This window comes from Pinus tabuliformis, chromosome J (genome assembly GCF_031772625.1).
Source record: "Pinus tabuliformis cultivar Carrire ecotype Pingquan chromosome J, CPIR1, whole genome shotgun sequence".
Lineage (NCBI taxonomy): Eukaryota > Viridiplantae > Streptophyta > Pinopsida > Pinales > Pinaceae > Pinus > Pinus tabuliformis.
The window spans coordinates 610,889,199-611,033,377 of NC_142295.1; the positions used below are offsets into that span (position 1 = coordinate 610,889,199).

Here is a 144,179-nt window from a genome sequence, read left to right on the forward strand (position 1 = left end):
AGGAGAGAAGGGTTCCAGATCTGAAACTCTATTGGAAATTCTTTGCAAAATGAGGGATTTTTGCATTACTATAAGGGGTAGAATTTTGTAGAGAATTAAGTATTCTTTGGACTAGATTTAGGGAAATTCAAAGAGATGTATTTCAGCTCTGAAAATTTCATGCTATCATGAAATTTTCTAAGAATTTTTTGTGCTCAAAAAGATTTGATCAGATCTGCAATTTTTGTACACTTTTGTCAGAGATAAAGGCTTATTGATGGCCTGCATTTGATTAAAATTTCATCCAATTTTTTATCCATATAAGTATGTGTTTTTTGGGTTTTACAATATTGTAAATTCATTTAATTATATGCTTGTTTAAATCATTTGAAAGTTATCTTTTAATGATCGATCTAATTTCTATTAAGTTAAATAGCGAATTTGAAAAGATAGACATGGAATCAATTTTAACTATTTAGCAAATTGATGTCAAGTTTATTTTGGTTTTAATAATGATTATTTTTTTAGAATTGTTTCCTTATTGTAGTCATACCATTAATTTTGATTTCATTTGCTTTGAATTTAGATGTATGTGCAGCAAATATCTGATAGATATTCATCATATAACTGAATGTATATACATCCTTGAATTAATAGTTAGTCCTCGAACAATTTCCTTGGATTATTAACTTCATTTTTATTCTGAATTCAAAGCTAGTCCAAACTTCACTACATTTCTCTTGGTTGGGACCATATCTATATCTTCCCAATTGAGATAGATTTAGGATTTATTTTTTGTTGATTGCATCCTAGAATAGATTTTCATTTAGAATTAATTCATTGTATCTTAGAATTCTCCTTACGCAAGAGAAATATCTAGTGTGGCTTGGTTGAGCCTTTATGTCAGAATAAGAATTTCTTTCTTGCAAGCTAGAAATAAGAGAGTAAATATGATATTTCTCTTTATGTTGATAAGTAATTAGATATATCACAAGTCACCAAGAAGGGTGAGGGGGTAACTGTACGTATTAGAACCAGTCAAAACCACTAATCCAAATGGAAAAGAGTCTAACTTGGTGCTCTTACTAGGTGGTCCCCCTAATGTTGGTTTCGATCATTTTTTGCCATCAACAGGAAGTAAGAAAACTGGAGCAGATAAAGAAGTACCTGAGCAACCTGTTGTAATACAGATTCCATCCCCAAAGAATTATTATGACCCTATCCAATAGAAATAATATTATAATGATGCAACTGAAATCTTCATGTAGTTGGTTTCATCTTGTACTCTACGAGCAGACCAACAAGAAAAGGTATAGATGAGGAGTCTCTGATCTTTGTAGGATACATCTCAACCAATTATGGAGTGGCTCAAATTACTTTTACAGATGATGGGTGATGAATAGTTGTCCAACCAGTTGCGCAAGAAACTTAAAACTATTATCATAGATGAAGAGCTTTCAGACATACCTATTTCTTCCAACCTCCCTGAATGTCATTCAAGACGTGTCCACTATAACAAAAGAAGAACATGGAGAGAGTTTCACGTTCATGCTCATATTGGAGGATAGATTAAATATTCTAAGTTAGATCTGGGATCAGATGTAAATATTCTCCCAATAAATACTTGGGAGGCATTGGGCAACCCAAATTGGTATTTTCCCATATTCATCTATGCATGGATAATCAATATTGTATTATTCAAATTGGTTATCTTGAAGACGTTGAAGTTGATATCACAGGAGTAAAGACATATGCGACTTCGAGGTAATATATATTATGGTAGATAAAGATACTTATCCACCCTTGTTGGGAATACACTGGATGTTTGAGAACTATGTTGTTATTGATCTCAAACGAGGGACTATGGCCTTTGAAGCAGATGGAGTCTGAGATATACAACCACTAGATCCTTGCCAAGGTATGAGGTTTACAAAGGTTGTAGATGATAGAGAGGAACCAAATCTATTGGATTAGTTATATTAGCTCACTACAAGAAAAATATAAGATTATATAAACCATACAACAAATGGTTCTATTAGTTAGAGAAGTGTTCATAACACATAAGTGAGATCTAGGGTTGCATTGGATGATTGGAAATAAGGGGACCATGAACTACGCTCCGGACATTGCACAATTGTTCATTGTGCCCAATGGATCGATACTAAGGTAAGGCATTACCCTACTTTCAATAGTATAAGATATGTTATCAAATTTATCAAAGAGGTTGATTAAAATTTTAGAGAAACAAAAAATATTCCTCTGATGGATGCTGCTTTGCAAGAAAACCTGTAAGATGGTGGGGAGCTCACCGTAAACAGTTTCAAAATTGGGAATTCGTTAAATTTTTATGTTATGTCAGTTTTTGTTCCAGAGAACCATTAAAAAAAAATCTTGTATATGACGGTCATACCAGTCCACAAAATCATGTTGAGGCTTGCACTGTTGTTTGGAAAAACATTGGACTTCATATTGAATTGTGGACACATTAGTTCATTCACACTTTGGGGGAATTTACACAAGCATGGTAACTAAAAGAAGAGATGAAAAGGTAGATAACTAATTGGGAAGCATTGATAGTCTAGTTTTACAAGGATTTCTCCTTCTCAGCCAAAGATGAAAAGATAACAGAAGCATTTAAGACAGTAAAAAGAGTATTATTTCCCATTGGAAAACCTATTATTGATTTCAATAGCTATGAATATTATGGACATATGTATGAATCTGCGATTCTTGAAGTTGTTTCTTGCAGAAAGATTAATAAGGATCCAAAAGAGGATGACCTAGAAGAATTAGAACATCTAACGTTTAAAGAATCTGAGGATGAAAGAGACATCAAAGATGAAGATCCTCATCTAAAGCCTTTGAAGTTGTGAAAACATAATATTGGAAGTGAGGAAAAGCCTAAAGTAGCTTCTATTGGTGTTACTCGAATGACAAAACCATAAAGGATATTTTTGATTTGTTACAAGAATATGAATATTTATTTCTTGCATCAGTCTCAGAGCTCAAAGGAATTAAAGGGGATTTGGGAGAAATGAAAATAGTTTTAAAACCAAATGCAAGGTCAATTAAACGTCGACCATATCGCTTAAATCCCAACGGAAAGAAAAATTTAAGGAGATAGATGAAATGTTGGTCTCAGATCTCGTATTTCCAATCGATGAAGCCAAATGGGTCAGTCCTATTGTTATCCAGGATAAAAAGGATTTCGATGAAATCAGAGTTTGTGTAGATTATCAAAGCCTTAACAATGCATGTGTCCATGATCCATTCCCTACTTTTTTAATGATAAAGTCTTAGATAATGTTGTAGGAAATGAAGCTTACTCCTTTATTGATGGGTTCTTTGGCTATCATCAGGTTCACATTGCTGATGAAGACAAGAATAAGACTACATTCATAATTGAATGGGGTTCGTATGCTTACCATGTCATGTTGTTTGACCTCATGAATTCTATGATTGTGTTCTCACAAATTGTTATTTCCGATTTCCAATATTATATTCACAAATTTCTTGAAGTTTACATGGATGTCTGGAAAATATAACCTCTTGAAAAAGTGTTCTATCTTGTTGCGGGTTATGTTTGACTGATGTAGATAGTTACAGATCTCATTGAACCTAAATAAGTGTATCTTTGCAGTGCCTTTTGCTACTTTATTGGGTCATATTGTTTGCAAGGAGGGAGTATGTGTAAATTTTTCCAAGGTTGCAGTGATCTTGAATATGTTGTCACCAACAAGTGTTAAACAATTACAGTCAACTTTGGACATACGGGGTATTATAGAAGATTCATCTACAACTATGCCTTGATTACTGTGCCTCTAGAGAAATTCTGAAGAAAGTCAAGCGGTTTTTCTAGACTAAGGAATTTGATGTTGCCATTGACTCTCTGAAAGAAAATCCTTCTAGTGCTCCAATATTGGTTTATCCAAACTAGAATAAGGAATTCCATGTATATATTGATGCATCCAAAATTGCTTTAGGTATTATTTTGGTGCAACCATGTGAGGGTAACCTTGATCATCCTATCTACTTTTCTAGTAGAAATCTCTCTACTACAGAGAATAATTATACAACTATTGAACGGGAGGCCCTTGCTATGGCATATGCACTTCAAAAGTTCAAAAATTATTTACTCGGTGGACCTTTTAAAATTTTCACTGATCATTGTGCTTTGCAGTACCTTATTAATAAGCATGTTATTGAAGGAAGAATATACAAATGGTTATTTCTATTCTAGGAGTTCTCATTTGAATTTGTTTTCAAGTCGGGTTGTGCTAACATGGGTCTTGATTGCCTTTCTTGCTTGGAGTTTGGAGAAGAAGGAGGATCACTTGATGATTAATTTCCCGATGCTGATCTATTTTGGATTGAGGTTATAACAGAATATATTGAATAATATATTGCATTGTTTCTAACAATTGGAAAGTGTCCATAAGATTACACTACAACGCCAAAGAAGCATATAATGGTATGTGTTGCAGATTATCAACTAATTGCAGGTCAATTATATAATATGGGGCTTGATCAGATTTTGCACTAATGTGTTTTGGATCATGAAAGATATGCTATTTTATGGGAGTGTCATTTTGGTGTTGCGGGAGGTCATGTTGGGGGAAAAGCAACTACAAGGAAAATATTACAAGTTGGACTTTGGTGGATGACTCTTTTTAAATATGGCAAGGAATATGCAAGGAAGTGTGATGTCTTTCAACAAGTTGGGCGAAATTTGCATCACGTTGAACTTCATTTGCATCTAGAAAAAGCTCTTGAGGTCTCAAAAATTGGGTTGTTGACTTTGTGGGGCCCATAAACCCTCCTGCACGACACTCTCATGCTTGCTATATTATCATTGCAACTGATTATTTAACATGATGGGCTGAAGCACTTCCTATGAAAGAATGTACTGTTCATATTACTGCCAGGTTTATCTTCTAAACTATTATCTTTGGGTTCGGATGTCCAAGGAGCCTCATGAGTGATCAGGGATCACACTTTATCGATCAAATTGTTGTTGCATTGTTATGGGAATTTATGATCCAACATCACAAGAGTAGCCCATATCATCCACACGAAAACAAGACTGTTGAAGCTTTCAATAATATTCTTGAAAGGAGATCACTAAGGTTTGTTATGTGAATTGAGATGATCGGGATGAAAAGGTTTCAACTATGTGATGGGCCTATCGAACCACTGTGGAACGATTGTATAAGTATACCCCTTTCCAAATCATCTATGGCCACGAAGAAGTAGTACCATCTAAATTTATTGTTTCAAATATCTTAATTTCCCAAGCCACGAGAATGTCAGATGATGAATCTATTAGAGAATGCTTATAGGAGTTATGGGAACTCGGCGAGAAAATATTTCTCGTAGATTTTCATCAAACTATTGAGAAGAGACAAAAGGCTTGACACGACAAACATATAAAAATGAAGTATTTTTTTGTTAGAGATTAGGTGTTGCTTTATGACAAAAGGTACCTTAAGCATCCAGGTAAGCTACATATGCATTGGTTGGGTCCCTTCTTTGTTGTGAAGATAAGAGATTCTAGGGCTATTAAGCTTTCTCAACCTAATGGTGTTCTTTTTCCTGGTTGGGTGAATGGCTCATGCCTGAAGCCCTACTATGGCCGATAAAACTATTTTAGTAATTTTCTCTCTCCAAAAGGGGGCGCCAATTAGGTTTGGGATTGATTCAATTGCATCAATTAGTTAGTTAGTTTAGTTGAGTCAGTCTTTGTATTATTTCATAGTTGCAACCCACTGTAACTCATTGTGGTGAGGGAGGTATAAACATCACTTTAGTCGTTCACTCAATCATTAATACTATTAGGTGTGGATCCTGATTATCTTCTTGATTCAAAGGTCTTTGTTTTAGCTGGATGTATACTCCAAGAAGACTGTACACCCCTCCACGTAGGGAGGGTGCAGGGGGTAGCTCCCCCAAAGCAAAATAGATGAAAATTTTCCTTATAAAATATTGTAATTTTGTAGTCAATATGGGTTTTCATTAGGCGAATGATATGACAGTAGAAATTATTTTAATTTAGGTTTTTTTCCCTATAAGGAAACCCTCGATTTATATGAGGGAATTGTATTGTAGTTTGGTGAAAACATGAAGCTGGGTTACACTTTTTTGAGAAACGCCTCTGAAAAATTCACAATCTCAACTTTTCAGCCTAACAATTTTTTATTTTTTTTGGCCAAATTTTCTAAATTTATTCGGCCGAACTATTTAACTAACGTTTGGCCGAAATTTTGGTTGTTTAGACTAGCGTCGATCGTTAAATGGAATTTTTGCCGGAGTTAAAAAAATTTGCAAAAAAATAGTTCAACCGAATAAATAATTCAGCTGAACTATTTGTTCGGCCAAATTACTTATTCAGCCGAATTTTTTTTATATATAAGATGGGCCAAACCCTGCTGTGAAGTTTTCTGCTCTGTTGATTTTTCATTCTGTCGAGCGTTGTGAGGTTCGTTGTTCGTTCAGTTTTCGAGCACTATGAGGTTCACTGTTTGTTGTGTTGTCGAGTGTCGTGAGGTTTTTCACTGTTTATTTGAGTTGAAGCCTTGCCGAGCATTATGAGGTTGGCTTGAGCTGAAGATCGAAGATCGACTAGCTTTGTTTATTTTTCATTCGGCTAGCTTTGTTGATTTTTCATTTTGTGCTGTGGAGGGTTGTGAGGTTCGTTGATTTGAGCCGAAGCCCAACTGAGTGCTGTGAGGTACATTCGAAATTTATTTTTTTCGTAATTAAATTTTTTTGTTTACATGTTTAATTGGATTTTTTTATAGTTTTTTTGCAGCTTGGTGCCAGAGGAATTGGTTGGTTGCACTCATTGCTGGAAGCTTTCTCAGCCTCCTCGTCCAGACTAGGTAAGTCCGAACTCATTTACAGTTCATAAAGATCACATCTCCTGAAGGAATAATCTAAAACATGACTCCAACTATGTGTTTTATACCTAATACAACAGTCATGCACTAAAAATAAAGTTAACTGATATCTAGATATATACAATATGCATTGAAATATATATTTAGAATGATTATTAAGGTAGCCAAATGGGAATACCGGGGAGATTTGGTGCAGTTGTGATAAATCACACAACTTGGATTTGTTGTTTGTACCTTGTCCAAAGGCATCTTTGAAGTCGATGCCAATGTTGTTGGATACGAATAGGATGCCACTTAAACCACATATGCCTGGGGAGCCTTTGACTAGCTCCATCAAAGTATCCCTAGGCTTTAAAGTAGTCCATATCAGGTTGAATTAAACTTCTTAGAGGCTTCTCTTTCACGAGTTTCCAAACTGGATGCATATCTCACCTGATGACAAACATGTATAGGAAGAATGTCTTTTCCTTGAAAAATTAGATCATTTTATCCTGGCCACTTTTCCCATGCCATGGTGCCAAGGAAAGGTTCTATGTTCAATAAATTTTCTATTCATACATGTATTTTAAGAATTCTATAGTGGATTCTCTTTTCCATCTTCATTATCAAGACTCAAAGCTTCATTCCAAAATAGGCAGTGAACTAACAAGTGACCGTTGATTCTTAGCTCATTTTGTAAAAGATACATCTGCCTAGATGCTCCCATGCTATTTTGTTGCAATTGTCCCAAATAAGGACTATTGGTGAGTGCCAACTAAAACAAGATTTTGGTTTTCAATGAACAAATCAACTTCAATTTTGTCATCGATCACCATTGTTGTTCTCCTCATAGGCCAATTTAGCTATAAATTTCTAGTTGATTTATTTTTTGAACGTACGATTTCATCTTCATCCTCTTTAAGTTTTATTTCACTGTGTTTGAGTCTATATATGCACTTATTCCATTCTGTAACTAATTCTCCTTGAAGACCTAGATGAAGATCATATTTCTATCCTTGATTATATAAGGTATGTGAACCTGGATCAGATGAATTTTCCAGACCACATATCTCGTTGATACGAAGAGTGTAGATTAGAAAGTTAGAACATTTGTAGTTTTCTAGGCATCCCAAACAGGAATTTCCTCTCCAATTTTGACTTTATTCCCTTTTCGTGTCTTCCATACTAGTCATTTCTCTATAAGGGAAATACTTTCACCAATGCCTTCTAGACAATTGAAGCTTCTTAAAATACCTTTTCTTGTTTTCTAATCCAATCCTATATTGAATTAAATCAATCTCTGCAGTAATTATTAAGGTGATGCCACATAAAACTACGAAGAGAAAATTGGTTGGATTTTTTTAAAGGGAAATGGAGATACATACAACAATGGAATCGACTTCGAAGGAAGCTTTCATAGGCCTTCAAAGGAAGGAAGCTTTCAGAGGCTCGAACTTCTTATCGCGAAAACCAATAGCAATGTGCAAAACAAAACATCGACCTCAACCTTCTCATGTGTAATAGTATCACAATTTCGTCCTTTTGGAGGGGTTGTTCATTATGTTTTTGTGTGTGCTAATTCTGCCGGTGTTGTTCACAGTATATAGTACTTGGTTGTGAGGAAAAAAATGGGTTACAAAATTTTAATCCTACCCATGGTTTAACATTAGAAACTAAATGATAATAATTTCTAAATATCTTAATAAGAATTATTTGGTATTAATTGGTAGGTGGTGTAAAATGATAATTTTTTATCTTCTCCTCATGGTACAGGTTATAAAATATATACACATTAAAAAGAAAAATGAATGCCATATGATTCTAGTGAACGTCCCCATGTTGCTCTAATAACATCTTATCCATTCAAAATTAACTAATAGCTAATATGTTTCACTTATGTATGCCCCAACTAAGTTTTCTGTCTGTATACCCATAACTAAGCTGTACAGAAAGAGAACAAATTTGCCCATTCACAAAGCCTAGGAATGTATGGTTGCTTCGTGTATTGGTGCACTAGGATATAATAGACCAAGAGATGGTTGTAGCATGTGGTTTTCATAACATTGTACGATTATGTTATCCATTGATTCTCAAACTCGGAAAAAATTCATGTTATGTCATGTAAAAAAAATAATGCAATTTGTGGTTTTGACTATGCAATCACAACAATTGTATATTTGTCCATAATTTCATACATTTGTTTATTCCATCAATTGAGATGCCTGACACTTTGTTATGATGTAGTCTCATTCTTTGATATTAGGCCTTTCCCCTTCATAGGCGTCTATTAGCACTAAATCTTGATTGTCAGCTACAGTAAAGTAGTTGCAGTACAATAACGTCTCTCAAATAAAAAAATTACCCTGTAATATATAATGTGTAACTAGTATATACATAACTCTATTGAGATATATGCAATTCAGTTTGAGAGTTAGAAAGAAATATAGTGCATATCAATGAAACGATGATTTATAAATATCAAATTTATTCGATATAATCTATCATGGTGTTAGTTAAGAAGCGACAGTTGAATTTTATATTTCATTTAATGTATCATTTTTCATTTTGAGATTTCCAATTCTCTATTTTTATTTTTAAATAAAATTAGATTGTGTAAGTATTTAAAAAAAATATTGTAAATGACCCATTTAACCAGGTCACTCGACAATAATAATTTCAAAGGACAATAATATTATCAATGCATATTCCATAAATGTTACCTCTAGCTCAGATTCCCCCAAATCATTGTTGTCACATTATCAATTTTAATCCTCCAAATTATCAATTTTTTCCAGGTCAATTTTGCTTCCCTTTTAGAGCATGCCTGCTTCATTTATGTTTTCTTTTTCATTATGTGTAATTCACTTTAAGCTTCCCTATTTTCTTGGAACATGGGTCTTATTAGCTTCCTAAGATGAGGCAGAATACACTTAATTGAAGGTTCTTGTACTTTCTCTTTTCAAGTAGTAGTTTCTTTTTGAGATACATCTTTTTCATTTCTATTTTGTTGGGTGCATGAGATTGAAGCTAATTAGAGTGTTGGCATTGATTTGTCATCTATTTTTTGGTGTTTTAATTTTAATGTTATTGGGTTGACTTGTTCTACCTTGATTTATCTCATAGAAATATGGTCCAAATGCACCAAAACGCTCTGAAGAGAAAATCCCTACGATTATCAAGAGCCCCTACTTGACCAAAATGTTTTATCCTGAGAATATGGGCATATGATGCAGTGCCAAAGAACTAGAAATGATGCACCTATCATTAATGCTAGTATCATACCCCTGTCTTCTCAGCACATAACATTTTAATCGACAAAATGAAAATTTTTTATCAATGAAGAGGATGCCAATGAAAAAGATTATGATATCATGGCCATTGAACAACCTTGATGCTTCTTGGTAACATATTTTTCTTGCTTTTGTTTTTATATGTTCATTTATGTTTCCTTTTTTATTATGTGTAATTCACTTGGCTTCCCTATTTTCTTGGAACATGGATCTTATTAGCTTCTTAAGATGAGACATAATACACTTAATTGAAGGTTCTTGTACTTTCTCTTTTCAAGTAGTAGTTTCTTTTTGAGATACATCTTTTTCATTTCTATTTTGTTGGGTGCATGAGATTGAAGCTAATTAGAGTATTGGAATTGCTTTGTAATCTATTTTTGGTGTTTTAATTTTAATGTTATTGGGTTGCTAATTAGAGTGTTGGCATTGCTTTGTCATCTGTTTTTGATATTTAATTTTAATATTATTGAGTTGACTTGTTTTACCTTGATTTATCTCATAGAACAACCTTGATGCTTCTTGGTAACATACTTTCCTTGCTTCTGTTGTTATATGTTCATTTATGTTTCCTTCTTCATTATGTGTAATTCACTTCAAGCTTCCCTATTTGCTTGGAACATGGGTCTTATTAGCTTCCTAAGATGAGGAAAAATACACTTAATTGAAGGTTCTTGTACTTGCTCTTTTCAAGTAGTAGTTTCTTTTTGAGATACATCTTTTTCATTTATATTTTGTTGGGTGCATGAGATTGAAGCTAATTAGAGTGTTGCCATTGCTTTGTCATCTAATTAGAAATATTTGTATTTGTGGAATGAACATAAAACTAAATTGGTAAAAACTTTCAACCTCTAGTGGAGTTGAAGCTAAGTTGAATGAATTAGAGATTTGTAGTTGAGTTGAATTAGATATCTCTAGTTGTTTTCTTCTTGCAATTCTCCAACCATCCAACCAAGTAGAAACAACATTTCTTTCTACCTAGCCTTCTGACAGATTTGTCTAAACAATGATCTTTTGCACAACCTAACAATACCTATATAAATATATTAAATTCATTTTATTGAATTTGTTTTTTACAAGGATCAGAAAACCCATTAAACATGGTTGAAAAATGGACATTATGCATAGAAGTTTCTTGTTATCCCAATCCAGGGCAAGCAGTGATTACTTATGTGCTATGCAATATTGTGACAAACAAAGTCCTCCAAAGGAAAAGGAATGTACTTGGAAGAACAACAAACAATGAAGCATATTATATTGCATTGATAGAAGGCTTAGGAACAACTAGGGAGTATGGATCCAATGGAATTGTAGTCACCAAATTCTGAACTTGTGTGCAACCAAATGAAAGGCATGTACCAAGTTAAAAAAGAGAGGTTAAAACAACTGCATGGAGAAGCAAAAAATATTGTTAGTCAATTTCAATCATTTAGCATAAGACATTGTGCAAATGTTAATAGGATGTCTAGTGATCTATTGTATGGGGCAATGTCAATTCAAGATTTGTGTGTGAAAGATGAATTAGTGTTAAAAAGTTATCCATCAATATTTATTGATGGACATTGTAAGATATCTTTGATATGTGTGTGTTTTTTAGTTATCAATGTGTCATTTTTAATGACCATGCATTTTTTTCAATTCTATACCAAGTGTGCCCCCACTATGTAAGCACAACTTGATGAACTTGACATGTTTTAGAAAATTTTGTATTTAATTTTCAAAATGTGCATGCTTCAACATTTGTGTTTTTAGTCTTGAGTATATTTTAAATGAAGAGCTTTAGATTGTTACATTAATTTTCTGAATTCTTTCAATGTTTTTAAATAACAATTTTAAGATCTTAAAATGCATGATGTAATTTCAAGGGTTACATCAATTAAATGCATGAGGTAACTTCAAGGGTTACATCAATTTTCTGAATTCTTAATATTTTTAAATATAAATTTCAAGATATTTAAATGCATGAGGTAACTTCAAGGGTTACAACAATTTTATGAATTATTCATCTTTTTAAATATAAATTTTAAAAAGAATTGTAAATGCATGAGGTAACTTTTTAAATATCATGCATCTATATATCTATAGATATCCATATCATGGATGAGAATTTGCCATAGGATTCTTTGAGGTGAACATCAATAGAATCTCATGCATCTACTAGAGCAAGAGGTTGAGTTCATGGATCAAAGAGAATATCAAATGAATCAAGGGAGGTCCATCATTCACATCGTGGTATATGTGTGTGTGTGTGTGTGCATTTACTTAAATGATAAATAAGTAGAATCATATGTATGTACACATAACTATTGAATTGATTTTCTATTTTTTCAAATGATTTGTTTACAATTTTGTCGCGTAATAGTGGACAACATTCTTCGGGTGGTCAATATCATTTTGGTAAATTATATAATGTTTTCTGTGTTAAAACAAATTTGCACATGTAAATGAATTGCAAGTACATATGTGTATACATGTCTATCTTGCATAAATGTATGAATACATTGGTTCACATGTTTTTGTATTTATGTAATTTTATATATTGATCGAGAGGGTGAAAGCGTTGGTCGAAGTAGACGTAAGAGAAGCCGAATAGTTCAAGAAGAAGGCCATACACCAACTACCATTTATCCATCTAATATTCTAGATGATCTTCCTTGGGAAACAAATCTCCAACAATGAACATTACAAAGGTGCAAAACTCATTATTCTAAATTGAGGAAATATATTGGGAGTTTGGAGCTCCCTGCAGAGAGTAGAGAAAGCTTAGAAATAGTTACGCACTCTCTAAGCTCATTTCTTAATATTTACGAGAAGCTTGGGCCAACCACAAATTCATTTATAGATATGATGAGGCATAGAAAAGAAGTAGTGATGGTTCCCGATAAATGGGTCGAGGTTAATAAAAGGGTTACAAAAGAAAATGAAAAATCTATGTTTAATTTCAAAGAAGGGCCAAAAAGAAAGATGCTCAAGGTGCAATATTTGAAGCACTTTGATATAGCCAACCATTTGTATGATAGGTTCCTTGCAACATATGGAAAGATGCGATGGAATCATGAGGTTCCAGTTTATTTTGCAAATTTATCTTATGCAGAATTTTTTTGGGTATGAAACCTGATTAAACTGACCTTCCATCTGAATATTATGGTACAAGAAAATGGCGATTATATGATCGTAAGGGCACATTACATGACACTAAATTGCCTTACCCTCAACCAACTTTGGTACACAAACCTCCTCGTCTGGTAACTTTGCAGTCAGAGATGGATCCCACTTCTCAAATTAGTCGAGAAGGAAGGGATGCCATTATAGACAACATACAAAGTGCATTGACCAGAATTGATATCGATCTAAATCGGCAAAGAGCACGAGTTGATGCACGTGTTAATTTTGTATATAAAATAGATGAGGAGATAGATAATATGAATACTGAGGAGCTTAAAGCATATGCAAAGGTTTGTCATAATGGTTGGCAAGACCTAATTGTTCATGAAGAAGAGGGTGTGGGATCAATATGTGTTAATGGTTAGGGTGGATATTTTAATGTAATTTGTAATGTATGTGTTAATGTCGATTCACATACATTTTGTTATTTTTTTCCAGATATAATCTAACCCAAATGTATTATGTGTTCACCATTATTAGTTAACTCGTTTGTTGAACAAAAATTTTGATAATTTCACGGTCCCAGGTTCAGGTTCCAATGAAGATATTTTGAGAGATGTTAGTTTTTTTAAGAGTTCATGTTGATACAATTATTATTTTACTTTTATTATATCGGTATATTGTGAGGACATATTTTTAAAAGAAATAATTATGTATATATAATTAAATGTTAACAGATTCTGATTCCGACTGATGTTTTGGACATAGCGCCACCTTCTTCCTCCTTATTAGGAGATGTACCACAAGTATTGAATATTTCACTTATGTTTTGTTATAAATTGAAGTGCAAGTTTCATTAAAAAATGAGATAGATTTATCTTATAGTTTTAAAATTTTGGAATTTTAGGTTTGGGGAGATGATTTCCATTCTCCAGGGACTTTAGCGATGGAGTCAACAATGGGGATAGGATCATCTAAACAATTTGAAAAAGTCGTGTAACAATTTTTTTAATATTGCGATTTTATGCATAATTTTCATGTGCAATTTAAATTTTTTAACATATACATGTACATGTATTGTACAGGGCATCTAGGAGGGTGCAATGCATGGTGAACACCAAAAGGGCACAATGGAGGGGGAACACCATGAGGTATTGCATGGAATTTGAAACTTTTTATAATTTTGTTTTGATGATCTTACATTCTCATTTAATTTTAAACATTAAAATTTAATTTTAAAGTACAAAATCTTATGTATATATGCAATTACAAATGTTGTGCAGCGCACCCATGATACTGATGAAAGCACGAGGATGTTGATAAAACGTATATTTCAATGAAATTATTTTTGATGCAACTTTTTATTTGACAATCTTTTTATATTATATTTACTTTTTTTATCATGATATAAATTTTGGACATATTTTAAATCTTGAACCCTTTATTATGATTTAATATATGTTAATTTTGAAGTTTATGTACATTTTGCATGATGTACGGTTTGTTGCTTAAAACTTGGTTTTACATATTTAAGTTCATGAATATGTAGCAATGAAAGTAAATTTGCAGTTAGTTGGTACATTTTGGATTCAATCATTCCTATAATGTTAGTAGATCTGATTCTTAGATTTTGTTTAAAGTTGTTTTTTCTTGACTTATTTAAATTGAATCTATTAAAATTGCAAAGTACAAAATGTGAGGTCTACATTTTGCATTTGAATGAATCTTATACTTAAATGTAGATGTATAGAACAATGATAACTTAAAATTGTATTATAAAACATGGTATGTACATTTTGCATTGATGTATATAAAGACTACTATGGATGTCGGTTGATAGTTAACTTTTAATATAAAGTTGTTTGAAAGCACATTTACATAAGTTAGATAAAATTTCATTATAAAACATGGCCCACAATTTGCATGATGCATGCATGGTTTCATGCTTTAAAATGTTTTACATATTTGCATTTAGTTGGTACATTTTTCATTCAATCATTCCTATAATGTTAGTAAATGATTCTTGGGATTTTTTAAAAATTGTTTTGTCTTGACTTATTTAAAATGAATCTATTAAAATTGCAAATTACAAAATGTGAGGTCTACATTTTTCATTTGAATGAATCTTATAATTCGATGTAGATATCTACAACAATGATAACTTAAAATTGTATTATAAAATATGGTATGTACATTTTGCATTCATGTATAGAAATGTTACTATGGATGTCAGTTGATAGTTAAATTTTAATATAAAGTTGTTTGAATGCACATTTACATAAGTTAGATAAAATTGCATTATAAAACATTAAATTTACATAAGTTACATAAGTTTGAATGCCCACAATTTGCATGATGCATGCATGGTTTGATGCTTTTAAATGTTTTACATATAATTTAAGTTCATGAATATGTAGAAATGAAAGTAAATTTGCATTTAGTTGGTACATTTTGCATTCAATCATTCTTATAATGTTAGTAAATTATTTTTAGTAAATGACTCAACCAACCACAATCACAAATTAACAGAGCAGTAATAACGTAGTATACATCACAAATTAACATAGCAGTAAATCCTCAATACAAGTCTACATAACATGTAGTATACATATAACTTTGTAACTCAATACAAGACCCAATGAGTATCACTTTCACATCATCACATTCTTAAGAATGTACAACTTAAGAGTGCACAAAAAGAAATGCTAACAATGTACTTGAACTCTAAGTTCTCAAAGATGAATCCAAGTAGAAGAAATTGTTGGGCAGTTCAATTAAAAATCCGTTTATGGTAAAGTTTTGACATTCTCCATTTTTTAACTTTCAATTATTTTTTTATTGAACTTCTATCAACTTTATGTGCACTGCACACAACAAGTGACTATATTGACAACTTATGACATCGGGTTGATAGTCTTGAAAGTAAACATTACTCTCAGTTTGGTGAGTTTCTTGGAAAAATAACCTTTCAGTATAATAGACCCTCTTTCATATATAAAACCGTTATCATCATAGTCTTCCAATAACTTCATTTTTTGTTTAGTGCATCGCATCAAATAATACTTGACATTTTCTATGTTGTTAATGGGTGCAACTACAACAAAAACATCTCTTGCACAATAAAACAAGTGTAAATTCATATCATAATTAACATGAAATTAACTAAATATCAATATGGACTTGATTTTATTATCTATTTCTAGATATTTATATTTTAACTATTATTTCTAGATACTTATACACATTGATTTTAAAAATATAAAACACACACACACACACACATTTTGAAATCAATTGAAATGTTACCTTCTCTAACAAGATTAGAAACTCGATCACCTTCAGATGATACTATAGTCTCCTCTGATTCCATCTCTTCAAATCTTGCAACTGACATTTTCCCCTTTGTATTTAGTTATGTATGTTGCCAAGGTTTTACATACATATTTTTTTCACAAACATCATTGGATTGTGTGATCTCTATGCAAACAGGACAAAAACAAGTTTATTTATTTTTTAACAAATGCAAATGCATTTCAGTAATCTTTTATTTTAATCGAATGCAATTTTCGAGTGCCTTTTATTGTTTCAACTTCATGTGTAATCAATCTATCTACTTCTTCGACTCCAATATGACAAAAAAAACCTATAGTAAATTCAAACAAGAATTTAAATATGTTATTTAAGATACAATTTATATATCAAAGATAATCATCCTCATATTGTTTAAACTATATAATTTATAACTATTTAAAATTAGAAAATTAATAAAAATTATCATATATTAAAACTATATACAAGTTAACTTGTGTATATGTACATACCTCCGTACCTCCCTTGATGGGTTAATTTGATGGCTTAGTGCAACATTGCACCATCGAACAACGTGTCCAACTGAGACAAGTATGTTTGTAGAGTGGTCCATTTGATATCTTCGAAGTGCTCATTTTATACATGCCCCTACATCATCATGTTCTCCTTTTCGATGACCAATCTCAAATAAATTCCAACGATGTTTAATGTGGGTTTTCTTATGAAGACGACACAACCAAAAAAATGATCGTGAATATTTGAATTTACCTGCACATCCATATGACCATATCCAATGTTCATTGAATTTTATTCCATGACCTTTCAATGAGTCATAAATCTTATCAAAACAATGTTGTACAAAATGTGTATCATGTGTACAATCATCGCTGATATAAAAGTGTTATTCTTTAATAACATGTTGATTCTCACTAGCTCTTTATATATCATCAACATTTTGTTCAGCATGTCTATATAGAATATGGACACGCATAGAGACTTGGCCAGAATGATAATATTCACTGTGTATTTAATTTTGTGCAACAAATATGTAATTCTTTGCAAAATCAACTATTTGCAAAATGGTACCTAGTGGAAAAATTTCACGGGATTTTTTGAATTGCAAGTCCTGCCATTGAGCTCTATGCAAATGCTTGGTGTACTTATAAATTTTTGTCTCAAATTTCTTCAAAAACTCTATCACAAGAATTTATTCTTCTTGTAAATCAATCCTTTTAGCACTTGTACTATTATTTGAACTAATCGATGTATGGATATATTCATATCTCTTCCATTTCACTTTTAGGTTAGACAATGATTGATCATTTATATCAATAGAATATTTGTTGTGAAATAAAGTCAAATTTCCACAATGATCACATTTTTTACCACCAACACATTTCTTTTAGTAAAATAATTCATGAACTCTTTCACATAAAATTTTGGATATGAAACCATGGATTGTGGAAGGAGGAGGTGAATTTTTCCAAAATGTTTTACCAAAATTAAGGAAGGTGTCATAATATAATTGGCATTCCACAGGATAATGATAACAACAAGTGTCACGTGCAGTGATAGGTTTAATATACCATGGTTTTTGTAGCACAAAAGTACTGATTGAGACATTAATTCCACGATACTCTCTTATGAACTTATTGAACAACTCTATCTGAGCAATGTCCAATATATGTTTTGCATGTTTTTCATACTGATTTCATGTTATTATTCACCGCATCACATCCCTTGCTTTTGGTGAAACACATGAATTTTTCATCCAATATTTATATATTAATTTTTAAACATCTTCTCCAAGTTTATCTTTGTATGGTTGCCTACAAATAATTGACCAACTAGCGAGCTCGTCATTTACATCTATTTGCAATCAAAATTTCCTATGTGTGTATTGCGGTGGGAACATGGAAGTGGTGGGAACAGGGATGCGGCGGGAACCGGAGTAACAACGTTGCATATTCATACCTTATGAACATTATATATACCATTGATTTACCTTACTTAATCAACATGAACAATCGATGTGTGCTTTGGAATGATGTAAACACTATGACTAAGCACACCTACCTGGCTATGACCTCCTGGCTGTCGTCGACCACTGGCTATCCTATCAGCGACTACCTGGAAATGAGAATGGCTATCGGTGAGCACTGGCTTTGTATGGCTTTGTGACCGGCGAGAATGGATTTCTACTGGCTAGGTGGGGGAGTTGGCTGGCTTGGTCTTGGGACTGCCTGGCATTGTGCTTCAACTGGCTGGAGCTGACTGGCTGGTGGCTGGCTTTCGAACTTTAGATGACTGGCTACAGGCTATCTTTCTTGCTGGCAGTAGCTCGCTCAAGTATTGGAAGAATTTCCGCATTTACCAATTGTTTTTTGTCCACTTGGATACGTCCGCCCCGGAAAAACCAATTTATCTATCTACAGTCATTTCTTCCAAGAATAAAAAATGAGCTAACGTTTGTTCTTATGTGGGTCATCGGTGACCTTTGATAGGGGATCAAAGCAAGATCGATGACTAACTCTCAACTCTCGAACAAGTTGTATGGCTTATTATCAAATTAATTCAATGAAATGTTATTTGAATGTCTATTGAGAATATTTGACATGAATCAAGTATGAGAGAAAGAATGTAAATGGGTCCCAATCCTGAACTACCCAATTTTAGATCTGAGTCTATACTCATATTATAGAATGAATATGTTGATGATCTTTATCTAGCATCCATGGCTGAATGGTTAAAGCGCCCAACTCATAATTGGCGAACTCGCGGGTTCAATTCCTGCTGGATGCAGGGGAACTGCACATATCCATTATTGATGGAATGGGAAGAAGTATGAAGAATAACACCAAACAATTGAAGCATACCAAGCCTTTTAATAAAACGAATGAAAGGCTTGGTATGCTTCAATTAAGCAATACACGATAACAATCCATCAGAGTATTATCCACCTATTGAAATAGATTCAACAACGGCTAGATCCAGAGGAAAGTTGTGAGCATTACGTTCGTGCATAACTTCCATACCTAGGTTAGCACGATTAATGATATCAGCCCAAGTGTTAATTACACGGCCTTGACTGTCAACTACAGATTGGTTGAAATTGAATCCATTTAGGTTGAAAGCCATAGTGCTTATGCCTAGAGCGGTAAACCAGATACCTGCTACGGGCCAAGCAGCTAAGAAAAAATGTAACAAAAAGCACTGCTCCTGATGAAACCGGGTCTGGTCCTGACTCTCTTGGTCCTGACTAACCTGACTGGATAAGATCGGTACCCGCTTCCCGTATTGTCTATCTATCACTCGTCGGTCTATGCGATTCAATGATCCGTCCCCGGTGTGTACTCTTTTGGGTATTGCTCGACCCTAATGTGTGCTCTATAAAAGCTTGCTCAAGGTTGAATAAAAAGGTCTAGTAGAATTGGGGTAACGATTCAGTAGCGGGGATAGGACGGTCAGATACGGAATTAGCCATTCAACGAATCAACCAGATTGGTCAGACCAGGTCATCAAATAGAACAGAGTAGGCAGACCAGGTCATCAATAGAACTATAAGTTGGCTAATGGCCTAAAGAGTTTGTAATGTACTTTCCCACCTACGGGCGCATATGTATATATGTAAATACCTTGGCCTATAAAAGGGTTTTGAACCATTGGATCCCGCAGAGGCAGAAGCAGTGGTTTCACCCGTTGATTTAGTTGGAGATCTAGTTTTCTAGATCTTTATATGGAATCACTTTGGCAGGCACCTAAAACTGGACATGAGCTGTTTCCAAGTTAGTAGAGGTAGAGATAAGCTCGGCAAGAGAAGCAAGATTGGGATGCCTCCATGTACTCTAACCAATTGAACTACAATACCATGGTCCAGTAAAGTCCACTTATTATTTGATCCCAATTTTTACAGTTAGATGGTTGGTCGTTCACGGGCTAGCTATCCCTACAGTTTTTTTCTTGGGATCAATATCGGCAATGCAGTTCATCCAACGATAAACTCTATACTAAAGGAAGAGGAAGTATGTAGATATGACACGACCGAACCCGAACAACCAAAATGTTGAATTGAATCGTACCAGTCTCTACTGGGGGTTGCTACTAATTTTTGTACTTGCTGTTCCATTCTCCAATTAGTTTTTCATCCAGCGGTCATGACATATATCATTCATTTCCGACCAAGCCAAGAAGTAAGAGGTTGCATTCATGAGATATATTATATATGTAATTACGCTCTCTTGAATCCAATCACCGAGGCCCGGTAGGCCCCTCCCCCAAAAGAGAGTTGCTCCTCTCCTCTCGATGGCGGCCCTTAAGGTCGAGCAACTAAAGTTCCTCTCCTTATCAGTCGAGCCCCGTTGCCAGTCCTTATCAGTCGAGCCCCCTACCGGGTCCTTCCTCGCACGTCCCTCACCCTCACCTTGTCCGATGCGGACAAGCGACTACGTTTCAATTTACTTATTGGGTGGGGGGGCGTTGGTCGAGAGTTCGGCAGGCTCACCCTTGCCCGATGCGGACAAGCGACTACGTTTCAATTTACTTATTGGGTGGAATGTTTTTTGTAAGCTCCCTAATATTTTAGCCATAGATTTTACCAAACAATTCTCTTTAGTACTTGATTAAACCACTTCCATTTGTATTTCTCTACGTGCATTTACATCGTTTTTCTTTCTAGATCTTCCAAATTTTTTTAGAGCACTATTTATATTGTGAATCACATTTTCCTTCACCTTTTTATCTTTCGTTGATTTTCGAATACCCAATAGAATTGTAGTGTCTTTTAATTTCTTTGACGTTAAGATACCTCTCAAAATTTGATCTTAATACGACCTTAACACGATATCAAATAACATAGTCAATTTTTTTATCTCCATATATGTCAATGTCAACATTTTCTAACATCTCATCATCGATATTGATTTCATCTGTACATATGAAAATTAAATGTAAATGGCTATAAATAATAAAATTGAAAAATAGAGTTTGAATGAAATTGAAATTAATAAATATGTATAATTTCAATAATACACATGACATATATATATATATATATATATATACTTGATGGTGATTCAACTTCTTCATTTGAATCTCTTTCAACATCTTCAACAACATCATCAATCATTGGTTCATTATCTTTTTCACTTTGTCTTTCAACATTTTCAATCTTATCATCAATGTTATGAGAAATATCTCTCTCTGTTTACATTGCAAAATATTTTTCAAATTAGTTCATCAAATAAAAATTAAATTTGACAATACACTAATTAAATTTTAAATAACATTTTAAATATTTACATTTACATCCCTGCTTCAACTTTTAGTTGAGATTGATTTGACTTTTCAATATTTGTGCGCTCTTCCCTCTTTCTTTTGTAATAGTTTCTCCCGTATTCTCTACGAGCCTCAATGTCTCTTGTTCGATCATATTTTCTCTTGCAATTTCTTTGATTTCCCGTGATAATTCAATCTATGTAGACTTTTAAAATCCAACCCAAAAAATTCAATTTCAAAATCCTGCAAAAAAAAACTCACTCTCAAAATTTAGATTAAAAAACTCACTTTAAAAATTCAGCACAAAAGGCATACTTTAAAAAAAAACTCACATTAAAAATTCAGCCCAAAAGACTTACTTTAAAAATTAAGTTAAAAATCTCACTTAAAAGATTCAGCCAAAAAGACTTTTAAAATTAAGCTAAAAAATCTCACTCAAAAAATTCGGCCCAAAATATTTACTTTAAAAATTAAGCTAAAAAATCTCACTTAAAAAAATCAGCGCAAAAGATTTACTTTAAAAATTAAGCTACAAAATCTCACTTAAAAAATTCAGCACAAAAGACTTACTTTAAAAATTATGGCCAAAAAGTTTCCTCCAAAAAATTTCGTCCAAAAGATTTAGCTTAAAAGTTCACTCCAAATGAAGAAAGAGTGCAAAAATAATGTTTTGGCTCCATTTATTTACATCGTTCGGGTGAAATGTTTTTTTCGGAGGGTCGCATCGTTTCATTTTTGTGGCCAACAGAAAATATCGACAAATTTTCGGCTGAAATTTAAACAATAATTCGGTCTAACTTTTAAAGTAATTCGACCAAATTAATTTTCCATTTATTTTAACGAGCGTCAACGAAAAACACAAGTTCGGCCAAATGTGGTTTTAGTTCGGTCAAACTGTTTTAACCTGCAACTCTGCAACAACTCAGCTTTGGTCACATTTTTCCAACTTCAGAATGCTTAAACTCCATCAAATTTGGTGAATTTACTATCATAACCAATATCAACATTTGCATAATTGAATATACTTTCAGTAGATATAAATTTTATGGAATTTCATAGAATTTGTTAATTTTAATTAATTTTCTAAAAAAATGTGTGCAAAAAATTCATAAGGTCGTTATGATTCAATGAAATAAAAAATCCATTTGTTACAAAATACACTATAAAAAATATGAAAAATTTATGGTTCATTACATTGGTTCGTCTTCTGTAATGGGTAGTTTTTATTTTTTTAGTTTATAACTAATATGTTGAGAAATTGGACGCTCAGCTAAACATCTTCAAAATTTGTAGTTTTTTCATATTGGTTCAATTCAAAAAATTCTAGTAATTATGATGTGCATCAGTTGGTTTTATAAATATAACGATATCGAAGTAGAGTCTGTCTAGATTGTTGCAACACATATTTTTTTCAAAAACGCCAAGTTAACAAAGAATACACTAGTGCTAAAAAAACATGACGTGTTATGAATCCCTTCATTTTTAAAGAACACATAGTCAAAAAATTGCTAAGTTGACATATCAAATGTGAAAAAAAAAATTTCCAAAAAATAAGTAATAGAAAGCTAATAAATTTTTTGCCAAGTTTTTTTTAATTGTAATATGAAATTCTAAACAAAAAATTGTTTTGGCTTTGCAAAAAGTTGAAGAACTTCTAAAAATATATTTTTTTCTCAATAAAGGGTAAAACATGTAACCAAATTTCACATTTTCACTCATGTGGTTCGATTAGGAGTACCCAATCCATGTGGAGGACATTCACCAGCTTAGCGAAAGAGGAAAGGCCATGGAGTTGTCATCGACAGGATAAATTATGATAGAGTCAAGTTCACATGTTCTATTATTGTTGAGAAACTTATGTGCCATTATACCAAGGGCGGATTTACATTGGATGCGATATCTGTTGTTGAAGCATGTGTTTGAGGTGATTCGTTGAACTGGTATAGCTATCTCATGGCCAAACGTTTGAGGTCTGTGAAGATATTCATAAGTGGGTGACCTTTTTCATTTGTGGATACTTGGTTGTTGCCTTTAAAATGTATAGATGGTGTGCTCTAGAAGGACGAGAGATCGTTGAGGTGCAGAAAGGTGAGGCCCTTTCTTTTGAATATATGTCTTGGAGGACTCCAGTAAATGCTCCTAACAGAAAGTTTAATGAGCATGCGTTTGAGAAATGGCACACTAAAATGCTCAATGTCACTCAACTTAAGCTTTGAGTACCTCAGCCAATTTTGGATAAGTATGTAGTACAAATTTGGTTCTATATTAGTCATGGCCATACCTATGTTCGACATAAATCCACTAGCTCAACTACATTCAATATGAGGCTTTTGTCCTACTACATGTCCGAGGAGGCGTTCCATAATGATTGTTATCTTGCTCAAGAGTTAAGTGCATGAAAAAGAGGGCGAGATTATTTATTCTCTTGTTGCAATGCAACCTCACAATTCTTCTGTTGATGCTCCATCCTCCTCCAAAAAGCGCATAGCCTTACGCATGAACTTCAACCCATGATAAAAAAGCTACAAGAGTGTGTGTCTTCCATTCATCATACTATGTCGAAAGTTGGTTTTATGGTAAGTTCATTTGTTTCTACTCCTAGTATACTAGACGTTATTCCTTTTGTTGGTATTTTTTTCAAACCTCCATCCCTTCCACTTGCATCTATAACTTCCATTTCATTGGCTCTGCCTATAGTCATCGATATTGAACCCTTTACTCTTGATGCCTTTGCTCTTGCGCAACTAGCTCTTGTGTGCATTGTTTCTAAACCCACCAAAACTATTTTTGGTTCTTTCGTCTCCATTGATCTCTCTAATGACATGCATGAAGCATTTTTCAACCTACTACCATCATTGAAGAGCAACATTTCCCTGACCTTGCCTCATCAATCTCTTATGCATTCCCATAATTCATCACCCCACACTACATCTCCATCTACTACCATTTCTAGCCGCCTTGACACCGGAGCTACTACTAGAGATGTTTTTGATATAGAATTTGAGTCACGTCATAAAAATATGGCCCAAACAAAGCAAGTTGTTGATACAAAATTTGCTACCAAACCACTGTGCAATATTTTCATGTGTCACAACCAGAGTTTAGTATGGTTATTTTAGTAGCTCAGGTTTCTTTATTAAGTTAGGATCTAGATCATCTTTAGGAAGCCTTACACTTATTTTCATAGTCGCATGATATCATTCCCCTATTTCCCTCTATTGTTATTACCAAGATCTAATAAGAATTTCCGCAGGAATAAAGTCAGGGACCTGAGACTTTGCCACAAGAACAACTAGAGAAGTTTGTTGCAAGTGGCCATCCCTTGCAAGTGAGATTTCCTTCAGCTAATAGTTTGACTAGTGACGACCTCCATACCTAGTCCTCCTCACAACTCTCACAAATTATCAGAGCTTCAACTACTCAATTTGAATATCATTCAATACTTTCCGACTAAAGATTTTGAGCTTGTTTTCACCCATGAGTAGCAACAAAATCAAATCTTCACTATGACTGAGGAGCAAGACCAATTTTGTGGAGAAAATGAGAAAACACTGATCCAAATTAAAAAAACTTAGTTCTGAATTTTGACAGATGTGGCTGGCTGTCGTTGAATTGTACCCAATGCTCCTGAATATTTTTTATGTGTTAATCTGCTAACTACAGTGGATTTATTAATGCTTCTTCCACGAAGCTAGTTGCCACCAACAAAGAATTGAAAAGAAATATCGTTGAGTTGCACAAAGCACTCCCTAACCCAGTTGATCACTTTGAGTAGTAGATTACACAAGAGATTTCACAAGGATCTTCCTTCCATGAGAACCCCGAGTAGGTTATGAGTGACTCCTAATAAATATTTTTCCAAGTGCAATATTGGCCAGGTCTATTCGCTAAAAAGAACCAGCCTTTGTATGAGTTGCGAAAGAAAACAAAACAATTCTTTGACCAAGCCCTTATTAATGCCTATCTCATGCAATAGAAAGATCTTAGTCAAGTTGAGGCACTAGAAAAGAAAATTAACCAATTGGAGAAATATTCACATGCAACTAAAACTATGCTAAGGGATCTTTGACCTCTAGCCCAAAATCATTTTGTACAATTGTGGAAGCTTAATTATGAAGTTGATACTCAATGGTAAGCACTTATTTATTCTCATCTCGAGTAGCCTAATGCTGAAAATACTTCTTAGTTTGTTGATAAGGTTGTTGCACTACTCGACATTTAGAAGTTTGCTATGGAGGAATATACTACTTTCAAATCTAAAGTGTTTCAAATCGTGCCTGAGTTGGGTCCTTCATTTGAAGGTGAATCAGCAAGACAAGAAGTACTAACAGAAGTGGCAGAGTCACAAGCAAAGTCGAGCGCCCAAGTAGAAGATTTAATCGAGGGTGAGTCAATATGTTGTGGTCGGGGCCTATTGGCTCCTTTGTTTTTAAGCCAATTTTGGTTAAATTTTTGATTAGGAAAAGGTCGTGGAAATGATCACTAGGAGTAGAAAATAAAATGATCAAATAAGTCGGAAAGAAAGATTAAAAAAAAGGTGAGAGCCGCGATTTAGAAGAAGGAGGCAATTATCTTGGAATTTGATAAAGTCATAAAAGGAGGACTGAAGTGCTAATTTAGAAAGAATATAGGATATATGCACTTAAGCACAAGATTTTGTCAAAGTAGACCAAATCAAGTGAGCGGGATCAAAGTGGATCAAATCAAACGAGCGAGATTGGAGCGGAAAATCTATTAAAGGGTTGCTGGAAATGAGTTGAAAAGAGATATCAAACTATGCTAAAATGCTACTAAAATGAATCCCAAAGTTCTTTTTCTATCATCTGAGTGTAACAATATTCTATTTTAATTTACTCCAATATAATTTTAAAAGGTCTCTAACTTTCTCGCAAATCTGTATTGTAATGGTCCACTCTTATTAATAAAGAAAGATGTTGTGGGGATCAATCATGTGCTTATATGTATGGAATGGTTATGATTTAGTCAGGTCCCCTTAAAATTTCTTTTGATATGTTGTTTCAATGTGTTATATATCATTTTACTTTGTGCATGTGTTAGTTATAACTTCAAGAAGGTTTCTAAATAATTGAATGAATGTTGCACAATCATTTAAATAATGAATTATTCCTCTGTTATTTCATCCTCGACACTATCTATCAATCCCCTTTACTTTTAAGTGTCTTATCATGCCTCAGGTGAGACGTTTATCCCTTGTGAAGAAATGAAAGGGTCGGCGTTGCACTAGGCTACAACATAGACTTTTGTTGGCAACTAGTGTTTGAACCCTAGGTCTTGCAAGTGAAATTTTTAAGCCAAAAATTATCTATAGTAGGAATATGATTATGGGATGGCTGGACAATGTGCAACATCATTCATGTGACTTCTGAGGGCTACAGTAGGTATAAGAACCACGACTAGTATCTATTGGGTTGAGAGATAATTATATGAATGCTTCATGCAAGATACTGACGACTATATGATGGCTTTGTTTTTGCAGCATGTGGAGTTACAAATATGTATTGTGGTGGATGAGTATGGTATCAATATAGATAGGTATAGAATCTAGCAGGTCATTCCAGGTTGCAAGTAGCTATGTGTCATTTTTTTTGGTATTTATATATAATAATTCTTTTTATCTTCAAATATTTTTTTCCTTTAATAAAATTGGCAGTAGAGAATTTTTTTCTTGAATTATCAAATTTCAGATGAATAAGGGCTAATTTTTATTGAAAGATTTTGAAATTAGAGAAATTCATAAATTTTTAATGTGGCTAAAAGTCTTGTCACCAAGGTCTGGAAAAAAGAAGAAGTATGGCCAATCGCTGGATTAGAAATCAAGGCTCGGATACCAATGACACGAACAGATTTTTTATATCACATAATTATATTTAAAATATCATGAATATCACAATACCCATCATAGGATAAATAATATATTTATATAAAATGTTTGAGTATAAGTGAGATGATTTGATAGTACAATGAGGGCCTTATTTATATATAGGCAGGAGTTCCCTTTCATAAGATTCATGTCCTTTGAGACATGTATTTTCATAATTATTATGTATTATCAATAATTATTATTATGTCTTCTCATCTGCTCGTGCGACAATCAAGTGGTTGGCACAATGCAAGTTATCCCCTCTAACTGGTTTCAAATCCCATGGGGGGGCATATTTGGCCCGTTCTGATAAGGCTCAAGGAGTAGAATCCCCTAATGAGTTCTGATTCACCATGATAATGTGTGTGTGTGTGTGTGTACACATTAGGATTCCCATATTTAGATTGGGAAGGGAGTGCTAAAGACAAGAAGAGTACATCAAGATGTTGTTTTAGTTTGTATTCTACTATGATATCTTGGATGAGCATGAAGTAGACATATGTCACACTTAACACTACATAGGCCAAGTATATTGCATTTATTTTAGCGAATTGTGAAGCAATATGGATATGGAAGCTACTTGCAAGATTTTTTGATCAGGTGCAGGAATGGACCATGATACAATGTGACAATAGAAGTTGTGTGAAGCTTTTGGAAAATATAGTTTTCCATGACAGGTCAAAGCACATTGAGATCAAGTACCATTACATCCAAGACATGGTGCAGAAGGGAGCAGTGAAGATCTAATATATTTCTACATATGAGCAGGTTGCTAACATTCTCACCAAGCCTTTTCCTAGGATGAAGTTTGCATACTTGAAGGGCATGTTGGGAGTGGTTGAGAATGCCTACCTCGTTGAGAAGAAGTGTTGATGTTGTAGCTTCAAGGTTTAAACATTATCACTAGATCAAGATATTAACAATTCTAAGGTATTGATCTGGGGCCATGTAATGTGGATAGGGAGAATGACCCAGAGAACATCAAGGTTCAAAGTGCTCCCCAGGATTGTCGAGAGGTACTTTGCTAGTGGGTAGAGTGAGTGACTTTAGCATCAAGCAAGTATATTATCATTCAATTAGCATGAAATAATGGTAATATCCCAGGGTTTCACCATAGGCCACAGGTGATGATTAGGTTCCAAGGGAAAACTTGGATAATTGGTGACCAAGGACTAGTCTTGTTGACCCCAGAAGGCCAAAAGATCAGTGGATGGCTAGATCCATGTGCAAAGGAGAGTTAAATAGTAGGATACTAGATCCCTCCGCATGATGTTAATGTAGGATGCTTTCCACATGAAGTGGATGGATACATCAACATAGCAAGCTCATTCAGTTTTTTCTACAGAAGGAGAATTTTTCAACAAAGTGGGCATTTGAAGAAGTCAATATGAATACTCCCCTAGCTAAGAGGGAGTGTTTATTTTTTGGTAGCTATGCTTGGTATTTAATTTAGAAAATTAAAAGAATTAAATATATTTTTTGAGCTTTGTCTCGGAGTATCCACAATAGAAACCATATTTGTCAACGTTTCAAATCCCAATAGGGATCCATCATTAGGACCAATCCGAATGATGATATAAGAAGAGCTATGTGATAAGATAAATAGTTAAAGAAATAGTTTTGATTGAAAGTCGACTGATAATTTTTAATTTATATTTTATTTTAATTTTATTATTTACTAGTTCATGTAGGCTCCAAATTGGAGTTGTCTTTAGTGCGAATTTTTAGACCTTTTGGTTTCGGAATCCGGCGGAAAAATTTGAGGTGAAATCTTGATTTGTGTTATTTAAACTAGTTTTTTGACTATATATATGGATTTAGCACCTTGAAAAACTCCTAAGGCAATTTGATTTTGCAGGGGTTACCCATCAAGCTTTTGATTTCAATAAATTCCTGTTGGATTTTAGAGAAATTAAACCAGAAAATCCCATCGGAAAAGATTCTAAAAAGTATCACTAAAGACAACTCACTCCAAATTTCCAGGTTAGCCCCACCAGTTGAATCAGTTTGACACTTGGTCAAAACCCACATAATTTGGCCACTACAAAATACCATTTGACCTCCTCCATTTGGTATCAAATCAAATCAAATCATTAAGTCAAGGAGTCTTTTGTTCAAATGTGTGAAGGAGAGAGGAGATCTGGAGTTGACTAGTGCTATTTGACTAGTCTTTGGAGTTTATTTGACTAGATTTAACCAAGTTTATATATGCTCTGTTTGACCAAATCTTTGACTGATCTTTTTGACCAAAATTATGGAGGGTTGACCGAACTTCCTTTTGGTTGAGTTGAACACAGAGTTAACCAAATTACTAAGGCACAAAGTTGAATGAAATTTCTGAGTTTAACTGTAGTATGTTTGAGGCAGTTTGACCAAAATTTCTGAGGCAAAGTTGACCGAGACTTTCTAAGGAAGTGTTGACCACAATTGACCAAGATTTAGATAGGCAGTGTTTAACCACAGTCTGGGCAGAGTTGACCAAGATTTTTGGTAGCAGTTTGACTGATTTTTCTAGGTACATATACTAGATTTAACTTACCTAGTTTATGTGGTCAAATTGACCAAGTTTGATTGAAAAATTAGATTGTACCATTTGTTGGATTGAACAATAATTTTTCCTAGAAAAGATTGTTGGGATTTCTCCCAAGGCTAGGCTTCCCAAGTGAAAAATTTATGGTGTCTATTATTCTACTGTGATATTTATTGTTCTTGTGTTCTATTGCATTTATAGTTGAATTTTTTGAAGTGTAATTACTTAATGATAATATGGAAAGTGAAAAAATATCATTAGACATAATTATCACTAGAAAAAAATTGTGTTTGTCTTCTTAGCACTAAAAAATCAACATTGTTATGAGGAATTTCAAACAACGATGGTTGCATTTAAGACAAGATATGCACTTGAAAACTCAAATTTTTAAGACTTGGATTGATAAATGAAATAACTCAATAAAGAGAATCTCATAAAAGTGGGCTTATTTGTATGGGTATCTTAAAAAAATTGCTAAGTTTGCTAGGATAAATTTTTTTGATAGCATTATTACACCATAAAAGTTATAGATGCTTTTATAACTAAAGAAGGAAAAGCATTATATATCAACATAATAGATGCTTTTCAAGGTCAAGAATGGACAACTTGTAGAGGAAGTCACACTAGATGAATAATGAACTTCCAAATGTTGATGCAAAACAATAAGAATGACAAATGATTAAGCCTTGTGGTGGATGGATTAAGCCTTGCAATCATGGAGGAGGTATGGGTATGTTAAATCCAAAATCATAATTCAAAAGCTAAGTTTAAGGGTATAAAGTTAAGGTGTATAGGACAAGTTGTTGTGATCGAGTTGGAAGGTGCAGACCTAAGGATTGCATGGTTGGGTGACTACCCACTGAAGAATTTGTTGAGGACTAGAATTTATTGATGACAAGTCCAAGGGAAAAATTTAAGAAGTAGGTTGGTGCCTAGTAATTTGTTGATTTTGTGCTCAACTAGGAGATTGGAGTCTCTTATAGGTTGGTTCCTACGAAGTTACTAAGTTGGAGCTCAACTAGGGGACTAAAATCTCTTGTAGGTTGTTGCCTACAAAAGTTGTAAGTTTGTGATTAATAAGGATTGGTGTCCTCATCTTCTGCAGAAGTTAGAGCATGCAATTTTGTAAGTCAATGCATACAGAGGATTGTTGTCCTCATAACTGGTTGTAATAAATTGAAGATTGTTTTCAAGTGTTTATTCTTTAAGTTTTTACTTGCACTTTGATCTCTATGTTCATACATTATGCATGATTGATTATGTGATGTGAATTATGTTTGAATAGTAACTAAGTAAAATTTTGATGAAAGTAACGAAATATTGATTCACCCCCCTCTTATTATTTCTAAAAACCCATGTACATAAGTGACACACCTAACCTATGTACAAACCCACACTCTAAACACATAAGAGGCACATTGTTGGGTGTCAAATGTAACTAATAACAAAATTAAATGTAAATGATAATTAAGTGGACATATGATGAAACAAAATGATATTCAAATGTTGTGAAACGAGTATTTTTAGTGGAGGGAAAAATAGTTAAAGATATTTTTAGTAAAATATTAAAATATTCCCTCCCATGCATTAGATAAGTTTAGGGTTAGGGTTTTTGAGTGGAGGAGAGGTGTATTAGAGTTGGTATCTTGTAGAGTGTTGCATATGAGGGTTGTTGAGAGCGTAAGAGGAGTCTTGGAGGTTGTGCAATGCATGTGATGTAAATTTTTGTTCGTGTTAATGTGAAAGGAATTCAAATTCCAATATTTTCAGTAGTTCTTTTTCATTTGCAGTTGTTTGTGGTAGCAGTGGTTTGTGGTTTAATTTGTTGTCCATTTTTTGTCATAAGTTTGGTTTTATTTGCAGCAGTGTGTGTTGGTTTATTTTTCCATTCATATATGTTTTTATGTTAAGTTTCAGCCTTAAGTTTCTTTTGTGGCCCTCCTGGCCAAATGGTAGAAATTTGTGTCCAACACACAGCTAATATAAGTGGTACTCCTAAGCAATGCACATATCCATGCATTTAAGTCATTCACTTAATCCATGTAGCTAACCCATATACCTAACCTATTTACATAAATTATTTGCTCGTACACATAGAATATACTCTTAGATTGTCAATTGGATTTATCTTAGGTGGTTGGGAGGAATGATTGTTATCCACCCAACCCAAGTTCAATTATTGCAAGTAACATAAAGAGCTTTGTTGTAATGAATTCAAACCTTGTTCTTGAATCTAGATAGAACCTCAAGGACTGAAACATCTAGATGTAAATCTAACACACCATCCATATGAAATATAAAAACCTAACATACTACGCATATGAAATATAAAAATATTTCACAAAAAACCATATGAAATAAAAAATATTTCTCAAAAAAAGAAAAAAAAAACATTGAGATGATTTAACAAGAAGCGGGAGGTGATTTTTACATTTTATGGGGGTTTTCTATAATGTTATTGTTTCCTTCACAAGTTCTTTCCAGCAAGGGGTTGTAATATAGGTTGGACCTAGTTGAGTTGGTAGGATTTATCTGAAGCTATTATCAATGGATTTGGTGGAATATGAACCATATAGCCTTGTTAGAGGGTCAATCTTCTCTACTCCTACAAGTATTAGGGTTCCTAGTGTTGAAAGGAAGGGAGTTGCTTTCCAGGTGGGAATCCCCCGCTCTAAGTGGGATGTCCTGACAAGACAGGGGCGGTTGCATGCCATTGACCACCTGGTGGAAGCGATTGTGAACCCTAAAGGGCAGGCGGTGTCTCTGAATGCATGTAGTATTGTTTTTCCACCCTTTGTTGGTCTCCCTAATAGACTACTGGAAGCAAATCCCTCTCAAAAGTAGGAGGAAGGTCTCGGTGTTGATAGAGTTTCTCAGGGATTTCAATTCAAAGGGTTTCAAGATCTAGGGCCTTTCAAGTTATCGAGGGGAGGATGTCTTGCAAACATCTTTGGATTCAGGAAGCTGGTAGGGACCCCAGGGGACAAGAGGTTAACATATAACTCTATTGTAGGGAGAATTAGTTTGATAGGTCCCCCAGTTAAACCAAGAGAAGAGGTTCCTCACCTTACTAAGCAAAGTTCATCCGTATTCGAAACCCAAGTGATATTAGTTAGAGAACTTGGTGTGTTCGGCCCTCAGCAAAACCCTACCCAAGGTGAATTAAATGCGAGTAGGGTTGATGAGGAGGGAAGAGAAGTAGAAGACCCTATTGGAACCACATAGGGGTGTAGTAAAAAAGAAAATTCAAAGCAGAAGAGGAGGGTGTTGTAGAGTGCAAGTGGGTCGATCCAATACAATATTTGTGTCAGAGAAGACATGGATATGGATCATGCATTAAATCTAGTTGATAAATCCTTAGTTGGAAGGGTGAGAAGGGGTATCTTTAGTGTGGAAACCCTGGAAGCTTGGAGAAATGAAAATGTAAGTGAAAGGGTTTCAACTCCACCAGAAGTGAGACTACTCACTAAAGGTTGGTTTTCGCTGATCTTCCAAAATTGAGTGGATGCATAATTTATAATCAGAGAGGTATGCTTCATAGATACTACTTCAGTTACTTTCAAATTTTTGCCTCCCCTTTTCAATGGCCAAAGGGAGAGAATGGATGTGATGCTGAGATAGGTTTGCATACCAGATCTCCCGGTGCACATGTGGAATCTGTAGATCTTCACAAATATTAGAAATACTTTGGGGAAGTTCCAAGGGGTGGATTATTCGTTTAGGAAGACTAAGGATTGGTCAGTGGCAAGAATTTTGGTCAGCCTAGATCTAAGTTCAAAGTTGTATCAAACTATGAATATTATAAAAGAGACTAAGTATTTAGTGGATCTTGACTATGAAGGTATTCCCTTTATATGTAATAGGTGCCACAAATATGGACACCTTCTGGGTAAGTTCACATTGTCATTCAAACCTAATCAATTCCATCCTAGGCCCAATAAGAAGCATATGAAGGCTAGGGGGGCAAGGGTCAATGGATTGAGTATACAAACTAAGGAGAGGAAGTCAAAGGGGTCGACGATGGCCAATGTGGGGATTCAGATAGAGTTGGTGGAAGTAGTTGGTGAGCTCGAGAATGGGGGACCGAAGGCTGGAAGGGAGGAGGTTATGAACTCAAGTGCCTCAGAGCAAAGGCCACAAGTCGAGGAGGCTGCAAACATGGACATTTAGTTGAAGGATGGTGGAAATCTTATGGGTACATATCTTCCCACTCCCTCTGTTTCTTTATTTTCTTGTCCTAATTCAATATTAGGGAAGAGTTGGGATAAGACACTTGATGAATAGAAGGTGGAGGTTATTCAAATACTTGTTACTTATTTTCTCTTAGGCAAGTCTCATATCTTCTTCCGAATGGCTCGACATGGTTTTCTTCCCCTACCGTCTCTCTAGACTCTTATTTCTCAAAGGGGGAGGGTATTAATACTATATGATAGAACCTAAGGTCGAGGCATATTACCCCTACATTGGTTGGTTGAATGGGAGGTCTAGGCCAAATCCTTACCCCTACCTATCAAGGGGAAGGTATGGGGAGGAAAACTAACATTTCTTTGGAAAAATCCCGTACTTGAGAAGAATTGGTTACGGGTAAACAATCCTCTATTGACATGGCCCTTAGAGATTTCAAGGCCCATTGTATTATTTCCCAATGAAATTTATTTCTTTTAAATTTAGAGGGTTAACAAGTAATCCCAAAATACTTACTTTCAAAAGACTAATTCAGACTGAAGGCCCAGAGGTTATCATCTTACATGAAACTTTGGAGGAAGGGGGACTCATCACAACTTTCCTAGAACATGCTTTGCCTTATTGGAAGTTTCATGGGATGGATGTTAGAGGGTGTTCCAAGGGAACAAAACTAAGTTGGGACACCCACAAGATTTAGGCGCACAACTCGTGGAGGGTTTTCTTTGGCCTTGGGATGGAAGGTTTTTCAATGGAGTTGGACACAAGCTTTACTTTTCTCAACATCTATGGGCCAAATGAAGAGATGATCGGTTTCTTGACTGATCTGTTTCAAAATTCGATGTTGAAGAGGAAAAATTTAATTCTGGGAGTGGATCTCAATTTTGAAATGGGGGTTGCTGAATCATGGGGGGAGAGGGCTAGGCTAGATGTAATTTTTGATTTTTTATCACACCAGCTAGTCTCTTGCAATCTCATTGATCTGGAGCCTATCATAATCAATCCAACTTAGTGGAATCAAAGGATTACAGAGGAAAGGGTGGAAAAACACATTGATGTCTTCCTACTGGCGGAGTCCTTGGTGCATAGGTTTGGTTTTATGTGCCAATGGGTTGGGATGGGAGAAGAATCATATCACTACCCAATTCTACTGGAAATCAAGGGGAAAACTCAAAAACCGACAAGCCCATTAATGATGAACGTCACGTGGTTGCAGGATGAAAGTTTCAATAACCTTGTTAACACAAATTGGATACATATTGTTCAGGGTAATGGACATTCTGCAACTCAACAATTTGAGGACAACTTAAAGCGGATAGATACATTGACAAAGGAATGGGAAACTAAGAAGCGCTTCATGGAATAGGAGGAATTACTTAACATTGAACATCATTTAGGAATAGTATTAGATTCAAATGAGGAAGGATTCAAGGATCAACTATGGAGGATCTAGGCAGACTAATCACTAGGACAAAGGAGATTCTAGTTGTATGGGAGGTTGGATGGCGTCTAAAAAGTAAAGAAATATGCCCCTAGAAAGGAGATGAAAATACAAAATTATTTCAAGCCTATGCAAAGAGTCGGAAAATGGAAACCATAATCTGGAAAATGGAAGTTCATATGGGAAGAGAGGTTTCAAATTTCAAAGGTTTGGATGCTTTGGGTAGGGACCATTTCTCAAATATTTTCAAAGCCCCTGAAGGAACCTCAATTGCAGAAGTCATTAGAGTGGAAAACTTCTTCCCTAGGTTCGTGGATGAGGAAGACAATTGTGAACTCTTGAAGGAGGTATTTGAATAAGAGCTCAAAGTTGTCCTTTCAAGTTTCCATAGGGATAAAAATACAAGTACATATGGGTGGACTATGGAGTTCTTCATCAAGCTCTTTGATTTATGAGGCAGTGATTTACTAAAGTAGTTAATGAGTCAAGAGAGGAGGGAAGAATTATACCTGCTTTCAATTCAACATTTATTGCTTTAATCCAAAAAGTTGATAATCCCTCCTCCTTTGAGGATTTTCATCCTATTTATCTATGCAATTGTGTATACAAAATTATATCAAAGGTGATAGCTCAAATAATCGAGCCCATCCTTTCTAAGTCCATTTCTAGCTAACAATTTGGCTTCCTAGAAGGGAGGCAAATCCATGAGGAAATCCGGGTGGCCCAAGAAGGTATTCATAACATTAAATCCCAGAAACTCAAAGGATCAATTATCAAAATCGACCTCTCCAAGGCATACGACTGAGTCAATTAGCTCTTCGTTCATATTTTTATAACTCATGTGGGCTTTGATGTTCCCTTCATAAATTTGATCATGAGTTGTATGATGACAATATCTTTTGTTGTTTTGATCAATGGAGTGACATCCTCATTTTTCAGAGCAGAATGGGGTCTCAAACAAGGCTTCCCCTTGTCACCCCTTTTCTTACTAGTAGTTGAAGGACTTAGTAGGATGTTGGAGTTTGCCAAGCAAAGAAGAGATTTCAAAGGTGTAAGTGTTGCCCATGCTCCCACAATCTCTCATATATTATTTGTAGATGATATTTTGATTTTTTGTAATGGTTTGTTAAGAGACCTACAAACTCTTCATGAAATTATTGAACTTTTTAGTCGTGACTGGCATGGTTATCAATACATCAAAATCTACAATTACTATTCATAATATGGAGATTTAGGAAATAAACAATATCATAACGATCTTCTCATTTGAGATTTTGAACTTTGACTCACGACTCAAATACCCGGGTTTCCATTTGAAACCTAATTGCTACAGACTTGCAGTTTGGATGTGGCTGCTAGAAAAATTGGAAATAGGTTGTCGTGTTGGAGCCACAGATGGTTGTTAAGATTCAGTCGTTTGGTGTTGGTTAAATTTGTGCTAGAAGCAATACCTGTGTATTGGATTTAATTGGCATGGATTCCAAAAGGAATATTGGCAAAGGCTAGGAGGATATGCTTTACATTTATATGGGAAGGATCACAAAAGACCTATGTCTTACCCTAGGTAAAATGGTCAAGGATTGCAACTCAAAAGCTTTTGGGGGGTTGGGGTTTAAAAAACATCTTCTTATTTTCCAAATCCCTAGCTACTAAATATGGGTGAAGGCTTCTTTGTACAAATAACTTATGGACTAATTTAATCACTAAGAAGTACATCAAACCACATTCCTTAGAGGATTGTATCACACTTCTAAATAGAGCAAGAGGCAATATCTCAATATTTTGGAGGTCTATGTTAAATTCGTTCAATTTGATAGCTTTTGGGCTAGCTTGGAAAATTGGGAACGGGCATAGATTTTGATGAGGATATGATCCATGGTTGGGGAGTGGGGAGGGACACATTCTCTCCCAAAATCTCATAGACTATCTCCGGGATGAAGGCTATACAAGACCCAATTAGATTGAAAATATTGTTACAACAACTTTGTGGATTCAGGGATGGATTTCAGTAGATCATTTAAACCTTCTTGAAGGGTTTCAAGATGAATGTAGGCAGTATGTTGATGCTAATTTTTCCAAGGCTCAAATAAGATTAAGTGATTGTGAAGACGAGCTCGTTTGGTCTTCATCTCCCCACGACATTTATACATCAAAACTGGGTTATATTTTCTTGAATGTTCTAGCCCAAATAGTTGAACTAGAGTGATGGTGGCATGCAGTGTGGAAGGATAAATGTTCTTTGAAGGCTAAGCTGTTGGGTTGGTGCATCATGGCTAACAAGGTCCCTACCTGGGAGGTGATGCAACACATATTTGTAATTGGTCCAGGGTGGTGTTCTTTATGCAAAGGGTTTAATAAAACTATTGATCACTTTTTTGTGTCTTGTTCCTTCACACAACAGATGTGGAATGTGTTGGACAATATAATAGGGAAGTTATTAATTCAATTTCTCCTTAACCTTAATAATTGCTTGTGAACTTTAGTTATCTTCTTGTGTTTCTTTATTAGATATTTTCATCAAACAATTATTAAGAGAAAAAAACAATAAAGACAATGGACACAAGTATTAGGCTCCAAGCAAGGGAAAAACCCCTCCAAGGGGAAAACCCAAAAAATATCTTATCTTCTTATAAAATCTACTTCAAATGAGAAAACCAAGACCCAAAACCCTAAACCAAGTCCTCCTCCAAGCACCAAGTCAACCCTTCAAGGAGCCCTTCCAATTAAGCCAAAGATCAACCAAGACAATAAGAGTCATTATTGCTTCAACAAGCTTCGAGCTTCAACTTCAGCCCTCAAATTCGACCTGTAACTTCGTCCCTATAGTTGTTGTAAAAACCCTAGCTTCTTCGCACATGTGAGAGAAAATAACCCTAAAATAGATTTTTCTTCTTCTCCTTGACTTCTCCTTGCTTCCTTGACCTTCACTCTAGTTTTCTTGATGTTTCTAGCTTCAGAGAGATCAAACTTCTTCTTGAGAGATCAGCTTGGTGTCTAAATGAGGTCGAATTTGCTTCTATTTATATGCTTTTCTTGAGGTCAAATCCCCTTCTTTAGGCTGACTTGTGCTTGGAGGCTCATAGGACTTTCTAGACTCAAAATCAATATATTTTACATGTTACAAATTTCCCAATAAGGTCTAGACTCAAGAAAAATATTTTTTTGACATTGGAAACCCTAAAAGCATGAAAAAATGCTTGACCTAGATGACCATCAAAATGGAGCTTGAAACCCATGCTTAAGATAATATTATTTATTTCTTCTTCTTCTTGTAACATAATATATACATAATGATTTGAGTACATTGACAATTATGAAGACCGAAACTAGTTACATTTTCCAACAAAATGACTACAGGACGAGTTTAGGTTTACAGTATAGATGGGATGGGCCAAATTTCACAATCTCCTGGCAAAGTTGGCTTCAGGACCGGGTGAATAGAGTAATAAGAGCCCTCCCCCTTATTTTCAATTGAGGTCTTTGGCTCACGAAAAATAAAGTAAAGTTTCAGGGCCTCTCCTCCTTCCCTGGAAAAATTGTAGCCGAGGACTTAGCCGTACTCAAGCATTATCCTCAAGTTAAAGACTTTCCGGCTGTTAGACCTATTGCAGAGGAATAGTCTGACAAATATATGGCCTGGGGATTTTTTGACAGGGCTTCCCAGGGGGCAAGGGACAAAGCTAGAAGGGGTTTTGTCCTTAATTTGTCTGAACATCATGCTTTTCATGTAAAAATTGGAATGGGGGTTGGTACAAATAACTGGGCTGAAACTCTTGCTTGTAGATCTTTGATTGCTTTTGCTTCTAAGAAGGGGTGTGACAAAATACAAATTTATGGTGACTCCTTATTGGTTATAAATTGGGTTAATGTCATTCAACAATGCAGGAACATTCATTTGGTCAACATTGTGGAGGATATAAGAAGTCTAAGTCTATCTTTTACACACTTCTCTTGCAAGCACAATTGTAGGGCAAAGAACCAGGAAGTCGACAAGCTTTCTAAGGAGGGGATTCTATTGGATCAGGGACTCTGGCAGGTAATTGAGATTCAAGGTCTAGACAACTCTGAATTTTACCATAGACCGTACATGGATGAGCCACAGATTGTGTGAGGCATGTATTTTGTTCCATGCTTGTATTGGCTTTTTGGGACACTCGCAACGATAATACAAATTATAGTTTTATAGTTTTTTAGCACTGTGCTTCTTGCAGTGTGAGTTTTTGGACATCCTCTATGTTCAGAGGGATGGATGTTTTATGATACACATGTATTGTTTCACCTATGGGTCTATGCGGGTCAGCATCTTTGTTGTATTTTTGTGAAAATTTTGGACTATATTAGTGACTACAGTGGCATTTTGCACTTCCATATTGGGCTTTTACAGTCTTTGTCATGACAGAATATGGGTAATATCCTGAAAAATGCACTCAATTTTTAGTGCATATGCTAAACGTATTTTGTTTAAAAACATGAATGAAATTATACTTTTTCACTAAAAAAAAATCATCCAAATATAAACCTAACACACCATCCATATAAAATATAAAAACTTAACCCACTATCCATATAAAATATAAAAATATTTCTTTTAATTAATAGAAAAAAACAAACTAACAAAAACAAAAACACTCTTAACCTATATATCTAGATATAAACTTCACCCATCATCCATAACCATCATCATTAATTAAAAATAAATTTTATATAAACATTCATAATAATAATACTTACCCTGTCCGAAAACCCATAACAGTGCTCCAAAGTTGTCACCAAATACTTTACATTGATGACCTCTTTTGGACTATGAAGAGTTACTTTCCAGTGAGAGTCTATACAAAACCATTGAAATTTGCGTCACAATAAATTATATAAAAAAAGAAAAATCAGGATTTTATATACATATATAGATGGAAAATAAAAATAAAGTATTTATTTTATTTAAAATAATGGGTACATAATTAGTTTCGGTATAGTTGGATCTCATGATAAGAGCTAAAGTGAGAAATAGATTTTCAATACTCGCTTTATGTTTTTTTTTCTGAAGGTAGCAAAACTTATCAAATTCAGGTGTCAAACCAACAGTGAGGACAACCATCTCTGGCTGCTATCCGCGAATATTTGACTCATCACCGTTATCAAGGAAAACCACGCCACCTGTAATAACCCGCTGGTGGTCCGTAAGGGAGCAGGTTTTCACTCTTGCCAGATGCCTCTAGGTCTTGGGCCGTTACCCTGTTTCCTTACGTCCGAGGAAGACGAGCTCTTAGCCAAGCAGAAGCAGTCTTATGGCATACTCCAGACCGAATACTCGCTTTATGTTATATCAAATACGCATGTCTTATTAACTAAAATATTAAATAAATGTCCGTAGCAATTATTTAACTAAATCAATCTATTTTATAAAATTATGTTTTTTTATATTATATGAAATGAAAAAATATTTTAAAGTTCAAAAGATTAAAAATAATTTACGAGAATATTAATTTCTTGTTTTTAGTCTTTTACCATTCAATTTTTTACGGATTGAAATTGAAATTGATAATAAATTAGCCAACTTTCCAATATTCCCCTAGCTATATAAAATAAACCTTTTCTATTTAATATTTAGAAAAACAAAAGAGAGTGTAATAAAATAGCCTCGTTCTTTTGTGATGAAGTGCAAGTTGACTTAATATTATGCTGCAAAGGAATCAAATTTTTTAATATCAAGTTGACTACTTATGTGTGTTTCTTAAATCTGGGTGGGTATGTCGTTGACGGAATAAAATTGTTTAATATCCTTCACGCGCACATTTCACAGAAAAGTTGATTGTCTGAATGGAGGATTACCTTAAAAAAAGGCTTCAGCTTTACCGACCAGTTTTTTATACCAAACAAATTCGGTTAAGGGGATTCATTGCATGCAAAGCACAAAGATAATGTAGATTCGGTTGCAGATTATGAGGCGTAGAACAGTGACTGAATGCATGTATTATCGAGACACTTCATCACAGTCCGTAAAATTTGTGGGTGTTTCATTTGTTTAACCTTTAAGTAGAATAGAAATTATAGTGATAGCAGCTGCAATGAAGTGGTAGCACTAGGGATCTAATTGCATATTAGGATAATAGCTTGATTGAAAAAATGTAAATCTAGTTGCAGAAAGAGTCAAGGTATTAGGATGTTGTGTTATTGATGGAATTTCTTGTATTCAGATATTGGTAATGGAGTTAGAGAAAGTGCTTCGTATGACTTGTGAATTCTTTTCATTAAAAAAACTGTAAATCTGATTGTAGATAAAAAAAATGTAAATCTAGTTGCAGAGTCAAGGTATTAGCTTGTATATATTAGTTTATTGGTGTAGAATAGAGGGCATTAGGGTGTTTTGTTAAAGTAGTTTTTTGGTGAAAAAGTTATTGATTTCAAATCCAGTATGCCAAAATCCAATCATGTTAAAGGTTTGTGTGGTCCAAGGTAGATACTAACCTCGGCAATTTTGATGACTTAGATACCCTTCAGTGACTCAAACCATAAATTAGACGTGTCAATCTCAACACCTTACATAACCTAAAAAAAATTAGCATATATTCTTATTGATAGAATTTTTTGTGTTCGAATACCGGTAATAAAGCTCGAGAAAGTGCTTCTTATGAATGGTGGTCAAGGAGAATCCATCGACACACAAAATCCATGTTATAAATTTGTTAGATAGCTAATTCTCGAGATTAGTTTGGGTAGTTATTGGAGTCCAAGAACTTCCAGTAACTAATTCAACTATTTCCTATATGTATTTATATGTACAACAAGTACATAATTCTTTGAGCTTGATTAATATACATTTGATTTGGTTTCCAGTCTGGTGTGTTCTACAGTGGTATCAGAGCAGGTGAGAGAGCATCGTTAATTTGCTCTATCAAATAGAATGAATATGAGACTTCAGAGGTTAAACGTTATCATAGCCCTTGTTGAGTTGTTTCTAAACTCCATGTATTTGATGTCTATGGAGTAAAGGAGATACGTTAAGTTGTTTCTAAACTCCATGTATTTTAAGTCTATGGCATAAAGGAAAGGAGATGCGTTTAGTTTTTCTAAACTCCATGTATTTGAATTCTATGGCGTAAAGGAGACACGAAGCATGAAGGCTGTGAGGATAGTTGAATGCAACATAAGGTTAGCCCAGTGGGACACCCAAACTATTGACTCTTTGTAAATTTTATATCTTTCAGTCATAATGAAAGACGATTGGAGAAATTTAGTGGCATTTTTTTTAACATATCCTTGGAAGTTAGAATACATGTTGGAGTTTTGAGTGCTTGTTGTTCTCAATACAAATTTCCAACACTGAGTTGAATACCAATAATTGTTGGATTGTTTGCTAAAACTCTAAGTTCCATGCACCCAAGGGCGGCTTTTTATTTTAATTATGGAAGGCTTTATTGTGTTTACTACTTCAAACAAGAGTTTACTTATAGTGAAATTTCTAAAAAATAGTATTTGCATTCACAGTGAAATTTCTGAAAGATAGTATTTTCATTTATGACAGGAGTTTAATCATAGTAAGAAAAGTTTATGAAGGGTAATATTTATATTTACTGCAAACTAGAGTTTTTACTGAAAGATTTGTGAAGGATACAAAGTTTTTACTGAAGGATTTATGAAGGATACTTAAAATGAAATATATATATATTTTTGGTGGTTTGAATTAAATTTTTAATTGAAGAGTGGTCAATTTTCTAGTTGCCCTGGATTTAAAAAAGAGATTTTGTCAGTTTATATATTGGGTGGACGTAGATTGCAGCCCAGTGTGAAGGGGACTGTGAAAATTTTGCAGCGAAATCTCAAACTAGTGAGTAACTAACTATGCTAAGATTACAACCGCGTGTGGAGGGGACTATGAGAATTTTGCAACGAAATCTCAGACCATTGAGTAACTCGCTATAACGTAGAAGAAGTCGGTAAGCATGGAAGAAATGGCATTCACATTAAATTGCGGTGAAATTTGAAAATTATGTAAAAAATAATTTCTAATGTGAACGTTAATTTTTGAGAAAGCTGTGAATATTTTCTTTAAATTGAGAAAGGAATAAAAAATACCCTGGAGTAAGGAGTAACTCTCAGGTTCACATGTAAAATTCACACCCAGGAGTAAGGAGCAACTCTTAGGTTCACATGTAAAATTCACTATTAAAAGATTAAAGTCAACCAACAAACTTTACCTAAAAGGAGCCAAGATAAAAAGTAATTTTTATGTGAAGTGTGAAAAAAACAAAAAAATAAATACTTTACATAAAAGGAGCTAAGATAAAAGAAGTTCTAAGTCTTGCTCCTTCCTTCTCTTATTTTCATTAAATGGAATAATTTTGATTGGTGGCAAGTGGAGAAAAGAAGCTTCTGGGGAATGACATCAAGTTTTGATTTTGATTTTGTTGAAGTTTAAATAACAAAGTTTATGGATATAAAATCAAGAAGAGAAAATAGCATTGTGGTTAGTGAATACTATATAGTTATTTTGTCTATTGAAGGTCTTAAGTTCAAATCTTTATAGAAACAATTTTGAAAGATTTTTTTTTTAATGCTAATTTTTGGAGATATTTTTGGAGGTAAAGTTTATGGATATAAAATCAAGAAGAAAAAATGACATTATGGTTGGTGAAGTTTATATAGTTATTTGGTTTATTGAAGGTCTCAAGTTCAAATTTTTATAGAGACAATTTTGAAAAATATTTTTTTTTAAGCTAATTTTGGGAGATATTTTTGGAGGTTGTGAACATGATTTCGGTTTCCATCGGTTGGCGACCCTGAGCATGTCACTATTTGATAAATTTTCAACTCATGCATATTGGATATAACTCACAACAAACTTGAGTTTTCATGGTATTCATTGTATGGAGCAAAGATAAAAGTTCCTAATTGTGTAGTTGCAACTATATAATCTCTTTATTCTTGAATCTTCTTTGTAAACGGGTGCATTTTCGGTTGAACCCGACACCCAGTTAATTCATCATAAATTTCTTAATATTTGGTGCATTTTCGATTGAACCCGACACCCGGTTAATTCATCGTAAATTTGTTTATATTGGGTGCATTTTCGGTGGTAGTCGACACCCCTTTTTTCAAAGTTGATTGTTGGAGAAAATGGTCAAAGTCGATGATTTGTTGCAGTTATTACGCAGTTTAATGTCATCCATAGTTCATAACAGTGTCCAAGTCAACAAAGACACACTTTCTCACATCCACTCCTGTTTGCAAAATGCAAAAAACAAAATTGAATTTTTGGAGCTAGAATCCCAGTTTCAGCGAGAAGAACTGCAAAAGAAGAATTTTAAACTTGTTCTTGTTCAGAATAATAGTTTGTTTGAGCCCGATCATCAATCAGAAAATAATCAGAGTAATGCAGTGGTTTCAAAAGGAAATGCAACTGAAAGTTCTTATGAGAAGCCTGATATTCCCAAAACTTTCATAAGGCCATGGGAAGAGATTAGACACAATAAACACAGAACTGGTTTGGGTTATGTTGAAGCCCCGAAAATCGGGTCTACAACAAGGGGGATACCCGCCCGGTCCGGACCTTGGTTGGCAGCTCCTTATCCATTTGGTATAGCGGGTCCAACTAGGGATAATGGAACCAGTTTCCCAATCTATGTGTGTGTGTGTAGAATTTGATGTTGCTGATCTAACAGTTCCTATCTAAGTTATTCTGATTCAAAATTTATTCTAATTGTATGCTATTGTAATCTAATAAACAGCGCATCTAAATCTATACTAACCCGGGATGTAATTCTTCTATTATGCGATCTAAAAAGATTTCAAATAACAACTGATAATAAAGATCATTCAACGATTATAAGAAAGGAAATCAATCAAGATGAACCACTTCGCATAAAAAGTTAGACAAAACAGTTGTGAACAACATATCGCATAATGAGCTATTCATACATTAGGCATAAATAAATAGCTATCACCGTACAAAAGTGCCAAATGATAACTCAAGCATTCATGCAATAATACATAAACAACTAAAAACTGTATATCACTTTAACATATAAGCATAAATGGTCAAGAGATAAAAGTACCATTTATGACTAATCCTAGTCATAAGCTTCAAGCAACAATGATTTATCTCTCCTTGCTCTAACATCCACTAAGAGTACAAAGAGTACAAAAGTGCAACATCAGTAGCAGATATCAAATGCAAACATTAACAAATCTTGATCCATTCATTCACCAAAACTTCCTTTGAGGGTGCAAAAGTGCATGTTCTGAGGACAAGTTTTTTATAAATTTCTGGACCCCTCTCTAAATCCATGAGAAGGGTTTAAATACTACTTTCTAAATCTAATAATAGCTTATTTACAAAAATTCAGGATGCGGTTTAAAATGACCACCCTTTTTCTAAGCAAAAATTAAAGTGAAAATTAAATTCAGAACTAAACTGCTTTTGTATCTGGTCTTTAAAACTGCATGTATTCAGCATTGGTTTAAGGAGAGTCGGCTGGCTGACTTCTGCTTTGAGCTGGGCTGAGAAAACAGAATCGTTGAGAGCTGGTACCATCTTTTCGGCCGCATTTATAATACACTTCACAGTCATCCACTGACTATGCGGCTTTACCAAGTATGTCCAGTAACATTCCCAATTTAACCTGTTCAGTGCTTGAATTGCTTTTTCCTTTCTTGCGCTCTCAGTTTCCATTCCGCCTCTAGTTGTAGTTTGTTCGGTAAATATCCCGGGGTGGTTTCTGCGATCAAATTTGCCCTGTGCAAATTCTCATTTACACAGTCAATAAGACTGCTTGCTGCCGTGGCTGCTGTTTCTACCGCTTGTTCTGCCTCCCTGATTTGATTGTCCCACTTGTTAAAGAGCAGCTCTTTATGGTTCTCATTTATCCTTGGTGCGCCTGCTCTTTTTCCCTCGTCTTCATCCTGCCAAGCCAAGTACTCAGTCACCCGTTTATCAATCAGATCATAGTCACTTCGTAAGTCGACCACTTGATTAGTGATCTTATCACTCATTTCGCAATAATAATTCCACTGTGATATCTTTTGGCCCAACACTTCTTGCTGCTACAGTAATTGTTCATTCAAGGAAATAGATTCCGACATAAACTCTGTAAGCTTAGGGTCGTCCTTGTGCATCTCTTGTAAATCCTGTAACTGTTTTCCCTTCTCATCCAAACTTTTCTGATAACCTATCTGCATTTGCTGGAAGTCCTCCTGCAACTTTTCAAGCTGTTTGTGTGCCTCATTATTGGTGTTGGCTTGTTGCAATTGTAGTTGCAGTACTTGTATTTGATCTTCTCGTTCTTTCAACAACTGCTATACTTCCGATGCTTTATCAATAGTCGCAGAGGCGTACGCTCCTGCGATCTGAGATAGTTTGGTGAGATTTTCAGTCGGATTGCTGGTGGGATCTTTCCACAAGACGTCTAATTGCTCTGCATCTTGAGAGAGTGTATTTTCTAATTTCCTTTTCTTTCTCTGTCTTCTTACCACTACTTTATGTTGGGGACTATAAAATATGTCCAGAGGGGGAATTTCTTCTATATTAAGTATAAGCTCAGAAGATGGAGCAATAGGAATATGCTCCGTATCTGAGACATCACTGACTATTGTTGTGACTACTTCCTGTGCTACCTGTGTATTGCTCACAGGTGTTTTTAGGGCTTGTCCTTCAAGATTGATCAGTTCGTTGAAGGTTTCCCATTCCTTATCTAATTCGGTTGTGACTGGTGGTGCTTCAATGACGAGAGGAGGAGGATCTCTTTGCGGGGAGGCAATAACCTGCTGTTGTAGAAGTTCCATTGACTGAGCGGTATCCTTAGCTGACTCTTCGCTCCTATCTTGGTCATTTCCGGATCTTTTAGAGTGTTCAGGCATTTCTTGTTCAGACTTGGATTTAGATCCATTAGTGCTTGAACTCCCACTGAGACTAACGCTCGGAGTTGGTTCTCTTGCAGACAGTCGTAGCTTTTCTAGAGGAATACTGGCTAATCTCCTTTCTCTGTATACCATGAACTTTTGAAAGTCTTCTGGAGACAATTGCAATTGGGCTTCGCGCAAAATCTCTTGAAGTGAGCTTTTATGTTGGAATATATCATCAAATAAATCCTTTTTCCCAACGAACACTTTTATCTTGACTGTAGTTGTGAAATTCTGGGCAACCTCATTCGGGTCAAATGGTCTTCCCGAGAATTTAAATAGTTGTAAACACGTCATATTCTGTACTTCAGTGAACGCGTGACCTACATCAAATAGCGAAAAGGCCCCACAAGCCACAAGAAACTGTGGCCATATAGCCTTCTTTTTGTCCTTTAAGTCTTTAGTTAGGCCGCCTTCTCCACAGGTTTGATATGCAATTTCTCGAGCTAGGAGTTTATCAGGGATATACAAAGGTAGAACATGAGGGGGTGCAGTACTTCCAAATACCCTAACATAAGTGAACAATTCTTCTCCGAACCATCTTGCGATGGGGAGGATATCTATCTGTGCTTCAGGTGAGCACCTCAGGGGTTCTTTATCATACAACATCCTATACAAGGGCAGCATAAGTCTGTGACAAATCTGGTAGAAATATGGAGTGAACTGAGAGTCCCACAATATCTTATGATAGACATGGATGGGTAAGGGATCTTGGGTTGTCCACTTCCAACCCATAACAGGGAACTTAGAAACATAACATATTGAATCCATAACATATTCGGCTAGGTAAAAAGGAGGATAGATCCTTTGAGACGTAGCTCTTTTGGACCGGTAACTGGCAATAGCCGTGATTAGGTTATCAGATAAAATTTTGGCCCAATCTACAATAGTGGCATTTGTGGCAGCATCTAGTAATGGTAACCATTCAGATGAAAATTTGTTGATATCTGGCATTCCAAATATTCTACAGAGCATGGCAGCAGCAAATCAATATGGGGAGGTAAGGGAACCAGTACTGTACATACCGTGTTTATCTTTCTTGAGCGGTTCGTCTTTCCTAGACCAGTCTTTGGTGGTTTCTAACAAGTTCTGGTTCTCCTTCACGAATTTTTCTATGAATTGCGTGTTATAAGTTGCCTGTGGCTCAGGCAGATGATACATGAGCTTTAAATCCTGCGCAGCGAATGACCCGATGAGCCCTTGACCATGAACCTTGAACTGTCTATTTTTTATTTCTGCGCTATCAAGTATCCACTTGACCATGTCTGTGTATGGGAGAATTTTGGGCGTTGCTGCTATTCGATGTAGAAATGAGCACGCTAGCTCTTCTAGGGATGCTTCAGAATAACTCTGTGAGCCCGCGACAACAGTAACTTTCATTACTCTGGGATTCTCCTCTTCGAGCAAACTGTACATGCCTTACCACGTAGCTATTCCTGCGTCTCTGTTACAAGCCGTGTATGTGTACAAAGGTGCCATTTCCTTTTCTTCAGAGCTCGGGGCTTTGTTTTTCTTTCCCATTTCAACCTGTGTATTGCTTTGTATCGTCCTCCGTTCTCCGTTCCTGCAATTCACAAGTGAAGTGGAAATGAATGACCAGGAAGGGTGATGGGAGAGTTTTAAATGCCGCAGACATACCAAATACACCACCTTACGTGAAGTGATTCTTTGAAAAGCACGCGTTCATATTTTATTAATAACTGACAACTAACTCCTTTATTAGCATTTAAAGCGCATAATCATGAGTCAGCTTATGGCAAATAACTTTTCTTGAATATCGTGCCCGAAAGATCTGCGATGGAGCGATTTTGCGATTTGCTTCGCAACATCACAGATCGCACCATCGCAACGTCGCAATATCATAAAATCGCATAAATATAACATCGCAGCGTTGATCTGGCCTAACATCGCAACCATCACCTTATCGCGATATCGCAATATCGCAGATCGTAGAAGTTTTATGCATGACAAATTTTGTTAACCTGTTTCCTGCGATATGCGATCTTGCGAACGGCGTCATCGCAAATCGGTAATTCTGAAGTTTTTCTTATTGCGACGCAATAGTTGTTCAATACCACAATCTCGCACATGTCGGGATTGTACTTGAATGGTGGCGTTCTACTACCGTTTTACGATGCGATTTTTTAAAGATTTTTCCCTTATCATAAACTTAGGTTTGAAGTATTCCAAGGAGTTTCCTAAGCTTACGATAGTAACTTTATTTGCGAAAAAGGAATTTAAGCACTACTTTTTCTTTTCCTAAATTTTAACTAAGGGTCCCCACACATTTAGTATTTCGGATGACACTTAAATGAGAGGGGGGTTGTTGGTGGCCACAACAATTGGCGATTCACTTGGAAGAACCAGTTATCTCTGTTTTTCTATTGAATTTTTCAAACTTCCAAAACAAAAAAAAATTCAGAAAATTAAACTTTGTTATGGAAAGATAGAGTACATTACGCTCTAAACCGTCAATGATATCTTGTTTCAACCATTTTCTACTTTGACTATTTGCTTCCTCAGGCTAGTCCTTGTATTTACATCAGCCATTACTTGGTCTTGTAAAGATAAAACAAAGTCTCCTCTGTAAACCAGTTTTAAATATGCTCATTTGTCGTAGGTAGAGCCTCTGCTGCCAGCAGGCATTTATAGCCTTGACAGGGTTACCTGTTACCCAGCAATGATCATGTATCCTACTTAAGGTGGCCTACAACTTTCAAAGAAGAATCCATATCCACACTTATTGCTTTGATTTTCTTTTTATTCTTAAAGAACAATGTCTTGGTTTGGTATCCAAATTATGACATAGTCATTCACTTGATTTATAACTTTGCTGAACAAGCTAGCTCGTGATGAGACCCCTTGTCTTTTGATTGCAACAATCTTGAGTCATTGCCCTGTTGTGGTGTACAGTATTGGCAAAGTCAGCAAGTTATAATATTTGTGATAATGATAAGCCGGCTCGTGATGAGACCTCTTATTCTTCAAGATAAAGTGTATCCTTGGGTTATTCCTCTGAAAGTTGTGATTTCCTTAGCAGGGAGGAAGTCATTGTTTCCTTAAGATAGCTCTGGACGACAATAATAGAGTTTTTTGGAAACAACTGTTCTACAGAGAATCTTTATTTTGTTATTGATACCTTTCATTGTACTGAGATAAAACAATTTCTTCACTAAAGGTTGCTTTCATCAAATTTTTTGAAGTTGAAACTAGTATCATATCTAGGCTAAAGTTTTTAACTGTATCTATCAATAATAAAGATCAGCTTTCCAAAAGATTTGCTATTTATACAAGCGAAAGGCTGAAAATCTGAAAGAGAATTGGTATCTTTTAGTAAATGTCAAATGTTGTTAACAACAACAGATTTTATTATGGAAAAAACATTTTTAAGGAAATGAAAGGCAACTATTCCCTTGGATATGAATAGGGCTAATTACTTCTTTTATTTTGGCTGCAAACTGTTAAAAATAAACTATCCACCTGACAACCTAGCTAAATTAATTCTACTCCTATTTTAACTATACACACAAAATTGCCTAGGTATAATGATATTTCCAGTGTAACCATCTTTCCATTTTTATTCCTACATGTGTATACATTTCAAATATTAGTATTAGGAATAAATTTTTTACTGAACTGAAAACGTTAAATGTGGAATTAGAAAGCGTAATTATTGTCAGAATTCTGCCTGAAATCTCCTTCTCATGAAATTTTCTTTCCAATTGGATACCTATTGGATCATAAAAATCAGGATGAGTTTCCATTATGGATTGGTAATCGTTCAATAGGAAAGATGACATGCTGGGTTGCGAATATGATTTTTTGGATTTAATAGCCTGTATCCTATTATTTTTATTATGTGTGGAAGTTGGGCCTTTGACAATTTTTAATGAAACGAAAGTTTCCAAATATATCTCCCTGAATGAATCAATGAAGAATGGATGGAAATTTCTCAAAGGACAATTATCAATTAACTTGAATTGTTGGCAATTCTCCAAAAATACCTTCTTTTGTTGATGTTGTTTTGGATAAGATAGAAGTTTTTCAAGAAAAATTGATATTGATTGGAATTGAAATTGAAAAAGTTCTACATTCCTTCGACAAACTTCAATTTTCCAAAATGGTAGAACATCACTCGAATGTTTGTCGGTAAGGTGCTCAGTATGCCAGAGTAATCTATCAAGAGTCTGAAAATTAAAATTTAAAGCAAAATCCGGTTTTATACACAATGAGTGCAAACGAAAAAGAATGCAATGACTATCTGTACAACTAGTGTTATAGCACAACTGGGATCGTTTTGAAATATTTTCTGTTTCACAAGGATTGGCCAGAATTATGGGATTCGAGTCATTTCGAATTCCATCTTGTGAATTAGAAAACAAATTATGATTGTGAACAGGCGTGAAGGTTTGTTCATGATATGAATCATAGATTGGAATACTCTTTTGGGTAGTGAAATCACGCAGATGATCTGCTATTTTGGAATGAGGATCGGCTGAAATAATTCTTGAATTAGAATATCTGTCATTCTCAGATTTCTGATGATTCACTTGAGATAAATCAACATTTTCAACATCAAAGTAGCTATCATAAATGACTTCACAGGATTCCCTAGATTGTTCTTTTTCATCCAGTATATTCAAACAAGGAGGGTCAAGCTGTTCATGTTTGTAAATGACAAAAGGGTGTTCTATAGCTGCTTCTCTATCTTGAAAACCTAATGGTGATTCATTTGGATGATCCTCTGTGCTTTCTGAGATATCGTTAATACTGAGGGGGAATTATCATCATTAAAAATATCAGGATAAAGAGAAAAATGTGACTCTGAAATAATGCATTTAAAAATATCTCCCTGTGAAAACTCGTGTTCATCACATTCATCATAGGCTTCAGGTTTTAGATCATACCTTTGTGTGCTCATGTTTTTTGGAAGAGGATTACTTTGCTGTTCTAACCTTGGCATTTGCATTTGTCGAGTTGCAATCATATTATCTGACTTTGTCTCAAAGTTGCTTTCTGATTCCAAGGCGGGGTTTCTTCCAACATTGCTGCTTTTGTCTTCTTGTATTGGATCAGACATGTCCCCTAAGCCTTGGGAAGTTTCTTCATCATGACTTATTTGCACATCCAAATTGGATTTCTCATTTACATTAGAAGAAAATGGAACAAAGCTTGGACTAATTTCTACTGGATCGGGGATAGGAGGCAGAGAATAATTATGATCAACACAATCTAATGATTCTTCATTCATGAGTTCATTCTCAACATCATATTTCAAACAATTAAGATGAAATTGAATATCAAAATCTCTAACAGACTCATCTTCTTTGCGTAGATATTCAATTTCATCATATACCTGATCATAATCATAGCAATCAAATTTACAAATGAAAGCCGTAACAAATTGGTCCCAGCTATGAATTGAGGCAACTGGGAGGGTTCTACACCAGTTTCTAGCTTCCGCTACAAATGTGAGAGTAAAAATTCTGCATAAAATGCCTTCATCAATTCCTTGAAAATTTGAATTTGAAACATTTTGAATAAATTGAAGGGCATGATTAAAATCAGAAGAATTTCTCTTACCGTTAAATTTTACCTAAGACAAGAGTCTTACCACTTCGGGTGGAGTGTTGGAAGAGGCACGAACATGGATACAACTCCAGATGGGAAGTTTAAAAGAAGCCATCCTAATTCGAATTTTACAATTGAAAACAAACCCCAATAGACAACATGTTTCAGGCCCTCCTTCTAGCGCCAAATATGTTGAAGCCCCGAAAATCGGGTCTACAACAAGGGGGATACCCTCCCGGTCCGGACCTTGGTTGGCAGCTCCTTATCCGTTTGGTATAGCGGGTCCGACTGGGGATAATGGGACCAGTTTCCCAATCTATGTGTGTGTGTGTAGAATTTGATGTTGTTGATCTAACAGTTCCTATCTAAGCTATTCTGATTCAAACTTTAATCTAATTCTATGCTATTGTAATCTAATAAACAGCACATCTAAATCTATACTAACCCGGGATGTAATTCTTCTATTATGCGATCTAAAAAGATTTCAAATAACAACTGATAATAAAGATCATTAAGCGATTATAAGAAAGGAAATCAATCAAGATGAACCACTTCGCATAAAAATTTAGACGAAACAGTTGTGAACAACATATCGCATAATGAGCTATTCATACATTAGGCATAAATAAATAGCTATCACCGTACAAAAGTGCAAATGATAACTCAAGCATTCATGCAATAATACATAAACAACTAAAAATTGTATATCACTTTAACATATAAGCATAAATGGTCAAGAAATAAAAGTACCATTTATGACTAATCCTAGTCATAAGCTTCAAGCAACAATGATTTATCTCTCCTTGCTCTAACATCCACTAAGATTACAGAAGTGCAACATCAGTAGCAGATATCAAATGCAAACATTAACAAATCTTGATCCATTCATTCACCAAAACTTCCTCTGAGGGTGCAAAAGTGCATGTTCTAAGGACAAGTTTTTGATAAATTTCTGGACCCCTCTCTAAATGCATGAGAAGGGTTTAAATACTACATTCTAAATCTAATAATAGCTTATTTACAAAAATTTAGGATGCGGTTTAAAATGACCGCCCTTTTTCTAAGAAAAACTTAAAGTGAAAATTAAATTCAGAACTAAACTACTTTTGTATCTGATCTTTAAAACTGCATGTATTCAGCATTGGTTTAAGGAGAGTTGGTTGGCTGAATTCTGCTTTGAGCTGGGCTGAGAAAACGGAATCGATGAGAGCTGGTACCATCTTTTCGGCCGCATTTATGATACACTTCACAGTCATCCACTGACTATGCGGCTTTACCAAGTATGTCCAGTAACATTCCCAATTTAACCTGTTCAGCGCTTGAATTGCTTTTTCCTTTTCTTGCGCTCTCAGTTTCCATTCCGCCTCTAGTTGTAGTTTGTTCGGTAAATATCCCGGGGTGGTTTCTGCGATCAAATTTTCCCTGTGCAAGTTCTCATTTACACAGTCAATAAAACTGCTTGCTGTCGTGGCTGCTGTTTCTGCCGCTTGTTCTGCCTCCCTGATTTGATCATCCCACTTGTTAAAGAGCATCTCTTTATGGTTCTCATTTATCCTTGGTGTGCCTGCTCTTTTTCCCTCGTCTTCATCCTGCCAAGCCAAGTACTCAGTCACCCGTTTATCAATCAGATCATAGTCACTTCGTAAGTCGACCACTTGATTAGTGATCTTATCACTCATTTCGCAATAATAATTCCACTGCGATATCTTTTGGCCCAACACTTCTTGCTGCTACAGTAATTGTTCATTCAAGGAAATAGATTCCGACATAAACTCTGTAAGCTTAGGGTCGTCCTTGTGCATCTCTTGTAAATCCTGTAACTGTTTTCCCTTCTCATCCAAACTTTTCTGATAACCTATCTGCATTTGCTGGAAGTCCTCCTGCAACTTTTCAAGCTGTTTGTGTGCCTCATTATTGGTGTTGGCTTGTTGCAATTGTAGTTGCAGTACTTGTATTTGATCTTCCCGTTCTTTCAACAACTGTTGTACTTCCGATGCTTTATCAATAGTCGCAGAGGCGTACGCTCCTGCGATCTGAGATAGTTTGGTGAGATTTTCAGTCGAATTGTTGGTGGGATCCTTCCACAAGACGTCTAATTTCTCTGCATCTTGAGAGAGTGTATTTTCTAATTTCCTTTTCTTTCTTTGTCTTCTTACCACTGCTTTATGTTGGGGACTATAAAATATGTCCAAAGGGGGAATTTCTTCTATATTAAGTATAAGCTCAGAAGATGGAGCAATAGGAATATGCTCCATATCTGAGACATCGCTGACTATTGTTGTGACTACTTCTTGTGCTACCTGTGTATTGCTCACAGGTGTTTTTAGGGCTTGTCCTTCAAGATTGAATAGTTCGTTGAAGGTTTCCCATTCCTTATCTAATTCGGTCGTGACTGGTGGTGCTTCAATGACGAGAGGAGGAGGATCTCTTTGCGGGGAGGCAATAACCTGCTGTTGTAGAAGTTCCATTGACTGAGCGGTATCCTTAGCTGACTCTTCGCTCCTATCTTGGTCATTTCCAGATCTTTTAGAGTGTTCAAGCATTTCTTATTCAGACTTGGCTTTAGATCCATTAGTGCTTGAACTCCCACTGAGACTAACGCTCGAAGTTGGTTCTCTTGCAGACAGTCATAGCTTTTCTAGAGGAATACTGGCTAATCTCCTTTCTCTGTATACCATGAACTTTTGAAAGTCTTCTGGAGACAATTGCAATTGGGCTTCGATTAAAATCTCTTGAAGTGAGCTTTTATCTTGGAATATATCATCAAATAAATCTTTTTTCCCAACGAACACTTTTGTCTTGACTGTAGTTGTGAAATTTTGGGCAACCTCATTCAGGTCAAATGGTCTTCCCGAGAATTTAAATACTTGTAAACACGTCATATTTTGTACTTCATTGAATGCGTGACCTACATCAAATAGCGAAAAGGTCCCACAAGCCACAGGAAACTGTGGCCATATAGCCTTCTTTTTGTCCTTTAAGTATTTAGTTAGGCCGCCTTCTCCACAGGTTTGATATGCAATTTCTCGAGCTAGGAGTTTATCAGGGATATACAAAGGTAGAACATGGTAGCATTCCAAATATTCTACAGAGCATGGCAGCAGCAAAGCAATATGGGGAGGTAAGGGAACCAGTACTGTACATACCGTGTTTATCTTTCTTGAGCGGTTCGTCTTTCCTGGACCAGTCTTTGGTGGTTTCTAACAGGTTTTGGTTCTCCTTCACGAATTTTTCTATGAATTGAATGTTATAAGTTGCCTGTGGCTCAGGAAGATGATATATGAGCTTTAAATCCTGCGCAGCGAATGACCCGATGAGCCCTTGACCATGAACCTTGAACTGTCTATTTTTTATTTCTGCGCTATCAAGTATCCACTTGACCATGTCTGTGTATGGGAGAATTTTGGGCCTTGCTGCTATCCGATGTAGAAATGAGCACGCTAGCTCTTCTAGGGATGCTTCAGAAGAACTCTGTGAGCCCGCAACAGCAGTAACTTTCATTACTCTGGGATTCTCCTCTTCGAGCAGACTGTACATGCCTTCCCACGTAGCTATTCCTGCGTCTCTGTTACAAGCCGTGTCTGTATACAAAGGTGCCATTTCCTTTTCTTCGGAGCTCGGGGCTTTGTTTTTCTTTCCCATTTCAACCTGCGTATTGCTTTGTATCGTCCTCCGTTCTCCGTTCCTGCAATTCACAAGTGAAGTGGAAATGAATGACCAGGAAGGGTGATGGGAGAGTTTTAAATGCCGCAGACATACCAAATACACCACCTTACGTGAAGTGATTCTTTGAAAAGCATGCGTTCATATTTTATTAATAACTGACAACTAACTCCTTTATTAGCATTTAAAGCACATAATCATGTGTCAGCTTATGGAAAATAGCTTTTCTTGAATATCGTGCCCGAAAGATCTGCGATGGAGCGATTTTGCGATTTGCTTTGCAACATCGCAGATCGCACCATCGCATATCGCAACGTCGCAATATCGTAAAATCGCACAAATATAACATCGCAGCATTGATCTGGCCTAACATCGCAACCATCGCCTTATCGCAATATCGCAATATCGCAGATCGCAGAAGTTTTATGTATGACAAATTTCGTTAACCTGTTTCCTGCGATATGCGATCTTGCGATTGGCGTCATCGCAAATCGGTAAATTCTGAAGTATTTCTTATAAGTTTTTCTTATTGCGACGCGATAGTTGTTCAATACCACAATCTCGCACATGCCGGGATTGCACTTGAATGGTGGCGTTCTACTACCGTTTTACGATGCGATTTTTTAAAGATTTTTCCCTTATCATAAACTTAGGTTTGAAGTATTCCAAGGAGTTTCCTAAGCTTACGATAGTAACTTTATTTGCGAAAAAGGAATTTAAGCACTACTTTTTCTTTTCCTAAATTTTAACTAAGGGTCCCCACACATTTAGTATTTCGGATGACACTTAAATGAGAGGGGGGTTGTTGGTGGCCACAATAGGTTACAAAGAGGACATTCTGGATGTATCTTTTCACATACCATATTTTGATAAACCAATGCAATTCTGAAGAGCTTGATTTCTGGACGGTGTTGTTCCAGAACAAGTTGATAGATGCCAACAATGTAACAGAGTTGGACATATGAAATATTAGTGTTTTGATCTTCACCCATGTGAGCATTGCAAAAAGTGATAGATGTTCGAGAAAGAAGTCTACTGCAAGAGAGAAGGTAAATTTCTGATGGATTTCTTCTTGGAATTGGACCAAAACAACCAAGAAGATTTACAAGGCATATCAAAGAATATGTTCTAGAATGATGACCAACGTTGTAGTTATGAAGATTACTTCTCACCTTGTATCCGACGAGGGGGGAATAGTTGATGGTCTGCTACAGGTTCGAGTTCAAGATGTCAACCGAGCCTGAGTCAAAGTTGAGTTGACTAAGTTGATTGAACACTTCCATATTTGGAATTGTTCAAGGAACTACTGTGATATTTCCATAGTTTGTGGTCACCTTAAAACCACATTTTTGGTTGTTCTGAGAACTGCTATGAAGGTTCCAAAGTTGGTGTTGGTTTAGACCTTGAGTTCTCCCATATTGGTTTGTAGTCATCCTTAAAAACCATTTTCTGAGAGACATTCAGGTCTTCGCTAAGATGCATTTTTGAATTTTGAGCTCTCGTTCTTGGACTTTGGTATATCCCTTCGGATTAAGGGGGGACTATTAGATAACTAATCCTCAGGATTAACCTTGGGTCAGTTTGGGTAGTTATTGGAGTCCAAGAACTCCCGGGAACTAATTCAATTGTTTCCTATATGTATTTATATGTACAACATGTACATAATTCTTTGAGATTGATTAATATACATTTGATTTGGTTTCCAATCTCGTGTGTTCTACAACATCCATTGTAGGTTGAATACCGTGAAATTCATATATTTTCATGCGAAAGTTAAAACTATATTTATTATCTTATGATGATCCAATGCATGCCTTTATGCAGGAGATTTCACTCGGTTTCCTGCATCCTTTCCTAGAAGAATGTATCCACGAGATGAAATTAATGATTCCGTGTGAAATATTTTGCATAACAGATCTTGGGTGCTCCACGGGGCCAAACACACTTGTTGTAGCAGAAGCAATATCCATGGGCATGCAGAAGAATTATGCACAAGCCTCACCGAAACTTCCAATACCTGAGCTGCAAGTCTTCTTCGCAGACCTCCCGTGCAACGATTTTATCTTCTTTTTCACAGTATGCCACCTATTGTAATGTCGAGTAATATCAAGCAGGAGGAGGAAGAGAACTTCGACATGATTAATGGACACAATGATTAGCTGTTGGATGATCATAGAAATATCATATAAATGATGCACCAAGAGGGTCGGTGTTACATTGCAGCAGGGGTTGCTGGTTCCACACTCGTCTCTTTCCCAGAAGTTCTCTGCACTTCGTCTATTTCTCTTACAGTTTTCATTGGCTCTCACGAGCATGTACATTATTCAAATATACTCGAATGTTTAGATCATAGTCAGCTAGTTTGAATCAAATATACTCAAATGTTTAGATCATAGTTACCCAATTTGAATTGGAATTCGCATATAGTACTAAAATTAGATTCCAAATTCACTAGTATATTTAAAAAAATAATTAGAGTATTTTACTTAAGATCTTATACTTTAAGCTCTTCCTGAATAAGGGTGCTTGTTGTTTTGGTTTAGCTCTGATGATCTTGTACTTTAAGCGCTTCCTAAATATTGGTGCTTGTTACTTTGGTTTGCCTGTTGATTGGTCCTTCTCACTCAATTATGAAAAATATAAGCGACAATCCATTAATTTTCTTTTATAGTCTGGGAAAAGAAAAGTCTTGTTAAATTAGTGTTGATCTCCCCATCGTCAGCTTTGATGTATCTTGCTTATGTAATCTTTCTTAGTGTAAAACCATTTGATTTTTTATGGATCAAATTTAAAGAAAGAATTTAGTAATTATGGGTTAAATATAGATTATAAATTTTAGAATATTTTAGAAAGTTTACAAACATGATTAAGAAGAACAAAGTTAAATAGTTGAATTTATTTATACTTATTAGATTTTCAAAATATAATTAAAATTGTATATTTCACTTCACTTTTTCCTATTAAATTTTCAAAATATACCAAAAACTATAATAAAATCAAATTTTAAATCAACAATTTAATAAATTTTAAAACCCACAAAATGTGCAAACAATGTTGCAAATTTATTTCTATATATGAGTCACAGTACTTAGAACATGAGCAGGCACCCATTGAAATCAAAGATAAAAGCTCAAGATCATGGAATGGCAAATGAGTGTTCATATCGAATGATGGTCCGATGGAGGTGGCAGAGGCATATCTTGCTCAGTTTCAGAAAGATTTCAGTTCTTTTCTTACAACTCGTGCTCAAAAAATTGTTAAAGGAGGTTGCATGTTTATATATTTATCAGGTCGTGATACTGTTGATCCAAGACACCCAGGTGCCAGTGGTGTCATAGGTGACATACTAGAAGTTGCCTTCAATGACATGTTATCACAGGTATTCTATTCATTTCTAAATTGCTATAGTTTCTTATTAAGCATAGATATAGGTATCTTTATTAATCTTAGTTTTTTAATGACTTATTAACCTAGATATATGCATCTTTATTAATCTCAATTAACCAAGAAAGGATATATTCAAAAAGTATAAAGAACCACAAGTAAATCTTTAAACTAAGCTGAGTATGACATAATGGCCAACTTGTTTTTTGGTTCTGGCAAGCATGCAGGGACTGATAGAGATGGAGAAGCTACACTAATTTAATCAGCCATTTTTTGCTCCTTGTACCAAGGAATTGATAACTCAATTTGAGAAAGAGGGTGTGTTCACAGTAAAAAGAATATTGTTTTTGAGTGGGGTGGTTGAAAAAGTCAACAAACAAGGTTGTATGAATATAGGGAACATGATAAATGTAAGGCATTTGGAAAGATGGCTGCAAAGAAATTTAGAGCAATTTTGGAGGGTTTGGTTACTACCCATTTTGGAGGCGCAATAGTGGAATCTTTATTTGAAATATTTGCAGTAAGGGCTGCAAGAACGTATCAAAATTATGGAAGTCCAATATTAAGGGAGGAGGGATCCTTGCAGTTGTTGAGCGAGGTTGAGTCCTCGTACAACCAACTAATGTCACACACGGAATGATATCTGTAACCAAAATCACCCTATCACTTATATGACCTATGGTTAAAGAATCGCAGAATAGAGAAAATATTGAGATATATGGTTTGTGATGTTACTTGAAAAAGTATGAACATTTAATAGTGATTATTTTAATATAAAATTTGGTTTATTTAATTTTTAAAATAATTTATATTTACTTATAATTAAAAAATTATTAATATTTATTTTATTTGACATTGAAAGTAGAAATTAATTAAGAAAATAAAAAATTAATAAAAACATAACCAATCAAATAATTATTCCCAGACCCAACAGATAAAGGGGCTGAACACCAGGCCATCACCATGGAAGAAGACAAGAGGCAAGAGGAAACAGGCCCTCCCTAGACTGGAACTCCAAAAGGTGTCTCTAGCTCCCCAACCTATGCAAATATGACAAGGAAGAAGACTCCAAAGATTTCAGGATCCTTGGAAGATGAGACAAATGAGAGGCCCTCGAAAAGAGTGGGGAGGAAATCTCACAGAGAGGCCAAAGAATAAGAGGCGGAGAGACAAAAAATGCAAGGCATCCAACCCACGATTGAGATGTACATGGGCAGAAATACTAGAATCAAGCCTCCCAAGGGAGGTACTGCGCCACTCTTTGCTAGTAGATAATGCGATTAGTCTCTTGGAATTGCAGAGGACTGGGGAATCCCTCAAAAGATGAAGCAGTCAAGAACCTATTGAAATCAAAATTTCCTGAGATCCTCATGCTCCAAGAGACTAAAATAGAAGGGGAAGCCCTTGTGGAACTCAGCAAAGTAAAATGGAAAACAAAAGCTGGAAAAGCAGTAAGTGCAAGGGGTATATGCAGTGGGCTTGCCACTCTCTAGGAGGAAGACAAGTTTCAACTTGAGAGTTCCTTTCAGACGCAGCACTGGATTTACATCGAACTCTGGCACCTTCCTAGTAAGATTACCTTTGCTCTCTTTAATCTTTATGTACCTGTCCTCTTTGCAGAAAAGAAAATCTGCTGGAAAACCCTGTTCGACTTCCTTGAAGCTTACTCCCTCAAGAATATAATTCTAGTAGGAGACTTCAATCTAATCCTTGACCCAAAGGAAAAAAGAGGAGGAATCAACAGCAGGGACCACTTCCTCCCCATCGTGGAAGACTTGATTCAACAATGGGATTTATTGGACTTTAAGCCAAAAATAGGGCTTTACACTTGGACAAATAACAGAGTTGGGGTGGAGCACATTTCAGCCCAGTTGGACAGATTCCTACTTCAGAGCACCTTCCTCTTCGAAAAGAAGATCATATCCACAAAAATTCTGCCAAAGTTGACTTCAAATCATAAACCCATTCTTCTTCTGCTGGAAGAAGAGGAAAATTTGGGGCCAATCCCCTTCCGGTTCAGCCCTCTCTGGGCAGACAGAGAAGGGTTTATGGACACAGTCAAGAAGGCCTGGTCCATCCATGTTCTTGGATCGCCCAACTATGTCTGGGAGCAAAAGCTAAAGGCCACCAAAATAGCCTTGAAAGAATGGATAAAAAAGCCCACGGACTCCCCCACTAGTCATAGAAAACAAAATATACAACAGTTGTATGATTTCCAAATGGGCCTGGAGCTGCAAGACATTACCTGCTCAGAAATTCAGATCGAGCAAGAACACCAAATCAACACTTTCCGATCATTTAGAGAGGAGGAAGAATCCTTGAGGCTCAAATCTCGCAATCTCTGGCTTGTGTCTGGAGACAAAAATTCAGCCTTCTTTCACAAGCAAATTCGAACTCGACTTTCTAGAAACCACATTGCTGAAATCACCTCACCGGATGGGGCTGTTCTCAAAGGCACAACTCTGATAAAAGAGGCTGCAACCTCTCACTTCCAGCAACTGTACAAAGAAGAAGGTGTGGATGATGATGAGGAAGCACAAGACTTCCTCAAGCACGTTCCAAGACTGGTTAACGAGGAGGATAACTCAATACTCCTAAAGCCCTTCACTGAAGACGAAATCAACAATGTCATATGGAAGATGGAACTAGACAAAGCTCCAAGACCTGATGGGTTCTCCATCCATTTTTATAGAATATGCTGGGACATCATCAAGGCTAATTTGCACAGAATAATCAAAGGCTTCCTCCAAAAATCCAAAGTGGGAGGAAGCACAAACTCCACTTTCCTAGCACTAATACCAAAAGAATCGAACTGTTGGGTCCCTATAATACTAGTGATTACCCCATTACTACTGTAGTTATACCCCTTATTTATATTGATGTACCCATGTAGTGCCCATATTGTTACTATTGTGCCACATAGAAGCCCACTATTGTTATTGTTGTGCCCTACAATATTATTGTTATGTAGGCTTTGATTGTATTGGGACCACTTAGACTCCTATATATAGAAAGGAGGTATTTTCATTTGTATCATCCAAGAATTGTTCATTTATGTAATGTAAAGGAGGTTGCCCCCTCGAAGAGGCTGAATTCTAAGGCGTTGATCTATCTTTTCTATCTTTTCTTGAGCTGGTTTCATAACATTTGGTATCAGAGCTTTGGATTCTAGGGTTTCGCTGCTCCAAACAGGTCATCGTGGAATTTTCGCTATAACTTTTTTTCTGTGACGTTTCAGAAGTTGCAAAAAAAACCCATTTGAGAAGACATCGCGCTGAACCTTGGGTCCGAATTTCAGAGCTTTTTGCATGATATTTTCGGAGATATGATCTGAGGAAGTTGGTCTTTTTGCAGACTCCTGAATTACATTCAAAACAGGTGACCTGGGGAAAATCGTCATAACTTTCTTTCTGAGCATCGGATTGAAATTTCGTAAGAAGGTACAGAAAGAGGACGGACTGTAGTTTCTTGTGGGTATTTTTCAGATCCAAAGGTCGAAACAGTGACTCGTGGCACGTCGTACAAGTTCGCTCTACTGAACCAGTCTAAAAGCAAGTCACTGTGGGAGATTTCACATAACTCTTCCTTGGAGAATCCAATTTGGCTCAGACTTGTGGCATTGGAAAGAGGACGCAGAAGGCTACTACAGGTAGCAATTTCAGAATTGGATGATCCGAAATTACAGAGATACATCAGATTCAATATCAGGCTTCTATAAAGTGAAAAAAGGTGTGTAGTTTTTTTTAATTTTTGTGTAAGCTTGGTTTAACGGAATTCAAAGGGCATAGTAAAGCATTATTATCGGTAACTGATGCCCCGAGGAAAGAAAATGCAAACACCTAGTAAGGAACCTGAAAGCTCTAGCATGACTCATGAAGAAGAGGAAGAAATGCTACATGATATATCAAAATTACAAGAACAAGTGCAACAAATGTCACGCTCACAAAAGCTAACAGAAGCTAAGATAAGTGGCGTGGAATCTAAGGTAAATGGCGTGGAATCTAAGATAAAGGGCATGGAAGCTAAGATGGAGGATTCGATGGCAAATTTGAAGATAGATTTGAATACAAACATGGAAGAATTGAAGAAGTTGCTACAAGAAAGGGTCACTAATGGTGAAAAGGTAGTAAAGGAAACTCATGATGAGAACAAAAGAAATGTTAATCATGATTCCATAGACTCTAATGTTGGATCGAAGACTCACCATGTTCCAAAAATCGATATGAGGAAGTTTGATGGCAAGGATCCCGCCACATGGATATTACAGATGGAGCAATTCTTCGATCTCAATAATGTGCAAAACACACAAAAGGTACGTATGGCAACTTTATATTTGGAACCAAATCAGTTTGTATGGTATCAATGGCTTTGTTCTCGTAAACAATTTATCACTTGGGCAATTTTTACGGAAGAATTGATAGCACATTATGAGGATACAAAAAGCAACACTTTTTTTAGCCAATTGATAAGTCTCAAACAAAAGGGTTCAATAATGGAGCACATTGAGGAGTTCCAAAAATTGAACATAAGGGTAAAAGATATTCCAGAGGAGCATAGGATTGATGTGTTCATAGGGTCTTTAAAGGATAATATCCAACATGATGTGCGCCTTTGGGAACCTGATTCATTAGAGAAGGCATTCAGGTTAGCAAGAAAAATGGAAAGCAAAATTATGGCAACTAGGAAGCATACCATTCACAACTATAAAGACGGAAGTGTTGTTGCCCATAGTCTTCCACAACCTACAAGGTTGACACCACAACAATTGGAAGAAAAAAGAGCAAAAGGGCTTTGTTACAATTGTGATAGCAAATACACAAAAGGTCATAAGTGTGCTGAGAAGAAATTATTCTACATAGATTGTGAAGAGGAAGAAGAAAAGGAGCAAGAAAGGTCAAAAGAAGAGGATATATTCCAGGAACAAAGCCTAGATGAAGAACAAATAAATCCGACCATATCTTGTAATGCATTGGCGGGAATTACCACTCCTCAAACCATCAAGATAGAAGGACAAATCAAGAAGAAAAAGGTAATAGTGTTGATTGATTCAGGAAGCACCCACAATTTTATTCATTGTAGGGTAGCAAAAGAATTGAATTGCTTCCTATATCCAGCACCAGAGTGTCAAGTGATGATTGCAAATGGAGGAACAATAAATTGTTCTGGAAAGTGCCATAATATCAAGCTATCCATGGGAGAATATGTATTGACTAGCCCAATGCTTTCCATTCCAATGGGAGGTGCTGATGTTGTACTAGGAGTCCAATGGCTACAATCCTTGGGTACAATAGCTTTTAATTTTCAAGAACTTTTCATGAAATTTTCTGTGGAAGGAAAGGAAGTTGAATTAAGGGGTATTGCAGGGAAACCAGGAAAGATAATCAGCTCTAATGGTATGACAAAGCTTCTAAAAAAGGAGCAAAGAGGTGTAATTGCACAATTATGTTCGCTAGATGTTTCCACATTGGAATCATCTATTTCTCCAGATCTCCAAAAAGTCCTGGACAATCATTCCAAGGTATTTGAGACTCCCAAAGGTCTCCCACCTATGCGTGATCATGATCATGCTATTCATCTGATTCCAGGAAGTGTTCCTCCAAACATCAGGCCGTACAGATATCCCTATGTCCAAAAAAGTGAAATTGAACGTATGGTTGCAGAAATGCTAGAGGCTGGTATAATTCAACCGAGTCAAAGTTCTTTCTCAGCTCCAGTAGTATTGGTGCACAAGAAGGATGGATCATGGCGCATGTGTCCAGATTATAGGGAGCTCAACAAGCTCACTATTAAAGATAAGTTCCCCATTCCTGTTATTGATGAATTACTGGATGAATTGCATGGATCAATTTACTTCACCAAGTTGGATCTTCGTTCGGGATATCATCAAATCAGAATGAAGATTGAAGACATTCCGAAAACAGCATTTAGAACTCATGAGGGTCATTATGAATTTTTGGTCATGCCTTTTGGCCTTACCAATGCACCTTCAACATTTCAAGGTTTGATGAATTCAATTTTCAAACCATTCCTTAGAAAATTTGTGTTAGTATTTTTTGATGATATACTAATCTACAGCAAGTCTTGGAAGGATCATGTTGAACATGTTGACAGGGTGCTACAACTATTGGAGGAGAAACAATTATATGCAAAAAGATCCAAATGTTTCTTTGGAGTCCAGGAGGTGGAATATTTGGGTCATATTGTATCTCATGAAGGAGTTAAGGTAGACCCTAGCAAAATTAAAGCCATTAAGGAATGGAAAATCCCCACATCCATAAAGCATCTGCGAGGATTTCTTGGGTTGACAGGGTATTATCGCAAGTTTGTTAAGAATTATGGGAGAATAGCAGCACCTCTAACAACATTATTGAAGAAAGATTCATTTTCATGGACTTCGGAAGCAACAAAGGCCTTTGAACATCTTAAAGAGGCAATGTGCCAAGCACCGGTCTTAGCTACACCGGACTTCACAAAAACCTTTATTGTGGAATGTGATGCTTCAGGAAATGGAATTGGTGCTGTTCTAATGCAAGATGAAAGACCCATTGCTTTTGAAAGTCGTCCAATCAAGGGAAAGTTTTTAAGCAAAGCTATTTATGAGAAGGAAATGTTGGCAATACTCCATGCACTTAAGAAATGGCGACCCTACCTAATGGGAAGACACTTCAAGGTAAAAACGGATCATGATAGCCTTAAATACTTTTTAGAACAAAGATTATCCTCTGAAGAGCAACAAAAGTGGGTCACAAAGATGTTGGGTTATGACTTTGAAATCATCTACAAAAAAGGGAAGCAAAATGTGGTGGCAGATGCACTCTCAAGAAAGGATGAGGATGTGGAAGCATTGTTGTGTGCCATTTCTATTATCCAACCAGATTGGATAAACGAAGCAAGGGAGGAATGGAAGAATGACGAAGAAGTGTGGGCACTTATTCGAAAGCTACAACAAGATTCCAGTACTTCTGATACATTTAGCTGGAAAAATGATTCGTTATGGTACAAAGATCGCTTATACCTCTGTAAGAATTCCCAGCTAAAACAAAAGATTCTTATGGAATTGCACACTTCTCCCTTAGGAGGGCACTCAGGATTTTTAAAAACTTACCACAGGGTTAAGAAGGAATTTTTTTGGGATGGCCTTAAATCAGATATTCAAAAGTTTGTGGCGGAATGTTTGGTTTGCCAACAAAATAAAGTTGAAACAATTAAGACACCGGGTCTATTACAACCTTTATCCATTCCAAGCCAACGTTGGGAGGAGGTTTCAATGGATTTTATCACAGGTTTACCCAAGTCTGAGGGAAAGAGTGTCATCATGGTGGTAGTTGACAGACTTACCAAGTATGCACACTTTTGTGCATTATCACATCCATTTAAAGCCAGTACAGTTTCTACTGCATTTATGGAAACAGTTCAAAAGCTACATGGAAACCCAAAGATTATTGTAAGTGACAGAGATCCCATTTTCACTGGAAATTTTTGGACAGAATTATTTTCTTGTCTTGGTACTCAGTTAGCTCATAGCTCATCTTATCATCCTCAATCTGATGGGCAAACTGAGATAGTAAACAAATGTTTGGAAGGATATCTTCGTTGCTTTGTATCTGATAAACAGACACAATGGGTCAAATGGTTGCCTCTGGCTGAATGGTGGTATAACACTTCCTTCCATACAGCAACAAAAATGACCCCATTTATGGCACTTTATGGGTATCAACCACCATCCATCACATCATATTTAAGAGAAAATTCTAAGGTTCAGGCAGTGGAACATCACATCGAACATCAACAACAAGTCCTCCAACTCTTAAAGGATAACCTCGTGTTGGCACAGAATAGAATGAAACAACAGGCAGATCAACATCGCAGTGAAAGAAGTTTTGATGTAGGTGATTGGGTATTCCTACGGCTACAACCATATAAGCAAATGTCCCTCAAGCAAGCTAAGAAGGATAATAAATTATCACCAAAGTATTATGGTCCGTACAAGGTGTTGCAAAAGATTGGTACTATGGCATACAAATTGGAGCTTCCTGCAGCTTCTCGATTGCACCCAGTTTTCCATGTTTCATGTTTAAAGAAGGTTATAGGCGACAAGCTCCCAGTTCAAACAATATTGCCAGAACTTGACGAGGAAGGAAAAATTATATTGGAACCGGAAGCAGTCACAGAAACAAGAACTCGACAGCTACGAAATCGATCAATTTCAGAGTATCTTATCAAGTGGAAGAACTTATCCGCTGAAGATTCCACATGGGAGGATGAGAATTTTATGCAGAAGTATCCAGAACTACTCAAGCGTTGAGGACAACACTTTTTTGAAGGAGAGGGGCATGTTGGGTCCCTATAATACTAGTGATTACCCCATTACTATTGTAGTTATACCCCTTATTTATATTGTTGTACCCATGTAGTGCCCATATTGTTACTATTGTGCCCATAGAATCCCTCTATTGTTATTGTTGTGCTTTACAATATTATTGTTAGGTAGGCTTTGATTGTATTGTGACCACTTAGACTCCTATATATAGAAAGGAGGTTTTTCATTTGTATCATCCAAGAATTGTTCATTTATGTAATGTAAAGGAGGTTGCCCCCTCGAAGAGGCTGAATTCTAAGGCGTTGATCTATCTTTTCTATCTTTTCTTGAGCTGGTTTCATAACACGAACCCAGTGGCATTCGACCGCTTCAGGCCAATATCGCTATGCAATGCGTCCTACAAAATATTCACCAAGTTGCTTGCAAATAGAATAAAGTCGCTACTGGAAAAACTCATCTCTCCCAACCAAGGTGGGTTTGTCAAAGGTAGGCATATACTGGGCAATGTGATATTGGTGCAGGAAATCATCCATTCCAGCCATCAACGTAAAGAGAAAGGTATGCTCATTAAGCTGGACATGGCGAACGCCTTTGACCGAGTAAGGCACTCTTTCCTCCTCCAAGTTCTTTCTGCATTTGGTTTCAGTTCTGATTTTATAAAATTGACTAAAGCATGTATTGGAGAACCTTGGATAGCCCCTCTAGTAAATGGCAGGCCGACAAAATACTTCAAAGCCACGAGGGGCATTAGGCAAGGTTGCCCTTTGTCCCCCTTCCTGTACATTCTGATGGCAGATTCCCTGAGCCGAAAGCTTACAACAGAGAAGATCAATGGGACTCTTCCAGGCATCAGGGCGATAAATGGAACAACACCAATCAACCATGCCTTGTTCGCCGATGACTCAATCCTTATGGGAGGAGCCTCCATTAAAATTGCAAGGGCCTTCAATGAAGTAATCCAAAGCTTCTGCAGAGTCTCCAGAGCTATGGTCAACAAGAGGAAAAGTGCAGTGTATGGCTGGGCGGTAGATCAACAAACTATTCTCAGGATTTCCCAAGCCCTGGGCTTCACCGGCTACGTCTCTTGGGACAATTTCAAGTACCTAGGCCTGCCTCTAACATTGGGAACTAGTAAGGCCCCTCATTGGATGGAAATTATCAGCAAAATCAAGGCAAAAATGACTGCATGGGGAGGGCAGTGGCTTACCACAGCCGGGAAGCTCATTCTTTTTAAATCAGTTCTCTCCTCCCTTCCTATCTATCAGGTTGCATTTCTTTTAGCTCCAAAAATGATCACCGAACAACTATCTAAGCTTATTCAAAATTTCCTATGGCAAGGAGGAAAGGGGAACCAAAAAAAATTTCATCTTGTAAGCTGGGACATAGTGAAAAGGCCAATAACTGAAGGCGGACTACAGGTAAGAGATCCAGGGTTGGCCAATCTGGCTTTGGGAGGTAAGATTCTCTGGAAAATCTTCTCAAATCAAAGACACCCTGTAAGTCAAGTTCTTATTAAAAAGTATCTGCACAGACTCTCAATAAATAATATGGAAGAAGGAGCTTCCTTCAAAGGAACCACGCTATGGAAACTTTGCAGCCGTGGTTGGGAGTTCTTTAAAGACCATCTCTATAGAATTCCAGGAAACGGAAAAAAGAATTGGGTTGTGGGAAGACAAGATCATGGGCCTCCAACCCTTAAAACTGGCCCCTGAAATTGCAGATTTACGTAATTGGCTCATCCAGAAAGGTATTCACAAGCTTGCTGATATATGCTCTTGGGACTCCAGAGGGAATTGGAGCAATTGGGCTCTCCATCGCCCTCCTGACTGGATGCTCCCTCAACTTCATCTCTTTCTAGCTAAGCTCTCTGGTCTGGCTCCTATGCATCTCCATTCGAGGGACAAGTGGGGCTGGGGGAAGACCGAAGCTTACTCAGCAAGGCAGGGATTTGCAGCTCTTCAAGAACAACAACCTCAGATCCACTCTACAAAGCTTTGGCAGCATGTTTGGGACCCCTTTGGTCTCCCAAAAATCAACTTCTTCAGCTGGATTCTCATGCACAGAAGGGTCCTCACTGGAGATAATTTAGTGAAATGAGGAATAATCAGCCCCCATAGATGCCCTCTCTGCTGCATGGCTCAAGAAACAATTGAACATTTGTTCATCGACTGCCCCTTCACTCAAGAAGTCTAGTTGCAAGCAATGTTGGGGCTCAACACCCAAATTCCAGCATAGCTTTCAATAGTTAGTCTCTTCGTCTCATGGGAAGAGCGTTATCCTCACATTCTGAAGAGCAAATCAACATGGGCTAAAATCTGGAATGCAATTCCAAAATACATCTGCTGGGGAATTTGGTTAGCTAGGAATGAAGCCATCTTCAACAAAAAACTTCAACCCACCAATATAGTGACTGCCAAAGCCAAAGCTCTGCTGTTGGAAACATATGAAAACAAACCTCAAAAGTCAGACAATTCTCTCCTCCCCGAAGAGCTCAGTTGGCTAGGTGAGTCCCTGAGGCGGGCCAACAATAAAAAGAACCCCTCCCGGCCTTGCCTCAACCCAGACTGGCGGCTTCAGATCACTGAGTCAGACTTTCAAAAGTGGTGGAAAAAACAGGGCAAAGTTTCAATATTCTTCGACGGAGCCTCCAAAGGAAACCCGGGGATATCAGGGGTAGGAGGAGCAATCTACTCCTCAGACGAGCACAAAAAGGACAACTTCAGTTGGGGCCTAGGACAGAGCACTAACAACCAGGCTGAGATTCTAGGACTGCTCAAAGCATGTCAGCTAGCTCAGGGGAACAGAGGGGAAAATCTTCAAGTCTTTGGGGACTCAGAAATCTTGATAAAAATACTAAACATTGGTGATCAACTTAATAGCTCAGCGCTCAACAGGACCCTTGAAAGAGTAAGAAATCTGATGCAGAACTTCACTACCTGCTCATTCTACCATATCCTCCGAACTTTGAATAAGGAAGCAGACATAATGGCAAATAAGGGATGTCTATTAGCTCAAGGTCTTCTATCAAAGAACGATGAAGCAACAGAAACGCATCCAATTCCTTAAAAGAGATGGCCAGCAGAGCAAGGTCTGGGCAGTCAATGCTACGCTCTCCCTATGCAATGTCTTTGTCTCCATGAAAGACCAAAGCTTGGCGTAGGCAGCATACATCCAAACCTCCGAACGCTGAAGATCGATGCTGTCAAACGTTGTTTAAAAGACGATGTTCGCAGTCGAAGCAAGATATGGATTCATCGCAGCTCCAGCAGTATAATACGAACCTCGCAAAGGACCACAACTAACACGATCATCACTTAAGCAGTTAACTCAAACAGTGAGATAATGAAACGGCTTAACAATGTTTTCATAAACAGAGGCTACAGGTTGTCGAGCTGCTGGAAACGATTTTGGGCAAAGCCAGGTTCGCCTTATCCAACTAGAGAAAAGCGGAAAGGATCCTTAGATGCCTCCCTTGATTTTAGATTCTAAGCGCTAATCAAGGATCTCTTAGCAATCCCAAAAGAATCAAATGTATCAGCGAAAGTCTATTAGATAAAGCCAGATTTTGAAGATTCTGAATCGCCAGAAATCATACAGCAAAATGTAATAGGGGTTGTTTGGCCCAGGGCCAACCTCACTTCTTAATAAAATTCAACTGATAAAAAATAAAAATTATTCCCTTCAACCAATATAATAAATCAAACAAGCAATTGCCTTTAACATAAAGCCCGACGCTCATCTAAAATCTAAACCTAACTTAAATGAAAAAAATAAATTAGAAAAAAAACAATCATAATATTTTCTTACGTTATCATAAATATCGGCATTATATTCAACCAGCCTTATGATAAAAAAAATAATTTTACCAAATTACTCCCGTTTTAATAGATTGTAAACGTATATGAAAATAATTAATATATTTCCCAAAAAGACGTTAAGAAATAAAAGTTTTCTTTGGCACTGCATTGTCCATTTTTCAAAACGACTCGTTTTTCATTAAACAGGGTATGTTTTAATCATTAATTAATTAAAGGTTTATCATATCTTGGAATTATTGATGACGAAGAATTATACTAACATTCAAAATAATAAATAATAAAAATCATGGTTAACGTAATGAGAACATCAAATTGCGTATTACGAAAATGTGCTTTCTCTTTTCGTCATATTTTTTATAATAATTTTAATAAAAAATATTATTTATTATTTTTAAAATTAATAGATTATATTTATTATTGAATTGAGGTTTCTGTGATCTATAATATTTTAAGAAAAGTTTCAGCATAAATTATATGTAGAAAATTTTTGTCGACGTGTTTTGAATTAACTAGTGTGCTTTATCGTCAGGACAAATTGAAGAGTCAAATCATAGCTGCGAGTTAAATAGGGAGAACAGATCTTCAAAACAACTAGATGTGACCATTAACAACTATATGAAAAAAAACAAAAAAACAATGGCTAAATTATATAATAATATTCTAATATTAATTATGGATAATAATATAATATATAGTCAAAGTAACTCATTATATTCTTAATAAATAATTTAATAATTCATATGATATATTAACTAATGGAATCTTGTACTATTTCATTTATTTTTTTAATTCAATAATTTATAAGAACAACGGCTAAATTATATAATAATATTAAAACAAATTAACAGAAAACAAAAGCAATTTTTTGCACTAGACTGGCTCCCACAGCTCTCTTTATTATCAATCAAAGAACTATGTAATATCTCTTTTAATCCGACTTATATTCAATCCATCCATTTATTTATTACGAATGAAACGACAAGCAATTAGGAAAAACGGGGAAGGGGACACGATGGGAAAGAAAGAAGGTGAAGCTTTAGTTTTTCCATGACATCTTTCCAACTTTTTCTTTAGTAAGGGAGATCTTAGACAATTTTATATTGAAGTCTTTATTTTGAGTTACAACTATAATTAATAACTCAAAAAAAGTAAGGCACATTATATTAAGTTATCAAAGTATTATAGTAAACTCGAAAAGAGGAGAGTAAACCATTCAAAGAAGACCACATGGTTCTAGCAATAATAGAGCACACAATAGTGGACCAAATAATAGTGAAGATCTCATTAGATAAGGGAAGTGTTCATTCAGGAAGGGTACCGTAATAGTTTACTCATACTTGTCTCATGTGCTAGTATTTAGTCACATAGTTTGTTTGTTATTTTATTGATTATTGTTAAGTAGAGAATGTTTGTATGTGGTAGTATTTTTGAGTTATTTTAGGTGGTTGTTAGATGAGAGTGATCTTAGCTCTTAGTTTAGTGTAGGAGTTGTTTAATGAGGTGGGGGAATTATTTGAACGGCCAAAAGTGGCCGCAATTCAGACAAAAAACATTTAAAAAATCTTGTAGACACAGTGTTTGAATCGTGTTTTTGATGGTGGAAATGGATTCAGCACCATAAAAAATGTCTAGGACACCTAAAAATTTGAAGTTTAACAACTATAACTTGGATTTACAAAAATCCTTGTTGGATTTTCTCTAAATATGGCCGGAATTTCCATAACTTTCCGGGCAATTCCTCCGGCTAGTTAGACTACAGCGTTTAGTGTATGGTCGAGATATTCTTTCAACTAATTTATGATTGTGATAAGTTAGTGTGTCTATTTTTAAACAAGTATTCATGTATTTATATGTGCATGACTATATTATTGAACAAAATAGTCAACACACTTTATTGTGGAAACTGTCAACTTATTTTCTAATATGTCATCAAAGTTAATGAGGATCTTGAGGTGAGAAGCTTGTCTAATTAGTTCTCCAAGAACTCCTCCAAGGCCAAAGAATGAGAGGAATCTAAGATTTGATTATTGTTGTCATACAAAATTAGTGTATGAGAGTGTTTCATTTCTCTATTTGATGTTTCTAGAGAGGATTTTTTTGTAGGTGTATAGATGAATGTAGATAGAAAGATTCGTGGTCCTGTAATGTTGATGTAGAGTGGTGCTACCAATGGTTGTTGAGTGTTGAGTGGGCCATATATTAAGCTTATGCAATGTTTTGTGGAGGGAAGGCATCTAGTTAGAGGGATGATGGCTAAATGAAGGAGGAGGTCTATAGTTGTAATCGTGGTGCAAGTAAACTACAAAGATGCAATGGTAGATTCTATGGAAGAGGGATACTAGCAAGAAGATTTGTAAGATTGCTAGTAGGTTTATCATTGCACATAATGCTTAGTCCAAGAGCTAAGGGAAAAAATTATGGTGATCAATTACTATGGGCCTTGTGTTGATAGGAGACCTTTTACAGAAGAATGTAACGAATAAAATATATAAATAATATAAAGATAAATAATAAAGATAAATCATAAATAATAATTAGTTAAGATAGTAATTAGGCTGAAGAGGCATGTCTAATAAGACATGACTCTTCATGAAGAGACACTTGCTTAGTATATAAGCAAGCCTCTGGTTCTCATTGTAATTAATATCATTCATTCTTATTCATTTTATTTAATATAATATTTATATCCTAAATGGATATCTTGACATTCCAAGTCTTTTGTAGTAATTAATCTGTAGAAGGAACTTTGTTCGCTTCATGTGGTTTCAGAGCAGTTCGGTCCTCTAGGTTGTTTAACCGGTGCACAAAGCTCGTTCTCCGATCAAAGTCTTTGGCTATTGACTCTTCGTTAAATTTATTGTTGTTGCAGTTCAAGCTTTTCGCTAAATATTTTGGAGTTTCTCCTTTTTTCTAGGCCTTTGGCCATAAAAAGAAAAAATAACCAAAAAAAAATATAAGTAAATAAAATAAAAGAAGAAGAAGAAGAAAAAAATTAAAAGAAAAAACTTAAAACTTTTTACATGGAGAAGCCCGTAGTTTTAAAAATAGCCCATGGTATTTTAAAAGTTAAAGAAAAAATAGGGATACAAAAGCCTCTTACGTGAAAGGTAAATATTACTTTTTACAGGAGGTTTTAAAAACAACCCATGGTAATAGCCCATGGTATATTAAAAGTTAAAGAAAAAACAGGGATACAAAAGCTCTTACGTGAAAGGTAAATATTACTTTTTACAGGAGGTTTTAAAAACAACCCATGGTAATAGGCCATGGTATTTTAAAAGTAAAAGATATTTTGATAACATTGGAGAAAAAAGGTGTGATCTAAATAATTTTAATCATTCAAATCTAAAGATTGTGACCTACCAAGAGTCACGTCTCATCCAAATTCTCTGAGAAAAAAAAAATATTATAATTATAAAAAAGGGTACTATATAAGCCTTATATAGTTACTTATAAAAGGAAAAGTGGGTCTCAAAAAAGTATATATAAATTTTATATAATTATAATTTTATAATATATATAAATTAAGATTATATAAAATATATAATTTATTTTTATATATAAAAAAAGTTTTTATTACATAAAATTTTTTATTAAAAGAGTGAAAAAAGAAGAAGAAAAAGAAGTGAATATTTGAAATATATATTATTAGATTTTTATAAAAGAAAAGTCTAATATATTTTATAGATTAAGAGAATAGATAAAATTTAAAAAAGAAAAAGAAAAAAAAAGAGTGATTTAAAAAGGTATTTAATATTTAAAGAGTAAAATGGAGACTAGTAATGAAAGGTTTCCTAAAACCTTTAGTAAAAGTGTTGATACATTATTTAAAATCAAAGGATCGCTCGCAGGAAGAGATATCATAATCAGGATCAGTCCTGCTGAAAAAAGTAATTATGTTAGTCCTAAATGTGCTAACCAATTGGTGATTCCTGAATCAAATATAGTTGAAAAGAATACTCTTGGCGAATATGATAAACAATATGACATAAGCAATCTACACCTAAATATTTGAGATTACACTTTTACCTCACAATTCAATGTGAAAAACTTATATTCTAATGATAGTGACATTATTTTGGGATCACCATGGATGGAAACTCTAGGTTCCTTTATTCTAAATACAAAAAAAAAGTTTTTGACATTTTCTTACAAGAAGAAGAAAATAACGCTCCAAGATTTTACACTGGAACCAAACTTAGTAACACCAGAAGATATCTCAGATATTTCAAAAGTAATTTCTCAAGAAGGTAAGAAAGTATTACAAAATATGCAAAATGAAATTAATAAAATCATTGTTGACAAAAATGAAGAAGTTTCTCGACTTAAAAACCATAGTGAAAAATTGCTGACGCAAATTAAGAAACTTAAGAAGGATAAGAAGTCATTAGAAAGCCAGGTACAACAACTTATCAAGAAGGAAGCATCAAATGTAGGAATTCAAGTTGATGACAAAACAACAAATATCGATTCAGTGAATGTCACAACTGAGGAAGAAGACAAGCAAGTTGAAGAAAACATGTGCTTGGATGTCGCAGTTCAAACAATGAACATCCCCAATGAATGTTTCATAACCAACTCAACAACATCTTCACCAGAAGAAAATATAAAAATTGGCACATGCCCAGTAAGGAAAAATAAAACAAAAAAGGCTCCATATTGGCATCTGAATCATGAGAACAGATGAATCAACCATGCTACATATTTGAACCAGTCAGAACCAAAACAACAAACTAATTTTCCAGAAAAGAGTAATGTAACCTCAACCCAGTGCTACGAGGACAAGTCGTTACAAAATTCCAGTGATCAGAATGCTATATAGAAGATTAATCTCAGATGGTCTGATCCCTTCTCGGTGCGACAATTTTGTTTGTCACTTAGAAGATCATATCAGCTTGTATCAACGAAGATGATTGTTCCAAGACAGAAAGACTTTCGAAGCCGAAAAAGAGATCAAGCCTTTTTCATCGACAAGCTTTGAGGACAAAGCTCTTTGAGGAAGGAGGCAATGTAATGAATAAAATACATATAAATAATATAAATATAAATAATAAAGATAAATCATAAATAATAATTAGTTAAGCTAGTAATTAGACTGAAGAGGCATGTCTAATAAGACATGACTCTTCATTAAAAGACACTTGCTTAGTATATAAGCAAGCCTCTCGTTCCCATTGTAATTAATATCATTCATTCTTATTCATTTTATTTAATATAATATTTATATCCTAAATGGATATCTTGACATTCCAAGTCTTTTGGAGTAATTAATCTGTAGAAGGAACTTTGTTCGCTTCAAAGAACCTTTTCTCATTGGATTATTTAAAGCATGAAAGGGATGTCTTACAAGGATGTGTTTACTTTAATTTAAGAAAATAAAAGGTGTGGGGGGAAGTTGCAAGGCAAGATAAACTAGCAAATTTCTTCGGGTATAAGAAAGAATAAGTAGGGCTAGTGGATGTGGAACTCAAAAATCTTGTGCCCACCTAGGGAAAGAATATAGTAGGGTAGGCATATGTCTAAAAAACAATTGATATATTCCTAATATTTGATAATTTAATAGTGGAGGTGGATATGGTTATATATTGAGTAGAGGTGGAGGTAATTTTAGCCATCTTCCCATCTTATTACAAATAGACAAACAAGATTCAAAGCTAGTTAATCCCTTTAAATTTAATCATACACGGTCAGTAGATAAGGAGTGTTTGAAGTTAGTTAAAGATGAATGGATGGGGTATGATACAAATTCAAAGGACTCAACAAGGTATTAGTTCGCAACAACCCTAAAGAAATAAAGGTAGAAATATCAACATGGGGTTGTAATAAATAAAAAATACGGACAGAGAGTTAAAAGAGGTGGAGTTGAAAATAGCATAATTATTTTAGCAAGACCCAAAATAGGTTTTCAATGAAGAAGATAAATTGAAGCTAAAGAGTTTAGAAAATACAAAGAAAATCATCAGATCATAGAGAAGAATAATGGAGGATGAAGAGTGGGGCTATATGGTTGGAAATGGGGGGTGAAAACAGTAAATTTTTTCACAATTTTGAAATCCATAGAAAGAGAATTCATACAAGAGTGATGAATTTTCATCCTCAATTAAATCATAGAACCAAAATCTACAAGTATTCAACAACAAGGATTGTTGAATGCACAAAATATACGTTTGGAAGTTGAATTTTTGGTGTCATGGAATGTGTATGTGTGAAGCCTTCTACTTTTTGGATTAATCTTGACTAGGTCATAGAGTGGTTAAGATAAAATTGAGTTAGTCATTAATTTGTTTACTAATGGTGTTTTACAAGCCTATAGTATTGGATAACCTATGGTATTTGATATGATGAAACTTATTTAAAAGATTCAAGAACTTCATTGTAAGGTGCCTTAATTGGTTTGTATTTGCTTAGCTTGGCCAATTTGGCCAAGGATGATAGATATCCATTATGTGTTGGTTTTGTTCGTTAAAGGTTGCTAGGGTAAATCTCTAATGCTTCTATTGTGCATGCATTTTGCGTTGTTTTGATATGTCTCTTTTTAGTTTTTAACATGTGACATCAAAGCTAGGTTGGTTTTGACTCTATAGCAAGAGTGGTCTTAGTGTTTCCTTACTAGATAAATCCTCGATTATTTAGCTTACATGACGAAGTCGCAGAGGTAAGTTGTTTGGATGCTTGGATCATCAAAGAAAATCTTGAATTTATTCATGGATTTGTGGATCAAATTTTCATTTCTATTGATATCAAGTATAGATATGATTGATGGATATGTTAGATTTGGGAAAGACTCTTTATTAATGTTGCAAGATTCCAATCATGAAAATTGGTCTCAGTTGTGATAGGATATGATAGTGTGCCCGTAGGGTTGTAGAAGTGAATCATTGTGAATGTGTTATTTGGAAAGGATGGGTTTCAAACAATATTGAGGACAAGTCCTTTGGGGTCAAAAAATAAAACGAGGTCAATTGAGGAATTATAAGAAGGGCTACAAAGAATGGAGAAATAGTGCCATTGGATGCGTACACTAAGAAATATTCTTAGTTGAGCATCAGTTGAATGATGGATACAAAAATGTCAAATTTGAATGAGCCATTGGAAGCTAGATACAACAAGTTATGTTTTCCATCTAATTTTCTTAGTAGGAAGGCCACACCCTTCTAAATGCTTTCAAATTTGTCCATGGTATTCTTCCTTACTAGTGGGGTTTAAGGTTAGTTGGTTTTCAAGATTATTTCCTGAAGGGTCTATTGGTTTTCAAGATTATTTCCCGAAGGGTCTATTAGTTTTCAAGTTGATTTCCGAAAGTATTCCCCCTAGTGGGGCAGAGAAAATGGATGAAATATACAATGATATTACTAGATGGGATAAGTGGATCAGTTATGTCATGTGAAACAATAATGAAATATGTCCCTGAAGACCTTCTTTAGACAACTTATCTGCATCCTTGTTGTCTTCTTTGTATACATGTTTGATGGAGTAGGATGTGAGGGAGGTCAGCGTATGTTTAATCTTGTTGATCCATCCAGCTAATAGAGGTGGTTCAAAAGCAGAATGTCCCGATATTCCTTCTATGAGAGATCTGGAGTCTCCATAAATGTTGATGATATTCAATTGTTTCTCTTTTGCAAACCAGAGCAACCCCCAAAGTGCCATGATTTCTACTCTGGTGTTGGTGCCAGGGCCAACATTCCAATGTAGGTTGTATTGTGTATTGATGTCTAATTTGAGAACCGCTCCACATCCACATGATCCCATTTTTGCTGCTCTGTCGAACCATCCTGCAAGTAGTATAGTTGTTGGAGGGGACCTTATCTTCGCAATGACCCTGTTAGCTTTTGTGTCCTGTGGAATGGCGCTCACCATGAAATTTCTTTGAAACAATTCTGTTGTTGTCAATGGGATTCCCCTTAAATATGTGATAATTCCTTGAATTCCAAATCTCCCAGATGATGTAAATGGGCATTACTTTATTCTGAGTAGTGTAATCAGACCAGTGGAACATGATGTGTTCTAATTTTGTAGCCATATTAAGTGAAATGTTCATGAAATGTGCAATATTTCTCCAAACCTGTGAAGTTGAAGGACAAGAGAAGAAAATGTGTTCTACCGATTCTATGGAGTTTCTACAAAGGGTGTAGAATCTAGGACCATGTAAATCTCTTTTAAGTAAATTGTCCCAAGTCAGAACTTTATTTTTCCATACAAGCCAGGCAAATAATGTTAATTTAAGTGGGATCTTCAGCTTCCATACCTTGAAGAACCAAGATTCTGTTGAAGATTATATCTCTGTGTGATATAATATCTAAATGCTTCAGCAACCATTGGCGCACAATTGTGCATTTTCCCACTCCAAGAGATATTGTCACTGAGGGTGTTGTGAATTAGACCAGTTTGGCTGAGGGAAGTGGTAAATTCTCGCGATTCAATTGCACATTGTCTAGACAATCCCATTTCTGTAGCTTCTTTCCATATAGGACAACGATTCTGAAAACTTATTATTGTTTGGCCCATGAAAAAATATCCCTTTTTGTTGATGATGTCTAAGGAGTGTCCATGTAAGTTTTGCTCTTTGTTCATTCCTTTGATGTTGTCTGAGTCAAGCAGTATTTTCCAACCATTTCCAAACTGCCACTCCATCTTCATGCGCCACCAGGGGAGAATCTTCATATGGCTCCTCCAGATTATGGACCCATTGTTTCTGAAAGAAATATTATTCCTAAATAATCCTTCCATATATGTTTGTCTTAAGTGTTTTGAGTGTATGATGTCTTTCCATATTCCATTTCCATTCACAACTCTCCAAAATGATTTTATGAGCAGAGCATGTCCAATGGTAATATTGTCCAGGAATCCCCATCCACCAACATCCTTTGGAATATTTAAATCGTTCCATTTACAAAGATGCATCTTTGTAGGAGTCCCAACGCCGCTCCAGAGAAAGTTGGTCACAACAGATGAAATTTTGTTGACAATGGTTCTTGGGATCATGAAGAGATGTGCCCAGAAAACATAGATCTACTGAAGTGCCGCTTGTACCAGAATGTATCTACCTCCTAGAAAAAGGTATTTGTGAGTCTAATTGGTGAAATTTTGTTGACAATGATTCTTGGGATCATGAAGAGATGTACCCAGAAAACATAGATCTACTGAAGTACCACTTGTACCAAAATGTATCTACCTCCCAAAAAAAGGTATTTGTGAGTCTAGTTGGAGAATTTCGTTTTATATTCATCTACCAACCAAAATCAGTCCACAAAACTATAGTTGTTGAATTTTAATTACAATATAACCTATCATAAACCAATATAATAATAATGCTTACTCTATCCAAAAAAACCGTAACAATGCTCACAAATATTTTACATTACATTGGTGACCTCTTTTAAACTATCCATAGTTACTTTCTAGTGAGAGTCTATACAAAACCATTGACATTTACGTCACAATAATTAAAAAATAAAAATAAATTTAAATTCGATAATGTTACTCGTTTTTATATATAGATGGAAAATAAAGTAGGGCCTGGAGTATGCCCTAAAACTGCTTCTGCTTGGCTAAGAGCTCGTCTTCCTCGGACGTAAGGAAACAGGTTAACGGCCCAAGACCCAGAGGCATCTGGCAGGAGTGAAAGCCTGCTCCCTTACGGACCACCAGCGGGTTATTTCAGGTGGCGTGGTTTTCCTTGATAACAGTGATGTGTCAACTGACATTCGCGGATAGCAGCCAGAGATGGCTGTCCTCACTGTTGGTTTGACAAACTGAGTTTGATAGGTTTTTCCTCCTCTTGAAAAAAAAGAAAAGATGAAAAATAAAGTATTTATTTTATTTAAAATAATGGGTACATAATTGGTTTTGGTATAGTTGGATCCTATAATGATCCCATGACAAAAGCTAAAGTGAGATGGATTTCAAGGCTCGCTTTATCCTACATTTAATGCGCATGTCCTATCAGCTAAAATATTATTTAAATAAATGTCACTAACAATTATTTAACTAAATCTGTCCATTCTTATAAAATTATGCCGCCCTTTACGATATATGGAGTAAGTATTTTCTGTTTAATATTTAAAAAAGCAAAGGAGAGTGCGATAAAATAGCCTCGTTCCTTTTCGATAGAGTGCAAGTTGACTTAATATTATCCTGCAAAGGAATCAATTTTTTTTAATATCAAGTTGACTACTTGCGTGTGTTTCTTAAATCTGGGTGGGTATGTCGTTGACTGGTTGTACACGGAATAAAATTGTTTAATATCCTTCACGCGCACATTTCACAGAAAAGTTGATTCTCTGAATGGAGAATTACATTAAAAAAAAGGCTTCACGCCTTTACCAGCCAATATTCCTAGTAATCTTAATGACTTAGATACCTTTAGATTACTCAAAACATAAATTAAACGTACAAAACTCACATTATATAACCCAACAAAAAAGAATTAACTGGTATTCTTATTGATAGAATTTCTTGCGTTCGAATACTGGTAATGGAGCTGGAGAAAGTGCTTCGTATGAATGGTGGTCAAGGAGAATCCAGCTACGCACGAAATTCATGTTTTCAGGTGACTACCTGTATACATCCATTGCAGGTTGAATAGAGTGAAATTCATATTTTTTCATGTGAAAGTTAAAACTATATTTAATATCTTATGGCGATCCAACGCGTGCCTTTATGCAGGAGATTTCACTTGGTTTCTTGCACCCTTTCCTAGAAGAATGTATCCACGAGATGAAATTAATGACTCCGTGTGAAAGATTTTGCATAGCAGATCTTGGGTGCTCTGGGGGGCCAAACACATTTGTCGTAGCAGAAGCAATATCCGTGGGCGTGCAGAGGAAGTATGCGCAAGCCTTGCCGGAACTTCCAATACCTGAGCTGCAAGTCTTCTTCGCAGACCTTCCGTGCAACGATTTTAATCTACTCTTTAGCAGTATGCCACCTGCTGTAATGTCGAGTAATATGAAGCAGGAGGAGGGAGAGAAGTTCGACATGATTAATGGACACAATGATTCGCTTTTGGATGATCATGGAAAGATCATATCAACGGCACACCAGGAGGGTCGGCGTTACTTTGCAGCAGGGGTAGCTGGTTCCTTTCACACTCGTCTCTTTCCCAGAAATTCTCTGCACTTCGTCTATTCCTCTTACAGTTTACATTGGCTCTCACAAGTACGTACGTTAAATCAAATATACTCGAATGTTTAGATCATGGTTATCCAGTTTGAATTGGAATTCGCATATAGTAATAAAATTGGATTCCAAATTTGTTAGTATATTAAAAAAATTATTTATATATTTTAAATAATTAAAATTTATTATTAATTTTAGTTTTTGGAATTTTGATGTTTGGAATCGATTTGTAGTAGTCTCATTTTTATTTTGTTTGAATAAAGATGTTTGTTGATTTGATTTGGTTTGGTTTGGTTTGGTTTGCCTGCTGATTGATTTCTCCGCTGATTGGTCTTTCTTATCTTGTACTTTAAGCTCTTGCTGAATAGGGGTACCTATTGCTTTGGTTTGCCTGATAATTGGTCCTTGAAGAATATAAACAAGAATCCATAAATTTTTTTATGGTGTAGGCAAAGAGAAACCTTACTAAATTAGTGTTAATCTCCCTATCCTCAACTTTGATGTATCTAGTCCATGTAATCCTTCTTATTATAAAATTATTGGATTATTATAAAATTATTTGATTTTTTTATAGGTTAAATCTGAAGAAAGAATTTGATAATTATGATTTAGATATAAATTGTAAATTTTAAAATAATTTAGAAATTTGACAACATGATTAAGAAGAACAAAGTTAAACAATTGAATTTATTTATATTTCTTATATTTTTAAAATACAATCAAAATTGTATATTTCACTTTACTTTTTCCTATTAAATTTCCAAAATATTCTAATAATAAAAACAAAATTTGACTCAACAACTTTATAAATTTTAAAACCCACAAAATATGCCAACAATGTTGAAAATTTATTTCTATCTAAATCAAAGTACTTAGAACATGAGCAGGTACCCATTGAAATCAAAGATAAAAGCTCAAGATCATGGAATGGCAAACGAGTGTTCATATCGAATGATGGTCCGATGGAGGTGGCAGAGGCATATCTTGCTCAATTTCAGAAAGATTTCAGCTCTTTTCTTACAGCCCGTGCTCAAGAAATTGTTAAAGGAGGTTGCATGTTTATATACTTATCAGGTCGTGATACTGCTGATCCAAGACACCAGGGTGCCAGTGGTGTCATAGGTGACATTCTGGAAGCTGCCTTCAATGACATATTATCACAGGTATTTTATTCATTTCTAAATTATTATAGTTTCTTATTAAGCATAGGTATATGTATCTTTATTAATCTCAGTTTTTTAATGGCTTATTAACCTAGAATGGATCTAATCAATATCCACAAAAATTATAAAGAACCAGATGTAAATCTATGAACTAAGCTGAGTATGACATAATGGCCAACTTGTTTTTTTGGTTTTGGCGAACCTGCAGGGATTGATAGAGGCGGAGAAGCTACACTCATTTAATCTACCATTTTTTGCTCCTTGCGCTGAGGAATTGACAGCTGAATTTGAGAAAGAGGGTTCGTTCATAGTAAAAAGAATATTGTTCTTGAGTGGGGTGGTTGAAAAAGTCAACAAACAAGGCTGTATGGATATAGGGAACATGGATAAATGTCAGGCGTTTGGAAAGATGGTTGCAAAGCAATTTAAAGCAATTTTGGAGGGTTTGGTTACTGCCCATTTTGGAGGGGAAATAGTGGAATCTTTATTTGAAAGATTTGCAGTAAGGGCTGCAGATAACATATCAAAATTATGGAAGTCCAATATTGAGGGAGGAGGGATCCTTGCTATTGTTGAGCGAGCTTGAGTGCTCGTACCACCAACTAATGTCACACACAAATGATGTATGTGATCCAAGATCACCCTATCACTTATATGATCTTTGGTTGAAGAATAGTGGAATGCAGAAAATGTTGAGATATATGTTTTGTGATGTTAATTGAAAAATATAAACATTTAGAGGTGATTATTTTAATATGGAATTTGGTTTATTCAATTTTTATAATAAATTATATATAACTATAGTTAAAAATGTTAATATAAATTTTATTAGATATTGAGAATAAAAATTAATTACAAAGATAAAAGTTGCTTAAAAAGATAAAAATGGTTTAAAAAATTTAAACTGTACACCAATATAGTAAAAACATAATTACACAAATAATCATTCCTAATTTAAAATCTAAACCCAACTTAATTAAAAAAAAAAAAATCATAATATTTTCTTACCTTATCATAAATATCAGCATTATATTCAGGCTGATAAAGAAAAAAATTAATTTTACAAAATTCCTGGCGTTCTAATAGATTATAAACGCATATGAAAATAATTAATATATTTCCATTTTAAAGACATTAAACTGTCTGGGAAATAAAGCACTGCATTGTCCATTTTTCAAAACGACTCGTTTTTCATTAAACAGGGTATGTTCCATTTTTCAAAACGACTCTTTTTTCATTAAACGGGTATGTTTTAATCATTAATTAAAGGTTTATTATATCTTAGAATTATTGATTGCGAAAAATTATACCAACATACAAAATAATAAGTGCGATATCCATACAAAATAATAAGTGCGATATACAAAATAATAAGTGCAATATGGTAGTTACTTCTTGTCTCCTAATTTCGTTTAAATATGGTTAAAAAAAAACAAGGTTCAATTTTATTATATTAATATACAAAATAACTAGTGCTATAGGGTAGCTATTTTTTGCTTCTTAGTTTAAATATAGTTGAATAAAATAAAAAACAGATTCAATTTTATTAGGTGGCATATTGATAAAATTATAATGAGTATATCCTTTATAATTGTTTGGAGTAGTTGTCTATTTTTTTTAACTATTTATAAAAATTAGATGTAAATTAGTTATTTATTATTAAAAAGTCTTTGAGTTACTTGGTTGTCAATATTTATCAATATATGAATATGGTTGGCCATGATAACCATAGACTAGCATTGTGTCCATGGTTAACCATTGTTGAGGTGGTTTAAGGATGAACGAATATGGTTGTGTTGTTACCCATGATTGACAATTATTGAGACTATTTGACCATGGTTAATTATGGTCAACCATGGTTGATTCTGGATGAACATGGTTGGCCATGAGTGACTATGGGCTAATCTGGTTGACATAATTGTTAATATGTATGTTGGGTTGTCTTATGTTCTTTCCACGACTAGCCCACATAGTTAACCCGAGATTCGCCTCCCTTTGTTGCGCCGATTGGGGGGGGGGGGCGTCACAGGGGGTTTGAGGGGTGCAGGTAACCCCCCTCTATGGGGTTCGGGGCAATGCTCCAATTTTTTTTTATTTTTGGACCCTATATTAGGTTGGGCAGACCTACCTATGGTTTTGTGCATGATTTTTGCACATGGTTTTGGATGCGATGGTTTTCGGTCCATGGTTTTGGCGGTCCATGGTATTGGATTCTTTGGCATGTATAAATATGTATTGTAACATTGAAAGCAACATAATGAAAAATCAATCTGGTAGTCCCGGTTTTAGGGTCCAAGGGAAAATCTCTGTGTATATGTGTTTTATGTGTTATGCTCTCACATTGTTTATTTTATGTGTTTTAGAATTTGTATGCAAGTAATTTCTGTACAGGGTTAAAACCTACATAAAACCTACAGTTTAACTATAGATGAATATGGTTGACAATATTTACTATAGTTGATAATGGTTGAACATTGTTGAGTTTGATTGACCATTATTGAGATGAATTGACCATAGTTCCGTTATTGGGCTTCTTTGACCAAGGTTGTTGCCAACATGTAACTATATATGTATATGGTTCACTGTGTTGACTATAATTGATTGTGTTGCCCATGTGAACCATGAATAACCATGGTTGAATATGAGTGAAATTGCTCGAGTTGTCTTTAGTGCGACTATTTGGAAGCTTTTCTAGTGGTTTTTTCCGGTCTAATTTCTCTAAAATCCAACAGGAATTTATTGAAATCACAAGTTTGATGGGTAACCCCTGCACAATCTAAGTGCCCTAGGGGTCTTTGAGGGTGTTGGATCCGTATATACAATAAAAAAACTAGTTTAAATAATACAAATCAAGATTTCACCTCAAATTTTTCCACGGGATTCCGACACCGGAAAGTCCAAAAAGTCGCACTAAAGACAACTCCAAACTTAACCATATTATATTATGGTTATAATCCCATTGATTTAAGCTACATACATTTCATCAATAAAATTAGAATTGAGTGTGTTGGTTTTAAAAAAGTCTTTATTTTTGTGCAAAATAAAATTTAATAAAACTCTCAATTTAATTCTATTAAATTTAAAATTTAATAATATCAAAATTTATATTAATATAAATTTAACACAATAAAATAAATAATACTATATTACATTAAATAATATAAAATAAGTTATATATTAGTAAAATGAGTTATTAAAGTGTTTTATCATTATTAAATTATTATAGTATTAATATATTTTATAATTCAAAAAAAATATAATATTAAATTTATTTTGTAAAATTTAAATTATTATCAAGCCATGACTTTTGTTTGCAGTGATGTAAAAAAAGTAACTATTAAATAAATATATAAAGTATGGAATTAAATGCATCCACCTTCCCTGCTAAAGTCTTTTTTCTGTTGTGCCATATCTAGACCCTAAGCTTCAGGGCTCTTACTTAATTTCAAGTGCCAGTTTCGGATCTTTCTTGGATAACGTAACTAGCACAATATTAGTGGCAAGAGATCTTAGGGCCGCACATGATATGCCTTTTCAAATATATTTGTCCTTATTGTAATGTCATTGGTTCACAGAAATAATAGATCCATTAAATGGTTGATATTGGTTTGGTTGTCATTTATCACGATTCTCAGTTTATTGTAAAAATGTGCTTCATTTAAAACAGGTGTAAAGTTTAATGGCATTTTATTGTTTAAAACTGGTGTAAGGTTTAATGGCATTTTATTGATCCCCTATCTCATTTACAGTGGAAATTTTGTGTACGTTATGTTAGCGCTTGAAATTTCACCTCAGGCTGAGAAAGGTAAACTCCAAGGCAACATCAAACCACTTAGCCTCGTAGCTAGCCCTACGGGGCAGGAGAGGGCTCTCTCCGGTCTATCTTAGTAAAGATCTTCAATGGGCGAGATGACCAATAAGGAAACACTGATTTTAGGCTAGTAAACTGATAAAAAGGGTTGATTTGGGATTTTTAGGGTTTTTGGTGGAAAATTGGGGAAATGACAATTTTAGGTGCAGGGATTGGACACAATTTTCGCAGGGGGTTCTTTGGGGCGAGGTAGGAAACAGTAATGATGCCTTTAATAGAGATGGATGGATGAGAATGACCGGTGAGGAGTTAAAGAGAGCAAGCAATAACCTTGAATTCCCTTTAAACAGTCGAAAACATTGATATTAAGCAAACTTAAAAGCAGAGCATGACAGTCATGACTTCTACTTTAACACTTCATTTGCCTAAGGTGTAGAAGGAAAAGTAAGGAAATGATTCACATAACACACTTACAAGTACAAAGAGAAACACACCATCAATACATGTGACCACAAGAATCCCAAAAAGGACTGCAAAACCCTGGTCTTCCTTTGCCAAAAATTGCAGAGATACAGTGAGTAATACAATAAGAGCTTCTCCCTCAAGAGTCCAACCATGAAAATGAGCAAGAGAGTACATAATATAGATCATCTAACATCTTTCCCTGCCTCTAGGGGTCGAGCTCACTATCCTAGGAGCTGTTTCAACCAATTCTAAACTAAGCACTGAAAACTAGGCAGTCAAAACAACTTGCCTCTATAAACTAGGAAACCAATTCATTCATTTAATTTTCACCTATCTCATGAATGAATCTTCCAAAAGAGATACATAAGTGTAAAAGTGTCATAAATTTACATAATTTACAACAAGAAGGATAAAAATCAACTCCAAAAAGTCAAACACAGTCAAAACTGCGTTTTGCTGAGCTGTAGGCTGAAATCCTGAGCAATTTGCCTGATGGGTCGCACGCCATTCCTGAACGGGTCGCGCGCCGTTGAGAGCACTTTTGGGGCACTTCCAGGTGTCCAAATGGGGCAAGAGTAGGCTTGTTGGAAAGGTCTGGATGTCTACTTTCGAACCCAAGTAGAATTTCTGAATTTGGTGGTCATTTACCCCTCCAAAATTGCAATATCCCAAGACTGCTTTCTGTGTGTCAAAAATGTGGCAGAAAGTCATTTTTTGCTTGTTTTTTGACTTTCAGGAGGCCCAAAACTTCATAAAATCTCTTGGAAATGGGTGAGCATGTGTAACTTTTCATGCCAAATCCAGAAATGCTGCGTTTTTTGAAAATAGAGTTGCCAAGTGAAAGGGTCGCGCGGGGGGTGAGACCCGTCAAGCGGAAAAACCTGTTTTTTGCCTTAAAAACCAAAAATCACCCAAAATGCTCAAAATTTCTTGGAATCTGTGCTGGGGCTGAGCTATTTAGTGCCATGCTCCTTCAAGGAAGCCTCGGCCAAGATGTGGAGGGGATCGGGCCTTTTTCTCCGTTTTTGTGCTTTGACCAACCGCCTTTGGAGCACCTTCATCTTTGCCTTGCACACGTGCATCTGTGCCCAATAATGATTCTTCATGTTTCTCGGCAATTTCTTATCTTGGTTGGCCTTAGCCAACAGCCTCTCTAAATGAGCATTGAGCCGGATAAGCATAGCCTCTCGTTCAACTGGCACTAAATCACCGGGTCTTCTTCGATTCAAGTTGCGTCAGTACGAATCCTCCACAACTCATCAAGAGTTTGCTCATCCTCCAACTGCTTGTTGCGCTGTTCTAGATATGAGATTGTCCATTGTGCCCCTTCTAATCTCTTCTGCAATGCATCATTTTCAGCTCTAAGGTGCTGAATGATCTCCTTTGACTCCAGGCTAGGAGAACTGACATCAAGATCAACAAGCTCTATATCTGGAACACCTGATGGCCCCTCATCAATGCTGGGTTGTTGTCGGAGACGAGGCCCCTTCCACCTGGTGTGGAGATAACACTCGTGGTGCTGATGAAGAAGGCGAGACCCCTTCCACCTGGTGTGGAGAAAATACTCGCCGAGATGCTGCAAATAAGGCCCTTTGGCCTCTCTGATAAGTGACCAATGGAGAAGAGCTGACATGGCTAGTCCCGGGGATATCATGCTGTTGTGATGGTCCTCCCTCCTCATGGACAATCTCCGGATGTGGTGGTGGTGCTGTGAAAAGCTCACGAGAGATAAACTCCTCCCATGAGATGCCCTGCTGAGCCAACTGATGTCTGACCACAAGCTGAATCAAACCGTAATGATAGAGGCTCCTATACTGCTGTGCTGGGCTCTTCCTCTGCATCAAGGGCACCATCCTCTCAATGTTCTGGCACATGAAAACAGGGATGTTCATCATCCGTACCCGTGTGAAATGCATCATCAGGCGAATATGGTACGAATATATCTATGAAAATCTGCCCTCACAGGTGAAAAAGAGCATGATAAGCCTCATCATGGGAGCATACTCACTCCTCAAAAATCTGAAGGGAAATACACCCGTCAAATGTCTCATGAATGCAGGTCTAATGAAAGGCTCAAACTGAACACTGTCCAACATCCTGCGCTTGTTCCACACCTCTCCGACATTTGGTATCCCTGTGGCTTGAGCAATCATCTCGGGTGTCAATGTAAAATCCACCCCAGCAAGGTTCACATGTCCATCATGCAAATGCAAAACAAATAAGCGAGCCAACTCCCTGTGATGCTGAATCCGAGAGATCCTCTCGCAAAACTCATAACAAGACATATAACGGAAACATGATACTGCCATTGGACAAGCCTGCAAATCGGTCAAAGAGGTGGGCTCCTCTCTCCTATGATGACCGCCCTTTCCACCCTTGTGAGGCCTCCTCTGTTCCTCAAACTCTGAAGCTGATGCATGGTCATCACTTTGCTCATAATTGGTTTTGGTTTCTGACATTGTTTTAGGATCAAAGTGGCTGAAATGTACTGCTGTTTCTGCTTTGCAAACTGCTGATTAAAATGTTGTTTCAAGGGGACAAGGAGCACAAGGGAAATGTTAGGGAAGGAAAATTTTAAAGGGAAACTGGGAATAATAATGAAACAGGGAGTTTAGGGAAAGGATTATTGCATATACATTATTTTCCAAATTTATTTACAATAATGATATGGGAGGAAGGGCTAGGGTTTAATTTTTCTTTTGATTTCTTGGGAAGAAGGGTAGGGTTTAGGGCTCTTTAACAAATTTGGAAGGGAAATTTACATAAAATGATAAGGAAAATGTAATGGGAAGTGGAAAAAATGAGAACAATGGGATACCTCAAAACAACATAATAAACCCTAGCAATTTTTACAACTTCAAGCCAAAGCATAATAGAGACTTCTACTTGCAAATGGAGACCTTTACAAATATAATCATGACCTTCTTGAACTGTAACAAGCAATAATTTTTTATGATGGAGGGCCTACCTTGCACAATTTAGCAATTTGTGGTTCCTTGGCAAATTTGTTGGCGGTTTTGCAGAGAGAGCGCTGATGGGTCGCGCGCCTCACCCAACGGGTCGCGCGCCTCTGATGGGTCGCGCGCGTTGTAAATTAACACTGGCGGAGGGTGCCTGACGGGTCACGCGCCTGGTTCAACGGGTCGCGCGCCTTCCCAACTCACACAATTCGCTCAAACTCACTTGGAAACAATTGCTCTATCACTTGAATGCACAATGAGGCTTGATGGAGGGAGATTAGGGCTTTTATAGCCTTGTTTGAATTAATTTCATGTCATAACCCACTTTATAATGTTTTTTCATGACACTTTATAAACTTGACTTTTTTGGTTTCCTTTTGTCCTGAAATTGATTGATTTGATGCTTTTCTTTGATAATTTTTTGCAGGGATAGCATCTGAGGGATCTTGACAAGGGAGCCAGGGTTACATGCTGTCCTTTGAATCATTTTGAATTTTTACAATTTTTACAAAATTTTGAGAAATGACCTTGGCTTTAAAAACAAGGTTTTTAAATCCAAGGTGAAAATTAACTGTACAAGATAGAATCTTTCGAAGAAACACTTTGAAAATCATCCCTCTGGCTTGTTGGGCACTTATTGACCTTCAGAGACATGACCTTGAAGACAAATTTGACCTCAACCCTAGACCTAAAAATTTTGACCTAAAGACAAAGACAAGTAACCTTGAACAGTTTAATGACTGAAACAACTTGATCCAGCAGTGCCAAGAGGGGAATAAAGACACCAGCTCCTCCATCAGGGTTATGGCATGCCTAATGGAATGCGAGACACTGATGAGACACCTACTTATGCAAATGCAAAGAGCTTTGATCGCTGATGGAGGGCTACTAGACCGACTCTAACACGTTAATCGGAACTGGAAGTAGTTTAGTCAGATTTCATATACAATGCTAGAGAAATTGTGTGCATTACTAGGAATATAGTCAAATGTTATTCAATGGTAACCAATAAGCATTTACTATTATGTGATATGGCTCATGTATTATTGACTCTTTAAACTAGGCATTGGCTAATAACATGTTAAAATAGATAACTAATAATATGACAGATAAATCAAAATAAAATAAATGAGAGTAAATAAAAAAATAGCTTTCAAAGTTATACATTAGCAAATTAGAAAATATTTGACATATTTGACTAAGTTAATATAAAGTCAACTTCATACCTAATGCGTTATCCCTCGCCTGACAGCAGGGATAATAAATAATAAAAATCATTATTCACATAATGCGAACGCCAAATAATTGATTACCCAAATGTCCTTTCTCTTTTCGTCATATATTTTTAATTATTTTAATATATAAATTTTAATAAAAAATATTATTTATTATTTTTAAAATTAATATAATATATTTATAATAAATACAAGATTTTTTTTTTTTTTTTTTTGAGTAGAGTGGCTCCCACAACTCTCTTTATTATCAAACAAAGAAGTATATAATATCTCAGTATAATCCAACTTATATTCAATCCATCCATTCATTTTTTAGGAATGAAACTATAAGCCATTAGAAAAAATGGGGAAGGGGACAAGACAAGAAAGAAAGAAGTTTCAATGCAATGAAGCTTCAGTTTTTCCATGACATCTTTATTACTCTTTTTTTATTAGGAGAAATCCAAACTCTTTTTTAATTAGGAGAGATTCTATATAATTTCATATTTAAATCTCTATTTTGAGTTACAATTACAACTAATAATTAAAAAAAAAAACACAATATATCAAGTCATCAAAGTATTATAGTGAACTCGAAAAGAGGAGAGTAAACAACTCAAGGAAGACCACATGATTTTAGAAATAATAGAGCAGACTGATCTGAATATGTAAACTTGAAGATTTTTAAGAATTTGTAAGTTAAATTTATATGTGTTTTGGGTAGAGGATCAATTTACTAAACACAAAAACAAGTAAATTTTAACCACAATTTACAATCGAACAGAGATAAAATAAACATGTATGAAACACATAACAAAAAGCATGATAAAGGAGTTCACCCCTCTCCTGAGCTACATCTCTTGGTCTAGCTTCCAATGCAGAGCCTCTTTCATTAAAATGATAAAAAGCGCATTTACATGCTTTTACATAGCTCAAACAACAAAATTGATGTCTCCAATGGATCCAACATTGTCAAAAATCCCCATTTTAGTTCTTTCTGCACCTCATTTGGCCAAAACATGAGTAATTTATGACTATTTCAAGTTTTTCTCAAATTATTCAGCTAATCATCCTCCAATTTAGCCTAAACCTGGCTTGAGCACCTCAAACCTACAACTAGTGCACAATTTTGGCCTACACTCCCTCCCAACAGGTGAAATTGTAGGACGTTTAGTCCGCCCATTAATCCCCCATTTCCAAAAATCTTGGTCACTATTACACAGTATTTTGTCACCGACCCCGCATCCCCTGATCCCAGGTAGAGTCGTTCCCTGAATGGCATCTGTTTTGTGTCATACATCAAAATATGTGTTCATATCTTCCACATCACTTAAGAATATCAACCATGCTCATTAATCCTGAAGTTGACCCTTTTTTCCTATGTTTCAAGATCGTTGCAAGACACCAGTATTCTGTCTGCGACGATGGACCAAAGTGAACCAGAACCTCGTGACACCGTCGCAAGAGTATATTTGTTCTCTGCGACGGTTGGATTTTAGAGATCGTTGCAAGTCATCAGCATCCTGCTTGCGATGATATCTCTGAATACTCTGTTGCCTCGTGATGTCGCCTCTGAGTCTTAGTGTTTGACTTGTGACGACCTAGATATGGCGAACTAATTCAAACAGAATGCTTCTGGGTGGTTCTAGAACTTCTTGTTAGGTCAAGGAAGTTCGCCTTTCCTCCTTTTAGATGGTGGTTCTGCCTTTTGAGTAACCTCCCATGAAGATAAGCTCCCTCTCCCTCATTTATGGAGGCTCCTCTTCTTATAAAAGCATCCTCCATTGCTATGATCAGCTAGTTTTTGGTAGTGAGAAAACTAGCTAGTTCTTAGTGTTGGATTAATAGTTTGCAGTGTGAATTGCTGATAATCTAGCAATTGGTTGTGGATTTCCTTAGCCTTATACTAGTGCTTTTGGGTGAGAGAGAGAGTTATCAGCCTCTTTGGGAGACCTTTTGAGAGTGAATGCTTGTGGAGACATACTGACTGGACCCTTCAAGGAAGCTTGTGACATCAAGACATGGTTGTAAGCTTTACTTTCACTCATATTAATACTACCAATGGTTGTTTCCTATATCTTGTATGAAATATATTTGATAGCTTATGGTTCCTTGACTCTGTAAGTAAATAGTTCATTTTTGTGCTCTATTATGTGTTCTGTTGTTCTCTTATGTTGTTTCAGGTGAATCACTCATCAAGGAGAAGGGAACGATAGCTGGAGCAACGTAACGAAGACTGCATCGAACACTAGCACAAGGTATGTTATTTCAATGATGACTATTTAAGGAATTAGCTGTTGTATTTGTCTTGCTGTGACTAGACCCACTCTAGGGCTAGAGGGGTTGCCTCTGTTTGCAGAGGGAACTTTACCTACATCACAAGTTGGCGACTCAGCTAGGGAGTCTTTTGTGTGTTGTCTCTTGTTTTGCTATTGTATTCCACCTCACTGTCTGAGTGATAAGCCTTGTTTCTTTCAGTGGTTTTTGCTTTGTTTTCATTATCTGTTGAGATCATCATTGTTTAGTTCTTAATAGCTGCGACGAATCGCCCCTGTCCTCTTTGACCAAGCTGTATGTCGTGGATATCTCATCATACAACTGCGACGATTCCTGAAATCAGACCGTCACCAAAGACAGGTATACTCCTGTGACGACGTCGCTCAGTTTCTAGCGTCGTGCCTGCGACGATTTGGCTTTCGTCTCAAGTTATTAGTCTAACTCCTGCAACAATTCCTGTAGGGTTTCTTTTCACAACCCTGTCTCCTGAATAGGCCAGTATAGCTTGTCCTCTGTTGTCTCTTACATCTTATCAAGCTTGTTTTGACTCTATTTGCTAAGGCATATCCTTCTTGGTTCCGTTTGTATGAGTTTTGGTGTTTGGGTTGTGTGACTTAAGTCTTTTGAGGTTTCGTCAAGAAGTCACTTGTTTTGGGTTGCTTGTCCTTCCAAGATTCTGAACTATGTCCACAACCATCTTATTGGCTTGTTTGAAGCTGTTTCCTTGCTGCTTGTCTATCCTTTCTGATTGGTCTGTAGTGATTGGTCATCGAATTAGTTTGATGTGTTGATTTGATTTCCGTTCGCTATTCGAACATAGATTACATTTGTTTTGATCAGTCAAGCTTGCATTTGCTTGTTTGTTATTAAGTCCAAAAAATAAAAAAACATTGCACTCATTTAGCATATGAAAGTGAAAGCATGTTTGCATTAGTGGATTTTTCATGATTGAGAAATTAAAAGGCAAAGTTCAAATCTTTCAATTTCCATCATAAGTAGTTGCGAGATAAGCGAAATTGATGCATCGTGGTTCCTAGTGATCAGATTTCTTGCATGCACTGCTATTCTTGCATTTTCTTGTTATCATTTTCGTTCGCTTGGAAATGAACTCCTTACCCTCATTTAGGTAGTTGTTCATCGAAAGGAATGGTTTTTTACTCATTGTAATTGCATCCTAGGAATTGTTGAAATACATTTGGAAGGGCCTTGAAACCGAAACATAATTCAATATCAACCGTTAAAATCTATTGAATGAACTTAAAAACGCATTGGAACCTAACGCACACATATCTAGAGGTCTAGGCTAGAGATGTGTTCTAGCGTCGTTAAAGCTAGTTGCTATTGTTTTCACTAAGGTTGGGTGATTCCTCCTTTGTGATTCAATAGGTACTAGCACGGATTTGTGCTCCTCGTACCATCGAGTATATATTGGGAGCCCCACTCGGTTATCATCCTGTTATCCATACGAAGCTAAGTCTTCCACCTTACGAATCGTAATGCACCGAACACAACATTCGGGAAGATTGACTACGGTACGAAAAGTCCTTGGTCATTTCTCTTTCATTTGATCACCAAGGTGTATATGCAGTTTTGTGATTTGTCTGGTAAACCTCTTGTCTAGTACTCCAGAGCAGTCACTTTCATTCCTTTTCGACTCTTTAAAAGTAAAAGGATCATCTGAGCACTTGTCCTTTCAGGCTCATTAAATTTTTGAAGGTGACTAGAGTCATGTTTTGTCCTTTTTCTCGACTCTTTAAATATGAAAAGGTCAAGTTTCATTCCTATGTCATAAAATTTATTTGTCCACGCTCACATTTTACCTGTTAATCTTGGCCGTGTTCTTGGTTCGCATAGAGTTGCAACCCTACTCAATTGTCTCTTTTTCTTGGATTTTGAGTTTAGGCCATCCTGGCGGACTCACCGATCCCGTCCTCTTTACCAAGCGACGAAGACTCTGCATCCCCTGTCTCTTCTGAGGTATCGACTGTTGGTGGTACCCTTCCCATTATCCCAAGTGTTCAACCTCTTGACTCTCGAGCTCCGGGAGGGGAGCCTTTTGATATCAATTGGAATCCTCTTTGGGAGCCTTCAGAAGAAGACTTCCCATTTACTCCCCCTGGTGTTTCGGGTGCAATGTCTTCTTCTGACATGGATGAGACGAGCCCCGTTATCGGTGAAGAGAACCTAGTGTCAAGTGGAGAAATTCCTCTTCCCTCGGAAGGTTTCCCTTTTAGCACTCCTCTTGGCGTGTCATTACCATTGTGCTATCGTGCCTTGTCTGACATCATGAGTTCCACGTCTCTAAATCAGAGTTCTGTGTGGTCTCATGCTATAACCCCGACCTTAGGGCCTTTCATACCTCAAATTCACAATGTATCGGTCACGTTTGTTCCGTCAATGCCTATTGTTTGTGTGGCCTCTACAGCTCCTGTTGTTAGTGCCGTTATTGCATCCTCGGTGGTTACCACTATTACCGGGCCCTCTGTTGAACCCGCTAGCGGTGGTCCTTTATCCTCGGCGTCTGGAGTCATTAACCCTATAGGTAATATCCCACTTTCTTCCGGTTCCATTCCGGCAAGGTGGTCATATGAGAAATACATGTTTTCTCTTCAAAACCCGAATCATAACCCTCTGGGCTCCCAACCACCATCCTATCCGCATAACCCATTACACTATTATGATCCTCGAGGGGCTCATATTTATCACACTGGGTCCCTCCCTCCAGAACCTACGGTTGAAATTTCTGTTCCACTATCGGTTGCCTGGTCTCATACTACCTACCATGGTCCGCAAGGCCAACCTTTACAAGGGCAGCCTTCCAGTTTTCAAGGGCAGCCGTATCAAGGGAAACCGTATCAAGGGCAACCTTCAGGCCTACAAGGAAAACCCTTACAGGGACAACCTTCGGCCCTTACAGGTTCCTCTTTTGTTTATCTAGGGCAACCTTCTGGTCAACTAGGTCAGCCTCAATTCCAACCAGGCCAACCTGTTGTCCAGCAAGGTCAGCCTTCTGGACAGCTAGGTCACCCTCTGTTTCAATCCGTTGCCCAGCAAGGTCAACCCTCTGGTCAAATAGGCCAGCCTAAGATCTAGCAAGGCCAGCCTACTATCCAGCTAGGTCAACCCTCTGGTCAAATAGGCCAACCTTAGATCCAGCAAGGCCAACCTATTGTCCAGCCAGGTCAACCCTCTGGTCAAATGGGCCAGCCTCAGTTTCAGCAAGGTCAACCTATTACCCAGCAAGTTCAACCTTCTGGGAAAATAGGTCAACCTCAGTACCAACCAGGCCAGCCTTCTGGCCAGTTGGGTCAACCCCAGTTTCAACAAGGACATCAGTTTGGTCAAATCAATCCATCTCTCAGTCAACCAAGCGTTCAAACACTAGTTGTTTCTCAAGCCCCACCTGGTTTCCAGACTCAAGCTGGACTCCAGACTCAACCTGGTCTCCAAACTCAAGTTGGATTTCAAGCCCAACCTGTTTATCAAATGCAGCCTGGGCCTCAGGTGCAGTTTGGAGCTCAGCCACAATACAGTCTCCAAGTACTTCAGCAACCCCAAGGGCAACCTCAGGGTGCTCTGTATCAAAATTATCAGCAACCACAAGTCAATCCTTATCAAAATTTTCAGCAGCCCTATGCTGCCCCTGTTGGTCAAGCTAGTAACCAATGGGTTGCTGGTGGTCAAAACCCAGGACAACCATCAGGTTATACTTATAATCCCTATGGACAAAACCCTTATGGGAAAAATCCTTATGGAAAAAACCCTTATGGGCAAAATCCTTATGGACAAAACCCATGGGGGCAACAAGGATTTGGATGGAACCCTAATGTTGGCTCTTATTAGAGGCCTATGATGTCCTTTAATCCTCAATTACCTTTTCTGGCAACCTTGGAACTGCCTGATGTGTCCAAGCTGACGAATGATCCAATCCTTCATAATCCATATTGGCCACCAGTTCTGACCAAAATTCCCAGTGATTGTCCTAAATTTGATGGTAAATTTGGAGAGGACCCTCAAGCTCATGTCATGACTTATCACCTCTGGTGCTCGTCTAACTCATGGCTTGATGATTCTATCCGCCTCCATCTTTTCCAACAAACTCTAACTGGTTCCACTGCGAAATGGTATATTGAACTCGCTCGTGGAACTTTCCAAGACTTCAATTCGCTAGCGATGGCATTTCTTATCACGCCTGTCAGCTTTACTAGCAGAAGATGTGTGCACCACCTTCCATTTGGCATCCTGTCATTACCGTGGGCCCTTTTGCTAAATGGGGCATTGATTTTATGACGTGTAACCCTCGCTCGGCTGGGGGGCATGGGTATATCATCATTGTCGTCAATTATTTTACAAAATGGGCCGAAGCGATGCCTACCTTGTCTAACGACGGTAAGACAGCTGCACAATTCCTATTCAATCATGTGATTACTCGATTCGGAGTCCCTCAGGCTATTGTCACTGATCACGGTTATCATTTTCGTGGTTATATGATGACTGAGTTAACAACCTAGTTAGGCTTGCGGCATGATAGTTCGATGCCATATTACCCTTAGGCCAATGTCCAAGTCAAAGACATCAACAAAGTGTTGGTTATGATGCTTCAGCATACCATTGGCATGCACAAGTCCAACTAGCACTTGATGTTGTTTTCTATCTTATGGGCCTACTGTACCTTAGTGAAGGATGAATCAAATTCACACCATTTCAACTGGTTTATGGTCTGGAAGCTACCCTTCCGATTGAATGTGAAATACCTTCTCTCAAGTTAGCTGTCGAATTTCTCCCAAATAATACTCCTGTGGAAGAACGCCTTCTTTATCTAGAGCAGCTAGACGAGACCCATCAACTTGCTTCTTTAGTCATTGAAGCACAGAAGAAGAGAGTGAAAACTCACTTTGATCAGATTGTTAACCCTCGTTCTTTTGCTGAGGGAGATTTAGTCTTGCTATATGATCAAGCAAATGATAAGCTGGGGGCAGGCAAATTCGAACCTATGTGGCATGGGCCCTATATTGTGAAACACGTTTTGCAAAAAGGGGCCTATGAGCTAATTGACTATGAAGGAAACCCTTTGGATAAGCCCCAGAATGGGCTTTATCTTAAAAAATACTATGCATGAGTCTTTCATGCATCTGTTGTGTACATAAGTGTGCTTTTCATTTTGTACATGTTTGGCTTGGTGTGTAAGCATTTGCCGCTTATTGTGTCTTTTTACTTCTTGTGCAGATGTCTGTTGCACCTTATATCGGTTTTGCTGATGGTGCCTGTCGCAGTACTCGGAATCTTTCCTCCGCAGCATGGGTGATCTATGATCCTCACGGTGAGTTAGTAGACCTTCAAGGTGTTTGTCTGGGGTGTACCACAAACAATGTCGCTGAATATAGCGTTGTCATCGAATTACTGGTTGAGGCCGTTGACCTCAATATTTGTGCATTGATTGTGAATCTGGACTCTCAGCTTGTTGTTCTTCAACTTAATGGGCGTTATTCCGTCAGAAACCCTCAAATATTAAGGTTGTATTTACGTGTTCACTTACTGGAAAGAAATTTTGATTATATCACATATCAACACATTCCTAGAAGGCTAAATACGTTAACTGATGCATTAGCAAACCATGTATTAGATAGACATTTACGCAATTTATAAAAATCATAAACAAGTATTCAGACACAATAGGTAAATGCAGTAAAACATAAATAGATATATATCGTGTGTTGCGCACCGAGGTGCTCAAAAAATATATGTATATGTCCAAAAAATATATATGTGTGTTCAAGTTACATCGCGAGACACATGTCTCTCAAAATTTGCAGAAAACAAAACCTAGAAGTCTACTATGGATGATGCTCTCTATAGCAGACTACTGCTTAGACCACCTGTCTAAGCAGCCAGTGTACCCTATTCGACACACCCGCGGTGTGTCGTTGGTACTGTCTGGGGATCTCTTCGAATCCTCTGTAATCTGGCATCCCCTCAGTCAAGCCCTCTAGGTTCCGGGCTATCTCCTCCTCAGCATCTCCACTCGAAGGTTGTAGGTCGATCTCTCTGGCAGCCCTCCGAGCAGTAGGAGTGAGACCTACAAGTCTCTCAGGTCCAACATCTACAAAGAATTGAACATGATGATCAGGGCATGTATATTTACAATCCAAAAACAAAAAAAAACAAATTACAAAAAAATTGTCGGTCAAGCTGAGTATTTTACCTCTCTCATCCCACTGTTCTCCAAGAGGGAGCAGCATGTCTAGGTCGCCTTTGAATTCCATCTCCGCATATGGCCAATCCTTGACTATGACTTGCTGACGGTTTATCCACTTGATAAATTCGGGACCACATGACACTCGCTGGCCACTACCTCCTCGCGGCATCACAAGAGCCCACCAAGTAATTCGAGTCTCTCGTGGTCCTGGCCACCCCACCCGCATGTCTTGTAGCTGAAGGATTGGTACTCGCTCCAGCATGAGTGGTACCAAGATCGAGCCATAACCAAACTGTTTTGTCTCACCATTATGGCATTTGGTCAATTGTCTCTTCATGTTGAGAGACACGGCCTCCGCCCAGTCAAACATAGTGGGATTTAGACAGTTCAAGGCTAACCGCAGTTGAGTTTTAGTTTCCTTGTGCTGGGCTTGGGAGCCAGCTACCCTAGTGATAGTGAATAGAAAAACCCGCAATGATAAATCATTCACCGAGGTAATCTGCAGTTTCCCACTGGTGGATGATTTTCGTGCCCCTGGGCACACTCTTGCAATAAGAGTGTCTAGCGAGTCCCCAGTAACTCGAGTACCCATCATGCAAGGTCTCTCCCCTCGTCGTGACAATCCGGTCAAAAAATAGATGTCTGTGGCATCAAATTCAATTTCTTGTCCATGAATGATAAATTTGCCTTCTGTTGGATTCCACGCTCGGATAAGGTAGTCCAAGAGATCTAGTTGAGCTCTCAATAGTGGCGTTAAGAAGAATTTTAAGAGCCCAAAATTCCGTAGGATATTCTGGAAATGAGGATCGGCTGCCCCCATCTCATCATCATCATCATGAGTGTGTACCTTCCAAGAGAAGGCCATTTTGTACCCCTGCATGCACCAAAATCCTTTTATTAAATGCCATGCAATCATTTTTAGCTCTTAAAACTGTTTAAAAATGAAGTTTTTTTGATCTCGGCGTTCATCGCTGCTATTTTTAAAATAGCTGCGACGGGCCGATTTGGACAGTTAAAAAATTTTCGGGTCATCGCTGGAGTACATCACTTCCTTGCGAAAATCTCGATTTTTCCCTACGCGAATTTCTCAGTCGTCGCAAACCTGAGGGGAAAACCTACGACGACCAAGGCAGAATTTTTGTTAAAAAACCTCTTCAAATGCCGATCTAAAACATGAAATTGCGTTTAAAATTGATGGAAAAATAACGATAGGGATGGGGTATTTACCTAGAGGAAACACGAGAAGCAATGGACCGTTGAGTTTCCCGGAATTGATCGTTCAGTTTCACAGGTACACAAGGTTTGAAGTTTTTTTACCACAGTGAAAAACACAAAGTGAATTATTTTTTACCCTAATGTCTCTTTTATTTGCCTTTTGGTTCAAAATTCATTGTTTTCTAGGGTTTTGAATTAGGGTTTTGAAAGTTAGTCGTGTATTTTTGTGAAACAAGTCTTTTGCTTGCGTTTTTTGTTTGTGTGTAGTGACAGGTGTTCTAAGCCATGGTGATGATCGATACTGAATTATATACTCAAGTAGTACTGAAAAACCCTTTCCGATTCAACTTTAAGCTTTTTTCTGACTCTTGAAATGTGAAAAGATTACCGAGCCCTTGTCGTTTCGAGTTCGTTAATGGTTACGAAACGTCATGTCCCCACTAACTTTTTTACCTTTTCGGGCTGGAGGCACTATTTATGAAAACTACTCCTTGACTGAAATGGTCAAGCGGTTCTCTTGAGTATCGTTTTTCTACCTTTTCGAGTTTGAGAGACACAAACATACAAAAAGGGCCCCTTTGGAGTTTTCTTTTTCGTGTCTTTTTCAAACTCTCTAAACATGAAAAATACTCTGAGTTTTACCTATGTCGGACTCGTTAAACCTTGACGACATTGGACTCATCGCCATGATGAGACTCGAGCTTCTCCTCCCTAGGGCTCGTTAAAACTTCACTAGGTTGGATTTGTCCGAAGGACAAACTTATATTGCAAGCATATGCTATCCCCTTCAAGCTTGTGTTTCAAAAATAATTGGGGTACTCGCCAGCAATGGTGGGGGAAAAATTTGGAAATATTCTATTGATTACCTACGGCAGCTTGTCGCTCTTGAACATCGACACCTTTGTTGCTTCTTGCCGGGTTTGGGACATCCTCACTTTGTCATTGGCCTTCCAGGGTTTGGGTTCTTCATTTTGCCTCATTCCATTCGATCCTTGCTGTCTCTGCATGACCTTCGATCCCTTGGTACCAAAATGCTGCCACATTCTGGAGTCGTGTCGCCGATATGTTCAAGAGCTTAATCCTTCTGCAGTTTGCACCCTTACATCCTCCTCTGATTCTTTGTTTCATCCATCTACATCTTGTTCCTTTGTCTCGTGTCGTTGATGTGGGAAACATTATGGCCCTCCTGCGACAAATCGCTTCCTGTCGACATCGACTCATTATCCAGGAAGTTGATCTAGAGACTCCTTTCAAGTACCTTAGAGCTTGCATGCCTCAATGGCAAGTTCTTTGCATTCGATGATAGACTTGCATTATTGGTCTTTGATCAGGTGATTCCACAAGTGTTTGACTCTAGATCATTCTTCACACTCTGTGGATTGTACTGGCAGTACCTTGAGAACCATTGACATTACTGGTGGTCGCTCTCGCGCTTGTTAACAGTTCACATCATTGGCCGATAATTAAGCGATTTTCTAGTATGCTCGACTTCGACACATTTATTCGCATATTAGAAATTGTACGATGGACAGATCGGGATTCAAGACCCCGGACTCAGATTACATAAGTTCGGGTTGTGTGGATTGGTTCGTGATTTCATACATGACTCTTTGATCAGATGGCTGCGACCATACTTGAGTATTTTTGGATGGCTGCGACTATACCTTTATTTTCATATAGTTTTATCGACTGGATGGTTGTGTCCATACCACAAACCAATTCTATCTATATTTTGGATGGCTGTGCCCATACCTAGACTACATGTATTTCTTTCATTGTCAGAGATATCAATTGTCCTTGCATCTGCAGGTTCTGCGGGATGGTGTTCCGGTTCAGTTATGGTTTTGTAAAGCATTTCACCCCTCCCACTCTCTCAGCCTTCATGCTTTAGGGGGCATCTGTTACACAATATTTTTTCACTGACCTCGCATCCCCTGATCTTGGGTAGAGTCGGTCCCTGAATGGCATCTTTTCTGTGTCATACATCAAAATATGTGTCCATATCTTCCACATCACTCAAGAAGATCAACCATGCTCATTAATCCTAAAGTTGACCCTTTTTGCCTATGTTTAAAGATCGTCGCAAGACAGCAGTATTTTGTCTACGACAATGGACCAAAGTGAACCAGAACCTCGCAACACCGTCGCAAGAGTACATCCGTTCTCTGCTATGGTCAGATTTTAGAGATTGTCGTAAGTCATCAGCATCTTGCTTGCGACGATATCTCTGAATACACTGTTGCCTCGCGATGTCATCTTTGAGTCTTAGTGTTTGACTTGTGACGACCCAGATATGGTGAATTAGTTCAAACAGAATGCTTCTAGGTGGTTCTGGAATTGGTTGTTGGGTCAAGGAAGTTCGCCTTTCCTCCTTTGAGATGGTGGTTCTGCCTTTTGAGTAACCTCCCATGAAGATAAGCTCCCTCTCCCTCATTTATGGAGGCTCCTCCTCTTATAAAAGCATCCTCCATTGCTATGATCAGCTAGTTTTTGGTAGTGAGCAAATTAGCTAGTTCTTGGTGTTGGATTGATAGTTTGCAGTGTGAATTGCTGATAGTCTAGCAATTGGTTGTGGATTGCCTTAGCCTTATACTAGTGCTTTTGGGTGAGAGAGAGAGAGTTATCAGCCTTTTTGGGAGACCTTTTGAGAGTGAATGCTTGTGGAGACATACTGACTGGACCCTTCAAGGAAGCTTGTGACGTCAAGGCATGGTTGTAAGCTTTACTTTTGCTCATATTAATACAATCAACGGTTGTTTCCTATATCTTGTATGAAATATATTTGATAGCTTATGGTTCCTTGACTCTGTAAGTAAATAGTTCATTGTTGTGCTCTATTATGTGTTTCGTTGTTCTCTTATGTTGTTTCAGGTGAATCACTCATCAAGGAGAAGGGAATGATAGCTGGAGCAGCATAACGAAGACTGCATCGAACACCAGCATAAGGTAGGCTCTTTCAACGATGAATATTTAAGGAATTAGTTGTTGTATTTGTCTTGTTGTGACTAGACCCACTCTAGGGCTAGAGGGATTGCCTCTGTCCACAGAGGGAACTTTACCTACATCACAGTCATGTAGCGCATATGTGACTGGGTTTAAGGTCGAGATTCTAGGGCCTATGTGCCAACGATTTAGCCCCTCGCTTGGCACACGCTCTTGGTCGCATAACCACCTTGTGAGTTGGGGTTGGCCCCCTTACTTGTGTGCGCTCCTAGTTTTATGGCCACCATATGGCCTTGGGGTTGTTCCCCCATCTCCAATACCGCTCTCCTGGTCATATATGGGGTCATATGACCCCGAGGATGACCCCCTCCAACTATTCTGCGCGCCCAATTTTTCGCACTTTGTTCTTAAGGTTAAATACTTGGGGTTGTGGCCATGGGCCAGGCTAAGGCCTAGCCCCTTGGCCCCTCTGCCTATGGTCCCATGGGCATTGGGGTGGCCAGGGGCTAGGGCTTAGCCCGACCCCCTCCCCTAGTGGTGCATTTCAATAAACTTTAAATATAATTTCGTGACCACTATAGTCAAGGAACGTTTGTGGCGCAATGCTGTAGGGTTTTTGGTTCGGTGGAGTTCACAAGTTCAAATCCCATGGAGGTAGTCCAACCTCATACCAAAATTTTTTCAAATAAGAGGAGGCCACAAGGCAGCCACCGATTGGCCCATGTGGATCTCCCTCATTGGTCCAACACTCAACCAATCAAATCACACAAACACCAATGAATCAAAATGTGACACTTGTCACCATACCATTAGTTGATAGGAGGTCCAGTCACCTTGTACAATCATTTCCTAGTCAGCGTACGAACTGCTGATTGGGCATCCCTGCAACCACATTTTAAAATTTTTAGTTGTTTGCCAAATCGATCAAAACGCGATATCGGGAGAATCTGATGTCGGTTTTGAGTGAAACGAGTAGCGTTGGATTCAAATCATAGAGATATATCCAATCATTCATGTTTTGAGCTCTATCACACACTTGAATTTTGAGAACTAAGTTTATGCCTTGGATCACTCCTCCCCTTTGGAAGCTTTTGGACCTCCAAAAGCTCTTTATCGGTCAACAAATAGATGAGAGTAAAACTCCCTCACCCTTCTAGTCTCAATCCACTAAACTTTTCTTGAATTTGTCGCTTTGAGATTTTCATGAAAGTACATCGCTTTCCTTGATTTTGGAGTCCTGGACTTTCTGTCAAAGATGAATTCTTGCTGCAATTTTCCAAGAGATGCAGAACAAAAAATTTCCCTTGAAGGAATCTGAACATTCCCTCCTCGGTCTTCAATAAATGGAAAATTAAACAATTTCAAGTTCCTTTCACCTTGAACATTTTCATCACGACGATGCTTAGCATGTCTAGCCTTGCACTTAGCTCAACGCTTTACCAAACGTGATCACCATCGCCATGCACCATCCTTCTTCGAAGCCAAAACATTATGAAACCCACAAGAATATGTTTTTACCTCTGCACTCTCTATCATTGGCATCTTGTTCACACCAATGTTCAACAATGATGCATCCTACTGCAATTGCATTTCATGTTGTTTACCTCTTTTAGGAGGCAACTTTTAGACTCCTGAAACATCTTATCACATGAATTAGAAACCTCAATGAAATCATATTTCAAACTTGATTCATATCCTTGAAATTTTTTAGATTCCTCAACATCTTCATGTTTGATCGTTAACAATGCAAGTTCTAACTAGCATTAACAATCCTCTCATTTGTCCCGCATTTACAAGAGATGCATTCAACTTATGGCTGTGTGCTCTGACAATGTACTCAATCCCATTTAAAAAAAAATGATATTTGTTCTCATGGTGATGAAAAATAGCTCTCCTATCATATAGATATGGGCTTCCCAAAACAATACCACATATATCAATTGGAATTACATCAGGCTCCACCTCATCTATAAAGTTTATAGTGATTGCAAATTTCAGTTTACATCTTTTTGTCACATGGAATTTTTCGTTGTCAGTTTTGGATGTGGCATGGTTTCTAAATTCAACTTCTTGACAATGTATTCTAAGATAAGATTTTCTTGTGAACCACTATCAAATAGTGTGTCCAATCTTGGTATGTTTTGGAATAACGCTAATGTGGAAAAGCTCTATTCTTGTTTTTTCATATTGAGTTTCATTGAGACAATTTTAAGAACTAGTACTTGCAATGTCCTTACCTTTCAATCTCATGGTTGTGGTCTTTGTTTCATCCTCGAAATCAGAACCTAAATCTTGTTGTGTACTTGCAACTGTATGTTCTTTCTCCTTGTTTTTAAACTTTTTGGGTCTCATCTCTGGATGAAGTTTCCAGCAATGATCTTCATCATGGCCCTCTTTGGAACATTGTTTGCATGTAATTTTTTCTTTCTCCATATTGATGGAAGCATTCTTCTTTCCTTTTCCTTTGAACTTACCCTTTCCTTTTTCTCCAGACTCAAAGGAACTCTCACTAGTTTCTTCAGAAACATTTTTCCCTCTTGCCTCTAAATGAGTTTCCTAAACACAAACTTCATCTAGTTTTGTAGGGTTAAACATGAGAATGGTATGTCTCAAGTAACTATGAAATCCTCCAATGTATTTGAGCAAAGTATCTTGAGAAGACAAACCTATACCCAAAATCAAAGCCCTTTTTCTAAATTCTTGAGTATAAGATTGCACATTTTGCCCCTTAGCTTGTCTAAAGTTTTTCCAATCCATAATAGCTTTCTACATGTATGCTAATGGATAAAATTACCTTCTTATTGCAACAACAAAATCATTCCAAGAGGATAAAACCTTACCATGTTTCTTCATGTCCTCTTGAGTTTTGGCTTCCCACCAAATTAGTGCTACACCTTCCAATCTAAGAGAAGCAAGTTGAATCTTGGTTTCATCATCTTTGATTCTTTGTATCCTACAATACACTTCAATCTGACGAACCCAATTATCCAATCTCTCTACATTTACCTCTCCATTGTACATAGGAAATTCAAACTTAATATCAAGCTTAAGCAAAGGAGTTTTACCATGACCCCTTGGGGAATTTGGAGGTGTTTGTGAAAGGGTAGAAGAAGTTGAAGATGAGGATGAAGATGGAGGTGAAGGTGGTGGTTTGTCACCATTCCCTTCATTCCAATTTGGATGCATGTCTCCTTTTCTTCCATCTCATTTTGGAGGTTTTGAGCTCTCTCCATACAACCTTGCATTTCTCTCCTCATAAAGAACCTTAAGCATCTCAGAAATCTCAAAGAATGCTTTTTTGAAAGTTATTTCATCTTCAAACATCCCTTCGGGACCTTCTTCATGTGCCACGACTATTGAAGCTTGAGGTGTGTTTGTTCTCCTTGAAACAATTTGAGATCTTGGCTCCACAAGTTCTCCTTCTCCTCTTTTGATCTTCAACCTTGCAATCATCATAAAACACTTGAAAACAAATCAAATTTTCACAATAACCTTTTCCTCTGATACCAAAATGATTTGAATATGTAAACTTAGATCTTTTTAACAATTTGTGAGTTAAATTTATATGTGTTTTGGGTAGAGGATGAGTTTACTAAACACATAAATAAGTAAATTTTAACGATAATTTACAGCCAAACAAAGACAAAATAAGCATATCTGAAACACATAACACAAAGCATGATAAAGGAGTTCACCCCTCTCCTGGGCTACATCTCCTAGTCCAACTTCCAATGCAAGGCCTCTTTCATTAATATGCTCAAAATTCTGTTAACATGATTTTATGTAGCTCAATCAAAAAAATGACATGTCCAATGGATCCAACACTGTCAAAAACCCCCATTTTGGTTCTTTCTGCACCTCATTTGGCCAAAAATTGAGTAAGTTATGACTATTTCAAGTTTTTCCCAAATTCTTCAGCTAATCATCCTCCAATTTGGCCTAAAACTGGCTTGAGCGCCCCAAACCTGGAACCAACGAGCAATTCTAGCCTACATTCCCACCTGACGGGAAAAATTATAGGATGATTAGTCCACCCATTAAGCCACCACTTCCGAAAATCTTGGTCACGTGGAGCACATGTGACCGGGTTTAGGGCCGAGACTCCAAGGCTTATGTGCCAATTATTTAGCCCGCCGCTTGGTGCGTGCTCTTGGTCGCATGGTCACCTTGTAACTCGGGCGTGTTCCCCTAGGGGCTTCTCCCCTTACCTGTGTGTGCTCCTATTTTAATGACTACCATATGGCCTTGGGGCTGGCCCCCCATTCACAATACCACACTCCTGGTCATATATGGGGTCATATGACACTGGGGTTGCCCCCCTCCAATTGTTCCACGCACCAGTTTTGAGCGCTGGGTTCTGCCGGTTAAATGCTTGGGGCTATGGTGGTGGGTCAGAATAAGGCCTAGCTCCTTGGCCCCTCTGCCTATGGTCCCATGGGCGCTGTGGTAGCCAAGGGCTAGGGCCTAGCTCGATCCCCTCCCCCAGTGGTGCATTTTAATAAACTTTAAATATAATTTCGTGATCACTATAGTTAAGGAACATGTGTGCGACAATGGTGTGGGCCTGTTTTTGTTTGGTGGAGGTCACAAGTTCGAATCCCATAGAGGCAGTCTGACCTCATACCAAAATTTTGTCAAATAAGAGGTGGCCATGTGGCAACCACCGATTGGCCCACGTGGCTCTCCCTCATTGGTCCAACACTCAACCAATGAAATCACACCAACCACCAACGAATCAAAATGTGACACTTGTCACCATACCATTGGCCGATAGGAGGTCTAGTCACCGTATACGATGATTTCCCAGTCAACGTACGAACTGCTGAATGGGCATCCCTGCAACCACATTTTAAAATTTTTAGTTGTTTGCCAAATCAATGAGAATGCGATATCGGGAGCATTTGATGTCGGTTTATAGTGAAACGAGTTGCATTGGATTCAGATCATCAAGATCTATCCAATCGTTTAGGTTTCAAGCTCCATTAAACACTTTGAATTTTGAGCACTAATTTTATCTCCTGGATCACACACAATAATGGACCAAATGATAGTGAATATCTCATTAGATAAAACAAGTGCTCATTAAGGAGGGGTACCATAATAGTTTGTAGAAATTTCACCGTAGATCACCTGATAATGCAATATACTAAAGCAAAATACTTGATCTACTTCTACTATCAAACTTTGCAGAAGCTTAATCAATTTGAGCAAGATTAATCAGAAAACATATAATAGAGAAGAATATTCAATCACACATGAAACACAGAAGAATACTCTACGAAAAGCCTCAAATAAAAACCCCACTATCTGTATTGTCATACAAGTGGAAATATCTCAGGATTACACAAAGCTTTAGCTCTCAAGCTATCCAGCTCTCAGTACAATCCCTCACTGCTTCTCATAGACAGAATAGACAACACATATGCCTTCCTTCAGTCCTCCAAGCCTCCTATTTCCTTGCGCAGTTTCTCTTGGGTCCTCCAGCTGCAACCTGTGTGATTCTCACCTCACACACAACACTGACCTCTGAAATAACTACGCAATCCTGAAGGAGTTCATTCCTTCTGCATGGATGAGTTTCCTTAATAAGAAAATTCCTCCAACTAATAGTACACTGTCCTTGCCTTTAATCTCAACTGGGTCTTTCTCTGAACTGACATGCATGAGTTATTTATGAGAGAATATTTAGTTATCTAGAGAACACTAGTTGCATGCATGCATGCATTAACTGACTGAACTCGGAATTAGTTCCTCCAACTCTTTGGAACTAATTTAACTGGACTTAACTCAGTTAACTGAGTTAACTAATTATAACTCAAATACAACTCATCCTTATCTCCTTAATTAAGGGATAACTGTTGCATGTCTTCACATAGAATTCATGTTTGATTTTCTCCAACTAATTAACTCAAGGTGAATTAATTAATTATTTTACAAACAACTGTTAAGATCAAATTTGAATTTTAATTCTCAATTTGAGTTCAGGGACTAACTAAAATTGGAATTTATTTTGAAATGCTATTTTTAACATTTCTATTTTATCATTCCTTGTTGCTATTTTCCACACTTGTACCTAAAATGCTATCTATAGTAATGTTATTTATATCATTTCTATTTTTAGCATTTCTTGTTGCTATTTTCAACACTCCATCTCAACAAGAAAGGCATTCAACTCGAACCCGATCTTGAACCTTTGGAATGTTCTGCATGCAACACTTCTCTCAAGTGTTGCTGCTCCAGCAACTCCAGAAACAAAATATCCAACCTGAATCAGAATGATTCCTCTGTCATCAAAGTCTCTGACTGTTATTGCCTTTGTCGATTGAAAACTTTGCACCTCTATGCCCTTCAGTATCTAAATGCTCTAGCCTCTGTCACTTTGATCTCTGATAGCATCAATCACATTGATTCCTCCTGCTGCATCCGTGCTGTTGTTGGTCCTATCTCCCAGCACTGCATCCGCACCGCATTTCCTCTCATCATGTTGCATCGTGCTGCCCACTGTTGCACTGCAACTCAGTTACTGAGAAGGAAGTAACCGGTCTCCTAACTAACCTCCCTGTTGGGCTAGAAACACCCTTTGATGCTGAAGCTCCCTCTGCCGCTGACAAGTGCTCCCTATCTGACCTCTGCGCTGTTGCAACAAATCTCTGCATCTCGCACCATTGCACACCTTTTTGTGCCATCCTGCACTGGTGCAACACTCCTGTGCCTCTCGCATTGCTGCAACTTGCTAGCTCTGCACTGTCTTGGGACTCTTGCACTTTAGCTCTCTTTGCCGCTCCATCTGCATCCATCTCTACCCACTCAGCCAATCCAGCTACTCCTTATCGGGGCTCCCATAGCAAGGTCTAATCAAAGAGGTTGGGTACCTTAAGGATCCTACCCCTATTTCAGCCTTCTTGGGACTATCACTTCTCATCGACCCACCTCCCACCTGGAGGTATGGCTGCATGTGATCCCTCTGCCCACTTGGCTCGAAATTTCCCCCTATTGTAGGTCTCTGCATGAGTGGATGCCTCCACTCTGTCTCCTCTCAACATCTCCAATTGTGGCTCCTCCACAATTGTCTAAGACTTCTTCTGGGGCTGCATGTTGAGAGGTAATGTACTCTCCCTCTCAACCACCAAGTATCTAACATTTGCCTTGCTCCTCAATGCTTTGCATGCATCTTGTACCTGAAGTGCATACAGGTTCTTAGCTAGCACACCAATCTCTTTCATATTTACCACCGTCACAAAATTTTAAGAAAAAAGCGTTGATTTTAAATCAACGATATCTCCCTCATCCGAACTCTGATTCAGCCGATTATTTTTTGAGTTTGGGTCTTTTTCCACAAGGAATCCAGATCTGCTATTTGTTTCTGAAAATTTTGCACAAATTTTTTTAGATCTACTCTGAAAACTTGCAGCCCAATTTTATTTTATTTTTTACTTTGAATTTTCTTCTTTGTATACTATTCACTACTTTGATGACCTTTGCTCTGATACCATGTATAAATTTCACCATAGATCACCTGATAATGCAATATACTAAAGCAAAATACTTGATCTACTTCTACTATCAAACTTTGCGGAAGCTTAATCAAATTTAGCAAAATCAATCATAACACATATAATAGAGAAGAATATTCAATCACACATGAAACACAAAAGAATACTCTGGGGAAAGCCTCAGCTAAAAACCTCGCTATTTGTATTATCATACAAGTGGAAATATCTCAGGATTACACAAAGATTTAGCTCTCAAGCTATCCAACTCTCAGTACAATCCCTCACTGCTGCTCATAGACAGAATAGACAACACATATGCCTTCCTTCAGTCCTCCAAGCCTCCTATTTCCTTGCACAGTTTCTCCTGGGTCCTCCAACTGCAACCTGTGTGATTCTCACCTCACACACAACACTGACCTCTGAAATAACTACGCAATCCTGAAGGAGTTCATTCCTTCTGCATGGATGAGTTTCCTTAATAAAAAAATTCCTCCAACTGATAGTACATTGTCCCTGCCTTTAATCTCAACTGGGTCTTTCTCTGAACTGACATGCATGAGTTATTTATGAGAGAATCTTAAGCTATCTTGAGAACACTAGTTGCATGCATGCATGCATTAACTGACTGAACTCACAATTAGTTCCTTCAACTGTTTGGAACTAATTTAACTGGACTTAACTTAGTTAACTGAGCTAACTAATTACAACTCAAATACTACTCATCCTTATCTCTTTAATTAAGGGATAAATTCCTCAATCAAATGGATAACTGTTGCATGTCTTCACATAGACGTCATGTTTTATTTTCTCCAACTAATTAACTCAAGAGGAATTAATTAATTATTTTACAAACAGCTAAGATCAAATTCGAATTTTAATTCTCAATTTTAGTTTAGGGACTAACTAAAATTGGAATGTATCCCGAAATGCTATTTATAGCAATGTTATTTATAACATTTCTATTTTATCATTCCTTATGGCCATTTTCCACACTCGTACCTGAAATGCTATCTATAGAAATTCTATTTATAGCATTTCTTGTTGCTATTTTCAACATAGTTTACTCATACTTGTCTTATGTGCTAGTATTTAGTCACATAGTCTGCTTGTTATTTTATTGATTATTGTTAAGTAGAGAGTGTTTCTATGTGAGTAGCATTCTTAAGTGATTTTAGGTGGTAGTTAGTTGAGAGTGAGCTTAGGTCCCAATTTCATGCATGGTCGAGATATTCTCTCAACTAAGCTATGAATGCGATAAGGTAGTGTGTCTACCTTTAGACAAGTATTCATGTATTTATATGTGCATGATTACATCATTGAAAAAAGTAATCAACATACTTTATTTTGGAAATTGTCCACTTTTTTTCTAATACGGCATCAAAGCTAATGGGGATCTTGAGGTGAGAGGTTTGTTTGTGTTGGCATTATGATAAAGGTGTTGTCCTTGATGGCAACTCACTCAGATGAAAGATCACAGTACAACAGGTTAACAAAAAAGAATTGCAGTTCAGACTACATAGAATGAAGAAAGAGAGGTATACGCAGGTTCACCTTGACCAAGCTGCGTATACACGCAAGTTCACTGTATACAAGTCGCGTATACGTATAAACACACTTTCAAGGAGCAAAAGCGCGTATATGTTGGAAAACTAAGATTTTGGTCTGTGCTATATGGTCCAAGGTATTTTGACCCATGGTTTTGGTCCAAGGTATTTGGTTCGAGGTATTGACCCTAGGTATTTGGTCCAAGGTATTGGTCCTAAGTGGTTTTGGTCCATGGTATTGAGAAAGGCCTAAAACTATAAAAGGAGGAGAAGATCATTAGGCCAAGGTGTGCAAGTATCGAATATCTGATGAAGTGTGAGATCTAGTATGTAGGTTATTGGGTTATGGTGCATTATTGGATCTGAACCAAGGATGAACCTTAGCGGATGATGAGGGATTAGATCTAATGATGGATTGGGATCTTAAGGCGTAAAATGAACTATCATTATGTGTTTTTTCTCATGTATATTCTAGATCTGAATACTGACGCATATATTATTCTGTAAATGGTATGATCTGGGTATAATTGAAGTTTGGTATAGCTGTAAAATTATGAATTAACATTTACAGATGTATACACTGGTTGGCTTTGAAAAAAGCGCGTACACACGCTGATTAGACATAGGAAAGTAGCGTATACCTTGTGAAGAATGTTTCAGTTGTTTTGTTTGCTATTACAGAGATCTGGTTTTTGTTCTAGTGACTGTATTTTGGTGACAGTGTTCTGAATGATAAGATTCAGGAGTTTCAGTGATTGGTTTATGTACTTGATGATTGTATTGCAGCTATGATGTTGTTGATGGGTCCAATATGAAAATTGGATGAAACGTGGCCTTCAAATTATGGTGTTGTGTTCCAGGAGTATCCAATCTGAAAATTTATGAAACGTGGTCCCTAGTAGAAGAGTGGAGTTTCCTGTAGGGTGGCACCTACGTACTAGTAAACATATTGGCTAGTACAAGAGCTAAGGGGTTGTCGCTCCCTTCCAGTAGTAGCTAGAAAACAAGAGAAGGTTGCAGCCTTCTTTAGGTAGAAGCCTGCATACTGGTATAAGTCTGCACCAATACAAAATTGTAAACATATTTTTATTATTATTAAAAGAAGACAGAGACGACAGTAGTAGGTGGTTTTTACCCACATTGGGTTTCCACCTTATATCTTGGTGTTCATGTGTGATGCTTATGTGTAATGCTTTATTCTGCTTTTACTGCACTGTCTAATTAATATCTGACATACTGGATAAATTGGGTAAATCAAAAGTTATCTGCATATACGCTGATTGCTTTAATAACAGTCGCGTGTACACACTGGTTCACTTAGCTAAAGTAGCGTATACAAATCTGCTTATGGAAATGAAATATTATTGATTTACTAATACTGATTCACCCCCCCTCTCAGTATTATTTCCAGCAATTGGTATAAGAGCAGGTTCTTCAGAAGAAGCTTGATCGCTTGAAGGAAGATCCATCATCATGATTAATCAAGAAAATGGGGGATCCATCAGACCGCCAATCTTTGATGGGAGCAACTTTGTTTGTTGGAAGATAAGAACCACAACCTATCTTCAATCACTTGGAACAAATGTCTAGGAAATCGTGGAAGGAGGATATACATTTCCATCAACAATTCCTACAAATACGGTAGGTAAAAAGCAATATGAAACCAATGTGAGGGCTGTCAATACATTATTGGGAAGTCTGTCACAATCAAAGTTTGTCAAAGTTATGCAGCTCAAATCAGCCAAAGAAATATGGGACAAAATCATTCTAATCTACGAAGGAGACTCTTAGGTAAAACATGCTAAACTGTAAACTCTCAGAATTCAATATGAAACTCTTAAGATGCACAATGATGAAAGTATAGCTAGTTACTTCTTACATATAGATGAGGTTGTTAATTGCATGAAGAATCTGGGTGAAGAGATAAAGGAAGTTACCTTAGTTGAGAAAGTTTTAAGATCCTTGTCTGCTAAATTTGAATCAAAAGTATCTGCCATAGAAGAAAAACAGGATCTACAGACTATTACTATGACACAGCTTCACGGAATCTTAACTGCCTTTGAGATGAGAAAAGGAGGCCCATCAGATATGAGAGAAGCCGCATTTAAAGCTTCAACAAAAGGAAAAGAAGAACTCAATGAATCAGGACATATTTCAGAAGAAGAAGATGAAGTAAACTTTGTCAAGAAGCTTCAACGGGGTTCCAGAAGATTTAGAGGTAAACTACCTTTCAAATGTTTTGCCTGTGGTAGAGTCGGTCATTATGCTGCCAAATGTCCTCATAAAGATAAATATGATAAAGGGAAGGAATCTGCAAAATGGAATAGAAACAAAGTGTAAGTAAAAAGAGTTACTATACTCATGAAGATAGCGATGGTTTATCAAATAGTGATGAAGATGAAAATAGTAATGACTATAGACTTCTAATGGCTTATGAAGATGATAATTTTTTGGATGCTTTAGAAGAAGATGACCTCATGAAGAAATCTCTAAACTCAAAATCTTTTTAGAATAAAAGAATATGATTATAGATACCTTGACATATCAACTTGCTGAAAGAGAAGAATACAATGAAAAACTAGAATGTGAAATTGTGGGTCTAAGAAAGGATCTTGAGAAAACAAAATATCTCAATCTTAGATTTGCTAAAGGACCAGAAACCTTAAATGAAATTATCGAAGTGCAGCGTTCTCCTCTGATAAAGATAGGTCTTGGATATACTGAAGAAGCATCTCAATCACAGAAGTTGTCAAGCTCCACTAAAAGCTATCTTGATGCAACAAATAACAGTGAATAGTATGACAATCTTCAGCAAATGCATAAAGCAGATCACCAGGTAAATCAGGCTCAATTTGCTTCAAGGATGAACAGAAGTCACAAACAACCTCAGATAAATCATACTCAATTTGCTTCAAATATGAATAGAAACTACATTCACCATGTCAATAGATTTGATAATCGCAGGAACTTCTTTAATGGTCAATGTTTCTCATGTCATAATTTTGGACACAAAGCTGCTCAATGTGTTGCTTACAAAACCATCATGACTAGAGAAGCACGAAATCAAAGGAATGTGACAGGGATCAAGAAAAGTTCCTATAATAACTTTTCTCTTCTTGAAAATGAAATAGAATGCTCAATCTGTAACAACTTTGGCCATGAAGAATCTGAATGCAGGAGTAAATTTCGGCAAATATCTCAAAAGGAGCAAACTCCATTAAATCCCAAAATATGGAGAAAGAAAGAACCACAAATAGAAAGATGTGGTATAGCCTTGTATGCAGAAGGACAAGAAAACCAGTGGTACATCGACAGTGGATGCTCAAAACACATGACAGGTGACAAAGAAAAACTTCACTCATATAATGCCTTAGAAAAGGAAAAGAATGTCTCATTTGGAAATGACACTCCTGCTATCATAAAAGGTAAAGGCTTTGTTTTCTTGAAAGAAAAGGTTAAAGCTGGGAATGTTATGTATGTTGATGGTCTAAATCATAACCTGTTGAGTGTCAGTCAAATGTGTGATCAAGGAAATGAAGTGGTGTTTCAATCAAACAGATGTATTGTTTGGGAGCTTGATACAGGAGAAACTGTGATCAAAGGTACAAGAACTCCAAAAAACTTATACATACTCAAGGGAGGACAACAACAGTGCTATATAAGCAAAAATGATGAAAAATGGCTATGGCACAGAAGATTGGGACATCTAAGATTTTCTCAAATAAAAAAAGCATGCAGATTCCAGGTTGTTCGTGATCTTCCAAATATCAGGATTCCTGAAAATACAATATGCAAACCATGTCAATTCGGTAAGCAAACCAGATCTCACTTCATTGAAAAAGAAGGGTCGGTTAGTAAGCCTCTTGAACTTGTTCATACTGATTTATGTGGACCATCAAGGAAAAAGTCACCTCGTGGAGAAGAATACTTTATATTGTTCATTGATGATTTTTCTAGAATGTGTTGGATAGGTCTTCTAAATCATAAAGATGAAGCATTTGAAAAGTTCAAAGCCTTCAAAGCTTTGGTTGAAAATGAATTAGATTGCAAAATCAAATTCATCAGATCTGATTGAGGAGGGGAATTTACCTCGGATGAATTCTTTGACTTTTGTAAACAACATGGAATAAAAAGGCAGTTCTCCACCGCAAGGACTCCTTAGCAAAATGGAGTGGTAGAAAGAATGAACAGAACTGTTCAACAAATGGCTCGAGCTATGCTAGATGAATATGGAACTCCTGCAACCTTTTGGGGTGAAGCTGCATTCACCGCCGTCACTATTCTCAATCAAGCAAATGTTCAGGTAAACAACACTCAAACTGCACATGAACTTTGGTATGGTAAGGCTCCTACTGTAAAATACTTTAAATTTTTTGGAAGAAAATGTTACATCAAAAGGACTAATGAAAAACTTGGTAAGTTTGAACCCAGAGCAGAAGAAGGTATTCTTCTTGGTTACTCTTCCCGAAGTAAAGGATATAAATGTTATAATAAAAGACTTGGGAAAATTATTGAAAGTATTGATGTTGTGGTTGATCAAGCATGCAAAAATCCAAAACAGATAAAAACCGAAGATTATGACAATGAAGAAGATGAGGATTATTTTCCCACATCAAATCACACTAATTCTAAATAGGAAACCAATGAAGCACCAGAAGAAGAGATAACGGTAGAAGAAAAGACTCCATCCAGGTATGTTCTTTAAAATCCTCCAAAAACTCAAATTTTAGGGGAGAAAGAGGCAGTTGTGCAGACAAGAATAACTATTACAGAAGCCTCAAGCTATCTGGCATTACTATCTTCCACCAAACCTTAAAATGTAAATGAAGCATGCAAAGATGAATGTTGGGTCAAGGCCATGAATGAAGAACTTGAGCAAATTGAAAAGAATAATACTTGGGAATTAGTTCCTAGACCTCATGATAAGAATATCATCGGAACTAAATAGATATTCAAAAACAAGCTGAACGAAAATGGAGAAGTTATTAGAAACAAGGCCAGACTTGTTTGTAAAAGATATGCTCAACAAGAAGGTATATATTTTGAAGAAACTTTTGCACTTGTTGCTAGACTTGAAGCCATAAGGATGTTTCTTGCTCTTTCTAGTTTTTAGAAATTCAAAGTATACCAAATGGATGTAAAATCTGCCTTCCTTAAAGGAGACTTAGAAGAAGAAGTCTATATTGAACAACCAGAAGTATTCATTCTTGGAAATGATGCAAAACTTGTATGTAGACCTAGAAAGGCTCTTTATGGTCTAAAACAAGCTCCAAGGGCCTGGTATTACCGTCTTGACAAATATCTCCACCAACAGGGTTTTTCAAAGGGGTCAACAGATATCAATCTATATACAAATATTGACACTAGTAAATTGCTAGTAATTTTTTTTTTTTTATGTTGATGATATCATCTTTGGTAGAAATGAAGAATCCATGAGTTAGAATTTTGCTTTAGTAATGCAGCAAGAATTTGAAATGTCCTTGCTTTGTGAGCTTAACTATTTTCTTGGTCTACAAGTTCAACAAACTAAAGATGATATTTTTCTTTCACAAACCAAATATCTCAAACGGATCTTGAAAAATTACGGCATGGAATATTCTAAACCAGTATGTACCCCAATGGTAATAGGATGCAGTCTCAGCTCAAATGATGAATCAGCATCAGTGCATCAACCAACTTACAGATCCATGATTGGCAGTCTGCTTTATCTAACAGGTACCCGACCTGACATCATGCATGTAGCAGGAATAGTTGGAAGATTCCAAGCAAATCCAAAGGAATCACACCTTCAGGCAATCAAAAGGATTTTCAAATATCTTAAAGGAACACAGAACTTTGGTTTATGGTATCCTAGAGATATAGTATTATGAAACCAGCTCAAGAAAAGATAGAAAAGATAGATCAACGCCTTAGAATTCAGCCTCTTCGATGGGGCAACCTCCTTTACATTACATAAATGAAAAATTCTTGGATGATACAAATGAAAAAACCTCCTTTCTATATATAGGAGTCGAAGGGGTCATAACATAATCAGAGCCGACATAACAATAATAATGTAAGGGCACAATAATAACAATAGTGGGCTTCTATGGGGCACAACAGTAACAATATGGGCACTACATGGGTACATCAATATAATAAGTGGGTTGTACTAATAACAATAAGGGGTTACACTAGTAGTATAGGGGCCTAACATGCCCCTCTCCTTCAAAAAGCATTGTCCTCAACGCTTGAGTAGTTATTGATGCTTCTGTATAAAATTCTTGTCCTCCCATGTGTAATATTCAGCCGGTAAGTTCTTCCACTTGATGAGATACTCTGAAATTGATCAATTTCGTAGTTGTCGGGTTCTTGCTTCTGTGATTGCTCTAGGTTCCAATATGATTTTTCCTTCCTCTTCAATTTTTGGCAATATTGTTTGAATTAGGATCTTTTGAAACTTTTGAATAAGTGGCCATACTTCTTCATCCTTCTTCCATTCATCCCTTGGCTTCGTTTATCCAATCTGGTTGGATAATAGAAATGGCACACAACAATGCTTCCACATCCTCATCCTTTCTTGAGAGTGCATCTGCCACCACATTTTGCTTCCCTTTTTTGTAGATGATTTCAAAGTCATAACGCAACATCTTTGTGACCCACTTTTGTTGCTCTTCAGAGGATAATCTTTGTTCTAAAAAGTATTTAAGGCTATCATGATCTGTTTTCACCTTGAAGTGTCTTCCCATTAGGTAGGGTCACCATTTCTTAAGTGCATGGAGTATTGCCAACATTTCCTTCTCATAAATAGCTTTGTGTAAAAACTTTCCCTTGATTGGACGACTTTCAAAAGAAATGGGTCTTTCATATTGCATTAAAAAAACACCAATTCCATTTCCTGAAGCATCACATTCCACAATAAAGGTTTTTGTGAAGTCCGGTGTAGCTAAGACAGGTGCTTAACACATTTCCTCTTTAAGATGTTCGAAGGCCTTTGTTGCTTCTGGAGTCCATGAAAATGCATCTTTCTTCAATAGTGTTGTTAGAGGTGTTGTCAACCCAAGAAATCCTCGCAGATGCTTTATGGATGTGGGGATTTTCCATTCCTTAATGGCTTTAATTTTGCTAGGGTCTACCTTAACTCCTTCATGAGATACAATATGACCTAGATATTCCACCTCTTCTACTCCAAAGAAACATTTGGATCTTTTTGCATATAATTGTTTCTCCTCCAATAGTTGTAGCACCCTGTCAACATGTTCAACATGATCCTTCCAAGAATTGTTGTAGATTAGTATATCATCAAAAAATACTAACACAAATTTTCTAAGGAATGGTTTGAAAATTGAATTCATCAAACCTTGAAATGTTGAAGGTGCATTGGTAAGGCCAAAAGGCATGACCAAAAATTCATAATGACCCTCATGAGTTCTAAATGCTGTTTTCGAAATGTCTTCAATCTTCATTCTGATTTGATGATATCCGGAACGAAGATCCAACTTGGTGAAGTAAATTGATCCATGCAATTCATCCAGTAATTCATCAATGACAGGAATGGGAAACTTATCTTTAATAGTGAGCTTGTTGAGCTCCCTATAATCCAGACACATGCGCCATGATCCATCCTTCTTGTGCACCAATACTACTGGAGTAGAGAAAGAACTTTGACTTGGTTGAATTATACGAGCCTCTAGCATTTCTGCAACCATATGTTCAATTTCACTCTTTTGGGCATAGGGCTATCTGTACGGCCTGATGTTTGGAGGAACACTTCCTGGAATCAGATGAATAACATGATCATGATCACGAATAGGTGGGAGACCTTTGGGAGCCTCAAATACCTTGGAATGATTGTCCAAGACTTTTTCGAGATCTGGAGAAATAGATGATTCCAATGTGGAAACATCTAGCGAACATAATTGTGCAATTACACCTTTTTGTTCCCTTTTTAGAAGCTTTGTCATACCGTTAGAGCTGATTATCTTTCCCAATTTCCCTGCAATACCCCTTAATTCAACTTCCTTTCCTTCCACAAAAAATTTCATGAAAAGTTCTTGAAAATTAAAAGCTATTGTACCCAAGGATTGTAGCCATTGGACTCCTAATACAACATCAGCACCTCCCATTGGAATGGAAAGCATTGGGCTATTCAATACATATTCTCCTATGGATAGCTTGATATTATGGCACTTTCCAGAGCAATTTATTGTTCCTCCATTTGCAACCATCACTTGACACTCTGGTGCTAGATATAAGAAGCAATTCAATTCTTTTGCTACCTTACAATGAATAAAATTGTGGGTACTTCCTGAATCAATCAACACTATTACCTTTTTCTTCTTGATTTGTCCTTCTATATTGATGGTTTGAGGAGTAGTGATTCCTGCCAATGCATTACAAGATATGGTCGAATTCATTTGTTCTTCATCTAGGCTTTGTTCCTGGAGTATATCCTCTTCTTTTGACCTTTCTTTCTCCTTTTCTTCTTCCTCTTCACAATCTATGTAGAATAATTTCTTCTCAGCACACTTATGACCTTTAGTCTATTTTCTATCACAACTGTAACAAAGCCCTTTTGCTCTTTTTTCTTCCAATTGTTGTGGTTTCAACCTTATAGGTTGTGGAAGACTAGTGGCAACCACACTTCCGTCTTTATAATTGTGAGTGGTATGCTTCCTGGTTGCCATAATTTTGCTTTCCATTTTTCTTGCTAACCTGAATGCCTTCTCTAATGAATCAGGTTCCCAAAGGCGAACATCATGTTGGATATTATCCTTTAAAGACCCTATGAACACATCAATCTTATGCTCCTCTGGAATATTTTTTACCCTTATGTTCAATTTTTGGAACTCCTCAATGTGCTCCACTATTGAACCCTTTTGTTTGAGACTTATCAATTGGCTAAAAAAAGTGTTGCTTTTTGTATCCTCATAATGTGCTATCAATTCTTCTATAAAAATTGTCCAAGTGATAAATTGTTTACAAGAGCAAAGCCATTGATACCATACAAACTGATTTGGTTCCAAATATAAAGTTGCAATACGTACCTTTTGTGTGTTTTGCACATTATTGAGATTAAAAAATTGCTCCATCTGTAATATCCATGTTGCGGGATCCTTGCCATCAAACTTCCTCATATCAATTTTTGGAATATGGTGCGTCTTTGATCCAACATTAGAGTCTATGAAATCATGATTAACATTTCCTTTGTTCGCATCATGAGTTTCCTTTACTCCCCTTTCACCATTAGTAAGTATTTCTTGTAGAAAATTTGTCAAATCTGCCTTCAAATCTATCTTCAAATCATCAATCTTGGCTTCCACGCCCTTTATCTTAGATTCCACGTCATTTATCTTAGCTTCTGTTAGCTTTTGTGAGAGTGAAATTTGTTGCACTTGGTCTTGTAGTTTTATATATCATGTAGCATTTCTTCCTCTTCTTCATGAGTCATGCTAGAGATTTCAGATTTCTTACTAGGTGTTTGCATTTTCTTTCCTCGGGGCATCAATTACTGATACTAATGCTCTACTATGCCCTTTGAATTCCTTCAAAATAATTTTTCAAACCAAGCTTAAGCAAAAATTTAAAAAATCTACACACCTTTTTTCACTTTGTAGGAGCTTGATATTGCCTTTGATGTATCTCTGTAATTTAGGATCATCCAGTTTTGAAATTACGACCTGCGGTAGCCTTCTATGTCCTATTTCCAATGCCGCCAGTCTGACCCAAATTGGATTCTCCAATGAAGAGTTATGCCAAATCTCCCATAGTGACCTGATTATATACTAATTCAGTAGAGCGAACTTGTACGACATGCCACGTGTCCCTGTTTTGACCTTTGGCTCTGAAAAATATATAAAAGAAACTACAGTCCATCCTATTTCTGAACCTTCTTACAAAATTTCAATCCGATGCTCATAGAGAAAGTTATGATGATTTTCCTTAGGTCGCCTATTTGGAATGTAATTCAGGAGTTTTCAAAATTACCAAATTCCTCAAATCATATCTCTGCAAATATAGTGTGAAAAGCTCTGAAATTCAGACTCGAGGTTCAGTGAGATTTCTTCTCAAATGGGTTTTTTTTTTTAGCTTCTGAAACGTCGCAGAAAAAAAGTTATAGCGAAAATACCACGATGACCTATTTGGAGCAGCGAAACCCTACAATCCAAAGCTCTGATACCAAATGTTATGAAACCAGCTCAAGAAAAGATAGAAAAGATAGATCAACGCCTTAGAATTCAGCCTCTTCGAGGGGGAAACCTCCTTTACATTACATAAATGAACAATTCTTGGATGATACAAATGAAAAGACCTCCTTTCTAGATATAGGAGTCTAAGGGGTCATAACATAATCAGAGCCAACATAACAATAATAATGTAAGGGCACAATAATAACAATAGTGGGCTTCTATGGGGCACAATAGTAACAATATGGGCACTACATGGGTACATCAATATAATAAGTGGGTTGTACTAATAACAATAAGGGGTTACACTAGTAGTATAGGGCCCTAACATACAGATCTTACTCTTCATGCATATACAAATGTAGGTTGGGCAGGAAGTGTTGATGACAGAAAAAGCACTAGTGGTGGTGCATTCTATACGGGTTCTAGGTTAGTGTCTTGGTTCAGCAAGAAACAAAGTTCAATTGTATTATCTATAGCTGAAGCAGAATATGTGGCTACTGCATCTTGCTACACACAAATACTTTGGGTGATGCAAACCTTGAAAGACATTCAGATCACATGTACTCCACCAATCTCCGTCCTATGTGATAATACAAGTGCCATCAGTATTTCAAAGAATCCAGTCATGCACTCCAAGACCAAGCACATACCCATCAAATATCATTTTCTACGTGAACAAGTGCTTGAACAAAATGTTAAATTGGAGTATGTTCCCTCCAAAGAACAGGTTGCTGATATATTCACTAAACCATTGCCCAGAGAGACATTTGAATATCTCAAACAAACGCTGGGAGTAGTTGCTGCATCATCCTACTGTTAAATCCTATTTTTCAGAGAAATGTTTTCATATACAAGTTTCATGAAGCATTGTCACGTACATACGTGGGTTTGAAGAAAAGTAGTAGGCCAGACTCAAAAAAAAGGGGTCTGTTATGGTTTTGTCAATTATCTGCTCTGTTTGATGATGGTTACAATCTATTGATAACATGTGGAAATATATTGGTCCTCATAAAGTTGTTGATAACTTAATGTATATCTGATTGATGATGATGTTTTGATATCTCTTTCTGACATATGCAGTGATCAGATCTGACAGTGAACAGGTGGAACAGGTTCAGGGGGAGAACATGCTATGCTTCTAATAAAGCATTGTTGGCATTATGCTTAGAAGTCTTTGGTACCTAATCAATGATGATGAGTTCTTACTTTATGATGATAGGATGATACTCACATATGTTGATTATCATGGTTGATGATGTGGGATGTTCCCTAGTGATGATATAATGAAGGTTCTTGTGGAAAGATCATGCAGTTCTTGATAATGATGTCTATGGTGTTTCACATACATATGATATGATGTGAATGATTTTGTGCTACCGCTTGGAGATATGACATATGCTTAGTTGATTCATGGAAGGTTATGATAAGGGAACGAAGCAAGTTGATCTTGATGAGATCAAGAGGATGAGTTGATATATGTCGACATACTTTGACACAAGTTGATGATGTTTTTGGAACTAATGATGGACATATATAGGTTGCTGGTCTGGATGCTGTTGATAGATGTTGTTGATGGTGCAAATCATATGATAGTTTCTGATGACTATCATGGTATTGTCTTAGATATTTGGTCTCTGTTATATATATCATGCATATCATTTAATGTAAAGGTCATGAAATGACCTAATTTTTAACCCCACTATGTATGGGATGGATGATATAATGTTTCTTGTTGTTGTCATGTATCAACAATTGGTATATCCCCACTTGGTTGGGAGATGGATGTATGTATGAATCATTGGTGACAGGAAAGTATGTATAGAGTCATGTTATTCTTTAGAAAATATTTTTGCAGACTTTGCTTATGCTCAGGGGGAGCATGGACTCGATCATGGAAGCTCAATCAATACACTTCAACATCTACTCAGGGGGGAGCATGATCCTTTGCCCTTGATGTCAAAGGGGGAGAGTGACTTGGTGTTGTTGTTGCCATCAAGTCCAAAGGGGGAGATTGTTGGCATTATGATAAAGGTGTTGTCCTTGATGGCAACTCACTCAGATGAAAGATCATAGTACACCAGGTTACAAACAAGCATTGCAGATTAGACTACACAGAATGAAGAAAGAGAGGTATACGCAGGTTCACCTTGACCAAGCTGCGTATACACGTAGGTTCACTATATACAAATCGCGTATACGTACACACGCACTTTCACAGAAGCAAAAGCGTGTATATGTTGGAAAACTAAGCTTTTGGTCTGTGGTATTTGGTCCAAGGTATTTTGACCCATGGTTTTGGTCCAAGGTATTGACTCTGGGCATTTGGTCCAAGGTATTGTTCCTAAGTGGTTTTGGTCCATGGTATTGTGAAAGGCCTAAAACTATAAAAGGAGGAGAAGATCATTAGGCCAAGGTGTGCAAGTATCGAATATTTGATGAATTGTGAGATCTAGTATGCAGGATATTGGGTTATGGTGCATTGCTGGATCTGAACCAAGGATGAACCTTGGCGGATGATGAGGGATTAGATCTAATGATGGATCGAGATCTTAAGGCGTAAAATGAAATATCATTATGTATTTTTTCTCATGTATATTCTAGATCTGAATACTGACGCATATATTATTCTGTAAATGGTATGATCTGGGTATAATTGAAGTCTAGTATAGCTATAAAATTATGAATTAACATTTACAGATGTATACACTGGTTGGCTTTGAAAAAGTGCGTACAGACGCTGGTTAGACACAGGAAAGTAGCGTATACTTTGTGAATAATGTTTCAGTTGTTTTCTTTGTTGTTACAGAGATCTGGGTTCTGTTCTAGTGACTGTATTTTAGTGACAGTATTCTGAATGATTAGATTCAGGAGTTTCAGTGATTGGTTTATGTACTTGATGATTGTATTGCAGCTATGATGTTGTTGATGGGTCCAGTATGAAAATTGGATGAAACATAGCCTTCAGATTATGGTGTTGTGTTCCAGGAGTATCCAGTCTGAAAATTTATGAAACGTGGTCTCTAGTAGAAGAGTGGAGTTTCCTGTAGGGTGGCACCTACGTACTAGCAAGCATATTGGCTAGTACAAGAGATAGGGGGTTGTAGCTCCCTTCTAGTAGTAGCTGGAAAACAGGAGAAGGTTGTAGCCTTCTGCAGGTAGAAGCCTGCGTACTGGTATAAGTTTGCACCAGTACAAAATTGTAAGCAAATTTTTCTTATTATAAAAAGAAGACAGAGATGACAGCAACAAGTGGTTTTTACCCACATTGGGTTTTCACCTTACATCATGGTGTTCATGTGTGATGCTTATGTGTAATGCTTCATTCTTCTTTTACTGCACTGTCTAATTAATATCTGACATACTGGATAAATTGGGTAAATCAAAAGTTATCTGCATATACATTGGTTGCTTTAATAACAGTCGCGTGTACACACTGGTTCACTTAGCTAAAGTAGCGTATACAAATCTGCTTATGGAAATGAAATATTATTGATTTACTAATATTGATTCACCGCCCCTCTCAGTATTATTTCCAATAGTCTGATTAGTTCTCCAAGAACTCCTCCAAGGCCAAAGAATGAGAGGAATCTAAGATTTGACTATTGTTGTCATACAAAATTAGTGTAGGAGAGTGTTTCATTTCTCTATTTGATGTTTCTAGAGAGGATTTTTTTGTAGGTGTATAAATGAATGTAGATAGAAAGATTCGTGGTCATGTAATGTTGATGTAGAGTGGTGCTACCAATGGTTGTTGAGTGTTGAGTGGGACATAGATTAAGATTATGCAATGTTTTGTGGAGGGAAGGAATCGAGTTAGAGGAATGATGGTTAAATGAAGGAGGAGGTCTATAGTTGTAATCATGGCGCAAGTAGACTACAAAGATATAATGGTAGATTATATGGAAGAGGGATACTAGAAAGGATATTTGTACAATTTCTAGTAGGTTTATCATTGCACATAATTCTTGGTCCAAGAGCTATGGAAATAATGGTGATCAATTGTTATGGGCCTTACGATGGTAGGAGATCTTTTAGAGAAGAATTATTCTCATTCGATTATTTAAAGCATGAAAGGGTCATCTTACAAGGATATGTTTACTTTAATTTAAGAAAATAAAAGGCATGTGGGGAAGTTGCAAGGCAAGATAAACTAGCATATTTCTTCGAGTATAAGATAGAATAAGTAGGGCTATTGGATGTGGAACTCAAAAATCTTGTGCCTACCTAGGGAAACAATATAGTAGGGTAAACATATGTCTAAAAAAGGATTGATATATTCCTAATATTTGATCATTTAATAATGGAGGTGGATAAGGTTATATCTTGAGTAGAGGTGGAGGTAATTTTTTCCATCTTCCCATCCTATTACAAATAGACAAACAAGAATCATAGCTAGTTAATCCCTTTAAATGTAATCATACACAATAAATAGATAAGGAGTGTTTGAAGTTAGTTAAAGATGAATGGGTGGGGTATGATAAAAATTCAAAGGACTCAACAAGGTATTAGTTCAAAACAACCCTAAAGAAAATAATGGTAGCAATATCAACATGGGGTTCTAATAAATAAAAAATATCGACAAGGAGTTAAAAGAGGTGGAGTTCAAAATAGCAAAATTATTTTATGGCAAGATCCAAAGAGGTTTTCAATGAAGAAGAGAAATTGAAGCTAAAGAGTTTAGAAAATACAAAGAAAATCATCAGATCATAGAGAAGCATAATGGAGGATGAAGAGTGGGACTATATGTTTAGAAATGGGGTGTGAAAGAAATAAAATTTTCCACAACTTTAAAATCCATAGAAAGAGAATCAATACAAGAGTGAGGAATTCTCACCCTCAATGAAATCATAGAACCAAAATCTACAAGTATTCGACAACAATGATTGTTGAATGCACATAATATTTGTTTGGAAGGTGAATTTTCGGTGTCAATGAATTATGTATGTGTGAAGCCTTCTACTTATTGGATTAATCTTGACTAGGTCATAGAGTGGTTAAAATAAAATTGAGTTAGTCATTAATGTGTTTACTAAAGGTGGTTTACAAGCCGTTGGTATTAGATAACCCATGCTATTTGATATGATGAAACGTTTTTAAAGGCTTCAAGAACTTCATTATAAACGCATCAATTGGTTTGTATTTTCTTAACTTGGCCAATTTGGCCAAGGATGATAGATATGTATTAGGTGTTGGTTTTATAAATTAAAGGTCTCTAAGGTAAATCTACAATGCTTCTATGTGCATGCATTTTGTGTTGTTTTGACATTCCGCCTTTTAGTTTTTAACATGTGGCATAAAAATTAGGTTGGTTTGGACTCTATAGCAAGAGTGGTCTTAGTGTTTACTTAATAGACAAATCCTTGATTGTTTAGCTTACACGACAAAGTCACAGAGGTATGTTGCTTGGATGCTTAGATCCGCAAAGAAAATCTTAAATTTGTACATGGATTTGTGGATCAATTTTTTGTTTATATTGATATCAAATATAGATATGATGGATGGATATGTTAGATTTGAGAAAGAATCTTTGTTAAGATTGCAAGATTCCAATCGTGAAATTTTTTCTCAGTTGTGATAGGATATGATAGTGCGCCCATGTAGATTTTTAATTGTAGATTCAAACTGCTTATGTAATATGTTAAAACAAAAGACTTGAATCTACTCTACTCATCAGCGGAAAAGAAAAATTGATCAATGAAAACACTAAGCAGAAAAGGAAGAATTTCAATCGCACATAACACAATATTTTTCTGGGGAAATCAATTGCTCAAAACACCGACTATCTATATTGCATTAACCAGAAGATCTGAGAAGAAAATACAATGCTTGTTCAACCCAAACAATTCCTGCACAAGTACAATCTATCTCTCTGCTTCACAAACCAGCTCAAGCCAACACTTAGCCAATTATGTTGTCTTCTAAGCCCCTACTTCCTTGCGCAATTCCTGAGAGAATTAGCCCATATTTAATTGGGAAAATCCCTCACCACAACTGCGCAATCCATCATAGGCCTTCTACTGATTGCATGCACCATCTGTACAACTCGGAAAATTATACAACTGATAGTACATTGTCCCTAAACTCTAATCTCAACTAGGTCTTCCTCTAAACTGACATGCATGAGTTATTTATGAGTGAATATCCAGTTAACTGGTGGAGCACTGAAGTTTCTCCCCATTGCTAGACCTCCTATTAGTTCCTCCAATAGTTTGAACTAATTTAACTGACTATAACTCAGTTATATTGAGTTAATTAATTACAACTCAAAATAACTCAACCTAGACCCCTAACCTTTTGGGAATCACTCTACATGACTCTAGATAGAATTCCAACTCAAATTTACTAAGCCAACTAAGTCAAAATAACTTATTTAACTATTACAATTTGCTAGGAGAATAAAATTACAATTTAATTCAAGGACAAATTAAATTAGCATTTTTCTAGATGTTATTTTTAATATTTCTTGTTGCAATTTTCAACACTCCCTCTCAACAAGAAAGGAATTCAACCCTATCCCGTTCCAGTACCTTTGGAATGTTCTGCATGCAACACTTCTCTCTAGTGTTGTTGCTGCTACAACTTCTGAAACTGAAAAAAAAACATCCAAATTGAATTAGTATGATACATTTGTCACCATAGTCTCTGACTACTACTAGCTATTGCACTATCTACTGAAAAATCTGTGTTGTTGTTGACTCTGCCATATGCCATCTGCATTGCTGCCAACTCTACTTTGCAATTCCCAGTATCTGACTACTGCTACTCTTTGCCTCTGTCACTTTGACATCTAACTGCATCAACTGCTACTGATCCATCTTGCTATTGTGTACTATGGGCTCTCGTAGCAAGGTAATGATCCATGAGACAAAACATCTCAATGGAGCCTGCCCATATTTATGCACCCTTGGGACTATTACTTCACATCGCCCCACCTCTCAGCTAGAGGTATGGCTGCATGTGCTCCCTCTAACCACTTGGCTCGAAATTCCCCCCTACTGGAGGTGTCTGCTTGAGTGGATGTCTCCACTCAGTCTCCTCTCTGCTTCTCTAATTGTGGTTGCTCCACAACTTTTTGAGGCTGCATGTTGAGAGGTATTTCATGCTCTCTCTCAACCACCATGTCTCTAACCTTTTCCTTGCTCCTCAAAGCTTTGCATACATCTTCAATCTCGAGATAATATAGGTTCTTGATTCCCACACCGATCTGTTTCACTTGTCCCTTGGCAATGTGCCTAAGGAAAACATTTCCTTTGCTAAAAATATCATCGTAGCCATAATCTTCCAATACCGCGACAGTAACAAGATTCTTCTTTAGTCCTGGAAAATACATCACATCTTTGATTCTAAGAGGGGAGTCAGACTCCCTCTAAAAAGTAACTGTACCGATGTTAGTCACACTATACCTCCCATCATCTCCAAACTCTATGTTTTGCTTGATGTATTTCTCCTCCAAATCACTGAAGAGATCTCTTTTCCCCGTCATTTGGAACGAGGCACCACTTTTGAGATACCACATGCTTTCCATTACAGTGCTGGCCATGCATGCAGTGACAGTGAAATCATAGATATAGGTATCTTTATTAATCTCAGTTTTTTAATGACTTATTAACCTAGAAAGGATCTAATCAACATCCACAAAAATTATAAAGATCCGGATCTAAATCTATGAACTAAGCTAAGTACGACAAAATGGCCAACTTGTTTTTCTAGTTCTGGCGAGCATGCAGGGACTGATAGAGGTGGAGAAGCTACACTCATTTAATCTTCCATTTTTTACCCGTGTTGAGGAATTTATAGCTGAATTTGAGAAAGAGGGTTCGTTCATAGTAAGAAGAATATTGTTTTTGAGTGGGGTGGTTGAAAAAGTCAACAAACAAGGTTGTATGAATATAGGGAACATGGATAAATGTTATGTGTTTGGAAAGATGGTTGCAAAGCAATTTAGAGCAATTTTGTAGGGTTTGGTTACTTCCCATTTTGGAGGGGAAATAGTGGAATCTTTATTTGAAAGATTTACAGTAAGGGCTGCAGAGAACATATCAAAATCATGGAAGTCCAATATTGAGGGAGGAGGGATCCTTGCAGTTGTTGAGCGAGCTTGAGTCCTCCTACAACCAACTAATGTCACACATGAATGAAGTCTGTGACCCAAGAACACCCTATCACTTATATGACCTCGGGTTGAAGAATAATGGAATGGAGAAAATATTGAGATATATGCTTTATGATGTTAATTGAAAAAGTATGAACATTTAGTGGTGATTATTTTAATATGGAATTTGGTCTATTCAATTTTTAAAATAATTTTTTAATTTATTTTTTTGTAATCTTGATGATACCTTTCTATTAATTTTTGGAAATAAAGCAGGTTTTAGAAGAGGAGGAATAACCTGTTATAGAGTTTTATGAACCCAACGTTTCGAACTACCAAGTGAGTCCATCATCAGGGGATGCGTCAATAGATATTCTAAAGATAATAATGATGTATCCATGAGCTAAATTTTTGGGTATATATATAGGTTATGAAAGAATTAATCTAAGAAATTAGGTCGACCATTATCCAATTAGTTTGTTAACATTCATATTTTTATTTTTATTTTTATTATTTATTTATTTATTTTTTTAATTAATTATATTTTAATTAATTAATTAGTTTGTTTATTTGTTTAATTAATTAATTAAGTTAATTAATTAATTTGTTTAATTACTTAGTTAATTGTTTAATTAATTTTTTTATTTGTTTAATCAATTAATTAATTTGTTTGATTAATTCCCTAATTAATTTATTAATTAATTAATTTGTTTAATTAGTTAATTGTTTAATTAATTCCTTATAATTTTATATACAATTCCTAATGTTAATTTCTAATTGTTTTAATTGGACTATATGCTTAATTTAAATTCATATGTTACTATAATATTATAATTAATAAATTATGATTTTCGTTTATTCTAATATTTATCAAATGATTAGTTATGAAATAACGAATTATTTATTTATATGTTAGTATTTGTTTTCGTTTTATTGTTTAAGGATGTTAGATGATGTTTCCTTGTTTTGATTTTTATTCTATTAATTTTTTTTTTAATGAGAGAGGAGGGATTAAATTATTAATAGGGATATGAGTTAATTATTGATTCTTTAAGATTTCAAGTAATGGTTTCCAGGTGTTGCTTAGTTTTAATCCATCGTCTCGGTTCAAGTTGTTCTTCCTTTTTTCTATTTCAATGGCTTCTTTGAGTTTCCTTTTAAGATAGTGGTCTTCTTTCCTAACTAGTTTGACTTCTTCCATGCAGATGTAATGAGAGGAACAGTGAACATGTTCTGCTAAGGTCGATTTTGAGGTCCTTTCTCTTCTTAAGTCGACAATGTGTTCTTTAATTCTGATGTTCCTGTTTCACCTATGTATCCCTTTCCGCATGAGCAAGGAATAACATAAACACCTTTTTGAAGGTTAGGGTTTATGGGATCCTTGACTAAGTTGAATAATGTTGTTGTCCTTTATTAACCATTTCTCAGATTTTATGAATATAATAGCATCCAAGGATTGCCATAGATCATGTATGAGATATGAGGACAGGTATAGATGATAGGAAAGAAGTTTTTGAGAAGTTTTTATTAATTTAGATCTAACCCCTTTAATTTCATTTCTAATTAGGGTTTCACTTAATTTTTTAAAACTGGATAGGTTTCCTGCCCAAGCGAAGAGGACGTTTGCAGATAGAGAATTTGGGAATGAGATTGTTATCTCTGCAATTTTTAAGAAAATTTAGATTGGAAATCAGTTTCACTCTGGATAATCTTAATTTCTTGAAATCTGATGCGTTGTCCATCATGTCCCTTCCACAGTAGGACTTGATGTTGTTAAATAATGAATCCATACAAGTGAGGATAGTTTTAGAAGAGGAGATATAACCTATTATAGAGTTTTATGAACCCAACATTTCAGACTACCAAGCGAGTCCATCATCAGGGAATGCGTCAATAGATATTCTGAAAATAATAATGATGTATCCAGGAGCTAAATTTTTGGGTATATATAGGTTATGAAAGAATTAATCTAAGAAATTAGGTCGACCATTATCCAATTAGTTTGTTAATATTCAGATTTTTATTTTTATTATTGATTTATTTATTTTATTTTTTAATTAATTAATTAATATCTAATTAATTTGTTTGATTAATTCCCTAATTAATTCACTAATTAATTTGTTAATTGTTTAATTAATTATTTAATTCATTTAGTTAATTAATTAATTTGTTTGATTAATTCCCTAATTAATTAATTAATTTGTTTAGTTAATTCCTTATAATTTTATATATAATTCCTAATGTTAATTTCTAATTGTTTTAATTTGACTATATGCTTAATTTAAATTCATATGTTATTATAATATTATAATTAATAAATTATGATTTTAGTTTATTCTAATATCTATCAAATGATTAGTTATGAAATAACTAATTATTTATTTATATGTTTATATTTGTTTTCGTTTTATTGTTTAAGGAGGATGTTAGATGATGTTTCCTTGTTGTTTTGATTTTTATTCTATTAATTTTTTAATGAGAGAGGAGGGATTAAATTATTAATAGGGATATAAGTTAATTATTGATTCTTTAAGATTTCAAGTAATGGTTTCCAGGTGTTGCTTAGTTTTAATCCATCGTCTCTGTTCAAGTTTCTCTTCATTTTTTCTATTTCAATGGCTTCTTTGATTTTCCTTTTAAGATAGTGGCCTTCTTTTCTAACTAGTTTGACTTCTTCCATGCAGAGGTAATGAGAGGAAGAGTGAACATGTTCTGCTAAGGCCGATTTTGAGGTCCTTTCTCTTCTTAAGTCGACAGTGTGTTCTTTAATTCTAATGTTAAGAGACCTACCTGTTTCACCTATGTATTCCTTTCCGCATGAACAAGGAATAACATAAACACCTTTTTGAATGTTAGGGTTTATGGGATCCTTGATTGAGTTGAATAATGTCGTTGTCCTTTGTTAACCATTTCTCAGATTTTATGAATGTAATCACATCCAAGGATTGCCATAGATCATGTCTGAGATATGAGGAAAGGTATAGATGAGAGGAAAGAAGTTTTTGAGAAGTTTTTATTAATTTAGATCTAACCCATTTAATTTCATTTCTAATTAGGGTTTCACTTAATTTTTTGAAACTGGACAGATTTCTGCCCAAGAGAAGAGGATGTTTGCAGATAGCGAATTTAGGAATGAGATTGTTATCTCTGCTATTTTTAAGAAAATTTAGATTGTTATCTCTGTTATAAAATAGGTTACATCCATATGTCTGAGAGTTTAGTGGCCTCAACCTGCCCAATAGGAAATTAGGTCTAAAATAATTTATATTTAATTATAGTTAAAAAATAATAATATAAATTATATTAAATATTGAAAATATAAATTAATTAAGAAAATAAAAATTATCTCAAAAATTTTAAACTTTACACAAATATAATAAAAACATAACCAATCAAATAATTATTCTCTTTAACAAATATTGTAAAAACATAACCAAACAAATAATGATTCGTAATTTAAAATATAAACCCAACTCTCAAAAAGAAAAAAGGAAAAAAAAGTTTCTTACCTTATCATAAATATCAGCATTATATTCAAACAACCTTATGATAAAAATTTTAATTTTACAAAATTACTCCCGTTTTAATAGATCGTAAATGCATATGAGAATAATTAATATATTTCCCTTTCAAAGACGTTAAATTGTGTGGGAAATAAAAGTTTTCTTTGGCACTGCATTGGCCATTTTTTCAAAACAACTCTTTTTCATTGCAGTTGTCTATAATGAGACTTTTTGGAAGCTTTTCCGGTAGGTTTTTCCAGTCAAAATCCGGCAGCAATTTATTGGAATCGCAAGTTTGATAGCTAGTTTCTGCACAATCAAAGCGTTCCAGGGGTTTTTGAGGGTGCTGAATCCAAATATGTAGTTAAAAAACCATTTTAACTGCAACAAATCAAGATTTAACCTCAATTTCTTCCGCCGGATTCCATCACCGGAATCTCCAAAAAGTCGCATTATAGACAACTCCTTTTTCATTAAACGGGGTATGTTTTAATCATTAATTAAAGGTTTATTATATCTTGGAGTTATTTTTTTTTACTTACTGGTTCACGGATACCCGGGTCAGTGGGTAGCCGCTACATCCAGTGTTTTTAAACACTGAGTGGACGCCACCCGAAGGGCATCAACACCCCTCGGCCTATTTACTGACCTTACCCCAAGAACTTTCGGGATTCGACCCTGTGACCTCCCATTGGCGAGACACTTGATTTGACCGATTGAGCTAACTCTTGGGGCTTATATCTTGGAGTTCTTGATGGTGAAGAATTATATTAAAATACAAAATAATAAATAATAAAATTCATTTTTCAAAAAATAGAATTTTAAATTGTTGATTTTCATTTTTAAAATTATATATATATATATATATATATATATATATATATATATATATATATATATATATTACATTGTTAAGGATTACATTTTCATTATGTCTAATATATCATCTTAATTGAGGCATGGTTGAAACAGTGACTTCACATCAAAGGACGACTTCATATCAATGCGTGCCTTAACAGAGCACCCGATCACCATCTATTATATCACTCCAATTGTGACAAGGAATCGAATCAGTGACTTCACATCAAAGAGTGCCTTAACAGAACACTCGATCACCGTCTATCCAAAACCCAATAAACATAATATATAAATTTTAATTAAAAGAAATTATTTATTATTTTTAAAATTAATACAATATATTTATTATATTGTATAAAGAAAACTTTTTTTGGACTACACTCGCTCTCACAACTCTCTTTATTATCTCTTTATTATCAAACAAATAAATATGTAATATCTCACTCTAATCCAACTTATATTCAATCCAGCCATTCATTTATTATGAATGAAACTACAAGCCATTAGGAAAAATGGGGAAGGGGACAAGATGGGAAAGAAAAAAGTTTTAATGTAGTGAAGTTTTAGTTTTTCCATGACATCCTTATTACTTTTTTTTAGTAGGAGATATCCTAGATAATTTCATATTGAAATCCTTATTTTGAGTTACAACTGTAATTAATAATTAAAAATAAACAAGGCACATTATATCAAGTCATGAAAGTATTATAGTGAATTTGAAAATAGGAAAGTAAACAACTTAAGGAAAACCACATGATTCTAGCAATAATAGAGCACACAATAGTGGACCAAATAATAGTGAAGATCTTATTAGATAAGACGAGTGCTCATTAAGGAGGGGTACCATAATAGTTTACTCATACTTGTCTTATGTGTTAGTATTTAGTCACATAGTTTGTTTGTTATTTTATTGAGTATTGTTAAGTATATAGTGTTTCTATGTGAGTAGCATTCTTGAGTTATTTTAGGTGGTTGTTAAATGAGAGTGAGCTTAGCTCCTAGTTTAGTGCATGGTCGATATATTCTCTCAACTTAGTTATGATTGTGATAAGGTAATGTGTCTACCTTTAGACAAGTATTCATGTATTCATGTGCATGATTACATAGTTGTACAAAATAATCAACACACTTTATTGTGGAAACTATCCACTTATTTTCTAATATGGCATCACAACTAATAGGGATCTTGAGGTGAGGGGCTTGTGTGAGTAGATCTCCAAGAACTCCTTCAAGGCCAAAGAATGAGAGGAATCTAATATTTGACTATTGTTGTCATACACATTTAGTGTAGGAGAGTGTTTCATTTCTCTATTTGATGTTTCTAGAGAGGATTTTTTTGTAGGTGTATAGATGAATGTAGATAGAAAGATTAGTGGCTCTGTAATGCTAAGGTAGAGTGGTGCTAACAATGGTTGTTGATTGTTGAGTGGGGCATAGATTAAGCTTATGCAATGTTTTGTGGAGGGAAGGCATCTAGTTAGAGGATGATGGCTAAATTAAGGAGGAGGTATATAGTTGTAATCGTGGCGCAATTAGACTACAAAGATACAATGGTAGATTCTATGGAAGATGGATACTAGCAAGGAGATTTGTAAGATTGCTAGTAGGTTTATCATTGCACATACTTCTTGGTCCAAGAGCTAGGGAAATAATGGTGATCAATTGCTATGGGCCTTATGATGGTAGGAGACCGTTTAGAGAAGAATATTTTCACTGCATTATTTAAAGCATCAAAGGGTTATCTTACTAGGATATCTTTACTTACTAGATAAATCCTCGATTTTTTAGCTTACACGATGAAGTCCCAGAGGTATGTTGCTTGGATGCTTGGATCCAAAAAGAAAATATTGAATTTTTCATGGATTTGTGAATCAAATTTTCGTTTCTATTGATATCAAGTATAGATATGATGGATGGATATGTTAGATTTGAGAAAGACTCTTTATTAAGGTCGCTAGATTCCAGTCGTGAAACTTGTTCTCAATTGTGATAGGATATGATAGTGTGCCCATAGGGTTGTATAAGTGAGTCATTAAGAATGTGTTATTTTGAAAGGATGGGTTTCAAAGCAATAATGATGACAAGTCCTCTGGGTCAAAAACTAGAATTAGGTCAATTGATGGATTATAAGAAGGGATAAAAAAAGTGGAGAAATAGTGCCATTGGATGCATACACTAAGAACTATGCATAGTTTAGCATCAGTTGACTGATGGATCCAACAATGTCAATTTTGAATGAGCCATTGGAAGCTAGATATAATAAGTTATGTTTTCCATCTAATTTTCTTAGCAGGAAGACCACACCCTTCTAAATACTTTCAAATTTGTTCATAGTCTTCTTCCTTACCAATGGAGTTTAAGGTCAGTTGGTTTTCAAGTTGATTTCCCAAAGGATTTCCCCCCCAGTGGGGCTAAGAAAAATGGATGAAAGATATAATGTTATTGCTAGATGGGATAATTGGATCAGTTAGAGCATGTGAAACAATAATGAAATATGTCAATGTGTTGATGTGGGCTTGTTGATGGGGAAAATGTATCGCTAATAGTAAGGGGCTCTCCTGTGTGTGAAGTCCCAATTATACCTCACACCATTTGGTTTAGGAGTCCCATCAAGAATTTGGACCCGACTACCACCATGTTTGTGTATTTTCTCTTGGGTTTCAGATGAAGAGATGTTAATGTGAGGCAAGTGTGAAATACCCGAAGAGTGAGGACAAATGAACCCATAAATGATAAACTTGGAATACAAAGTACAAGATCATAAAAACACAACAATAATACCAAATACATTTCAAGAGGAGTTAGTTAACTAAAACCATCCGAGACATACAAGAATAAGAAAGTACTAGAAACTAACTGCAAACAGATTCACAACTAATAACTAGTGTAAGGCGTGGAATGAAAGAGAAAAGATTTAGCAAACATATGAGAAATAAGCCATGAATTAGTTCATCTACTTATAATTCATGTGAAAAAAAACATGCACACACAATAGAAGTATCGGATATCCATTACAACCACCATGAAAGTGCATGATAAATATCCATGTCAAGAGTAACGAGCTTCTCATTGATAATGTTGCGATTTCAAGTACATGTACCACAAGTCCATCGAAATCCAAAGGTGGAAGGTGCGATGCTCATATCATCTCCAAAATAAGTCCTTAGCCTCACCATAACTTAGTATAAAATCACCAAGAGTAAGAGTGCTCACATCTACTTAAGTGTCAAAGCCTCAAGTGCTAAAAGCCTCCCCTCCCCACTTTTATTAGATGCATAATGCATAATGGTATTTTTATACAAATGGGTGGGTGACCCTTCACCTTCCCCGTGACTCTTCAATTTCTCCATGACCTATCATTGGAAAAATTAACCCTTGTTCACTGGATTTTACTAATTGTAGACACATTTATGTGTATAACATATATTTTATTATTCAATATTCAAATGATGGTTTACAATTCCTTGGGTGGTTCACCTTTATAGGAGTTAATTGGCCACAAGGATTAAAGAACATGTCTTTTGACATAAGTTCCCTTTCATAATTAATGGGCAACTTAATTTAATTAATTTATGAATTATTAATATTTATTTTTTATTTTTGTATATATATAAAACATTGCCTCTCCCTTAAAATGCTTTGTCCTCAAAGCATAGGCAATGTTGGGTGTTGTTGGTGAAAACATTTTGTCTCCCATGATGAATCTTCTTCTGGTAGTCTCTTCCATTTGATAAGGTATTCTTTAATAGTCTTGGATCATAGTACTTTCTCTTTGGTAGCGAGTATGCCTTCAAGTTCTAATATGATCCTTCCTTCTTCGTCAGTCTCAGGTATCTTTGTTTGAGTTGTTTGATTTTGACCCAATACTTTTTTGAGACTTGATACATGAAATGTGTTGTGGATTCGACAATTGTTTGGTAGCTTCAATCCATAAGTCATGCTACTTATTATTATTATTATTATTTTATATGGTCCATAATACTTAGGAGATAACTTATTTTTCCCTTGTTGTTTTAATGATAACTGCTTATAGGGTTGAAGTATGACGAAAACCCAATCTCCTTCAAATTCTCTTTCTTTGTAGTGTTGGTCAGCTTGTTGCTTCATTCGATTGTGTGCCATTGTTAAATTTTTTTATAACAAGTTAATAATTCTTTGGTTTTCTTCTAAGTGGTTCTTTAGTGCTTGAACCTTTAGAATTGTGCGGTGAAAAATCCTTCTACTTGGGTGGTTCATAGCCATATAAGTCTTGGAAGGGAGTCATTTTAGTTGAAGTATGGTAGGTGATAGTGTACTACCATTTGTTGAGTGTAGCCACTAAGACCATTTGTTTTGTTATTCGGTGATGAAACAATGAAGATATGTTTCCAAACATTTATTTACAACTTTAGTTTGACCATCTGTTTGGGGGTGATAAGTCGAACTCATGTTGAGAGATATTCCTGCTTGGTGGCAGTAATCTTTCCAAAATTTGCCTTTAAATTTTTTGTATTTATCATTGACAATAACCTTGGGAAAACCATGTATTTTGTAAATGATTTTACAAAAAACTTCCAGAATTTGCTTGGTTGTGTCATTTTTTCTGATTTCCATGAAGTGGGCATATTTGGTGAGTCTATCTATTATGACAAATATCTTATCCGTACCATCAGATATAGGTAGTCCTTCAATGAAATCCATCGAGATTTCTTCTCATTTTTTATTTGGAATATGTAATGGGTGTAGTAAACCAGGAGTTGGAATATTTTCACTGTTATTTCTCTGACAAACATCACATTTAGCGACATAAATTTGGATTTCCTTACTCATACCTTTCCAGTAGAACGATTGTTGAATGTTGTAGTAGGCTTTGAAAAATCCAACATGCCCAGCTGCAGGAGAACTGTGAGATTCTTTTAGATTTTTCATTCTAAATTTGGATGATGGAGTTAGATAAATTCTACCTTTGTACCATAATATGTCATTTTTCCATTCAAAGTTGGCATATTGACTGATATTTTCAATCATAGAACCATAGTCCAAATCCTTGGCATACTCAGCTCGTATTTCATCTAACCAGTCAAGAACAACTACCAAGGTGATGCATGTTGTGTTGTCATCATCTTTCCATGAGAGTGCATCAGCTACAACATTTTCCTTTCCCTTTTTGTGCAGTATTTCCAAGTCGAATGTTGAAAGTTTCTCCATCCATTTTTGTTGTTCTGTTGATAATGTTTTTTGTTGAAGTAGGAATTGAAGACTATTGTGATCAGTTCGAATTGAGAACTTACTTCCGAGCAGGTACTGTCACAATTTAGTTAATGCATAACCGATATGTATCAGTGCCTTTTCGTTTGGACTAAGTATTATGACCATGAGCCAATCGGGTGATGGACAGAGGCAGTGGTGTCAGACCAGTCAGATGGTCGTGTCAGGGAAGTGTCTGGGTACAATGCTTGGCATAGGAGATTGTGACAGACTGTGTAGCGGGGACAAGAAATGTTGGGGGTCGGGGGCATGAATGACCATGGTTCTCTGTCGTGGTCATGATAGAGGTGCCCGTGGTTGAACGATATACGCAGAGTATGGATTGAAAACAGCACGGAGCAAGGGTGGTTGCTTGGACGCAGAGTGTGGACATGGTTCAACATACAGAGAGAAACGTACGGGGACACATTGACGGTGGATAGGAGGTAGAGAGGGACTGATTGTAGGGTCAGGATTGTGAGAGAAGTGTGGGATGAATGGGTGAAACCAACACAGCTGGAAGGATTCAATGCTCTGATACCACTCGAACAAATAACCCTTGGTCACTAGATTTTAACAATCGCAGACACATTTATGTGCATAATATATATTTTATTATTTAGTATTCATATGATGGTTTATAAGTCCTTGGGCGGTTCACCTTTATAAGAGTTGACTGGCCACTAGGATTAAAGAACATGCCTTTTGACATAAGTGCCTTTTCATAATTAACGGGCAACTTAATTTAATTAATTTATAAATTATTAATATTTATTTTTTATTTAATATATATATATATATATATATATATATATATATATATATATATATATATATATATATATATATATATATATATATATATATATATATATATATATCACATTCTAAATGGATTTTACCATTTTACCATTTTCAAAATTATGAAAAAATAATATTTGTGATATGAAAAAAGAAATACAATGGATTTCGATCTTGTAGCTTGTAAGAATAATGTTGCATTTTTCAAGCCTCAAAGCAAAGTATTTCTCTCCTTAAGTTTCTACTTGGTTTTTGAGCTATAGGGTGTGTGAATCTCAAAGGAAGTTGGAGTCCTCCTTTCTTAGAAATATATCCAAGTACTTCAACTATTTGTTCCTTTGAAGGTAAATTGATGTGGATATTTGGATAATGGCATCTCACTGCTTCAAGTACATTTGACATACTAACTCGACTTCATTGAGAACCAACCCTTTGAAACTTTTTGTCCCATTTACATCAATGGGCCAAATCTTAGCCATTTCTTTGGTAATTTCTTGAATAACACATCTATCTTGGAAACCTATATTACTAGGATTCATTTTGACATGATGACTACTAGATATTGTTGTCAACTCCATATCAATAATCCTTGTTCCAAATTCAATCTTTCATTG

At 36.1% G+C, this 144,179-nt stretch overlaps 1 protein-coding gene across 2 annotated transcripts; it reads left to right on the plus strand.

Moving 5' to 3' along the window:
* Positions 1-41,770: 41,770 nt before the first annotated feature.
* On the plus strand, positions 41,771-85,536 carry LOC149228443 (putative methyltransferase TCM_000168). Of its 2 annotated transcripts, none has more exons than XM_089375685.1 (5): positions 41,771-41,868; positions 82,967-83,066; positions 83,183-83,674; positions 84,523-84,798; positions 85,007-85,536. In XM_089375685.1, exons 2-5 carry the CDS (start codon positions 82,992-82,994, stop codon positions 85,382-85,384), a joined length of 1,221 nt encoding a protein of 406 aa, XP_089231811.1. In that variant the 5' UTR covers positions 41,771-41,868; positions 82,967-82,991; the 3' UTR covers positions 85,385-85,536. The 2 variants fall into 2 exon arrangements, with proteins under 2 accessions (XP_089231811.1, XP_089231810.1); XM_089375684.1 differs by lacking the exon at positions 41,771-41,868 and adding an exon at positions 42,146-42,172.
* The last annotated feature ends 58,643 nt before the right edge of the window (positions 85,537-144,179 follow it).

Bases quoted from the DNA above. Each gene is read 5' to 3' on its own strand.
- LOC149228443 (XM_089375685.1), top strand. From the start codon at position 82,992: ATGGAGCTGGAGAAAGTGCTTCGTATGAATGGTGGTCAAGGAGAATCC. The intron at 83,675-84,522 runs GTACGTACGTTA...GAACATGAGCAG, and splicing joins GTTTACATTGGCTCTCACAA to GTACCCATTGAAATCAAAGA. The intron at 84,799-85,006 runs GTATTTTATTCA...GCGAACCTGCAG, and splicing joins TCAATGACATATTATCACAG to GGATTGATAGAGGCGGAGAA.